Source organism: Ylistrum balloti, unplaced genomic scaffold (genome assembly GCF_031769215.1).
Source record: "Ylistrum balloti isolate Yb309-2 unplaced genomic scaffold, AGI_CSIRO_Ybal_v1 Utg370368, whole genome shotgun sequence".
Taxonomy (NCBI): domain Eukaryota; kingdom Metazoa; phylum Mollusca; class Bivalvia; order Pectinida; family Pectinidae; genus Ylistrum; species Ylistrum balloti.
This window is the reverse complement of record NW_026782259.1, coordinates 513,618-657,796: the sequence shown is the minus strand read 5'-3', so window position 1 is coordinate 657,796 and position 144,179 is coordinate 513,618. Positions and strand designations below refer to the sequence as shown.

The 144,179-nt window shown below is 36.7% G+C and overlaps 4 protein-coding genes across 6 annotated transcripts in view; 2 read left to right on the top strand and 2 right to left on the bottom strand.

Annotated features, from left to right (window-relative positions):
• Positions 1 to 19,994: 19,994 nt before the first annotated feature.
• On the bottom strand, positions 19,995 to 22,335 carry LOC132553951 (uncharacterized). Its single transcript, XM_060218246.1, has 5 exons — positions 22,296 to 22,335; positions 21,317 to 22,135; positions 20,919 to 21,017; positions 20,483 to 20,691; positions 19,995 to 20,231 (listed from the first exon to the last, which is right to left on the bottom strand). The coding sequence occupies exons 1-5, from the start codon at positions 22,333 to 22,335 to the stop codon at positions 19,995 to 19,997; spliced, it is 1,404 nt and encodes a 467-aa protein (XP_060074229.1).
• Positions 22,336 to 24,133: 1,798 nt separating this feature from the next.
• On the top strand, positions 24,134 to 113,936 carry LOC132553964 (protein naked cuticle homolog 2-like). Of its 3 annotated transcripts, XM_060218263.1 has the most exons (7): positions 24,134 to 24,280; positions 31,754 to 31,869; positions 86,545 to 86,593; positions 90,316 to 90,443; positions 100,120 to 100,221; positions 102,934 to 103,505; positions 111,026 to 113,936. In XM_060218263.1, exons 1-7 carry the CDS (start codon positions 24,256 to 24,258, stop codon positions 111,741 to 111,743), a joined length of 1,710 nt encoding a protein of 569 aa, XP_060074246.1. In that variant the 5' UTR covers positions 24,134 to 24,255; the 3' UTR covers positions 111,744 to 113,936. The 3 variants fall into 3 exon arrangements, with proteins under 3 accessions (XP_060074246.1, XP_060074248.1, XP_060074247.1); XM_060218265.1 differs by lacking the exons at positions 24,134 to 24,280; positions 31,754 to 31,869 and adding an exon at positions 66,504 to 66,508; XM_060218264.1 differs by lacking the exons at positions 24,134 to 24,280; positions 31,754 to 31,869 and adding an exon at positions 85,258 to 85,274.
• Positions 113,937 to 129,764: 15,828 nt separating this feature from the next.
• Positions 129,765 to 133,986, bottom strand: LOC132553940 (putative peptidyl-prolyl cis-trans isomerase). The gene is made up of 4 exons (XM_060218235.1): positions 133,898 to 133,986; positions 132,475 to 132,676; positions 131,693 to 131,812; positions 129,765 to 130,852 (listed from the first exon to the last, which is right to left on the bottom strand). The coding sequence occupies exons 1-4, from the start codon at positions 133,952 to 133,954 to the stop codon at positions 130,620 to 130,622; spliced, it is 612 nt and encodes a 203-aa protein (XP_060074218.1). The 5' UTR covers positions 133,955 to 133,986; the 3' UTR covers positions 129,765 to 130,619.
• An 8,856-nt stretch (positions 133,987 to 142,842) lies between these two features.
• Positions 142,843 to 144,179, top strand: part of LOC132553939 (peptidyl-prolyl cis-trans isomerase B-like) — a 3,986-nt gene continuing 2,649 nt past the window's right edge. The window contains exon 1 of the mRNA XM_060218234.1: positions 142,843 to 142,923. Coding sequence (XP_060074217.1) covers positions 142,867 to 142,923 — 57 coding nt within the window. The 5' untranslated portion in view covers positions 142,843 to 142,866. The remainder of the gene's footprint in view (positions 142,924 to 144,179) is intronic.

Here is a 144,179-nt window from a genome sequence, read left to right as displayed (position 1 = left end):
TCTAACAGACAGAGTTGTTGCCCTCTGTAAGAGAGTCTAACAGACAGAGATGTTGCCCTCTGTAAGAGAGTCTAACAGACAGAGTTGTTGCCCTCTGTAAGAGAGTCTAACAGAGATGTTGCCCTCTGTAAGAGAGTCTAACAGACAGAGATGTTGCCCTCTGTAAGAGAGTCTAACAGACAGAGATGTTGCCCTCTGTAAGAGAGTCAAACAGACAGAGTTGTTGCCCTCTGTAAGGGAGTCTAACAGAGAGAGATGTTGCCCTCTGTAAGAGAGTCTAACAGACAGAGTTGTTGCCCTCTGTAAGAGAGTCAAACAGACAGAGATGTTACCTGCCAATACTAATGCTACTCAAGAAGAAGAAGGAGAAGATGGAAATTTCAGCGTAGTTTGTTCTTGTCAAACTACAAATGTATGAGATTTGACCGAGATAATCCGATTTGGGCTAGTGCAATGTAAGATCGTATAGCTCAAGATCTGGTGTTCATGGTCGTAGTAAATGATATTGCTTTACATGCAAACATATTACGTGACAAGCTATGTTTGCCTTTACAACACCATCAACGTCATAACGAGACGGTACAATACTTATACGTGTATTCGCATTCCCTATGTAAATTATTTCTTGATTAAAACTAGAATAAGTTATTCTTTATCGACATCGTAATCCATCGTGTAGAACAGCCATAATACACACAGTAATAGTGCTGGACACTCATACCTTTCTAAATCCATCCCCTGGTAATTGTAAATCGTGCATTGTCCTGTAAGTATAGATAATTAGTTATAGACGCCAATCTTGTGCGTTTTGACCAATCATATTAAAATATACTTTCGCACTTCCGGTGTGTATTGATATGTCTATAGTTAAGTATAGAGTATATAACATCTTAGCATTTGGAACCACGGACTTAAGACATTTCTGCATTGTATCTATATTTGAACGAAGTTTATCTATTATTTATTTATTTCATCGAATATATGTATATCATTTCACTTAAGTAGCAATAATTTTGATTAGATACATAAATCAATGAATTTCTAACATATTAAAGGATGAGCGACTCGCTAAATCTTAAGTGTGTTCGGAAACATAACATTCCTTAAGGCCTGTTGCAGGGCTTGTCTCCGGTTGGCGCTTATGTAGAGACACGGAAAGCGGCGATACCCCTCTATGATGATGAGCCATTGATTAGTGTTAAATCAACGGTAATTACGAAGAAAGGGTGCTCGGTCAGGCATGAATGAACAAAGGTAAACATACACTGGCCATCGAGCGAGGAGGATGTTGCATCGTTATAATGGATTGTCCTTTTAATCATCCAATAATTTGGCCAATGATCACAGTATCTTTACAACGCCACGAACGACCCGATCGTTTATTGCGCTACTTTTCTTCTACGTTAGAATTGTTTAAAGGTTCCGTAAAAGACACCGGGTTGTCGGTCCTTCCAATTAACTTCGACACCATAGCTATGTAGAAGACTATATTTTTATATAACATCGGGGATAAAGGTGAGAGAGGAAACGAAACTATTAACAGTACGGTCGCGTGCTGACCGCGTGACGAGCGAGTGGAGGGTGAAATGGTTTTTCATTATGTGTGTAGACTACCTTGATGTTCGCAATTCCAAGAAAGGAAAAAGAAACCATTTTCTTTTACGAACTGACAAAAGTGTTTCAAGTCTTTCTTCCTGATGTCTTTCATGTGGAAGATTTACGATAATATCGTGCAGCCTTCTACTTTATCCACTACTTGTAAGTGGAGCACATAGTTTTATTAATGAATATATAGAACAAGATTGAGGGAAATCACAGCGGCTTTAAACCCTGTTTGGCGTTGAAAGAGTCTACTGGCTTGAATGTTTTGTGAAATTAAGACGATGACTGCAGAGACCCAACTTCAAAGGGATCGACAAAGACTGGTGTTTCTGTGGTCAGTCTACTGGCATCGGACACGAAAGACTTCAAACGGGGACATGGAAAATTGTTCTCGTGACAAAAGCGTCATATCAAAGCCTGATCCTAGGTTAGGTTTAATTAAAACTTGCAGTGTTATCAATTTCATAGGAGGGAAATCAAAAGAAGTATGTCTCTTGTCGCTAATTGCTATTCTATTCGTTTACATAAAATATAAAGCCATTTTTATTAAAAGCCAAATCAGTTTCAGCATTGTTACTTTCTTTCCATCAAAAAAACATATTTTCCCTGCAACGTCTCGAGTCACAATTTCAAAGAGTTATAAGAATGGCGTGATCGAAGATTTCGACACCTGAAAGCACTGATTGCATCGTTCCGAAAACACATTTTCTTGCAAGTCGAGCCGATGTCTGACATGGCCAAACGGATTATATAAAAATAAAACACGTGTTTAGATTTGAATATATGACATGTCTTAACAGAATATATTCATTATAAAATACGATGTTAGATGTGAATATTTAACATATCTAGACAGATAGATGTGAATATCGGACATGTCCAGACAGATTGGTGTGAATATCGGACATGTCTAGACAGATAAATGTGAATATCGGACATGTCTAGACAGATAGATGTGAATATCGGACATGTCTAGACAGATAAATGTGAATATCGGACATATCCAGCCAGATTGGTGTGAATATAGGACATGTCTAAACAGATAGATGTGAATATCAAACATGTCCAGACAGATTGGTGTGAATATCTGACATGTCTAGACAGATTGGTGTGAATATCTGATATGTCTAGACAGATAGATGTGAATATCGGACATGTCTAGACAGATAGATGTGAATATCGGACATGTCTAGACAGATAAATGTGAATATCGGACATGTCTAGACAGATAAATGTGAATATCGGACATGTCTAGACAGATAAATGTAAATATCTGACATGTTCAGACAAATAGATGTGAATATCTTATATGTCCACACAATCTATATTCATTATAAAATACATAGACGTGAATATCAAGTATACAAACGGAATATAGATATCTTACTTATGATGTTCACAGCCTGAAAACGCTTGATTCGGACGATTGTACACCAGCCTTAAAGCTATCCTCGTCAGATGTACTTTCTACAATGATAAATTGTTATAATCTATTGCAATGACTCTGTAGTAGATATTACATCCTTATTTTATCGTCATCATATATACAGGATCGTTTGATTGGACTTTATTCAATCTATAAACTTCTTTATTTTCACTTTATTTTTTCTAGATTTGTACATTTATCTCAGCCAGGAAGATTGATATTCTTCCTTACAAGACGGAAGCACGGGAAATGTTTTTTTTCCATCTTCAAATCGAGTGATGATATGTAAAGGAAGTTAGTGGTTAGATACCAGTAAATTTATCTGATATCTATAATGCAATGTAACATGTTTCATGGATTTTGTGTGGAGTGTATTATTCCAAACTGTTGGGATGACTTCCTGGTCACAAATCGTACACAAATATCTCACATCTTACTAACACCCGTTAGTACTGAGTGATTAGTGATTAGTACTGAGTGATTAGTGATTAGTACTGAGTGATTAGTGATTAGTACTGAGTGATTAGTGATTAGTACTGAGTGATTAGTGATTAGTACTGAGTGATTAGTGATTAGTACTGAGTGATGAGTGATTAGAACTGAGTGATTAGTGATTAGTACTGAGTGATGAGTGATTAGTACTGAGTGATTAGTGATTAGTACTGAGTGATTAGTGATTAGTACTGAGTGATTAGTGATTAGTACTGAGTGATTAGTGATTAGTACTGAGTGATTAGTGATTAGTACTGAGTGATTAGTGCTGAGTGATTAGTACTGAGTGGTTAGTACTGAGTGATTAGTGATTAATACTGAGTGATTAGTGATTAGTACTGAGTGATTAGTGATTAGTACTGAGTGATTAGTGATTAGTACTGAGTGATTAGTTTTAGTACTGTTAGTGATTAGTGATTAGTACTGAGTGATTAGTGATTAGTACTGAGTGATTAGTGATTAGTACTGAGTGATTAGTGATTAGTACTGAGTGATTAGTGATTAGTACTGAGTGATTAGTGATTAGTACTGAGTGATTAGTGCTGAGTGATTAGTGATTAGTACTGAGTGATTAGTGATTAGTACTGAGTGATTAGTGATTAGTACTGAGTGATTAGTGATTAGTACTGTGTGATTAGTGATTAGTACTGAGTGATTAGTACTGAGTGATTAGTGATTAGTACTGAGTGATTAGTGATTAGTACTGTGTGATTAGTGATTAGTACTGAGTGATTAGTGATTAGTACTGTGTGATTAGTGATTAGTACTGAGTGATTAGTACTGAGTGATTAGTGATTAGTACTGAGTGATTAGTGATTAGTACTGAGTGATTAGTGATTAGTACTGAGTGATTAGTGATTAGTACTGAGTGATTAGATAAGTGATTAGTGCTGTGTGATTAGTGATTAGTACTGAGTGATTAGTGATTAGTACTGAGTGATTAGTGATTAATACTGAGTGGTTAGTGATTAGTACTGAGTGATTAGTGATTAGTACTGAATGATTAGTGATTAGTACTGAGTGATTAGTGATTAATACTGAGTGATTAGTACTGAGTGATTAGTGATTAGTACTGAGTGATTAGTGATTAGTACTGAGTGATTAGTGATTAGTACTGAGTGATTAGTGATTAGTACTGAGTGATTAGTGATTAGTACTGAGTGATTAGTGATTAGTACTGAGTGATTAGTGATTAGTACTGAGTGATTAGTGATTAGTACTGAGTGATTAGATTAGTGATTAGTACTGAGTGATTAGTACTGAGTGATTAGTGATTAGTACTGAGTGATTAGTGATTAGTACTGTGTGATTAGTGATTAGTACTGAGTGATTAGTGATTAGTACTGAGTGATTAGTGATTAGTACTGAGTGATTAGTGATTAGTACTGAGTGGTTAGTGATTAGTACTGAGTGATTAGTGATTAGTACTGAGTGATTAGTGATTAATACTGAGTGATTAGTGATTAATACTGAGTGATTAGTACTGAGTGATTAGTGATTAATACTGAGTGATTAGTACTGAGTGATTAGTGATTAATACTGAGTGATTAGTACTGAGTGATTAGTGATTAGTACTGAGTGGTTAGTGATTAGTACTGAGTGATTAGTGATTAGTACTGAGTGATTAGTACTGAGTGATTAGTGATTAGTACTGAGTGATTAGTGATTAGTACTGAGTGATTAGTGATTAGTACTGAGTGATTAGTGATTAGTACTGAGTGATTAGTGATTAGTACTGAGTGATTAGTGATTAGTACTGAGTGATTAGTGATTAGTACTGAGTGATTAGTGATTAGTACTGAGTGATTAGTGATTAGTACTGAGTGATTAGTGATTAGTACTGTGTGATTAGTGATTAGTACTGTGTGATTAGTACTGAGTGATTAGTACTGAGTGATTAGTGATTAGTACTGAGTGATTAGTGCTGAGTGATTAGTACTGAGTGGTTAGTACTGAGTGATTAGTGATTAATACTGAGTGATTAGTGATTAATACTGAGTGATTAGTACTGAGTGATTAGTGATTAGTACTGAGTGATTAGTACTGTGTGATTAGTGATTAGTACTGAGTGATTAGTACTGAGTGATTAGTACTGAGTGATTAGTGATTAGTACTGAGTGATTAGTGATTAGTACTGAGTGATTAGTGATTAGTACTGAGTGATTAGTACTGTGTGATTAGTACTGAGTGATTAGTGATTGGTACTGAGTGATTAGTGATTAGTACTGAATGATTAGTGATTATTACTGAGTGATTAGTACTGTGTGATTAGTACTGAGTGGTTAGTGATTAGTACTGAGTGATTAGTGATTAGTACTGAGTGATTAGTGATTAGTACTGAGTGATTAGTGATTAGTACTGAGTGATTAGTGATTAGTACTGAGTGATTAGTGATTTGTACTGAGTGATTAGTGATTAATACTGAGTGATTAGTTATTAGTACTGAGTGATTACTACTGAGTGATTAGTGATTAGTACTGAGTGATTAGTACTGGGTGATTAGCGATTAGAACTAAGTGATTAGTGATTAGTTCTGAGTGATTAGTGATTAGTACTGAATGATTAGTGATTATTACTGAGTGATTAGTGCTGAGTGATTAGTGGTTAATACTGAGTAATTAGTACGCAGTGATTTGTACTGAGTGATTAGTGGTTAATACTGAGTGATTAGTACGGAGTGATTAGTACTGAGTGAATTGTAGTATGTCATATTTTAGTTTAAACACTATTTCTGTTCTATATTCCACAATTTAACACATACATTTGATAGGTATGTTATGGGAAAGCAAGCATAGAGCTTGTGATAATTCCTTTCCCTATGTGATGTTTTGATATTGATACAGACAACGAAAGTTGTTTTACTTGAAATAAAACGGTAGCCCTTTGTCATAGAGCAGACGACGGGGACTTTTCTTTATTATAGGCGTTGAAAACAAAATACAAACAAAAAGAAAAAAAATGGTTCGAAATGCGATGAAATCAATAGGAAACTGACATCTCTTTGTAACTGAAATGGTTTTACACGTGTGTTTGCTGTTGGACTATCCAAAATTAAATTTATTCACGAAGAAGTACAGCTAAAATGAAGTTATACGAGACAATGGTGTTTCTATTTCAGACTGTCCGTCGTTTGTGCACGTGTCACATTGAAACATGAGAGGAACCAACACCGAAGGCGACAGATCTCCAATTGATAATTAGACCTTCCATTTTCCTTTGGTATCGACTACCCCAGCCTTCTCATTTCCTTACACATTGACATGTCGGTCTTCTCAAACTTCCTTAGAAATCTGACAGCATTACCGATAATGACGTCAATACCTCGTAGAAATCTTAATGAAATGGTATTCCTGATCATAACTTCTCTAGTTCCGATAATAAGGGAAATCATACAGGTACTCTCAAGTCGTAAACGTTACCACGGATCGTTTTGGATACGTCGATGACGTCACAGTTCCTCACACTCATTAAAATGATATAGTTGTCGCTTGCCTCAAGATGAAACCTAGCGCCTTCCCGGGTGTGTTTAGCGACGTTATATCCCCATGAAAGGTAAGAGTGTGATGCTTGTCTTAAGAATATCACAAACTTAGATAGAATTCTCGGGCGGCAGCTTTATAGGTTTACACCTAGATGGTTCTTCGAAAATGTTCGTTCATATTGTTCGGGGTTGAGAGGCGTCGTTTCCACACAAGACATAGCAAAGTACAGGGTGACGTCATCATTTTCGTGTTGGTAACAGTGACATCACAATTGATAAAAGGCATGACTGTGATATGTTTATAGACGAAATATACTTCTCTTGTCTGGTTAACACTTGAGTCGACAAAATCATGTTTAATGGGAACAACGCGGTTTACTAGAATCTTCCATCGATAATTGGTTGTCTGAAGGTAGTGTCCAGTTGTTACTGAAACCATACTGGATAAACATGCCAACTTTATTGGGGACTGTAAGAAAGTACATGTATTCATATAGTATAACCATGAAAGTCTGTTTCCTGTGGTGCTTAAAGTAAATCAATATGATTTTTTGAAAAAGAAATATTTTTTGTAAAGCAAGCATACTTGTTGAAATGCGTGTTGCAGGAACCGTCTCATTGTTGTCATGTCTATAGTACACAGCTGACACAACAGTTCTCTTTCGTAAAGGAGAGACGTTTGGTCTTAAATTACTCAGTTATGGACGAACTCCTAGTGTATCCAAGGCGGGTGCATATGTTAAGCGCTGTACAAAAGACGCGCATGTGAATAGCACCTTTCAACAAAATTTCGAATTAGATAGAATGGAGCTTAATAATGAATTAAGCAGGAAGTAGTAACTGCCCTTTTTTAAACTCATGTCTCAGCCATTGGACAGAACCCAAAGCCTTCCTCACAGGGATGAACGCTCGACTAACGTTCAAAAGTACGACAGAGTTGGGAGAGTTGTTAAAAAAAATTTCAGTCGCCTCTTAAGAAGAGTTGAGCCAAGTATTAGATAGATTTCGAGATCTTTAAAGCAGGAGGACGGTAGTTTCGGGATCTTGAAAAAAGGACAGTGAGTTCTAGATCTTAAAGGCAGGTGGACAGTGAATTTGATATCATAAAGGATGAAGACATGGTTTCGAGATCTTACAGGCAGGAAGGCAGTGTGTTCGAGATATTAAAGACAGGAAGACTCCGAATTCGGGATCTTAAAGACAGGAAGACTCCGAATTCGGGATCTTAAAGACAGAAAGACTCCGGATTCGGGATCTTAAAGGCAGGATGACTAAGGATTCGGATCTTAAAGGCAGGAAGACTAAGGATTCGGATCTTAAAGGCAGGAAGACTAAGGATTCGGATCTTAAAGGCAGGAAGACTAAGGATTCGGAATCTTAGACGGGAAATGACTCCGGATTCGGAATCTTAGATGGAGAATGACTCCGGATTCGGAATCTTAGATGGAGAATGACGGAGGTCAACAGGTACAATTCGAACACCGTACACGTAGAGGGCACAGTTAGGAGGCGTGAGGACAATACTACTTTCTTGTATAGGGTTTATGTTACCTCCTTTTCGTTATACTCGAGTCTCGGATGGATCTATCTCCAACATTTCTGGAAGGTCTAGTCGACGGCAAAACAAAGAACGAAGAAGAATGCCCACGTGTTCCAAGATGGAGATGCGTGGTTTGGGAATCAAAATAGTTTACAGGGAAATTTTCATGACACAACCAGGCGTACTAATGAACATCGAACACATCTAACTTCATGTCGCACAAGAAACTGGAATGTTTCTCAATGAAACCATGGTGATGACTATATAATATTAATTTAAACCAACAGCAGGTTCTAGTGAGAGTAGATTTATAATGATTGGTTTTGTTTAGGCGAGCAACACTGAGGTCAGACTTGTGTTGATATTCTCAGAAGATTGCCGATCAGTTCAATCTCTATCTTAAAGGTAGTAAGAAAACAGTTCGTGTAAGTTGACCATGTAAAAAGCAGTTTTAGTGTTTTATATGTGACATACAAAGAAATAAAGAAAAATATATTTCCTGTTTTTCATTAATGGGTTCGATAATAAAAACCGGGTAATTTATTTTACAGTCCATCAATATTTAGGCTGATAATAAATAAGAAATATAGTAACCGTGAAAGTAAAATAGACTAATATATTTAGCTAAACCGGCTTTGTAACACATGGTACCCTGCAAGGCGACACCTGGTTCTGGGTCATAGAAAGAGGAGGATGGAAGGTTCGGAATCATAAAGGGCGGCGGACAGGGGGTTCGAGATCTTAGAGGAAAGAGAGCAGAGGTTCTTAATCTTACAGAGAAGAGGACGGGGGACGGGCGGGGTCGGGATCTCAAATAAGAAGAGAACGGAAGGTTCGGGATTTTACAGGGAGGAGGACGGCGGATTCGGAATCTCAGAGGGAGGAAGACGGATGTCCGGGATCTTCGAGGCAAAAGGACAGAGGGTACGGGATCTTAGATTGAAGGGAGAAGGACGGTGGGTAAGGGATCTTAGAGGTAGCAGGACGGAGGGCCGAGATTGCGGAGGGAGAAAGGCTCTGGATCTTGGAGGGAAGAGGGTTATATATAATGTAAAATTCTTGAAGTTGTTCCCAAGGTCTGAATATTTGGAAATGTGACTTTTAAAAGGAGTGTGATGTAAAAATGACACAAAGATGTGCATCTATCTAACAGTTCTGAGGAAACATAGTCGTTTTCCTTATCTGCCATTTACTAAATACAACTGTATTCATGAAACACAACGTAAAATAAAACAATTTACATTTTGTCAAAAATGAATGTATCATTAATTTACGAATAAACATCATTTTTATTAATAAGATACACGTATAGATTTTCTCTTGCGATTACATAAGTACCATGTACCTTAAATGTATATTATAACTATAAAGTCTAAAAACAAAAGAGAAATGTACAATGTAAACAGGTACAATGTATATAAGCGATACTGAAAAAGTAAACTGTATAGAGGCGAAAGTACAATGTATAAGTGCGATAGCACGATGTTTAAATGTGAGAGTACAATGTATAATGTATGTACAAAATCGACAGTACAATGTATAAAATCTACAGTACAATGTATAATATACACAGTACAATGTATAATATACACAGTACAATGTATAATATACACAGTACAATGTATAAAATACACAGTACAATGTATAAAATACACAGTACAATGTATAAAATACACAGTACAATGTAGAAAATCGACAGTACAATGTATAAAATACACAGTACAATGTATAAAATACACAGTACAATGTAGAAAATCGACAGTACAATGTATAAAATCTACAGTACAATGTATAAAATACACAGTACAATGTATAATATACACAGTACAATGTATAAAATCGACAGTACAATGTATAAAATCTACAGTACAATGTATAAAATACACAGTACAATGTATAATATACACAGTACAATGTATAAAATCGACAGTACAATGTATAAAATCGACAGTACAATGTAGAAAATCGACAGTAAAATGTAGAAAATCGACAGTACAATGTATAAAATACACAGTACAATGTATAAAATCGACAGTACAATGTATAAAATCTACAGTACAATGTATAAAATACACAGCACAATGTATAATATACACAGCACAATGTATAATATACACAGTACAATGTATAAAATACACAGTACAATGTAGAAAATCGACAGTACAATGTAGAAAATCGACAGTACAATGTAGAAAATCGACAGTACAATGTATAAAATATACGGTACAATGTAGAAAATCGACAGTACAATGTATAAAATTCACAGCACAATGTATGAAGTTCACAGTACAATGTATAAAATTGACAGTACAATGTATGAAATCGACAGTACAATGTCTAAAATCGACAGTACAATGTATGTATAAAATCGACAGTGCAATGTCTAAAATCGACAGTACAATGTACAAAATCGACAATACAATGTATGAAATCGACAGTACAATGTGTAAAATTGACAGAACAATGTATAAAAAACACAGTACAATGTATGAAATCGACAGTACAGTGTATGAAATTGACAGTACAATGTATGAAATAGACAGTACAATGTATGTATAAATCCACAGTACAGTGTATGAAATCGACAGTACAGTGTATGAAATCGACAGTACAATGTCTAAAATCGACAGTACAATGTCTAAAATCGACAGTACAATGTATAAAATACACAGTACAATGTATAAAATCGACAGTACAATGGATGTATAAAATCGACAGTACAATGTATGTATAAAATCGACAGTACAATGTACAAAATCGACAGTACAATGTACAAAATCGACAGTACAATGTACAAAATCGACAATACAATGTATGAAATCGACAGTACAATGTGTAAAATTGACAGAACAATGTATAAAAAACACAGTACAATGTATGAAATCGACAGTACAGTGTATGAAATTGACAGTACAATGTATGAAATTGACAGTACAATGTATGTATAAATCCACAGTACAGTGTATGAAATCGACAGTACAGTGTATGAAATCGACAGTACAATGTCTAAAATCGACAGTACAATGTATAAAATACACAGCACAATGTATAAAATCGACAGTACAATGTATAAAATCGACAGTACAATGGATGTATAAAATCGACAGTACAATGTATAAAATCGACAGTACAATGTACAAAATCGACAGTACAATGTACAAAATCGACAGTACAATGTACAAAATCGACAATACAATGTATGAAATCGACAGTACAATGTGTAAAATTGACATAACAATGTATAAAAAACACAGTACAATGTATAAAATCGACAGTACAATGTATAAAATCGACAGTACAATGTATAAAATATACGGTACAATGTAGAAAATCGACAGTACAATGTATAAAATTCACAGCACAATGTATGAAATTCACAGTACAATGTATGAAATCGACAGTACAGTGTATGAAATTGACAGTACAATGTATGAAGTCGACAGTACAATGTATGTATAAAATCGACAGTACAGTGTATGAAATCGACAGTACAATGTATAAAATACACAGTACAATGTATAAAATCGACAGTACAATGTATAAAATACACAGTACAATGTATAAAATCGACAGTACAATGTATAAAATCGACAGTAAAATCGACAGTACAATGTATAAAATCGACAGTACAATGTATGAAATCGACAGTACAATGTGTAAAATTGACAGAACAATGTATAAAAAACACAGTACAATGTATGAAATCGACAGTACAGTGTATGAAATTGACAGTACAGTGTATGAAATTGACAGTACAATGTATGAAATTGACAGTACAATGTATGTATAAATCCACAGTACAGTGTATGAAATCGACAGTACAGTGTATGAAATCGACAGTACAATGTCTAAAATCGATAGTACAATGTCTAAAATCGACAGTACAATGTATAAAATACACAGTACAATGTATAAAATCGACAGTACAATGTATAAAATCTACAGTACAATGTATGTATAAAATCGACAGTACAGTGTATGAAATCGACAGTACAATGTATAAAATACACAGTACAATGTATAAAATCGACAGTACAATGTATAAAATACACAGTACAATGTATAAAATCTACAGTACAATGTATAAAATACACAGTACAATGTATAAAATCGACAGTACAATGTATAAAATCTACAGTACAATGTATAAAATACACAGTACAATGTATAAAATCGACAGTACAATGTATAAAATCGACAGTACAATGTATAAATTCGACAGTACAATGTAGAAAATCGACAGTACAATGTATAAAATTCACAGCACAATGTATGAAATTCACAGTACAATGTATGAAATCGACAGTACAGTGTATGAAATTGACAGTACAATGTATGAAGTCGACAGTACAATGTATGTATAAAATCGACAGTACAATGTAGAAAATCGACAGTACAATGTAGAAAATCGACAGTACAATGTATAAAATACACAGTACAATGTATAAAATCGACAGTACAATGTATAAAATCTACAGTACAATGTATAAAATACACAGCACAATGTATAATATACACAGCACAATGTATAATATACACAGTACAATGTATAAAATACACAGTACAATGTAGAAAATCGACAGTACAATGTAGAAAATCGACAGTACAATGTAGAAAATCGACAGTACAATGTATAAAATATACGGTACAATGTAGAAAATCGACAGTACAATGTATAAAATTCACAGCACAATGTATGAAATTCACAGTACAATGTATAAAATTGACAGTACAATGTATGAAATCGACAGTACAATGTCTAAAATCGACAGTACAATGTATGTATAAAATCGACAGTGCAATGTCTAAAATCGACAGTACAATGTACAAAATCGACAATACAATGTATGAAATCGACAGTACAATGTGTAAAATTGACAGAACAATGTATAAAAAACACAGTACAATGTATGAAATCGACAGTACAGTGTATGAAATTGACAGTACAATGTATGAAATTGACAGTACAATGTATGAAATTGACAGTACAATGTATGTATAAATCCACAGTACAGTGTATGAAATCGACAGTACAGTGTATGAAATCGACAGTACAATGTCTAAAATCGACAGTACAATGTCTAAAATCGACAGTACAATGTATAAAATACACAGTACAATGTATAAAATCGACAGTACAATGGATGTATAAAATCGACAGTACAATGTATGTATAAAATCGACAGTACAATGTACAAAATCGACAGTACAATGTACAAAATCGACAGTACAATGTACAAAATCGACAATACAATGTATGAAATCGACAGTACAATGTGTAAAATTGACAGAACAATGTATAAAAAACACAGTACAATGTATGAAATCGACAGTACAGTGTATGAAATTGACAGTACAATGTATGAAATTGACAGTACAATGTATGTATAAATCCACAGTACAGTGTATGAAATCGACAGTACAGTGTATGAAATCGACAGTACAATGTCTAAAATCGACAGTACAATGTATAAAATACACAGTACAATGTATAAAATCGACAGTACAATGTATAAAATCGACAGTACAATGGATGTATAAAATCGACAGTACAATGTATAAAATCGACAGTACAATGTACAAAATCGACAGTACAATGTATAAAATCGACAGTACAATGTATAAATTCGACAGTACAATGTAGAAAATCGACAGTACAATGTATAAAATTCACAGCACAATGTATGAAATTCACAGTACAATGTATGAAATCGACAGTACAGTGTATGAAATTGACAGTACAATGTATGAAGTCGACAGTACAATGTATGTATAAAATCGACAGTACAGTGTATGAAATCGACAGTACAATGTATAAAATACACAGTACAATGTATAAAATCGACAGTACAATGTATAAAATACACAGTACAATGTATAAAATCGACAGTACAATGTATAAAATCGACAGTAAAATCGACAGTACAATGTATAAAATCGACAGTACAATGTATGAAATCGACAGTACAATGTGTAAAATTGACAGAACAATGTATAAAAAACACAGTACAATGTATGAAATCGACAGTACAGTGTATGAAATTGACAGTACAGTGTATGAAATTGACAGTACAATGTATGAAATTGACAGTACAATGTATGTATAAATCCACAGTACAGTGTATGAAATCGACAGTACAGTGTATGAAATCGACAGTACAATGTCTAAAATCGATAGTACAATGTCTAAAATCGACAGTACAATGTATAAAATACACAGTACAATGTATAAAATCGACAGTACAATGTATAAAATCGACAGTACAATGGATGTATAAAATCGACAGTACAATGTATAAAATCGACAGTACAATGTACAAAATCGACAGTACAATGTACAAAATCGACAATACAATGTATGAAATCGACAGTACAACGTGTAAAATTGACAGAACAATGTATAAAAAACACAGTACAATGTATAAAATCGACAGTACAATGTATAAAATCGACAGTACAATGTATAAATTCGACAGTACAATGTAGAAAATCGACAGTACAATGTATAAAATTCACAGCACAATGTATGAAATTCACAGTACAATGTATGAAATCGACAGTACAGTGTATGAAATTGACAGTACAATGTATGAAGTCGACAGTACAATGTATGTATAAAATCGACAGTACAGTGTATGAAATCGACAGTACAATGTATAAAATACACAGTACAATGTATAAAATCGACAGTACAATGTATAAAATACACAGTACAATGTATAAAATCGACAGTACAATGTATAAAATCGACAGTAAAATCTACAGTACAATGTATAAAATCGACAGTACAATGTATAAAATACACAGTACAATGTATAAAATCGACAGTACAATGTACAAAATCGACAGTACAATGTATAAAATCGACAGTACAATGTATAAAATACACAGTACAATGTATAAAATCGACAGTACAATGTATAAAATACACAGTACAATGTATAAAATCGACAGTACAATGTATAAAATCGACAGTACAATATGTGTATAAAATCGACAGTACAATGTATAAAATCGACAGTACAATGTATAAAATTCACAGCACAATGTATGAAATTCACAGTACAATGTATGAAATCGACAGTACAATGTATAAAATCGACAGTACAATGTACAAAATCGACAGTACAATGTACAAAATCGACAGTACAATGTATGTATAAGAGCCACAGTACATTGTATAAAATATACGGTATATTGTATAAAATCCATAATTATGTAAGCACCTAAGATGTAGAAAATAATGTAAGACAATTCCATCATACTTACACAATCATAATCCAAACTCAAATTCAATAAAACTATGATAATATATGAACAAAAAAAGATTTACACGGATACTCATGAAAAGTACAAGGTGAAAAAGACCATGTGTTCCGAAAGTGTAGGCGTCTTCTGCTTCATCGACGGCATCCGCCATGTAAACCTTGGTCCGTAATGCCACGTTCTCAAATATTAAAGAGGTATACAACAACGGAACTAACAAGCAAATGAGCATCAAACATATCCAGCTTCAGAGAATATTCCTCAATGAGATCACTCTAACGACCTAAACCTCCTTATAATTTCCATCAACCTGCATCTGTGTAAACCCTGCGTTACGAGTTTGTTCGCCGGTTGACGACGTCTTGCAAGAAAATTGTGAAAATCGATCAACAGCGACACCATATTTTGGGGATCCAGGTGTCCTAAATAAGGTTTTACCGATCTTCCTTAACATTAGTGATAACGATGATGCTGCCAAGAGACATGAATGATTACCAACAGAACGAAAATATGATAAAAACAAAACATCGACGTGTTTATCAAATCGACACAAGGGCAGATACGATTAAAAATAACAGTGGCATTAAGTGTTACTGAAGAGTACGAATTTTTTCTCCGCGACGACAACTGCCATTTATGTCAAACGAAGGTATTATCCATTCTCAACGAAACGACAATGCACGCTTACGATGAAAGAGAACAAGTTTTTCCCCATCAGAAGTAGACATCTACCGCGGAAGTCGAGAGAGTGGAAACAAGCCTTAAACACAGTTGGTGGCGAAGCAAGTTTGTAACAGGAAAAATGTTCCTTATGTTGTAAGAACAGATAAAAAAAAAAACAACGGAAAAGTTTATCGCCATAGATCAGATCAGATGGCGAGGTCAGTGAAACTCTTGTCGTCATGACACGAGAAAGGCGACAATTGCCACAATGTCATTCACCCTTAGTACGGTTCAAACGCAGAGACTAGCAGCGATAGAGACTAGGTAGGGAAGGACAAAGTAATAAATACGTAACATCACAACGTTTATTTACATCATTAATCATCCCATATCATTTAATCCTGTGACGTCATCGAAGCCCCGGGTATAAACAGGAATTTCTTATTACACGAAAACTGGCTAAGAATTTCATTAAAATATTGTGGTGTGAAATGTGAAACAAATGATATTATGTTATTTTCCTGTCTAAGAAAGGAGCGATGTATCTACTGAGACCTGCAGCTCCACGTTACATAAAGTGCATTTCTGAAACCACAATTGTCACACTCATTTAATAGTAGTAGGAGTTAAAATGACGATCATGAAGGCTTGATTGGGCAATTCAGTCGACAATAATACACAGAATCTAAGTCCTCTGAAACAGGAATAGTGAGCTGGTACCTCACACAAGATATAAAAAAGAAACCGCTTTTATTGCTTTCATTACTTTAACAGTCGCCACTTCGGGTCGTAAAATTGAGTACTACATTACACGGTATTTTAGACGATATTAAAACTTTAATATCAATATATGTAATTTAACTGGATGTGTTATTATCAGCCTATCACACACAGCTATCTCCAAATACAACCTTCTCTAATGTTCCTTAAACTGACTGATGAATGATAACGGCGAAATATAATTGACGAACATTTGAATACTGTAGATAAGATTGGAAATTTATAGGAATAACTGACATGAAAATTATTTTAAACATTCTGATAAACGCTGCCTCAATTTGCATTATGCATTTATTGTTCAAAGAACAAAAGAATTTAATATTCAAAACATAATTATGCACTTTGCTATGTATTTGTGTAATGATAAAGATAGTCATAACTTGACATACAGTGGAATCACTTAATCATAAACAGCCACGTGTTACAAGAAATGTAAATCTCGCCTGTATTCGTCATTTATTTAGTGAAGAGTGTATCGATGCCTTATTGCCGACGCAGTGTGAAAGCCATTTCTATTTATTTATTTATTTATTTATTTTACATATCTGTTCATCCGCTTCCGCCGGGTCCTATATATGGTATATTTTCTGACAACTCTCATTTGCACATTTACATTTACAGTGTCGATGTGAAATATTCCCGAAAACGAAATAAAAATGTCAGTGAATCTTGATCAACATATTCACTTAGGTTTAGATTAAATTATCCTTAGATTTTTGGGACATCTAACATTCCTACTAAAACTGTCCGATAAAATGGTATGTGATGATGAATCTCCGGATAGAATATATAATATTTATGAAAATTGGTAACATTTGATATGTATCAGGAGAGAAATGACAAATAAGGATAAGTTAAATAATAATTGTTTAATTATCGTTTTCTATTACTTAATTAACGCGGTGTAACAGATTGAAGGATCCTGATGTACCATAGCAACAGGGCCACAATGTACCATACCAACAGGGACATGGTGTACCATAACAACAGGGGCATGGTGTACCATAGCAACAGGGCCACAATGTACCATACCAACAGGGACATGGTGTACCATAACAACAGGGGCATGGCGTACCATAACAACAGGGGCATCACGTACCATAACAACAGGGGCATGGTGTACCATAACAACAGGGCCACAATGTACCATACCAACAGGGACATGGTGTACCATAACAACAGGGGCATGGCGTACCATAACAACAGGGGCATGATGTACCATAGCAACAGGGCCACAATGTACCATACCAAAAGGGACATGGTGTACCATAATAACGGGGCCATGGTGTACCATAACAACAGGGACATGGTGTACCATAACAACAGGGGCATGGTGTACCATAACAACAGGGACATGGTGTACCATAACAACAGAGGCATGGTGTACCATAACAACAGGGACATGGTGTACCATAACAACAGGGGCATGACATCCAATAACAACAGGGGCATGATGTACCATAACAACAGGGGCATGGTGTACCATAACAATGGGGCATGACGTACCATAACAACAGGGGCATGGTGTACCATAACAACGGGGCCATGGTGTACCATAACAACATGGGCATGGTGTACCATAACAACTGGGGCATGGTGTACCAGACTAAAGGAGCACGGTGTACCATAACAACAGGGGCATGACGTACCATAACAACATGGGCATGGTGTACCATAACAACTGGGGCATGGTGTACCATAACAACAGGGACATGGCGTACCATAACAACAGGGACATGGTGTACCATACCAACAGGAGCATGTTGTACCAGAACGACATTTGCATGGTGTACCATAACAACAGTTCCATGGTGTACCATAACAACAGGGGCATGATGTACTATAACAACAGGGGCATGGCGTACCATAACAACAGGGGCATCACGTACCATAACAACAGGGGCATGGTGTACCATAACAACAGGGCCACAATGTACCATACCAACAGGGACATGGTGTACCATAACAACAGGGGCATGGCGTACCATAACAACAGGGGCATGATGTACCATAACAACAGGGCCTCTATGTACCATACCATCCTGTTCATGGTGTTACCATAACAACAGGGGCATGGTGTACCATAACAACAGGGGCATGGTGTACCATAACAACAGGGACATGGTGTACCATAACAACAGGGGCATGGTGTACCATAACAACAGGGGCATGATGTACCATAACAACAGGGGCATGGTGTACCATAACAACAGTTCCATGGTGTACCATAACAACAGTTCCATGGTGTACCATAACAACAGGGACATGGTGTACCATACCAGCAGGAGCATGTTGTACCAGAACGACATTGGCATGGTGTACCATAACAACAGTTCCATGGTGTACCATAACAACAGGGACATGGTGTACCATACCAACAGGAGCATGTTGTACCAGAACGACAGGTGTATGGTGAACCCGAACGGCAGCAGCGTTGTGTACCAGAACGACAGGAGCAGATCGAACGTGTTTTGTTTAGCAGACCGAGAGAACACGTGCTCCTCCCAATCTGGTATATCGTGTTCCTCCCAATCTGGTACATCTTGTTCCTCTCAATCTGCTACATCGTGTTCCTCTCAATCTGGTACATCATGTTCCTTACAATCTGGTACATCGTGTTCCTTACAATCTGGTACATCATGTTCCTCTCAATCTGCTACATCGTGTTCCTCCCAATCTGGTACATCATGTTCCTTACAATCTGGTACATCGTGTTCCTTACAATCTGGTACATCATGTTCCTCTCAATCTGGTACATCGTGTTCCTTACAATCTGGTACATCGTATTCCTCCCAATCTGGTACATCATGTTCCTCACAATCTGGTACATCGTGTTCCTTACAATCTGGTACATCGTGTTCCTTACAATCTGGTACATCGTGTTCCTTACAATCTGGTACATCGTGTTCCTTACAATCTGGTACATCGTATTCCTTACAATCTGGTACATCGTATTCCTCCCAATCTGGTACATCGTGTTCCTTACAATATGGTACATCGTGTTCCTTACAATCTGGTACATCGTATTCCTCCCTGGTACATCGTGTTCCTTACAATCTGGTACGTCGTGTTCCTTACAATCTGGTACATCGTGTTCCTTACAATCTGGTACATCGTATTCCTCCCAATCTGGTACAACGTGTTCCTTACAATCTGGTACATCGTGTTCCTTACAATCTGGTACATCGTGTTCCTTACAATCTGGTACATCGTATTCCTCTCAATCTGGTACATCGTGTTCCTCCCAATCTGCTACATCATGTTCCTTACAATCTGGTACATCGTATTCCTTACAATCTGGTACATCGTGTTCCTTACAATCTGGTACATCGTGTTCCTTACAATCTGGTACATCGTGTTCCTTACAATCTGGTACATCATGTTCCTTACAATCTGGTACATCGTGTTCCTTACAATCTGGTACATCGTGTTCCTCCCAATCTGGTACATCATGTTCCTCTCAATCTGGTACATCATGTTCCTCCAGGTACATCGTGTTCCTTACAATCTGGTACATCGTGTTCCTCCCAATCTGGTACATCGTGTTCCTTACAATCTGGTACATCATGTTCCTTACAATCTGGTACATCGTGTTCCTCTCAATCTGGTACATCATGTTCCTCTCAATCTGGTACATCATGTTCCTCCAGGTACATCGTGTTCCTTACAATCTGGTACATCGTCTTCCTTACAATCTGGTACATCGTGTTCCTTACAATCTGGTACATCATGTTCCTTACAATCTGGTACATCGTGTTCCTCCCAATCTGGTACATCATGTTCCTCTCAATCTGGTACATCATGTTCCTCCAGGTACATCGTGTGCCTTACAATCTGGTACATCGTGTTCCTCTCAATCTGGTACATCATGTTCCTTACAATCTAGTACATCATGTTCCTTACAATCTGGTACATCGTGTTCCTCTCAATCTGGTACATCGTGTTCCTTACAATCTGGTACATCATGTTCCTTACAATCTGGTACATCCTGTTCCTCTCAATCTGGTACATCATGTTCCTCTCAATCTGGTACATCATGTTCCTCCAGGTACATCGTGTTCCTTACAATCTGGTACATCGTGTTCCTTACAATCTGGTACATCGTGTTCCTTACAATCTGGTACATCGTGTTCCTTACAATCTGGTACATCGTGTTCCTTACAATCTGGTAAATCGTATTCCTTACAATCTGGTACATCGTGTTCCTTACAATCTGGTACATCGTGTGCCTTACAATCTGGTACATCGTATTCCTTACAATCTGGTACATCGTGTTCCTTACAATCTGGTACATCGTATTCCTTACAATCTGGTACATCGTATTCCTTACAATCTGGTACATCATGTTCCTTACAATCTGGTACATCGTGTTCCTTACAATCTGGTACATCGTGTTCCTTACAATCTGGTACATCGTGTTCCTTACAATCTGGTACATCGTGTTCCTTACAATCTGGTACATCGTATTCCTCCCAATCTGGTACATCGTGTTCCTTACAATCTGGTACATCGTATTCCTCCCAATCTGGTACATCGTGTTCCTTACAATCTGGTACATCGTGTGCCTTACAATCTGGTACATCGTGTTCCTTACAATCTGGTACATCGTATTCCTCCCAATCTGGTACATCGTGTTCCTTACAATCTGGTACATCATGTTCCTTACAATCTGGTACATCGTATTCCTCCCAATCTGGTACATCGTATTCCTTACAATCTGGTACATCATGTTCCTTACAATCTGGTACATCGTATTTCTTACAATCTGGTACATCGTGTTCCTTACAATCTGGTACATCGTATTCCTCCCAATCTGGTACATCGTGTTCCTTACAATCTGGTACATCGTGTGCCTTACAATCTGGTACATCATGTTCCTTACAATCTGGTACATCATGTTCCTCTCAATCTGGTACATCATGTTCCTCCAGGTACATCGTGTTCCTCACAATCTTGTACATCATGTTGCTCTCAATCTGGTACATCATGTTCCTCCAGGTACATCGTGTTCCTCCCAATCTGGTACATCATGTTCCTCCAGGTACATCGTGTTCCTCCAGGTACATCATGTTCCTCCAGGTACATCGTGCTGGTACATCGTGCTACTCCCGATATCGTTGACTACGGTCTCCCGATCAACAACTAACAAACAATACATAGTTTGTTTGATGATACACCTATACACTTAATTTGTTGGTAACGTTACATATAAATCTGTTGTGTGACGGTAGAATACATATTTCATTTGGCGAATGTATATATAGATCTAACATCGTTATCGAAACACATTTGTCGTGTTGTATACATATATACAAATTTCCAAATATATAAATTCCTTTTTTCTCATACATATTTTCTGTAAAGTTATCCAAGTATTTCATGAAAGGAGGTTGTTAAATGGTACTTAAACTCAAACGGAGGCAGCCATTTTGTTTCGCTATTTTCAGTCATAACGTAACATCATTAAGCATTTGATGACATCACAATCGATTTCTGACTGGAGCAGCCAATGAAAACATTCCAGGGTATCAAGAATATGCAGAATTCACAGGGTAACAGATTATATATAAACATGTTTTTAATTAATAATTGGAAATTATACAGAAAAATACATAATGTTATATGTACACATATTTTGACGATATAAATGCATGTTTTGTTGGATATTAATCATAAATATTAAATTTTTGTTTGGCGGTCTACAGACATATTTTGATTGATGGTCTACATACATATTTTGTTTGTCTGTCTACGTACATATTTTGTTTGTCTGTCTACATACATATTTTATTTGACGATTTACATACATATTTTGTTTGACGGTCCGCTACAAACATATTTTGTTTGTCTGTCTACATACATATTTTGTTTGACTGTCCGCTACAAACATATTTTGTTTGTCTGTCTACATACATATTTTGTTAGACGGTCTACATACATATTTTGTTAGACGGTCTACATACATATTTTGTTTGATGATGTACATACATGTTTTGTTTGACGATCTATATACATATTTTGATTGACAGTAAACAGGCCAGACTGCCTGGTCATTTTTTCGTAGATTAATTTTTATTCCGTTTTAGATGAATTATTTGTATTTTATATCACTTGTAATATACATCCTTTTTACGTTGAATTGTTTACGCGCTCCGTCTATCATCAAAGCACATAACAAACTAGCTGGAGTAAAGATAAGATAAAATTTGACAGTCTAGTATCATTCGCCATTAACTCGGATTGTATTAAAACGTTACTATTGATGTTGTGTGTGTAGACTACAGTATACCTTTGGTAGACTAGAAATCTCGGGCAATCTAACCTAAGTAATAAAATACGCTTGCCATTCTCAGACTGTAGCTATTGGCCCCCATTTTCTACTTCGATCCCATCAACATGCCTCTGCTAGATTGACTTCATATCATGGTTAAATATCGCAATATTATTTACCTAGCGGCAACTTCAAAGAGAATTATAGCTGACTGGCTTAACCAATAAAATCATAGTGAAGATAGCTATGAACGAGAGATCAAAGAGAAACCAACATAGTGTATTCGTTACAGTAATGCATAGGGAAATCGGGAAGTAATTTTGACAAATTATTTAGAAATATTTTCTTTATTCATCGACAGAAGATATGTAAGATACGGAAACATAGATATCTTAGTACGTTTTTGTATGTTAAATATTCAAAATATAAACGTGATTTTGAAACAATACGATAACAATAATTTTCACGAATACACATATGCTGTGACTTCCCTTTGATATTTTTGATAATGAACTCGTCCAGCTGTCAATCACCGTGTGTGGATTCGCCTTCGGTACCGCCCTCCGCATGAACAGTGTGTAGAGACTCATGTGTTGTGCGATTATTGTGGAAGAGCCACTCGTGGATTGTACTAAAATTGTGGGAGATAGCAGCTTCAAAACGTGTTATTTTCGTCAAATTTGTGTTGGAATACTTGTACAGAATTTAAACTTTGATGGAAACAGCATGCAAAGATGGGAAAACAAGCAAGCAAGCATGGTAAGTTGGCAATATCACACTGTTAGCAGCGTTCTTTTGATACTATAGTGTATCGGACATTCGGGATCCGTAGGGCCATTTTTGGCCCAGGGGTGAATACCGGGGCATGCAATGTCCGCTGACCGGTCAAGGGGCCGTCTCAAAGTGAAAGGGACTTTAACACAGATCCCAGTTAGACCATATCATACTTTTAATTACAGTATTGTATAACTTACTGTGTTATTTACCTTAATATAATAGTGCTACCCAATATAACGGTAAGCTAACTTCTAAAACAGGTGCCCTGAGCTTTAAATAACACACAAGATTGCCAATTCTATATTGATCCTATTCTACATTCGAGTTGATATACTCCCCTTTTTCAGCATGTATATGATATTACTATACGTTTTTATTGACTTACCTGTTCTCTTTGATTTTAAACATCAAACAGATGCACTTCATTCCAAGTTAACGTGCAGGCTGTATTTTGGGCGAGGTGGTTTCGTTTGAAGTATCAATTTTCTTTGTACGTCTGTACATAATTGCAAAGTTCTTTTTTCATACTTACCAGTCTTTTTGTACACATGATATCTAGAAATGAACAGGAAATTGTATTTATCTGCCCTTTACCTGTAATACTCCCAATAAACAGCTGACATGATGTGTATAGATGTTTCGGATAAACACTGTATTGAGGAGCCGTATTCTTCACATACAAAATTAATATAAAAAGTATCAATACACACAATGTATTCATCAATAAGTCTTTGATGACTAATGCTAAAAAAATAATTATCATATCTCCCAGATGTGTTATTGCAGAACTCAGGTGATAATAACACTATAAAGGTAACTTTTAACTTTATGACAAATAATGAAAATAGTGCATGCAATGAATTCTAATGTATTCATATCTATTGTATTTATGTTTGACCTTTCATGCACATTGTGTTAATGGACTGCATGTATGTCAGTGTTTTGATTATTGTACATGTGCTGTGCGTTGGGGATGCATGCAGGTAATGGGAACCAAGTATGAGACAGCTATAGTGTACATGTTTCTTGAAAGGGTGATGGGGTGGGATACCCAGGTATATCGTGTATGGGGAAAGGGTGACAGGTGGGATAACCAGGTATATCGTGTATGGGGAAAGGGTGACGGGTGGGATACCCAGGTATATCATGTATGGGGAAAGGGTGACAGGTGGGATACCAAGGTGTATGGGGAATGGGTGACAGGTGAGATACCCAGGTATATCGTGTATGGGGAAAGGGTGACAGGTGGGATACCAAGGTGTATTGTGTATGGGGAATGGGTGACAGGTGAGATACCCAGGTATATTGTGTATGGGGAAAGGGTGACTGGTGGGATACCCAGGTATATTGTGTATGGGGAAAGGGTGACAGGTGGGATACCCAGGTATATTGTGTATGGGGAAAGGGTGACAGTGGGATACCCAGGTATATTGTGTATGGGGAAAGGGTGATAGGGTGGGATACCGAGATATATTGTGTATGGGGAAAGGGTGACCAGTGGGATACCCAGGTATATTGTGTATGGGGAAAGGGTGACAGGATGGGATACCCAGGTATATCGTGTATGGGGAAAGGTTGATAGGTGGGATACACAGGTATATCGTGTATGGGGATAGGGTGACAGGTGGGATACCCAGGTATATCGTGTATGGGGAAAGGGTGATAGGTGGAATACTAAGGTATATTGTGTATGGGGAAAGGGTGACAGGTGGAATACTAAGGTATATTGTGTATGGGGAAAGGGTGACGGGTGGGATAAGCAGGGAATACTGTGTATGGGGAAAGGGTGACAGGTGGGATACCCAGGTATATTGTGTATGGGGAAAGGGTGACAGGTGGGATACCCAGGTATATTGTGTATGGGGAAAGGGTGACAGGTGGAATACTAAGGTATATTGTGTATGGGGAAAGGGTGACGGGTGGGATACCCAGGTATATCGTGTATGGGGAAAGGGTGACAGGTAGGGTATCCAGGTATATAGTGTATGGGGAAAGGGTGATAGGTGGGGTATCCAGGTATATAGTGTATGGGGAAAGGGTGATGGATTGGATATTTAAGGTATATACCATGTTTGGGAAAATGATGGCAGATGAATTCAGGGTATGTATTGTTTGAGGCATGATTGACAGGTGTAATATTCAGGGTATACCATATCTAGCCATTGGTCAGTTATATTTTGGCCTTGGGGTAGGTGTTATATGTGACATAGTTATCCTCTCACATCTGGCACTTTTAGGCTTGACCCATATTGACATAGTTATATGACCTTCACCTTGTCACATGTAGAACCTTGACCTATATGTTGTTCCTTTTTCTGTTGCATGGTATTTTTTAATGGATTCTTGGTATGCCTGCCCAGTGTGTCGCACTAAAGAACCGCCAGAAGGTAGGTTTTAGTCCCCAGCTTCTTCCCTCACCTTTCCTTCACTGTTTACGTTTTGCTTGTTGTGACAGTTTTGTAAGGTGCAAGTCATTTTACACTAAAGGTAACGTGAATTGATCCACGATATGACATAGCATCTCTATCAGTATGAATCATAGTTTGTGGTTTTGTCCTCAACTTACAGCTTTGTTGTAACTAATACCTGGTAGATATAGTCTTACTAAATGTAGCATTACTTACATGATACATGTTTTAATTGTATTATTAAAAAAAAAACCTTTAGACTATAGGTTTTGTAAGGTCAGAATAATTTGGATCTCGTATAACTACAAATTCAGTAATATTACTTTACACAAGGTTAACACCGGGAAAGTAGTACTTAATACAAATAAAAAAAGTATTCAAAATTGAAAGAAATAAAGCCACTTAATTATTTTAAAATGTAATGGATCGCATCACATTTCATGTGAATCTGTATGGTATTGATTAGGGTTACAGTTCTCATTATCAAATCTAATTACTGTATAGAGTCAGTATAAAAAAGTGACCCTAAATTGTTCCATTTAATTTCACTTGATATAGAAATGTTTTTGTCAAATGGAGGAGCAAAATGGTATTTTTTCCTAGATAAGGAAATGACTCCAAAATTATTTCAACTGGAAAATTACCTGCTGTAGCTGTCACAATTATGGAAGGACATTTCATCCTATATGGCAATCTGAATATTTTTTTTTTCACTCTGGCTCCTAAGTGTTTGAAGTGGTGTTACATTACCATCGTCAATAGCATACTGTAATTATATTATAAGTATAGTGTGTGGACGGTAATGACACAGAGGGATCAGTAAAATTACTGTGTGGAGCCAGTGTCCCAGAATTTCAACGAAAACACACGTACCGTAAACAGACCCTGGCTTAATAGAACTTTGCATCACTAAAATATTTCTTTAGCATTAAAACGTTGGAGTCTTTAACAAGTTGATGTTTTAGTTTGTAAAATGACAGAGAAAAACTGTCCATGGGTGAACCAAATTTTAATGGGACCAGAATTCCCTTGTTGAGAAAAGACAGAAGGTAATTTTCATTACTGGTGTTATTTAAAATTCATGAGAATATAACCAGTCAAATAATTGCTGTTTCAATGTGCATAAATTAAAGACAAGATCATGAAGTGAATTTTAACTGTTTCAGACACTTGGCACTTCACTATCACTAATTTGTTAAACATACCATGTCTGTGAGTTGCAGACAAGATGTATAAATTGCAATTTTTTCATATCAAAATCATTCTTTTTCTTCTAATGCAAATTTTCACTTATTTGAAAACAGCACAGATGATGTTTCGTGTGTACTTGAATACCAAATTATCACATATGTACCTGCATGCTGTCCAATGAGAAGTAATTACAGGGCACCAGGCGCTAGGGTAGGGTAGCACTTAGATGTCGTCACAAGTACCCTGTGATTTGTATTGTCAAGTAGGAGACTGGAGACATACCCAGCTACACCAGTGTTCTGTGATGTAGAGTGGGAGACTGGAGACGTACCCAGCTACACCAGTGTTCTGTGATGTAGGGAGACTGGAGACATACCCAGCTACACCAGTGTTCTGTGATGTAGGGAGACTGTAGAAATACCCAGCTACACCAGTGTTCTGTGATGTAGAGTGGGAGACCGGAGAAGTAACCAGCTTCCCCAGTGTTCTGTGATGTAGAGAGGGAGTCTGGAGACGTACACACCTACCCCAGTGTTCTGTGATGTAGAGTGGGAGACTGGAGACGTACCCAGCTTCCCCAGTGTTCTGTGATGTAGAGAGGAAGACTGGAGACATACACACCTACCCCAGTATTCTGTGATGTAGAGAGGGAGACTGGAGACATACACACCTACCCCAGTGTTCTGTGATGTAGAGTGGGAGACTGGAGACGTACCCAGCTACCCCAGTGTTCTGTGATGTAGAGTGGGAGACTAGAGAAGTACACACCTACCCCAGTGTTCTGTGATGTAGAGAGGGAGACTGGAGACATACACACCTACCCCAGTGTTCTGTGATGTAGAGAGGAAGACTGGAGACATACACACCTACCCCAGTATTCTGTGATGTAGAGAGGGAGACTGGAGACATACACACCTACCCCAGTGTTCTGTGATGTAGAGAGGGAGACTGGAGACATACACACCTACCCCAGTGTTCTGTGATGTAGAGAGGGAGACTGGAGACGTACCCAGCTACACCAGTGTTCTGTGATGTAGAGTGGGAGACTGGAGACGTACCCAGCTACCCCAGTGTTCTGTGATGTAGAGTGGGAGACTGGAGAAGTACACACCTACCCCAGTGTTCTGTGATGTAGAGAGGGAGTCTGGAGACGTACACACCTACCCCAGTGTTCTGTGATGTAGAGTGGGAGACTGGAGAAGTACTCACCTACCCCAGTGTTCTGTGATGTAGAGTGGGAGACTGGAGACGTACACACCTACCCCAATGTTCTGTGATGTAGAGTGGGAGACTGGAGACATACACACCTACCCCAGTGTTCTGTGATGTAGAGTGGGAGACTGGAGAAGTACACACCTACCCCAGTGTTCTGTGATGTAGAGAGGGAGTCAGAGGGAGGATCGAGACAGACACACCTACCACAGTGTTCTGTGATGTAGAGTGGGAGACTGGAGAAGTACTCACCTACCCCAGTGTTCTGTGATGTAGAGTGGGAGACTGGAGAAGTACTCACCTACCCCAGTGTTCTGTGATGTAGAGTGGGAGACTGGAGAAGTACTCACCTACCCCAGTGTTCTGTGATGTAGAGTGGGAGACTGGAGACGTACACACCTACCCCAGTGTTCTGTGATGTAGAGTGGGAGACTGGAGAAGTACTCACCTACCCCAGTGTTCTGTGATGTAGAGTGGGAGACTGGAGAAGTACTCACCTACCCCAGTGTTCTATGATGAATAAAAAAAGGCAATGTGTTCAAGATTTTAAAATTCATAAAAGGTCAATGACAGCATCATGTGAACAAAAAAATTTGGTTAAAGGAAGAGAGCATGTCACCACGGCAACGATTGTGTGATGACAAATGGTCACAGTGGTATAGAGACATGTGATTGATTCCTTATAATTGGACCAACTTGTGCTGGTATCGGTGTGAAAATCTGCCTGGGGGCAAGATGGTGGACAGCATGTGTGGTGTGGGAATTAGGACCTGAACATATCATCAATTTAAAACTGGGACACGTGGGATAATGGCACAAGGCTTTCTTTGATTATGTAATTAGCAGGCCTAATTTAAGTCTTTTGTAGCTGGAGGGGAAAAGGCATAACTGGCACATGTACTTTACAGCTGAAAAAAATCATGTTAAAAAAAATATCAAAAACTTGATTGAATTATTGTAAGCTTGGGGCATATAGTGCTTGTGTAAAATTTGATATAATTAATCAGTTTTCTTCACTCTTAATTAGTTCATTTAAAGAATGCATTTGCCAGATGTTTAAGTGATAACACTGATCTAGTTATTTTAGGTTGTTTTTGGTGTGTACTTGGCCGTTACATGTATATCAGGCATGTAATCTGTCAGTATATATACATGTATTGCCTTTGAACTAGATAAATGATATCAACATTCTGATCACCTATCAGCTTTGGAATCTCTACATGTATAGATCATTTTTTTGGCTTTGCGGACTTGTCAAATTTCATGTAGTTGTGGGACTAAGGTCAACTAGTTCAACATGTTACATAAACCCGGATATTATTCCAATACTTAAAGCCCTAAAGGAAATACATGAAACATGGCCAGTATTAACCTGCTTTGTTCATCCTAAACAATTTGTCATAATGATTAAAATGGTTACAGTGCTGTTTATCTGTGGTATAATGGTTACAGTGCTGTTTATCTATGGTATAATGGTTACAGTGCTGTTTATCTATGGTATAATGGTTACAGTGCTGTTTATCTATGGTATAATGGTTACAGTGCTGTTTATCTATGGTATAATGGTTACAGTGCTGTTTATCTATGGTATAATGGTTACAGTGCTGTTTATCTATGGTATAATGGTTACAGTGCTGTTTATCTATGGTATAATGGTTACAGTGCTGTTTATCTATGGTATAATGGTTACAGTGCAGTGCTGTTTATCTATGGTATAATGGTTACAGTGCTGTTTATCTATGGTATAATGGTTACAGTGCTGTTTATCTATGGTATAATGGTTACAGTGCTGTTTATCTATGGTATAATGGTTACAGTGCTGTTTATCTATGGTATAATGGTTACAGTGCTGTTTATCTATGGTATAATGGTTACAGTGCTGTTTATCTATGGTATAATGGTTACAGTGCTGTTTATCTATGGTATAATGGTTACAGTGCTGTTTATCTATAATGGTATAATAATGGTTACAGTGCTGTTTATCTATGGTATAATGGTTACAGTGCTGTTTATCTATGGTATAATGGTTACAGTGCTGTTTATCTATGGTATAATGGTTACAGTGCTGTTTATCTATGGTATAATGGTTACAGTGCTGTTTATCTATGGTATAATGGTTACAGTGCTGTTTATCTATGGTATAATGGTTACAGTGCTGTTTATCTATGGTATAAGATATAATTTGTTGATATTTGATGTTTGATTTTACAAACGATACACTGGAGACCGATACTTAGGCATATTATCTTGGTTTTTCTGAACTGTTACATGACATAAAGCACAAAGCCATAAGGAATACAACTCGAACAACATATACTTTCTCTCCATTTTACTGCGACAATTTAAACAAAAATACATTCCAGCATCTTCCGGCTTAAATCCTCTGAAGTCTTCCTGTGAATCTTTCAGATCTGCGGTTCGGAATTCCACAGATTTAAAAAAAAGTTCTTTTCAAAGACTGCTACATTGATCACGATCTTAGCAGTTGTCTTCTGTAGAGATTTCTTTGGTTCTTCTATGTACAATGATATTGTGTTTCATTTATTTTTCTTGGAGTTAATTGAAGTTAATTAGATCTATTTGAATATGTCCTTAATGTTACTCATTTCCATATCCTGATGTTTACTGGTGTTTTGTTTTGTAGCTGAATGTTTCCTGGTGAATGCCAGACTTAATAAAGCTTTAGAAGAACAGATTCTGAAACAGACAAAAACAACAGGCTTCAACCTGGCTAACTACAACCTCAATCACTCCATCTCCGTAAGTACAAACACATCAGCTTTAATCGCCTCGCTCATTGTTAAATATCATTGCAGTTTTCATTGTTTGTTGAAGATACATCATGAAAGGTATTTACATACCAAATAGTATTTGGATCATTACTGAGACACTTGCCAGGTGTTTGTCACTAGAATGATTAGCTGGTTACATTTGAAGGTCACATTGTAAAGTAAGATAAAAGATATTTGAAGAATTCTCTTCCTTTTTAATGCTTTATAGTTAAAAAATGGATTTCAAGGTTAAAATGTTTGTTATAAGAATTTGACCCTCCATATACCAGAAGGAGATTTGATATGGTTGAAAATGCAGACAAGTTTCCGGCCCTTGATAACTTTGAGCACTATAAAGATCTTTTGTGAATATGTCTTGTGTTCTGTTACATTCTACATGTGCATGGCACTCTATTGTACAAGTTTCATTTTAATGTGGTGTTTTTCTTCTTTTATTAGTCAGAATTCTATATTGTTTGTGTTGTGAATTTGAAGGTCTTTGTTAAGAGAAAAACAAGACAGGTTTACCTTGGTTATGTTTAGTGAATATGAAGATTACAAAAGATCAGAGAAACACTGACAAGTACACAAACGTTTGTGTGTACTGTTTTTAACATATACATACAGAGGTTTATGGTTTTCGAACATAAGAACTGACAAGTGAAGCTGTGGAATTGAGGAATTACGCCATGTGAAATTAACTAGCTACTGGTGTGTTTCTGTAAGGGCTTCAGCAGCTGTATACACTGATCAGGTATGTCTTTGTACTAGTGGTGTGGGGTTCGGGGTGCCTTGCTCCTCAACAACATTCCCTCAGCCAGAGCTGTCTATAGTGCAGCTTCAAAGGCACAGAAAGTGTTCAAGTTAAAAGGCCAGATATTTACTTATCTTTATATGAAGTCTAAGGTTGGCAACTGTATCAAAGATATGAGTTTGCTGTACATGATATATATATAAATCTATATAGGAGTTGATATTCTGTAGGTATTGGTGAATGACTCCCTGTGGCGGTGTGTAAGGAGTCAAGAGTAGCTTAACTAGTGGTAATACATATATAGGGTTTGAACAGGTTTTTTTTTAGCTCACCTTGTCCAAATTAAAGAACCAGGGAGAATGTGTGATGTTTATAGCAGTTGTCTGTCTGTCTGCCCAAGGACCAAAAATTCTTGATGCAAATCTTTAAGATTCTTGTTCTTTTTTATTGTAATGTACCGGTCGGGTGTGCGACTTGTACCGGTCGGGCGTGCGACTTATATGTAGACGAAAAAGAAATAAGCAGATTGAAAACACAAATAAAGAGTATTGTCTTGACATTGATTACGGACCGTTATGTTATTTTTAAATGGCCATTTTGTCAAGGCATATCGCATACACTATTTGCTGTAATAGGTTACGCTTCCAGAAAAAATAAAAAATAGTGATTTAAACCAAGAATACCAGAACACCAATACCAGACATCAGTACCAAGTTTTTTACGAGTAACTGTCCATTACATGTTTGTGACTGAATAAGATAGTCGAGAGCCGTCATTTACAACCATATACAGTATGATTTTAAGATTGAAATAAAAATAACATTTTCTGGATTTAATTAATCATACCTTTAAATATGAATCACAATAATCTGAATATACATATATAGATGATATTTGGTTTTGAACATCCTTAGGTGATTGGAACTCAATTAAGTAGAATGTTTGGCCCCTTGGACGTAGAGGAAATATTTATTGAAAAACATGCTTTGAATCAAGAGTTTAAGTCAAAAACCCAGATCTAAGAATTAGGAAATTCTTTTAATGACACTGTGGACAAAAATGTCTTGTTCTGATGGCCAATCATCATGAAATTACCAGATGAGTATTCCTGCTGATATGAACTTGAGTCTGTTTGGCACGGCGTGAAGACTCTTACAGTCATTATGGATGTAACTGATACATATCCGTACTCACAGGATGATAAAAAAAAGTTATTACTGATGTTGGTAAAATTCAGATAGATATTACAGACTCTTTAAGATCCGGGTACAGGGTATGATACTTCTATCTGAAGAATAGTCCAATTTTTGCTTTTAAGCACTATTTCTGTCAACAGATTTCTGAAACATTATAAATTTCGAATTTGAATTGTGATTATAGGCCAATAGTTCTTGGGCAAGGGTTAGCTTCACATCTACTTAGATCAGTGGGCAGGTGGCGCTTTACGAACCATCTAGATTTATATCTGACTGGCAGAGAAAAAAGATTCCTTTGATACCGGTTATATTTCTCCTCAAAAGAAATATTTGAATCAAAGAGGAGAAAATTACATGTATCTATCAAGGAAATCAGATATTTTTTGCCTTGCTCAACTAGGAAGGCTCGAGTCAAGTAGCTTACTTATAGATCTTCTAAGGAGGAGAGTTCTAAAGTGTCGGTGTTTGGGGTTTTGGTGGGTGGTTGGTATACTCAATCTTCACCAACAGAATCTCTGTTATGTATAGATCTAGGGAGGATATCAGTTTTATTTAGAATTACAGGTTATAGTAGATTCATATCTACCATATCTATGTTAATAAACACAATTTGTTTCAATGAAGTAAACTGAATGGAGGAAAAAATTGGTGTGATCAACAGATTGTACTTATACAATACGGATAGCTGCTTCAGATATGTTCATTTTTCTATAATCTATTTTCATGTATGGAAATTAAAGCAATAGATGTCTTCCATTTTGAAACATCAGAAATTTTAAATGAAAATTATTGATTGAAAAAAAGGTGAAACTTTCTTTACTAAATTTTTTAAATAAAAAATACAATCAAAATTGAAAGTCTTGGTAAGGTAAACAAGTTTAAGATTTCTTCTTAAATTGAAGTTGCAATAGAATGCTTCACTACATCAGGGCCCTACGCATCACAACCTTATAGAGGGACTTATCAGACGGTCTAGACCCTAGCACACATTACAAATTTACAGAGGAATTAGCACACTACATCAGGGCCCTACACATCACAACCTTATAGAGGGACTTATCAGACAGTCTAGACCCTAGCACACATTACAAATTTACAGAGGAATTAGCACACTACATCAGGGCCCTACGCATCACAACCTTATAGAGGGACTTATCAGACGGTCTAGACCCTAGCACACATTACAAATTTACAGAGGAATTAGCACACTACATCATCACAACTTTATTTTGAAAGTTATCGTACTATACCTAGACCCTAGCACACATTATAACTTTACAAAGTTAGTATGTTTCGTCGAGACCTAACACACAACTTTATTTTGGAAGTTAGCATACTATACCTAGACCCTAGCACACTTTATAACTTTACAAAGTAAGTTAGTATGTTCCGTCTAGACCTAACACACACAACTTTATAGAGGAAGTTAGCACACTGTGTCTGTACATCTCCTGTACATCAGAAACATTTTTGGTTCAGGCCAATTTGAAAATCATGTCCATGATAGAATTTAAGACAAAAGGGAGGGATGAGAAAAACTTTTGATATTGGAGGCTTACTGAGGAGGCTTGGTTTTATTCAAATCACTAGGTTATTTGATTACTTTGTAAGAGTAGAATGGCAAAGTGATTCTTCTTTATCACAAACACATGTCAGTCTAGTGAGGGCTGTGTAGGACATGGAGTCCTGCCCTCCGCCAGGAACCTCCAGCTTCCTTTACATCAAAGAGGAGGTAGGAGAGTGGAAATGGATAGTTCTAACCAGACTTTAGCTTTGTACCCTATCACTAAGTATTACACAAAAGTTTTTCCCTCCCTATTTGATTATGGCCATGTTTTGAGTTGAAGCAGCTGTCCCAGATTTTTTGAACAACCCACCTTTAGGGTCTGATGGTAGTATATGTGTAGACATTCTGTTATAGAAGAAGGAATGAATTTATTTAATAATAACTGGAGTAACACATTTGTACACACAAGTTAAACAGGTCTAATATGAACACCACAATTATTGTGGCACCTAGTTTACCTAATGTGGATAAAGTTAAAAATTGTAGTCACAATAGTAAGATAAATGGTTTTGGTTGTTTTTGACATGCAGTGCAAATGGAGTGCATGTTTTACAAATACGAGTCAGTTAAACTTGTGTAAAGTTTTTTGTTGAAAGTTGAGTGGCTATGACAAAGGTGAGATTATCAGTGTTTACAGTAGATGTATAGTAACGTTTGATAAACATGGCTTTATGCTGTTCTACTTCAAATATACATGTGTTGCTCACATGTCCGCAGTCAACTTGGAGGTTGGTTTTATTTCATACATGAAAAATTTTTGTAAGATGTTCAACAAGTGTATATTGTAGACATACAGCCATTAGATATAGGAACTGTTATAATCAGTGTTTGGGTGGAGCTCATACAACTGTCAAGACTTCACAGAAATTTTATTTTTTATTTTTGAAGGTTGGTGTGTTTCATCATCATAGTTATGTTTGTCAATTGACAGTTCGTTAAGTTGATGTTTAAATGGATAACCTTCTACACAATATTTGATTCTATATTTCTTGTGTAGTTTACTGTAAATATATATCTGGTTTTCCCCTTCTGATCACTTTGAATGCTTCTTGAATGTTAAAATTTCATTTTATAGCATAATGTATATTTGATTCCAGTAAACAGCAATGACCTTTTCTATGAGATCAACAACTTTGGGTTTTTACAAATACTGGTAACAGCGATGATGATGGTGATGATGATGATGATGTCATGCAGCATTGCATAGTTGTCAAGGATTGAATCAAATCCACTTTAACTAAGTTCGTAACTAGGCAGATTTTTGTGTTGTTAGTTATGGTGCTTTAAATGTTAAATGTCGGCTTTCGGAATGAGTCAAGACAAACATCTAACGAAAATATGAAGAGGTTAGGACAATGCCTGGATCTTAGGGGAAATAGTATTGTCTACAACAGTACTTAATGCTAAAATGGTGGAAGACAATCTGATAGGTGTTTATGTTACCTTTGTAAATGATCGCGGTTCAAGGCCTGTCAACATTCATGATCAGTCTATTGTGAAATGATCGACTGACTGTCGGAGACCCAAATTAACAAAGATTTGAATAAGGTTTAGTCTTTTGTAGGGGAATGTCTTGTAGAAATCACTAACTAATTTTATTGTTTGTTACAAAAGATTTTCTACATGTTTGTTATCAGTAATTAATAAGTCATGATGCTAGTTGAGTTGTACAATTTTGTATAATTTTGATTTTAGAAGTTAAAAAACCAGTTATTGGATTTAAAGCTGATGTTGAATCGGACCAGGATCTCAATGACAAGATCATTGTGGGTCACACACCTTGTTTCGTTGAGTCTGAAATTATCCTCAATAGTGTCGTTGCTGTCTTTCTGTATCAGATTAAACTCACCACGACTGGTGGCAAGGGCGGGGCCAGCGTTAAAAAACAAGGTCGAAACTTCCCAGAATCAAAGAGATTTGTGGAGAAGGGGGTATTTATATAGACAAAAGGTGACTGTATTCAGTGGAAAAGCCATAACATTTGATACACCTTCAGTGACAGGCAGCCAAGTTTCACTTTCTAATCTTAGCTCATGAAATCGGCCACAGTTTTGTGAATCAATACCATAAAATTAAGGTTTATAGGCAGCTTTGGTTGAGAAATTAATGTCAGAAGTATGTAATTATGGTTACCAGGACAGTTGGCTGGAAACTAATGGTAGCATTTAGGGAGGCTATGATAACAAGAGAGCACCTGTGTACTTAGTTACAAGGTAAGGTAGCAAGTTAGTGAGTTACAAGGTAAGGTAGCAAGTTAGTGAGTTACAAGGTAAGGTAGCAAGTTAGTGAGTTACAAGGTAAGGTAGCAAGTTAGTGGATTACAAGGTAAGGTAGCAAGTTAGTGGGTTACAAGGTAAGGTAGCAAGTTAGTGAGTTACAAGGTAAGGTAGCAAGTTAGTGAGTTACAAGGTACGGTAGCAAGTTAGTGAGTTACAAGGTATAAGGTAGCAAGTGAGTTACAAGGTAAGGTAGCAAGTTAGTGAGTTACAAGGTACGGTAGCAAGTCAGTGAGTTACAAGGTAAGTTAGCAAGTTAGTGGTTTACAAGGTAAGGTAGCAAGTTAGTGGGTTACAAGGTAAGGTAGCAAGTTAGTGGGTTACAAGGTAAGGTAGCAAGTTAGTGGGTTACAAGGTACGGTAGCAAGTCAGTGGGTTACAAGGTACGGTAGCAAGTTAGTGGGTTACAAGGTAAGGTAGCAAGTTAGTGGGTATACTAGGTATTTAGGGGGATAGTTCTCTACAGGGAAAAGTAGCAAAATTATAGTAAAATGTTTTGTTAGGGTAAGTTTGAGAAATTGAGTGGGCATTAGTTTCAGGGTAAAATGGCAAAACGAGGAAATAATTCAGTGTAAGAGCGTAGCAAAAAAGTGGCAAACTAACAGGGGGAAAAAAGATTTTGATGAAAATATGGGTGGAATATGTGATAGAAATTCTCAAGGTTGATCGGAGTTAAGCAAGATATCAGACGAGATATAAATTCCATAGTAAAAATTATGATTGGTTTAGGAACAGCTCAGTTCTATAATTAGGAAAGGGTAATCTTATTTCCTGTAGATCTGTTCAACAAAATATGATTAAAATAGATACATAGAAATGTGGTTATCTGTGGCGAACACAGGGCAGATATATTCTTATCAAATACATGTCTCGTAATCACTCTGTTTCCTGTTGGTAATTTTCTGCTTCCCTGTATTAACTGGTCGGGTGATAAAGGAATTTCCGTAGGAGACATATTTCTTAAGGAAACAATAATCATGCCACCTGCGACATTCTTTCAAAATTTGAGTTAGTTTGGATAGATCCAGAAATTTCGTTGAGACGATGAAGAGTTGCTAGCCTGTAAAATTAGTGGTGGATGTTTAATAATTATCTGGTAAGTTCCAGTACAGCATATCTTGTTTTAGACGGTATTGATACATGTCAGGTGTGGGTAAAATTATCCTTCCTCCATGTAGTTAGTTGGCTTGCATATTAAATTTTGTGAACAAATTGTGACGAGGATCAATTGGTTGTCGTTCAAAATGCTCTAAAGTTTTATATGTTATTGCAATTTAAAAAGATGATAGTATTTTTTTTTTTTTTTACGAATATATTTCTTTGAATTCAACACATAAATATATAGAAAGTTGGACTTAATATGCCTTCAAATGCTTCAGGATCAAGACACACATATCAGTGTAATAAATGTAACATTGTACATATCACATAGCTGTCATTCATGGGTGCAATAGTTTTCTTTTTTTTTTTTTTTTTTTCGCTCCAGAAATTTTGAGATATTTAACAAAACTGAAGGCTTTGACAAGTTAGGTGGTCTAGAGATTAACCTAACTAACACTGTCTATTTAGCCTTGTTTTTAGGGGAGATATTGAATTCTGACCTTTAACCCCTGCACATACACACCAATCGTATCATATCTGAAGCAAGTTAGATCGAACAACATACAATTTTACTGTTGAAGTGATTTTCTGTCCTGTTTGTGTAGGTAATGAGATTGTAGGGTGTCACTTGTCAGATCCTTGGGGGCGGATTAAGATCACCACACTTTGATCTTTCCGTGGATGACCATAGCTTTTGTACTCAGTCACAAGCCAGAAACCTAACTCATGTCGTGGAAAAAGTCCTTCCTCTGAAAACCTTTTAATAGAACTAATCAGACGTGAAATGCTTAAAATCTCTGTCTCAAATTGAAATGTATACAGCGTCTCTAGATCTATACCAATGAACAGTAATAACTACCAGTGAAAACGTTGAAAGAGTATTATTTCATACTGATTATAGATACAAGCTCATGTGTGAAGGTAGACTGTTATACCAGAGCAATGACAAAATGTCTGCTCGGACAGAGTTGGCATTAATGACGAGACACTAGAATGTCATACTATACTGGTTACATACAACTTACCTGTGTTCAGATAACAGTATTATCAGGGGGGCTGTGATTCTGCTAACATTTTGTTATGGTGATGAATATATGGTTGGATATTACTTATATTGTAGTTTTTTTAATTAAATGAATGTTACTTTTTTAAGATATACAGTAATCAGTATGTTTAAGTTAGTTGTTTTCATATTATGGTACATTTGTATCAAAACTGCTGTAGTAGCGATATTCTGATTAAAAAGGGAAGATATAATTACATATTGATTATCTAATTACAGATTGATAATCCATATCTGTAATCAAATTACATATTAATTTCTTTTAATTACATATTGATAATCTAATTACATATTGGTTATGTATAATTACACATTGATAATCTAATTACATATTGATTATGTATAATTACATATTGATAATCTGATTACATATTGATTATGTATAATTACACATTGATAATCTAATTACATATTGATTATGTATAATTACATATTGATAATCTAATTACAGATTGATTATGTATAATTACATATTGATAATCTAATTACATATTGATTATGTATAATTACATATTGATAATCTGATTACATATTGATTATGTATAATTACATATTGATAATCTGATTACATATTGATTATGTATAATTACATATTGATAATCTAATTACATATTGATTATGTATAATTACATATTGATAATCTAATTACATATTGATTATGTATAATTACATATTGATAATCTAATTACATACTAATCATCGGATTACATATTAATAATTACATATTTATATTGTAAATCTAATTACATAGTAAAACATTCTGATAGCCTTATTCAGTGATGACAATCAATTTTTGAGGTGAAAATCTAATTACATAGAAAAAGTGTAGTGATAATTAAATTACGTTCTAATAATCTCCTACATTCTGATAACCTGATTATATAGTTATCAACTAATTAATGATAAACTACACTTTTCTATCTTATACAAGGTTATGTTATTAATTAGTTATCGGTCTGATCGGTGTCTGATCGGTGTTTGATCGGTGTCTGATGATTTCCTCGATAGTGTTACATGTGATATTGTTGATAATGATACATGTGCTTGTGTTTGGAGGGTACACTAAATGATGTGTAAGCAGAGGGACAAACGTATTTGAAGTATTGATAAAACAGAGGCCTTATCACAGCTACTTATGGTAGGCATGCTTCAAAGCGATCAGGTACACCTGGTAAACATGGTACTGGCCACCGGCTGAATACACAGGCAGACCTCAAAAGAAAAAAACCTTTTTAGAGTGGAGTTTTCTGGAGTTTTAGGCATCTCACAGTGTGGCGATCAAACATATTTACTGATAAGAATTTTTTTTAGATTAAGGGGAAATATTTTATCAATAATTACTGGTGTGATGTTGCACGGGGTTGTTATTTGATGTCCACCATATTTTCTCATTGAGGTGGCTAATCCTTGATCTGGTACTAAAAACATAAATTAGAGATAAATGGTTCATATCAAATAGGAGTCAGATTTCAATGCCTTTTTTATTGAAGTACATAAAATTTTTTTTTTTTTAATTTCTTTTATTTTTCTTCATTAATTCTTTCAACAAGATATCTGATTTTTTAGTCATTCGGTGCTTAATGCATCTACGTATATGAAACACACACATATATTATATAATATAAATGTGACACCAAGGAATACTTTGATCCTAGGAATGATTGTGTAATTCTAGGATCACACACATTTAAACGTTGTTTGAATCATTTCACGTCCATATTTGATCTTTCCTGTTGAAGCCTTTCTGTTCTGTTTCTTAAAGTTTCAATTGAAGACAAAAATTTTCATTACATACATATCTTTTGAAGAGTTCAAGAGGAACTGTAAGTGATTTTGACCCAGAGTTTTAGTTTTGGCTACTCCAAACAAGGGGATTCGGTGTAAATTCGAGACGAATAATCAAGTGTTCCATAACTAGATTTACACCGAAACTGAAATTATAAAGATTTAATTGTATCAAGTGAACCCTCTCTATGATTTCTGGGTAAAGTGGGGTATGACAGATTTCCTGTATGGAGTTAGAGAATGAAAAATTAACCAATATTGGCTTGCTATAAATATTAAGCTGCTGTTGTTTTTGACCTGTTTATTATTTGTTCTAGACCCTTTCAATCTACTTTTTATGAATCAGTTATGAGGTAATGGTTATATCAAATGTTTATTACAAAATAACAAATCTATTTCATATTTAAGAAAAAATATTTCCAAAAATGATCAGAGTTTGTTGTTAAAGCCTATGGATTTTTTAGTCTCTATTCGAATACTTCAAAGGGAAAGCCAATTGATGTGGGTTTATACTATAATTGGCCTGTTTATATGTGGTGTTGAATAGCTGTGTATTAAGTAGTGTACTATGTTGTCACACAGGGACCTGTGTGATGGTGGTGGTTATAATTGGGACTGAATTAGTTATTTACCTAACCAGTTATAATATAACTAAGGTGTGCGGCATATGTCTTTGAACTTGGAAGCCAGTGCCACAAAGTGCCACATCTGCCCGTGGCTGTTTGTGTTGCCTTTCTGTTGACTCAATAGTACAACAAACATTGGTGGTAAGTTTGACCTGAATTCCTGACTTGCTGTCCACCCAGCCTGTATAACGACCCATCTACCCTATATACCTCAGATTATACACCAGCGGGGATGGTACAAGGCCCGTACCACGAGGTTATGGTAGACACATCACAATCTACAGGACACTCCCAACAAAACCTGATACCCCCACAATGATAAACCATTTTGTAGTTGGTGCTTATTTTATTCTAGGGTGGTAATACCAATAATTTGATAACCCAAGGTTATAGTTTGTTCATAATTTTATTTGAAATAATTCCCCTCTCCTACATTCTGTGTCCAGTCGTAAGCTCTCCTTCCTACATTCTGTGTCCAGTCTTGACCTTTCCCCCTCCTATATTCTGTCTTCAGTCCTGACTTTTCCCTCTCCTACAGTTGGTGTCCAGTCCTGATCTTTCCATCTCCTACATTCTGTGTCCAGTCCTAGCTGATCTTTCCCTCTCCTACAGGCCATGTCCAGCCAACCTGACCTTTCCCTCCCCAGCTTTCTTCCACTTTACTTTGTAGTCAAGGTGTTGGGAGTCCTGGGGACCATGATGCTTTTAAAACGAAATCTGAGAGATGTTTGTGAGAGATGGGGATGTCAGTATAGCCTGTGATGGATAGAGAGTGAGACAGAATGGGACACATTGTCATACCTAGGGAGCCAGGATCTATATCAACTGTCACAGTTAATGGGTTCTGTATCAGAAATATTATAATGCAATCTATTGCTTTTATTAAGGAGGTATGCTACATTATGGCATATAAACTGTGACCAGGCATGTCTCTAGGATGTACCTACCATTACACAGACACTCGGCACCTCTCTGGAGTGTAATGATTTAGTGTGATCATCTGTTGACGTAGATTACCAGCTGTATCATCTGTTATTATCAGCAATGATATATAACATTACCTTAGACACAACTGTTTGTGGTTACTCAATTGTTTTTTTGACAGGCAGGTGATAAAAGCAACGATATGTCATCAGATTTTTTTACAAGGAGACTCAAACACAGAAACATATGCCACGCTTTGATAAGTGTCTTACCTGGGGAATTTGGAGGGGAAAGGTGTTACTGGTGTGATCAATTCAGATAGAATAAAGGAAAACATGTGATTAAAAATAAAAATAGGTTTCAGAGACCATCACTTAGACATACAGGTAAAGATGTTAGATACAAGCAAAAAATAGGCTATGACCAATGTCTCTGCAATACTAGGCACAGATCTCCAGGCCCTGATCATGTATACAGAACTGATTATGCCACCTTCGAACTTCTGGCCCTTGCTATGTATGTATAAACTAATAATTACAGATATTGAAGAATCCCTTGTCCTAGCTGTTTGAATACATAATTACCAAGAGTCTGCTGTCTGTAGGGAAAAGTTAGAGGAGTTGAGAAAAAAAAGAAAGAAAGTGGATTGCTGAAGGTATAGATAGGATTATATATAAGAAAGGATAAAGACAGGATAAAACAGGGAAATAAAGGAAAAGGGGACAGGGAAGGAGGGATGGTAGCAGTCAAGGATAGATTTGTTCAGAAGGAAGGAAAAAGAAAGGGAGGGAGGAAGGAAGCAGTCAGGGAAGTATTTGTTTAGAAGGAAGGAAATAGAAAGAAAAGGGGACAGGGAAGGAGAGATGGTAGCAGTCAGGGAAAGATTTGTTCAGAAGGAAGGATATAGAAAGAAAAGGGGACAGGGAAGGAGAGATGGTGGCAGTCATGGAAGTATTTGTTCAGGAGGAAGGATATAGAAAGGGAAGGAGAGATGGTAGCAGTCAGGGAAAGATTTGTTCAAAAGGAAGGAAATAGAAAGAAAAGGGGACAGGGAAGGAGAGATGGTAGCAGTCAGGGAAAGATTTGTTCAAAAGGAAGGAAATAGAAAGAAAAGGGGACAGGGAAGGAGAGATGGTAGCAGCCAGGGAAAGATTTGTTCAAAAGGAAGGAAATAGAAAGAAAAGGGGACAGGGAAGGAGAGATGGTAGCAGTCAGGGAAGTATTTGTTCAGGAGGAAGGATATAGAAAGGGAAGGAGAGATGGAAGCAGTCAGGGAAATATTTGTTCAGAAGGAAGGATATAGAAAGAAAAGGGGACAGGGAAGGAGAGATGGAAGCAGTCAGGGAAATATTTGTTCAGAAGGAAGGATATAGAAAGAAAAGGGGACAGGGAAGGAGAGATGGTAGCAGTCAGGGAAAGATTTGTTCAGAAGGAAGGATATAGAAAGAAAAGGGAACAGGGAAGGAGAGATTGTCAGAGAGAAGATCAAATAGATAACTATGTGAAACATGATATTGTTTCACATTAAATCAATTTTGGTTATTAGAGTATCCATTTTTGTGGAATATCATCAAACAATAATATTTTTTTAAGAGCCATTAAAAAGTTGTGGCCTGTATCACCATTACAGTGTTAGACATTAATCTGCACAGCATCAAAGACACAACAACTATTGTCAAATTACACTTTTCCCTATAAATGAGGATCAATTTTCATGAAATTGGGTTTATTAACATGGATGGTATTTCATTGCTAAGCTTCAGTGTGTGGGGAATCATCACTCTGTTTAATTTCCTGCTGTCATTGATATAAATTGAAGCAGTAGACTGGAGTTGTACTGCTGTCAGTGCTGGACTGGAGTTATACTGCTGTCAGTGATGGACTGGAGTTGTACTGCTGTCAGTGATAGACTGGAGTTGTACTGCTGTCAGTGATGGACTGGAGTTGTACTGCTGTCAGTGATGGACTGGAGTTGTACTGCTGTCAGTGATGGACTGGAGTTGTACTGCTGTCAGTGATGGACTGGAGTTGTACTGCTGTCAGTGATGGACTGGAGTTGTACTGCTGTCAGTGATGGACTGGAGTTGTACTGCTGTCAGTGACAAACTGGAGTTGTATTGCTGTCAGTGACAAACTGGAGATGTACTGCTGTCAATGATAGACTGGAGATGTACTGCTGTCAGTGACAGACTGGAGTTTTACTGGTGTCAGTGATGGGTTGGAGTTGTACTGCTGTCATGCAGTAATAGACAGGAGTTGTACTTCAGTAAATAGCAAAGCTGTTAGTGGCTGTAGACATTTAAGCACATCATTGATAGCTAGTGTGATGTGTTTTGTGCTCTGATCATGTGCACTAAATGGAGAATTCCTTTTTGCAGGATCATTATAATTCAACTGTGACCTGTAGAAATTGTGTGCAATTGTCTAAAACCATTTATTGGTTGAAATGTTTCAATTTATTTCTAAAGCACTGCTGTGAAGAAAATGAACATGCTGAGTCCTTTCTTATTTTGAGCTGTTCTTTTTTTAAGTATAAAGAACCTGATGTATTTTATACATTATTTTTTTCCTTCACATACCCTGTAGAGAAAATTAATTTGGCATTTTGTAGATCTTTTACAGAGGTTCAACATCAAATAACAGGAGAATAATTGAGGGAGCTGGGTAATGTGTACAAATCAAATGGCCTTTACCTGGTGCCTTTGATAGTTAACGGGATCAAAGTGTCAATGATATTTAAGATCAATCCTCTATTCCATTTAACTGTAGAACCTACAAAGCAGATAAAAACAAGAGAGGTTTTATGATGGTAGGTTATTGTTGTGATTTTAGGCCTCTATGTCACACACATTCCAACAGGATTTAAGGCTGAAACAGGTTAGACTTGGCATCACTTTACACATTCATCAACTCATCACCTCTGCCGTTTGTATATATTTGAATATCAATGAGTTCTGTGGTGGAAATAAAATACAAAATTACTTTGTTAATGAAATGGTACCTCTATGTTGATTAGTGTTACAGTAAAGGACATCAAACATTTAAATTTTGCAATGAAATAATTGGCTAACATTAATGTCAATGTGTTAGGTATCAGGTAGATATATATATATAATTCTGAAAATCTATGTGCAAATCTTGAAGAATGGATAATATATAGGTCACAAGATAGGTATTATAGTACGAACAGCAGGCGATCACTGAAGAGGTAGCGATGATCTGAAGGAATAAATGGAAATCATTATAGCTCCAATTGATTATCTAATTAGGGAGACCCAGCTTGGTATTGTTTTACTTCTATAAATATTCTATAATGAGCATCTGCCTTTAGAGAGCACCTGTCTGTAATGAACACCTGTCTATAATGAACACCTGTTTATAATGAACACCTGTTTTCAAATTAATGCCTGTTTATAATGAATGCCTGTTTATATGAACACTTGTTTGCTCTGAGCACCTCTCTGTAATGACTACTCATAAAAGTACACCTGTCTATAATGGACACCTGTGTATTGTTAACACTGTTGATAAAAATACCTGTCATTTGATGCTAAAGTTCAGTTTCTGTGGTAATGGGTTTTTTTTGTATTTCGATGTTGAAGGTCTGTTTGATGGTGACCTTGATGTCTTGTATTTGTTGATGTAGTGTCTACAGTTGTTTTTGTGTACAGTATCTTGTAAGCCATTTACGTAATACATTCCAGTTGAGAACCCATAACTAAATTACACACACTACTTACTACGATAATTCCTCTGTCTCCGTCTCTCATTATCTGATCAAATTGATTAGGTTTTGGTAATTATCTCATAAAGTCAATTGTTTTTATTGGAATTTTGAACCAAGGTTGTATACTATTAAAGTGTACTTTTTCATCAAGAACACAGATGATCAGACTTTTTGTCTAATGATGAATTGATGGCATATGGTCTGGTTTCAAGACAGGTAGTATATCAGCCAGGTGATTTAACTGTTGGTCTTTAAAGACAGGTAGTATCAGACAGGTGATCTAACTGGTGGTCTTTAAAGACAGGTAATATCAGACAGGTGATCTAACTGGTGGTCTTTTAAGACAGGAAGTATCAAACAGGTGATCCAACTGGTGGTCTTTTAAGACAGGAAGTATCAAACAGGTGATCCAACTGGTGGTCTTTTAAGACAGGAAGTATCAAACAGGTGATCCAACTGGTGGTCTTTTAAGACAGGTTGTATCAGACAGGTGATCTAACAGATGTTTTTTTTAAAGAAGGCTAATTTCACTAGATAGTTGGGCTAGCATCAGATCTTCATACATGCACAAATTAAAGTTGAAGAGGATTGGTCCTACAAGAGAAGTGGCATTTCAATGAGACCAGGTGATTGATTACCTGTCCTAATAATTGATGTAACAAGACATGTGACCACTTTAATTATACAGCACAAGATATACTTCAGGGTTTCACTTTGCTGGAATTACAGAATAATCAAATAAAGAATATTTGATGATCTGTGAAATTTCAGACAATTAGAATCAGTCCTGCTCCTGACAATTTTTGCTTCAAAAAGAGACACATTGATTCATCTGACCTGGAAACTTACTTACCTAGACTTACCTGGAAACTTACATAGCACAGGTGGTCTGGTGTGGGACCACAAGGGCTTATGGACTAGTGAGGGACCACAAAGACTGCTGGACTGATGTGGGACATTGTGGAACATCTGACCAGCCCACAATAGACTTTACTGTTCTTCCTGCACGGTCCACAATTAGATCTACTTCCTAGTCGTGCTGCATTTCACTGTGAAGTCACATTCACATGTAGCTTCTTTCATAGTTGAAATCATTCATGTTTGGATTCTTAAAACCATCTACAATATAAAATTTTCATATATTTGTGAAAAAATTCATTTTCCGCTGTCTGTAGATTAACCACAAAACCAAATCACAATACGTATGTCATAGAAGTCTAATAGACTAGATATACTGAAGTGTGGAAGAGTACAAAGTATAATGTTCTGAAAGTTCTCTACCAGTGCACTGTACACTGAGGCTGGTATCTTTACAGAAAGGAATTGGCTCTAATTAGAGGTAGTGTGTTTATGATGAAGCTGTCAATTTTTTAAGAGACCTGGGCTCTGATGTGGTAAACAATGACTACGCTCCATTTGACAGACTAGGTGTTGGCCATCATTGCAGGGTATTGCTGTAAACTAGCAAAGTGGTGTAGGTTTTAAGTGGTTTACCATCATGTGTTGTGGAGTGCAAGGAGGGTGTACACCAGGGAGGGTCTACAATAGGGAGGGTTGGTCTACAATAGGGAGGGTCTACACATGGGAGGGTCTACAATAGGGAGGGTCAGCCTACAATAGGGAGGGTCTACACATGGGAGGGTCTACAATAGGGAGGCAATAGGGAGGGTCTACAATAGGGAGGCAATAAGGAGGGTCGGTCTATAATAGGGAGGGTCTACACATGGGAGGAGGTTTGATTAATCAAAAGCATTGTTGTGCTGAAGAGAGAGAGGTCATTTCTTTGGGAAACAAGACTTACAGGTTACAGTTAGTATGTCTAAGGTAGGGAGGAACTTTCAAATCTAGGCTGAGTCTTTCAAGATGAAAGGTGGCTGATCTGGGATTTTCGTTATCGTTGTTTCACAAGTGACTGGTCCAGTTTGGAGATAATTTGATTATTATGCATTGACCTATACTGAGTAATGAAGTAGGAAAGATACAAGTACATTTATAATACTGCTGTTTGAGATATAATTTTCACCACACATTGCATGTTTAGAAATAGCTAAAATATTCTTTTATTTTCTCATTTTCTTTTATTTTATTTTTCAGTTTTATTTTTTGAGAGGTTATAGAAACAATCTAAAATTGTATATTTCATAAATACCCAAAATCCATCAGCTATGATATAAAAATCTTGAGTAGGAATTATGTCATGCTATACTGTAGAAATCAGCATTGTTGTCTGTAGTAACACTGTCACATGGCTACAATTAGCTTTACTGCCATGTAATGAAACTTCTCTAATGAGCTCTCTTGTGTGTTAAGAGGGCTTTAGCTGCAAGCTTCTCCACTACCCAGACCCAGGAGACTGACAGGAGTATGGTGGTGTAATCTGCTAAGACGTCCACACCAGGGGAGGCTTGACGGTGTTGTCTCCGTTTCCTCAGCCGATCAATACCAATTTGATCATTTTCGCTCTCTACGTGCCAGACCCTGGTGTTAGCTTTCCTGTCTCTCGGGTGTAACTAGGACGTTTGCTGTCATCCATCTTCTCTACTCGTACATGCTTTTCTACAAAAGCTGTCTATAATCACAGTTGATGGATCAGCTTCACTGTGGAACTCCTTCGAGAAATCCTGTTCCGAGTCTTGGAAACTAATTTTCTTGTCAGGTCTAGCTGTGAAGTGTAGCCATAGTAAAGAGGTTGTGTAGTAAAAAAACAATATTTGAGATCGACCTTTTTTATGACAAATGTCTCATTTATCCCAAGAAGTTATAGGATTTCCTACTCATAAAGTGATCAATTTCTTATTTTGTTTTGATTTAGGTTGATTTTAGCTTTCATTTTAAAATCAAAACACGGAATAAAACCACAAAACATGAAAAATATATATACAGGATTTCACATCAATTTCCAGATGGAGATTTATGAAATCAGTCTAAGAATTTAATGATGATATTCATAGGTATCACATGAAATAGACCAGAATGTAAGCACCTGCTTATCACATGGTACTTCCCAAGCTTTCTGTGCCTATTATTAGATTGATATGAAATCTAAATTGGCAATCTTCTCACTCTGTATCTCTAACTTTGGTAACATCACAATATATGTGATGTCATAAGTTAGGATGTCACAGTTAACAATGGGTACCCATTCCTGCCATAGTAGGTGTTATATAAGTAGTCTTGGCAAAATTGATATGATGTGTGTTATAACAGTGATAACTTGGTAGTTAGTGATAAAACTTAATAAGAAAATGACAGAAAAATGAAGTAGTGGTGAGATACATACAAAAGATATTTGGAAGATGTCACTGATTCGACAAACAATATTATCAAACTGAGAAAGAGGTAAGCAAGTAAATCCTAACACTTGTAATGGAATTCATGGTTGATTAATTCAACTGAATTCTCGGTGAATTTAAAATATGAATCCTCTTACTGAATTTCTACAAATTAGACCTATATTATATCAGTTGTATTTGGTGATATCTGCCTAAAGAGGGTTAAACAACATTGCGTTAAATTAACATAATAGCAGTATAATAACTTGACTGTTTAACCTGACAAATTATTGAGCTGCAAGGAGTAAATTGTGCACAAAACATTAATGTTTGGTGTTAAAGATTACAGGTATAATGGTGTTTGAAGTTTATTGTTAACAAGAAAAAGACCGATGAGGTAGCAAGGATTTTTTTATGCCTAAGCAAGTAGATTTTTTTGTAGCTTTAAATTGCTGCATAATCTAGGCCATATTTAAGTACGTACACACACTTCCACCATATGCCATTTTACTGGGGGACATTAAGTGGAAGTACAAGTATAAAAGACATTATTTGTGTAAAAACCACAGCTGCATCAGAGAAAAAACAAAACTTACATGGAAAAAAACATCTAACTGTAGTCATGTCTGTTTAACAAATTCAGGATGTAAACCTTCCATGCAGAACACAAGGAGATAAAGAAACGGAACAAGGTTTATTTGAAAGGTGTAAAAAAACTCAGGAAAGTGCAAGTTTTTGAGTCAGATAATGTTGATGGTATGATTACAACTATGATGTTGATGAATTTGAGGTGATGACCCACCCACGATGCAATAGTACAAGGGACTGATTGCTGGCAAATGTCTGAATTATCATAGGACTTGTGGAAAGCAGTAAATCAGAGAATTGATAGGTGGACCTTTTAGCTAAAACAATATACTAGGATATACGAGGGTTCTGGCTGACAGCATTTCTCTGATTGCTTGGATATACAACTCAAATAGACAAATTCCATTGGCTAAAACAATAGGCTGGTACGTATCACAGGTTTGATTTACTGTCAGCTCTGATTACTTGATATCTCCTCAGGGAAAGGTTTGGGAATGGATATACATTGATGTGACACCATTTTGTAGAAAACAATATTGGTATGGTTAAAGGGATGGTGGAAGTTGATGGAGTTTGTCCAAATATTGAAAATGGCTGCAAGCAGCACTCAGTAACGGAATGGATGGACCACTTTGGTTTAGGTTGATTGAGTGTGATTATGGAAACGGCAACTGCCTCGCAAAATTGAAAAGAGGACGGTACATGATTAGATTCCATCACATGGTTACAAATGGCTTCCCTGGGTACAAATGGCTTCCTAGGATATGAGATGAAATCTGTCCAAAACGGAGAGCAACGTGATTGATTAAGTCCAGGAACTCTTTTGAAACTGGAAAACTCAAAAGTGATTAGCATCACTCTAACGAATAGAGTTTGCCAGATTAGAATCTGACTACTGGAGTATGAGCCTGGATTTTTTGTGACGCTTTATCAATACAATTCAGCCTTGTAGCACAGATATGGCTGCCCCTGACGATGTGATCAGAGGGATAAACGTGGATGCTGTTTTTGTGGAATTTCCCCCAGAAAAAGGCATTATCAGACGGTTTAACAGTCTGGCAGCGACACTCAGGTGTTGATGTATGGCTCTGGTGTTTGGTTTCTTCAAACAAAATCTCCTGCTATGAAAGGGGTTTACCTGAAGTATAAATCTCAAAGATTGGCTCCAAAGTCCTATATAACCATCTGTGGAGGGTTATGAGGGTCTAACAGAAAAAGAGTTCTGTAGCTCCAAGAAATTGGATCTTTCTTGGCAACAATAATAAAAAAAAGTGAGATAAGACAAGATTCTTGTTTGTTTCTTTGGAAAATATTCCTGTGTGATAAGGCACTTGTTTGAAGATTATAAAAGTGTTTTATGTTGCCATGACGTCTATGCTGAACTCTTAGAGGAGGTGATGGCATCCTATTTTCTAAAATCTGATAATTATTGAACTTTTGTAATGGAATATACTTGGTAGACATTTTTGTGGAAAGAAGAAATTTTGCTTTTTAATTAATTTGGAAGGATGTTTTGTTATTTTTAGGAAGAAGCTAAAATTTGTTTTGAAATAGATTAGAATACATTCTTATTTTCATTATAACTCTTATTGAAAGTCTGAAATAAGTAAATTGTCTGTTGTATATCAAGTAAATTTCAATTCTTGCCTGGTATTCACAATTTTGTTTGAGAAAAGCTCAAAATATTGATAAGGAGTCCCCAGTCAGCTGATAAAAAATAAGAAGATGAATTATTAAATAATGATTTCCTTTATCATATTTAAGGAATAATAAGATGCACAACATTGGTAATTACTGTACAAATTGATCTGTAGATCGTCACACTGAGAGTGGATATTACAGGTGTGATTGAACTTCAAAGGCAGACCGATAGACATGTATAATCTACTTGTTAAACATCAAACAGTTTTACCTTCCACCAATATACAGGTATCACTCAAGTCAAAGTCCTGTCATGGAATGTTGGCACTCTGTGCTGATTAGAAGATTGATGGCTGTTATAGGATCAATGACATGCTAATGAACTTGTCATCTCTCTGAAATAATCTCTTTGTGGCTGAGCTGTCATATTTTTAAAATACCTTTTTTATTTAAATTTTTCAAAGTATGATTCTTCTATGGTGAGTTTTATAGTTCTGTATTAGTGATGTATAGAGTTGTAACAACAGATACTATATATAGGTAGCTGTGATACAATTATATATTCTTCTGTATTAGTGATGTATAGAGTTGTAACAACAGATACTATATATAGATAGCTGTGATACAATGACATATTCTTCTGTATTAGTGATGTATAGAGATAGATACTATATATAGTAGCTGTGATACAATTACATATTCTTCTGTATTAGTGATGTATAGAGTTGTAACAACAGATACTATATATAGATAGCGGTGATACAATTACATATTCTTCTGTATTAGTGATGTATAGAGTTGTAACAACAGATACTATATATAGATAGCGGTGATACAATTATATATTCTTCTGTATTAGTGATGTATAGAGTTGTAACAACAGATACTATATATAGATAGCTGTGATACAATTACATATTCTTCTGTATTAGTGATGTATAGAGTTGTAACAACAGATACTATATATAGATAGCTGTGATACAATTATATATTCTTCTGTATTAGTGATGTATAGAGTTGTAACAACAGATACTATATATAGATAGCTGTGATACAATTATATATTCTTCTGTATTAGTGATGTATAGAGTTGTAACAACAGATACTATATATAGATAGCTGTGATACAATTATATATTCTTCTGTATTAGTGATGTATAGAGTTGTAACAACAGATACTATATATAGATAGCTGTGATACAATTATATATTCTTCTGTATTAGTGATGTATAGAGTTGTAACAACAGATACTATATATAGATAGCTGTGATACAATTATATATTCTTCTGTATTAGTGATGTATAGAGTTGTAACAACAGATATATATATAGAGCCTGTGATACAATTATATATTCTTCTGTATTAGTGATGTATAGAGTTGTAACAACAGATACTATATATAGATAGCTGTGATACAATTACATATTCTTCTGTATTAGTGATGTATAGAGTTGTAACAACAGATACTATATATAGGTAGCGGTGATACAATTACATATTCTTCTGTATTAGTGATGTATAGAGTTGTAACAACAGATACTATATATAGATAGCTGTGATACAATTATATATTCTTCTGTATTAGTGATGTATAGAGTTGTAACAACAGATACTATATATAGATAGCGGTGATACAATTATATATTCTTCTGTATTAGTGATGTATAGAGTTGTAACAACAGATACTATATATAGATAGCTGTGATACAATTATATATTCTTCTGTATTAGTGATGTATAGAGTTGTAACAACAGATACTATATATATATAGATAGCTGTGATACAATTATATATTCTTCTGTATTAGTGATGTATAGAGTTGTAACAACAGATACTATATATAGGTAGCTGTGATACAATTATATATTCTTCTGTATTAGTGATGTATAGAGTTGTAACAACAGATACTATATATAGGTAGCGGTGATACAATTACATATTCTTCTGTATTAGTGATGTATAGAGTTGTAACAACAGATACTATATATAGATAGCTGTGATACAATTATATATTCTTCTGTATTAGTGATGTATAGAGTTGTAACAACAGATACTATATATAGATAGCTGTGATACAATTATATATTCTTCTGTATTAGTGATGTATAGAGTTGTAACAACAGATACTATATATAGATAGCTGTGATACAATTATATATTCTTCTGTATTAGTGATGTATAGATGTACTATATATATATATTCTTCTGTTGTAACAACAGATACTATATATAGTGATAGCTGTGATACAATTATATATTCTTCTGTATTAGTGATGTATAGAGTTGTAACAACAGATACTATATATAGATAGCTGTGATACAATTATATATTCTTCTGTATTAGTGATGTATAGAGTTGTAACAACAGATACTATATATAGATAGCTGTGATACAATTATATATTCTTCTGTATTAGTGATGTATAGAGTTGTAACAACAGATAACAACAGATTAGTGATGTATAGAGTTGTAACTATATATATTAGATAGCTGTGATACAATTATATATTCTTCTGTATTAGTGATGTATAGAGTTGTAACAACAGATACTATATATAGATAGCTGTGATACAATTATATATTCTTCTGTATTAGTGATGTATAGAGTTGTAACAACAGATACTATATATAGATAGCTGTGATACAATTACATATTCTTCTGTATTAGTGATGTATAGAGTTGTAACAACAGATACTATATATAGATAGCTAGCTGTGATACAATTATATATTCTTCTGTATTAGTGATGTATAGAGTTGTAACAACAGATACTATATATAGTTAGCTGTGATACAATTACATATTCTTCTGTATTAGTGATGTATAGAGTTGTAACAACAGATACTATATATAGATAGCTGTGATACAATTATATATTCTTCTGTATTAGTGATGTATAGAGTTGTAACAACAGATACTATATATAGATAGCTGTGATACAATTATATATTCTTCTGTATTAGTGATGTATAGAGTTGTAACAACGGATACTATATATAGATAGCTGTGATACAATTATATATTCTTCTGTATTAGTGATGTATAGAGTTGTAACAACAGATACTATATATAGATAGCTGTGATACAATTATATATTCTTCTGTATTAGTGATGTATAGAGTTGTAACAACAGATACTATATATAGATAGCTGTGATACAATTATATATTCTTCTGTATTAGTGATGTATAGAGTTGTAACAACAGATACTTGTAGCTGTGATACAATTATATATTCTTCTGTATTAGTGATGTATAGAGTTGTAACAACAGATACTATATATAGATAGCTGTGATACAATTATATATTCTTCTGTATTAGTGATGTATAGAGTTGTAACAACAGATACTATATATTATATATTCTTCTGTATTAGTGATGTATAGAGTTGTAACAACAGATACTATATATATAGATAGCTGTGATACAATTATATATTCTTCTGTATTAGTGATGTATAGAGTTGTAACAACAGATACTATATATAGATAGCTGTGATACAATTATATATTCTTCTGTATTAGTGATGTATAGAGTTGTAACAACAGATACTATATATAGATAGCTGTGATACAATTATATATTCTTCTGTATTAGTGATGTATAGAGTTGTAACAACAGATACTATATATAGATAGCTGTGATACAATTATATATTCTTCTGTATTAGTGATGTATAGAGTTGTAACAACAGATACTATATAGATAGCTGTGATACAATTATATATTCTTCTGTATTAGTGATGTATAGAGTTGTAACAACAGATACTATATATAGATAGCTGTGATACAATTATATATTCTTCTGTATTAGTGATGTATAGAGTTGTAACAACAGATACTATATATAGATAGCTGTGATACAATTACATATTCTTCTGTATTAGTGATGTATAGAGTTGTAACAACAGATACTATATATAGATAGCTGTGATACAATTACATATTCTTCTGTATTAGTGATGTTTAGAGTTGTAACAGTAGATACTATATATAGGTAGTCTTCCTTATCATGATGTTATGATATTATATCAGGCTACATAGGAACTCCATCGTTTAGTGATAGTTTAGTCCGTAGATCAGGTTTGATCCGGTTGTGTGTGGTTTGATCCCTTTACCAGGGTCAGTTTGTGGTTGTAAGGAAGCTGACATGAACCGCTTAATCTGATTTAAATACAGTTCAGTATTATTTCAATATGTTATGAAGATCAGAAGGAGGCTGGTAAATCCAGTTTGATAGTCACTGTTGTCTAATGTTTTAAGTTCTTTACTTTCTGTCGTTTACTGATATTTAAATGAAAGTTTCCTGGGAGAGATACGGCTTTGATGCTGTTGATATTTCATTGTACTCTTCTGAATAAAGGACTGCAACCATGACGATATTTCACGGTCTTCAATACTCTTGATTATCATGGATGATTTATTGAGAATATGTGTGATATGTTAATGACAAAATGACAGATCCTGGTTTTGATGTCAGTCAGAGAATTAATGGGAAATGCCTTCATTATCAGCAAGCTGTTTGCATTCAGTGAAAAAAATACTTTTTTTTTCCATTTAATGGCATCTCATTTAAAGTGTATGAGATCGACAATTATCATACTGTTTCTATTCCATAGACCAGAATAAAGTGTCAATTTTCAAGCCGAACAAGGACAATAGACTTGATACGCTCCAGCAGTTAGTCAAGATTACATGCAAACAGGAAATATTTTATGGTGTTTTATCCTAATGGTCTGTCTAGCTTTTAAAAAATTACTGGTCAGCAGTACTTTGATTACCCACATAGACTGACCAATCTGGTCATAAGCCATGCTGATAGGTTCTAAGCTAGCGAGAGCTCCAAGTGATTTTCCCGATGGCCGTTGTAGACAACTTATCCTGATAACTTCCTGATAAAGCTTAGGAAGTAGTCTCTATATATGGAGATTTGTAAGTGGGTAATTCTGGTTGAGCGGATTGCCTTTCTGATTCATGTTGGTCTTTGGCCTGATCGTTGTGATGTTTGATGTCCAAGGATCAGTGAGATGTGATGAGGGATTATCGGCCATCGTGGTTTTGTGACATCCTAGGTGATTGGTCAGTTTTCATTGGTTTAGACATTGATCTGCAGTCACGCCAAACTCGTCTAATTATGGACAAGCTTCTGTCTCATGAAAGGTTTTAATGTCAGACTTCAAATATAAACTCTAAGTATCAAAGGGATAAAGAAAAGATAGATTTGGAGTAAATTATGAGCAAATCGAAAGAAAAATCAAAGCTAGATATTAATATTTGAATATCTTGATGCAGTAAATATTGACAGAATTTCTCCATATCATCATTATGAACATGTTTTACTCACACATAAATCCTGGAGAACCCGGATCATTACAGTGTTTGTTTCTGAGTAGAATTTTTCACTCTTCTTGTAACCCTTTATGTATTAGTTTAACACTAAATTTTGATACTTGTGTCAAGTTCTCGTTCTTCAGATAGACCTTATACTCTTTCAGATTCTTCAATATAAAAGGTTTGCCTTAGATTAAGACATCCTGAGGTTCTTCATTGAAGGCAGGATAGAATGTCTTGCTTGTACGACTATAAGCTTTTAGTGTTTTATTGATGTCTATGAAGGCAAGAGGTTCCTAAGTGGGGCATCTTTTTAAATGGTTAAAATTCAAATAGTTGTGGCTGTTGATCAACTATGTAATTAGTTCCACATATATCTGGTTACAGATATTTAAAAAAGGATTTCCACTTGAGCTCTGTAAGCCTGAATTTACCAGTTATTTCCTACCATTAAGCCCAGGGTCCTACAGACTTACTACATTTACCAGTGACAAGTCCTGGGCCTACAAACATACCATATTTACCAGTGACAAGTCCTGGGCCTACAAACATGCCATATTTACCAGTGACAAGTCCTGGGCCTACAAACATACCATATTTACCAGTGACAAGTCCTGGGCCTACAAACATGCCATATTTACCAGTGACAAGTCCTGGGCCTACAAACATACCATATTTACCAGTGACAAGTCCTGGGCCTACAAACATGCCATATTTACCAGTGACAAGTCCTGGGCCTACAAACATACCATATTTACCAGTGACAAGTCCTGGGCCTACAAACATGCCATATTTACCAGTGACAAGTCCTGGGCCTACAAACATACCATATTTACCAGTGACAAGTCCTGGGCCAACAAACATACCATGTTTACCTGTGACAAGTCCTGGGACCTACAAACATACCATATTTACCAGTGACAAGTCCTGGGCCTACAAACATACCATATTTACCAGTGACAAGTCCTGGGCCAACAAACATACCATGTTTACCTGTGACAAGTCCTGGGACCTACAAACATACCATATTTACCTGTAACAAGTCCTGGGCCTACAAACATACCATATTTACCAGTGACAAGTCCTGGGCCTACAAACATACCATATTTACCAGTGACAAGTCCTGGGCCTACAAACATACCATATTTACCTGTGACATGTCCTGGGACCTACAAACATACCATATTTACAGTGATAATTACAGAGTCTATAAATTTTCTATAAAAGAAACATAGATTAAAGAATTTTATGATGAAAATGACAAATGATAGATATCCCCTGCACCGGATTTTATGCGACCTATTCATAGCAAGGTGCAGTGTGAGAGAGATTTAGTGTTCAAAAACATGCAATGTGTTGGTTTAAAGTTGTTTGAATTATAATTTTTACCATGTAATTTATGTGTGTACTCTTTATTTATACTGAAGTAAATTATAAGGCAGAAAACCTTTAATCATGTCTCGTACACAGCTGGGGTGGTATCAACATAGAGCCATGTACAAATGTATGCCACACTCAGACCCAATGAAAGAAAATGTTAGTTTTGATGAAAAAAAAAGCCCTGACGATTAACAACACCATTGACATGAAAAGGAAAGTTTTCACACATGGCCAACCAGAGATTCAGATATCATGATGTGAAATTTCACTTATGAATAGAACTTGTGTGCAAACGACTTGCATTCTTGGGAAGGTGAATGTGATACTAGGGAGGACAGAAATAGAACTGTTTCTTTCATTGTTGTGATGTCACGATATGAGTGTTGTTTGTAAAAATGTTCACATTCACAGTAGTTTTTTTTAATGTAGTATATTTGCATAAGTCGTTTAGATGTAAGATTTAACAAGAGATGAAACACGTTGGTATGCTGGGTACATATATGTAGAGATTGTCGATAGTTTGAAGCATTTTTCAAACAATATAATTTTCACAATTAAGGTAACAATTTTCAGTAAGTTGTATTTATCTATGCTCATCATCATCACCAGTTTCGACATGTGAAAATGTTCAGGATAGTGTAGCGCAAAGTAAGCGAACTGAAAATTATATATCTGACGCCAAGATCAGGTAAAATGATTTCCTTAGAAGATGACACGTGTGATACGTGAAATCAAAGAGGACATTAACAAGAACAGACATGATAATAAGATAAAATTGAAATGGTCTTTTTAAAGTCATCATTTTCATCTCCTAAAAATTATATAGAATTAACAAATGGAGAATATACATACAAAACAGTGAGATTAAGGATAATGTCGCTGGTATGGGCACGGAGGGGTACGATTTGTGTTACATCTTAAGTATGATGGGAATTTTAACACTCGTCCATCAGGAATTCTATCACAAAATGGGAAAAATTAATAAAACTAATCATGTTTGTACATGTGTATGATGTTATATAGAATTTCAGACTTGTGTTTATCATGCCATGTCTTTTTTAGTACATTTCAATAAAATGTACAAGTAATTAATCGTTTCATGTCCAGATTTCAGATCTTTTCTTCTACATTATTCTCTGTATAATGATTTCAGGGTTTTTTCTATATTGACTCAATCAACTTTCATGATACTTGTGAATCTAGATACAAATGAAAATACTAGAATTTAATTAATTTATACATTTCAACAATTTTCATTTGATAAACAGGATGAAAGCACTGTAAATGTCTGCTAATTACAGATTAATCTAAGTACAGATGTAGTTGATGACCTCATCTGAAAATGATGTTGAGCTTTACGATTGATGGAGATTGTTTAAACCTTCTAAATTAGGCAGTATTCAACAATTATGGTAGCTAGTTTAAAAGTAAAGGGCAGATCCCAACAAAATCAATATTATTACATCTGTCAAACTGCTTTAAAGTAGAAAGAAACATTTAGTAAAGAAATTCATTTGATTATTTCAGTAGTAGAACTAATTGAGACAAAAACTTTGTGTCTTTGACTTTGTTATCATCAATTATCAGAACTCTCCTGCTCTGTAGGGTAAGAAAATTGTTACTGATGATGTCAGAAGTGAAGATATACTGAGCCTCTGTAACAGATGGAATGAGAGATATGGTACAAGACAAGTGGTTATGGGAAGACCGGGTTCTCCGGGAATGTCGAGTTTACCCAACGATACACCAATAACCATCAAAACTCTTGGCAGCAGATAAGACAACAATGGCCTAGATAAGGACAAGAAAACATGTACTCCGGCATTTTATTGAAGGATATTATTGCATTGGAACAGGAAAATGAATGATTCTTGTCAAGATAGCCGCACAGAATTCACAAGTTATTGTTGGTGTTGTTGAATTCCACGCCACATGCTCTGTCCCAGTTTGTGGATAGAATTGGTAGTTTAGTGTTGGTTGTGACACCGTTGTTATGGTAACTATTACCGGTAAGATCATAAGGTTATCTATCTAACAAAATCATGATGATTCTTCAATATTGGATACTGGGACTGTAGGTTTCTAAATAAAGAAAATAAATAAATGCACTTATAGACAATGATTTATTTTGTGAGTGATACCTCTAATTCAAATTTCTGGATTTGGTTTAGAACCTTTAAATACAGAATACTCCAGCGGGAACCAGCTTTCCCGTCCAATTATCTCCCAGCTCCCTACATCACACGGTATTGTCTATCTCTTGTCACACTCTCCCCCATCTCCGTCCTCCATAGACACCACAATATCACATTTCTTCCTCCTGTCTGTTGTATAAGAAGCAGAATGGCTATATCATCGTGTCTTTAATTAAACTTTGATTCAATAGAGGGATGTTTCCTTTTCTTGTTTAGTGTACAGTTCAAGCTGTGGTGCTAACTGTAGTGGAATCATTAGATGAAAACCTGTGTTTACCCTGTCCATGTCTTAACCATCCCATCTCTGCAGCAATCAAACGATTTTCACAAACATTCACCACGCATTGCCTTTCATTACGATGGTATAAAGCGGTACAAGACACACCCTTCTATTGAGTTAAAAGACACCTTCTCAGGTAGGCTTCTAACACACACCAGGATCTAACAAGCTAGCTCCAGTTTATTACCAATTACAAAACAGAAACAAGGAAATTGTGGCAATATAACACTTTACAGCTTAAGTTTATACCTTGAAATAATCGATAAATGTTCGGTTAACACGAAACAAAAGAATAGTTTATATTTGAAATTCTGTGGCATAAATTCATCAAATTTATCTATAAATGCATAGGATTCCATATTTGTCAAATCAAAATTAGTGAAGATATGGATCCAGATGGTACAGACATAGACAAAGTTTCTAACTCCAATGATCATCATTTTAAAACAAATATTCAATTTTCACAATGAAACAAAAAAATTTAATTAAGAATTTAATTACATTTTATTAAGGCAATATCTATGAGTTGGTTACATACTTATTTAGCAACTATGCCTGCCTGCAAGCATCAAAGCAATATTTGCCTGTCACCAGGCCATGCACTGGGTATGTAGATTTCAATGCCGTTGATGTGAATTGACATTTAGTCCTCAAAGTCAGCCATGTTCAGACACTGATCTGATCCGTGTCGCTTTGATGTTTTGACTTGGTCTTTAGCAGACAAAGCCAATGCTTGGGTTGTCTTCCTCTGATCACTGTGAACTTATCAGATTATTTGCCCATTGTATAAAAAACCTTGAATTCCTGACAGAGTTTCCTATAGACATAAGGCATTGGGTTACTCGGCGAACCCCGAGAAAAACTGTTTGGATGTGGGAGACCATTGCATAACATTGTTGGTGTGTCTGGTAGATATGTCTGACTATTGTGGATATATGTACACACAACAAAGACTAACATGCCACAAAAAATAACTTGTTTCAGGTTTATTGCTTCATACGTTACTTAATAACGAGTGTATGATTTCTTACGAGTTATCTCTTTGATGTTTTGTGTATATTAGCGTGGTCTTTCTATGCGACAACAGCACTCTTAAATACCCCTAGTTTTGCCTGTGACTGAGCGATTGATATCGGGCTGGTCTGTATACAGGCGCTATCAAGTGTGTATGTAGGCTCACTTTAGTTATATTTCATACATGGGCACACCATTGTAGCCACGGAAATAATTAAAAAGTGTCCTCTTCATGGAGTTAAGTACAGAAACAAAATTTGATGTTTGTAGAAGTAAATAGGTCAATATTCCAGCTATCATGATGCTCCATTAGAAATAAGTGTACACAAGATTAAACAAAGCTCAAAAACTTAAAATTTGTGCTTCATTTCATGTTGCCCATTTGTAAATAAATACAGCATTGTTTCTTAGAACAGGTGCTTTAGTTGGGGAGTCATGTGTTGAAATATAACTTGACCCTGAGAGGACAAAGATCATTACTTATATGATAAATAAACACATTATTTTGATGAAGAAGATGTGGGAGGGGGCATTTCATTGACAAACAATGGCAGCTTGGTTGTGTAATGATAATAAAGACTATATACACACTGGGTAAACCTTCGTCCTTATATTACATATGATATGAAGTAGATTTATGTGTTGTGTATACTCGCATTAACCCTCTTACAGTTGAACACTGTACTTTACATTCTTCTTCCATTTGGAGAAAGTTTTGACTATAATGATGTAATTGATGGAGATGTAAACAAAGGTTGACCGTTTTACTACCTGTATTTACCTGGTATTGATTAATTGTACGATTATGTACTTAAGTCTTGTTTGACAGTTTGGATCAGGTGTCGACCTGAAGCTTTCTACCTACCTCTTGTTTAAAGATATTTGAAAGTGCTAATATTTGTACAACATTAATGAAATTATTACAGTGTATTGGTAGGATAGTTATCTCCATGGTGATAATGAGATCAAACGTATTTGGTCAAGTATATGCACAGGACAGATACAGGTGTTCTCGCTGGACAATACAGGTGTTCAAGCTGGACAATACAGGTAAACGGGGAGCCAGGTAAACAGCACTATCTACAGCTAAGGTAGACCTTTGTGTACTTGATGTCTGTACTTATAAGTGGTAACTTACATCTTACCTGATGATCTCCCAAACCCCATCAGCCATCTTGACCATCATTTGTACCCACTTAAATACAGGTGTATGAACTAATGACACAGGAAAATATCTTTAATCAGTGCTAACGACCTTGTTGGTGTTGGATAAAATTTGAAGATGTATAGAATGTTTATTTTTAACCATTGTTGTACGTATTTAATCCTTTATTAAGTTTCCACAATCATGAGGCAAGAGAGCAAACAGAGCAGGATGGTCTCCTTCACCAGGGACGTGTTGTTTACTAATCTCATACTCTACTGATAGAACTGAGGACAATGATGTGTATATATTGTAGGAAACAGCTTATATATATCAGGATGATATTAATATCTACATCAAATAGAGAAATGTAAAATTGAAAAGTGTTAACATTTTCTTGTAAGGTAATAATTATCCAACTTTATGAGCAGGTACATAATATGTACACATTAAAAAGGCTAGCTGTCACATTCTTCTAGTCAAAAAACACAAACTTATTGTTAACTTCTCTTTCTAGGCTACATCTACCTTTTCTTATCGAGGACATTGAATTTTTCAATTTCTTTTGAGTTCTTGTATTACTCCATAGGTTATAGAGTGTTTCATAAATTTGTTCATGGACAAAACCCAGCTCTGTTCAAATATATAATGTTGATGTTTAGAAAATGCAAGTAAATTTAATTGATAATTGACAAAAGAAGATGTTACATTTTGTACTAGTGCTTTCACTGTGTAAGATCTTCAGGTGATAATAGTGGTACATAATTGAGTGACATCACAAATTGTTATACCAGTATATATATCATATTTGGGTTTTATAGCAACAGTTGGGTGCAGAAGATAATGCCACGCTTTGCATCTTCCTGTTTACCTTGGATTTCAATAATATTATATATTGTTATTACTAATGATAAGTTGTATTCAGTGATTGGACATAGGTGTAGCAGAACTGAACTGCGTTAATCATTGACAACTATGTAGCTCAGTTGTTAGAACATCTGTCTAGATTCGGAGAGTCCAGGTTCAAATTCCTGTCTGGCCGTACATTTTTCTACACTTGTTGGTGCTCGTGACCAAAAATTGTTTTAAAAAAGTGAATGTTTGACAAAAGGCTACCTGAACCTGGGCTGTCAATAGGTCTGTCTTAGCAAGTAAGACTTATCAAACGGGAGGATTGTTTTGGAACTGGGTTAATCATACGTAGAGCATCTGTCTGGAGTTCAGGTTCAAACCCTGGTCTTGCTCTGTGTTTTCTTATTCTATTATATAAAGAAGCTCTTGTTACTGTATATAGGAGTGTGGCGATTTCTATATCTGACTGATGTCTCATATTTTCATGAAAGACCTGGCATTTACAATCATACCAATCATTTTTTTGCATGTATTGTAAATTTTCCTTATTTATAGAATCATTAAGGATAGGTACGTTATCATTGTAAACACCTTGGAATATCATCATATTTGTAGCATTAATATTTTTCAAGAATGGTGAAAGCATTTTCTTTTGTTTTCTATTTTACTGATACAACAAGCATTATGGTTTTTCTAAAAAGTATGTACCACATATTTTCCTCTCAAAGGTTGTGGAAACTTTTAAACATTACAAATACCTATCATATAGGCTATTGCTAAACACCAGTCAGTGTTTGTACTGTAAAGATTGGTATCTTTTGACTTAATGACTGCCACACCTGAAAATACTTCCTTAAAGTGAGGTTTATGTGGCCATCATTTTAGCGCTTTTCCTGTCGGGAGAGCAACTGACCATACCGCCTTTGAAGAGGTCAGATTTTATGTCCAGAACCCATCCTATCTCACAAAGAAATGCAAATAACTGAGACTGGACCTGGCATATCAAACTTGACACCTTAGGGACTGACTGACAGTCATGATTCACACCTGTCTGCTGCTCGTTTTAATTACCTGGCCGTGTGGACATTGTTAGGATTTAAATTGGAAGATGTTAGTGAATGTTTGAATGTTAAACCTTAGGATGCATGTTACTACACTAGACTAAGTTTCGATCCACAGCAAGTGTGATTACTACAGTAAATATTCAGTTGTTTTGAAGGCTGTTATGGGTTGCTGTCTTGACCATTCATCTGGGTCCATGGATTACATAAAGAAAACAAAAATAAAAGAAATAGTTATTTAAGAGCTGCAGAGAGTTTGTTTTATTTTTTGTGCATTATTTTTTAATAGAATGGACATATTTCGCAATTATGAAACATTAATTTTCCTATCATTTGTGAGAGGACATTTACTGTATGCCTTACTGGTAGATTTGTATCCTGTGTTTACCTGTGTAAACCAATACCCCAGTGTTCTCTTCACTACTGTAAAATTGTGTAATCCACCAAATGTAAGATTGCACCTTACACTCACAACCTAATCCATCATCGCTGATTGAAGGGCCTCGGACCTTGTTTAAATGACAGCAAGGGCATCACTGAAAGTCCCTTTTTTTCCACCAACAGTATCAAGTTGATTAGCCCATCGAGCTTCCAATGTCACAGCATACTTGAACTATCTTAAAGGAAGTGGTCACCCGAAACTTGAGGGTCTATACAGGAGGTACCGATTAGACACTTGAAATGGAAGTTATCTGTGCTATGTGCTAAACATCGTGCTGAATGTATGTTGTACTTATATTTACATGGAGTTTTACTCATTAAGAAGTTTGTGTAAATAATGGAACAGCCCGCATGACATGCAGGAGAAGTAAATGTTTTTAAGGAAGTGATATGGAAACTGAAAGTGTAAGTAAGATGTTTTATAAAAGTAATTGTATGTTGGATGTTTGTTTAAAGCTTTATTGAAGTTGTTGATCGTCTGTAGAAATCTTGATTTCCTTATTTTGTATCGTTAATACAAGGTAGCTTTTGTTCGTGGTGAATTGTCAATCATGGTCATAAAACCTAGAAAAAAATCAGTCCATGTTTGTAGAATATCTTTATGAGTGTAGCGATATAGTCTGGTTATTCTTTTTTGGGTCAAATTTTAAACACTTTCCCAACATTATCGTTATAAATGTTTGTGGTGGTGTTATGTGTTTTTCGGGGTCAAGTTCCTTTATATCTCATAACATAGTGTAATTTAAGGCCCTACAGAATCTCCTTCCCTCCATCAGAAGATGAAAGAGAGTCTCGGTGTCATCTTTCTGTCTGATGTGACAGGTGTATGGATGTTTTAATAACTAGTTAGCAAGTAATATCACAACTTAACTTCCCACATACTCAGAATATTAATAATACATCTGTGGATGTCTTTATTGAAGTTTGATCAGGCTGCAGTGTTTCCTGGTGAATTGTTATCAGTGCTGGAGTGAAAGTAATTCTGAGGAAAAAAACGGTTGAAATGATAATTTAAGAACATGATGAGTAAGTAGATCTATGTCATTTGTCTTTGATGATGTGAAGCTGTTTTGTTTTATAAACACTCATCAGAAAAAAATCAATATTCTTACTTCATGACTTTAAAATGAAATTTCTGTTTGAAATATTTTTTCTTCAAAGATAATATCATGCTCATCGTGGGACACTTGATTGTATTAATGGTCTTTGTTAACGGTGTGGCTACACATTATATTTAATGTTGTTTTATGTTCTTATCTGTGTCAACTTCTTTTTGTAGCATTAAAACAAAGCCTGTGTTTTTAAGGATTTCCTTCTTTCAATCAGACAACATTAGACAGCTGTCCATCAGTATCTGGTTAAATTTTTGCTTAAGGATATATGCTGGATTTTGTAATATATATCTACCTCCTTTCCAGAAGAGTTCCAAACTAAGAATTCTGTTAAGTTTTTGGAACAATGGTGCTGTTAAATTACTAATTCAGCTATCTTCTACCAACTTATAGCTGGACTAGGACAGTATGATTAGACTGCAGTGTTCCAGATAATCTGCCTGCCTACTTATAGCTGGACTAGGACAGTATGATTAGACTGCAGTGTTCCAGGTAATCTGCCTGCCTACTTATAGCTGGACTAGGACAGTATGATTAGACTGCAGTGTTCCAGGTAATCTGCCTGCCTACTTATAGCTGGACTAGGACAGTATGATTAGACTGCAGTGTTCCAGGTTATCTGCCTGCCTACTTATAGCTGGACTAGGACAGTATGATTAGACTGCAGTGTTCCAGATTATCTGCCTGCCTACTTATAGCTGGACTAGGACAGTATGATTAGACTGCAGTGTTCCAGATAATCTGCCTGCCTACTTATAGCTGGACTAGGACAGTATGATTAGACTGCAGTGTTCCAGATTATCTGCCTGCCTACTTATAGCTGGACTAGGACAGTATGATTAGACTGCAGTGTTCCAGGTAATCTGCCTGCCTACTTATAGCTGGACTAGGACAGTATGATTAGATTGCAGTGTTCCAGATAATCTGCCTCCCTACTTATAGCTGGACTAGGACAGTATGGTTAGACTGCAGTGTTCCAGGTAATCTGCCTGCCTACTTATAGCTGGACTAGGACAGTATGATTAGACTGCAGTGTTCCAGATTATCTGCCTGCCTACTTATAGTTGGGTTGGGACAGTAAGATTGGAATATGGTCCTAGATGAGCTTTCTATCTACTCAGACATTGTAGGTTGGTAATTACAGTAGGATTGCACTGTAGTCTTAGATAGCTGTCTGCCTACTTACGACTGGGTTAGGACAGTGCGATTGGACTATGTTCCTATAGCTACCTGCCTACAAATACCTTGTTTAGGACAGTAGGATTCTGTTCCCAGATCAGCTGTCTGCCTACACATAGCTGAGTTATATAAAGTAGGAATTCTTGTTTCTTTGTATCATATATAAGAGCATTCCTAAGCTTGTCACTTCCATTGTCTTGTAAACCAGATAAATTATGGGATGGACAGGGCTTTATCCAGGACCTTTGGCTTCATCTAGCTTGTGGTATAGAATTGAAGACATATTGTATGCCTAAGAAGTACTTATTGGGGATAATACATCTCAAGGTTGCTCTTGTCTCTACTACAGCTTTACCTAATACTTCTTACGGAGAAATTAGTCTTTAGAATCATTGTCTGAAAAGATCCTCTGAGTGGTATGTGGCTTTCATACAGTTATTGTTATCACAGGTTGTTTCTGGGTAAGAAACCCTCTGGAAAGCTGGATTATAAAATCTACAGATATCTGGTTTGTTTTGTCAGTTAGAAGTGAACAGGTAAATACTGAGATCTGTTATAAAATATTGCTTTTTTAATTTCCCTGGATGTGAGTTCTAGATTGATATCAGTTTTTGGATATGAAATATGGATAAGAAGAGAAATTCCGAAATCTGTTATGAAATATTGCTGAAGTAGATGCGAAGGTGGGGTGCTTGACTTAAGAGGAAATTCTCACCTCCTCAAAAGTGTTGGTGATAGGAACATCAAGTGGCCACCGACGTACCATGGCAGATCAAACGGCCACATATCACTACGGTCAGGTGTAAACACAGATACAGGGGAGTCTTTGTAGGCGCTCCTATGTCCCTAGGAAATACCTAGTACACACACTATGCCTCTTCCTTTGTAGAGATAAAGGGACTGTAAATCGACCAATCACCTTGTCTGAGGGCAAGATGAAGGACCAAATGCACCAATCAACTTCTTATAAGCCCATAGAGAGGTCCATTAAAAGTAACGCTGCAACTGCTGCATGCAACCTGTTCTTGGGTAGACAGGTGTGAATGGAGACTAGTGATTGTACATCAAAGGTTATGTCGACGACTTCCATCTTAAGGAGCCCCGGGTCAGAATCTCCCATCATCAAACCGGGTTACCTATGGTGGTGACTGAACCGCTTCGTACCTGGGTCCCAACATACCTATAATGCTTCTTGTGATCTTTTGCCATTAAGGACTTCTGTCCTGATGAAACTCCTTGTAGGAATTGTGGCTGTGTTGTTTTTTTGTCATTAAGTACAGATATATGACATGCACAGTACACAGATATGGTATATAAGATAATGAGTTTATGTGCTTTATTGGGATATTGTAGTAAATCTACATTTATACATTGTATACTGTAATTGATATAACATCCTGGGGCTAGGAGGCAGTATACATCATCCTGAGGGTCAGTTGGTGCAGTATGGCTATCTAGGCTCTGTAAACTTTTATGGAGTAGTGTCCACAGTACGGAGGAACACATTTACAAAATGTTGGGGGTGGGGGTCTGAGATAAGAGGTGTTAGCCTACAAGGGTGAGTGAATTCAGGGCATTCTTATACTGATAAAGACTAGTTACAGTACGGAAGAGGAGTTATTGGTTCTTAGGGACATTGGGGCTAGGGGTTCATAGGGACATTGGGGCTAGGGGTTTCTAGGGACAGTGGAGCTAGGGGTTCCTAGGGACAGTGGGGCTAGGGGTTTCTAGGGACAGTGGGGCTAGGGGTTCCGAGAGACATTTGGGCTAAGGGTACCATGATCATTGGGGCTAGGGGTTGCTAGGGTCATTGGGACTAGGGGTTCCTAAGGGACATTTAGGGTAGGGGTTCATAGGGACATTGGGCTTGCTAGGGGTTTATCTGAACAGAATAAGGATTGAGGGTTCTGAGGAAAAGTAGGGATTGGGGATTCTTAGTGACATATGGGACATATGTGGCATACACAACAGTTCAAGGTTGTCTACCCTAAATCAATATTCTGTATTTCTTCAACATTGGTATGGGTGAAAAAATTATATGTCTGTAATACAACTTGAATTTGCAGTTTGTTTTTCTACCAATTGAATACTTAACATTATTCCATCATACTAAAGTTTAAAATCATTTATATGTTCAAATTGATATGACATCTGTATTGGTGATAATTGTTAATTGTTAAAATTGAGAGTTACTTCCCTTGTATAGTTAATAACTAGTTACAGTAAAATATGTTGAAATCAAACTAGATGAAATGGTGACATTTAGTCTTGTCTTTTTACCTTGGTTAGGGCTAAAGAAATTGACCTCCATGTTTGTTTACCTGTAAAACAGAAATACATGGTAGGTAGGTCATTGTACCACTACAAATAGTGCTGTCCTGACATAAGGATCTGTAAAACTTGGTCAAACGCTTGTCAAAATGTTTATCTGAGATGACAAGTATAGTCAACGACTTGTCAGCATTGGAATGTAGATCAACAGAATTTCCTCTGAAGGTCATTTGGTACTAATATTTTTCATTTGAACTATGTACATCATGAATTTCTTTCCTCCATGGGTATTGTTGAATTTTACCTGTCATGTTTTCGAAATACATGGCCTAGTCCTAGTGTATGCTTTGATATTGACATGTAGTATCTAGGACTATGTTATTGGGATGTTTTTATGCTAGGACTGGTATGTTATTGAGAGGATTGGTAAGCTTTTGGAGGTGTATGTGAAGGATGTGTCTTGTGAGGCACATAATTCTATAAGTAAAATTGTGGCCTAGGTGAAGTTACAGATATTAGAAACAATCCACTCTGAGAACATTATTAACCTTCCTGCATGGTTTGGGTAGTCAAAGGCCGTGTAAATTCTTTTGAGAAGAAAAGAGAGATGTGCAGGTTATATTAGCCATGTTGGAATGTTTTGGCACAGAAGTTGTTAAGAAATACAAATCCAATGTGAAAACCTTGTTGAGTATGAGTCAGTAAGTAAATGAGGCTTCTTCAGATGTGTTCATTTGTTGTCAGATTTAGAAACCTCTTGATGATGTAATAAGTGCCAAGGTCACTAAAGGTCAACTGTACTTTGTATATTGGGTCTTTGATGACAATTAAAAAAGCACTGGTTCTACTTTCTCATCTTGCCAGCACAAATCTTTGTTTGTTCCCTTCAAGATGGTGTTTCATTTCAAATATTTAATTTCGGATGGAATTTCGGGAGGAATTTCCGACTAATGGAGAAGCCAGGATGCATGTGTTCTGATAAAGATCTATGATTGGATAATTCATCTGTGTTGGTGACTGTTAATTTACATGTCCTGGATTCTTGAATAGGTTTGTTGACCCCAAAGTCATTTCACCAAGTCCAGATGAATAATTATCTAATCTAATATCACAGAGAGAAATTCCAAAAAATAAAATCAATCTCTCTAAAATATGAAAACATTAAAGGACTGATACCTTTGAAGTAATGTGAATGTGAGTGAAGGTGCTGGCAGTATTTGCTAGAGCCTGCAGCCAGAGGTGTTGATGGAGGATGGAGAACATGCAAGAGTACCAGGCTGTGTGGCAGCCTGATTGTGATGGTCTGTGTAAACAATCGGTTATCACATACTGGGCGCAGCCAACAAACACTGTGGGCTGCTGCAGCTGCACCGTCTGTTCAGTGTTGACAGTGTGGACTTAAGCACCCCTCTTCTATAAGTACAAATTTATGTTGTGTGTATCTGCAGAATTATCTCCCTTTCTCCGATGCTGTCTTCAAAAGTAACGACTTTGTTTGTTGGTCTGCCATTAAGTGGTTGTGTCCAGTCCCAAACGCAAGAAAAAGAGAAGAAATTAAACCTATACTTCTACCATAGTGTATATCTTAGCACCATGTTCTACACCTGATTAGGTTTTGGTTGTCATTGGTCAAGGTTAAAGTATAAAATATTATTCTCGACGAATTTTGAAATAAAAAGCTTATGAACAAGATATCTTGTGAAATGGTCAGCAGATCAATTTCTTATTCACGTCATCTTAGCACACCGTCAATTCTACACCTGGTCATTTTTGGGTGGTCATCATTCAAAATGTCAAGGCCACACTGACCATTTTTAAATTTGGAAAGATCTGAGGATGAAAGATGAATCCCTGCTTACCATGTTATTTGGTCTTTTATCTTCTGTATTTTCTAATCTTGTAGGTGTCTGTAATATTTGATACATTGTCTTCCATTCTTCATTACAATATCAGCGCCACTCTTCCCTTAGGCTTCTTATATTTACCTGAAGCATGCACACCTGAGATTTCTTGCTCGTTTACACAGGTACAAGGCCATTCTGTTATTGATTTACTCTTAAAGAATAAAAAAAGCAGAATAAATTCAATTCAAGGTATTTCAATTTGATACGGCGAGGTCACACTATCCTTTGGTTGATATAGCAGAGCCTACAAATTTATTGCCACTTCAGCCTTATGAAAGTTTCAACAAATGGAACCCAAGCCAGCTATATTATAAACATGGACTGACATCATGCAATGCTCGAGTTTATTATAGGGAGCATGGCTGATCAGTGTCAACCTTGTAATCAGCTGTATTGAATCAAAGGTTTATATTTAATTGTAAAGCTCAATGTTTGAGAACATTTCAGTGGTGGAAATAGCTTGTTAATGAAAGAGTTCCATTGGACTATCCCTTGGGAGAAAAAAATTATGAAAGAGCTCAAGGGAAGCTAATTTTATTACAGCACTTTTAAAAAGCAGTCTTTGAATGTTGTCCTGTTCGGATTTTTTTCTGTCATGTAACAAGGCTCAGAGTTATTTTACCAATGATAAACATAATATTTTGTTCCAATAAACAAATCAGAATGCAGGGATAGGCCTTAAACATGGCAAAGATTTTTAGAACATTTTTTGTATGTTTTTATATTTTTTTTATGTAATTTCCCTCAGGAAACAATACAATATCTGATGATATGCACCTGGTGCTTATCGGCTGACTAAAGCCAAGTGATGCTTTATCCTGTTAGGAATAATTGGTGACTTCAGTGTTTGTGGTCCTATCACTATTTTACTGTATTAAGTGAAATGATGACCAGAATTAATGATAGCTTTCCGTCTGGTAATCAGAAAGCTTTATTGTTATGCTTTATGAACAGGAATATCTCAGTTTGAACAGGTGGTAATTGAAGTTAATGAGGCAGAACAAAAAAACAATAAAAAATGCTGAGATTGGTTGTGTTTAGAAAGGTTGTTGACAGCATGAAATATGTCTTTCAAATTTCTTTAAATGCTTGTGAATAATTTGTGTTGGGTTCAAATCAATACAGAATATATTAACCAATAGACAGTTTAAAGATATTTGTCATGCCATGATAGTTGATATTTCAGGTTTTTTTTGTCTTTTAAGTATTTGAAATAAATTGAATACAACAGGAAAACATTAGTTGAATTTAATTTTCAGCAAATATCTGAAAAAAATATCAACTTTTCAATGACTAAAAGCATAATTGTGTGAAGATTTGGCTTTTAATGAAGACTTTTGTATATATAGTGGTAATCATAATTGAATGATTAATTTTATTACAAAATTTAACAGGTTATGAACGGAGGTAACAGGAATCTTTGGCAATTCAACAAAAACATGTAAAAAGGTTCTCTACAAATATGTAGCCTGATGAAGTCTTGTCTTTTTTAAATCATTCTGAAGTTTTCCTTTTTAAAATGAAAGTTTTGAGTATAAGAGAAAAAAGTAGTTTGAGATAAAATTGAAGAAGTTGATCATATCCTGTTGGAATGCAGTGAATCTGCGCAGGATCTGTAGCAGGAATCCAGGTAATCGGGTGAGAATGATGTTTTAGAGATATGGTATCACCTATGGAGACTCTAATCAGAAGAAACGGCCCCCTGTATCATCGGTTTACAGTCTTGATTCATATAAACAACACATCAGCACCAGATACATTGTGTGTACAACATACATGGATATTTATTCTGGGGAGCAGGCATGGTTAATGGGGATTCAAGTGTGTGGGCGAAAATGAAAATATGTATTATGTTCTCTGCCACCTTATGGTTATTAAATAATATATCTACCCAATACATATTGATCCTATATGTAATCTGCAACTGGAAATAAAGAAATTAAAATGACTATTGTAAAAACAAGGTAATTGGACCTATTGTCATATCTGTTCATCTGTGAAATGTGTGCTGGCAATGGTCAGTTTGTTTTCAACTTGTAATGAAGTCATGCTTAGTTTTGATTGAAGACTCACCATATCAGTAAACCAATGCAAAAGAGCATGATAAATATAGTATAAAATGGACGATATCAATCATATAGTTTAAACATGTTCTCAGACTAAAATTGTTACATTGATTAAGGTACAGACAGATACTGTGTGAAAGTGTTAAATCTCTTTTGGCTCAGTTAGTAGAACTGTGGTTTATCATGCTGCAGACCCAGGTTCAATTCCTTTCAGGCTCTCTCCAGGTTCTAGGTTTGTACTTTGCCTGTGTTTGTGTTTAGTACTGACAGATTACAAGGTCCTAAGTTTGTACTTTGCCTGTGTTTAGTACTGACAGATTACAAGGTCCTAGGTTTGTACTTTGCCTGTGTTTAGTACTGACAGATTACAAGGTCCTAGGTTTGTACTTTGCCTGTGTTTAGTACTGACAGATTACAAGGTCCTAGGTTTGTACTTTGCCTGTGTTTAGTACTGACAGATTACAAGGTCCTAGGTTTGTACTTTGCCTGTGTTTAGTACTGACAGATTACAAGGTCCTAGGTTTGTACTTTGCCTGTGTTTAGTACTGACAGATTACAAGGTCCTAGGTTTGTACTTTGCCTGTGTTTAGTACTGACAGATTACAAGGTCCTAGGTTTGTACTTTGCCTGTGTTTAGTACTTTACAAGGTCCTAGGTTTGTACTTTGCCTGTGTTTAGTACTGACAGATTACAAGGTCCTAGGTTTGTACTTTGCCTGTGTTTAGTACTGACAGATTACAAGGTCCTAGGTTTGTATTTTGCTGTGTTTAGCCTGTGTTTTGCCTGTGTTTAGTACTGACAGATTACAAGGTCCTAGGTTTGTACTTTGCCTGTGTTTAGTACTGACAGATTACAAGGTCCTAGGTTTGTACTTTGCCTGTGTTTAGTACTGACAGATTACAAGGTCCTAGGTTTGTACTTTGCCTGTGTTTGTACAAGGTCCTAGGTTTGTACTTTGCCTGTGTTTAGTACTGACAGATTACAAGGTCCTAGGTTTGTACTTTGCCTGTGTTTAGTACTGACAGATTACAAGGTCCTAGGTTTGTACTTTGCCTGTGTTTAGTACTGACAGATTACAAGGTCCTAGGTTTGTACTTTGCCTGTGTTTAGTACTGACAGATTACAAGGTCCTAGGTTTGTACTTTGCCTGTGTTTAGTACTGACAGATTACAAGGTCCTAGGTTTGTACTTTGCCTGTGTTTAGTACTGACAGATTACAAGGTCCTAGGTTTGTACTTTGCCTGTGTTTGCTCCAGGTTACTAGCATTGTACTTTATTCCTATTTATTCCTAACAGCATTTTGGAATTCTTTTATCTGAACATATAGTATTCAGATTTTTGTGTCGGATCTCCGAGGAAAAGGAGATGGAAGCTAAAAGTTTGTAGATGAAAGGAATCACTGTCCACCTTCAGGTTTCTTCACACACTTACCTCATTTGCATGTTTTAGCCTCTGTTTGATGTCTGAAAGATGTAAAGAGTTCAATTAGAGGTTTCAACACTGAAAGCTTGCCAATTTATAATAGACATTGTTTAGAACAAAAAAAGTAGATAAGTTTTTTGTTAAGATTTAAGTAACCCCTTAGAGTTTATAGAAAATGTAAGTTATGCTGACAAATAATGCAGGCTTTGATCCCTTGACAGTGAAGCAAGTGGTCTTATCACGTATTCAAGTTTGCTGTAAGAGAAAAGAATAAAAAAGTCAAAGCCCAATCATTCGTTTGAAGATGAAAGCCACAGTAAAAATATGCTGATAATCTGAGGTAGATATAACCTCTCCTACTAGTAGCTTCCTGTGTATGTACCATAATTAACCTGTGATTAACCCATGCTCAGCTAAACATTTTATCAAACAGATTTCATATAAACAGTTTTAATTGCTGTTGGTCATATGTCTTGGTATTTTCTGTGTTTTATCTCCTGTTTAGGGACACCTTATAGCCTTAATGAAAGTCTCTGGTTTGAATCAGTACAAGAAATTAGCAGATATATATCATTTATATGCCAGAATAGGATTAGAGAAGACAACAATAAGAAATTGTAGTGAATCGCTTCTAAAAAATGACTGACATAGGATCTGTAAGCTTTGACACTAGGTGGCACCACAGGATAGAGTGGTTGGTTAAGACAACCTCTAGAAAGAACCACTTGGCGGTTCCTCAAAATACAGCCGATAGACTTCACAGATCTAAAAGTTGAAGATAAAAGATCAAGTAAAATGGTGGTACTTTGGACGGATTTGTTTAGAATCACCAGCACTTTTAGGAACTGAAACCACCACATGTCTTATTGAAGGCAGACAAAGTTTCACAGAATCTGTATCAAAGCTGCCAGCAAACGTTTCTTATGTTTGATAAAAAGTTTCATATGTCATTGAATATGAAATTTAACGTCAGTGTTGTGAAGGAGAGAGGCACATGGTTTGGCAGATATCTGTTGTGTGTTGCAGAGAACATCAGACCCACCTTGTGGTTGGGGCAGTCCTTTGACTAGACACCTATCAAAAGATAGGGCAAGATTTATATCCATACAATTATCATTTTGATGTTGTCTAAATTACAAATATAGTGCACAGTTTGCCATTGTAAACATAGTCCGATTTTTGTTGGATCCTGTTGCTGTTGGGGCGAAAAAAAATTACCTTGCTGAGTCATAAAGAGAAATTTGTAACAAAAAAAATTGTAGGAGAGGTTTGTGGGAATAAACCCATTTAATGTGGAGAAAGTGTAGCTTTGATTTAGAAATTTACAAAATACTTGAAGATTAGAGAAGCTAGAATAAGGCTGGGATGATAAATAATTTTGGAATGAAATTGGAAGTGAAGGGAAATTCATCTCCAGATAGAATTCAAAGCCAAGTTTTACTTTGATTTTTTGTTGGAATCGTAAACTTTCAGATTATAAAATGTGAAAAAAAATTTAACAAAGAAAGAGCATTGGTGTGAGATAAATATGTGCCAAGTAGCTTTTTTATGCTCTATTACATAACTATCTCCTTCATTTTCATCAATTTAAGTTATAGGAAACATTTCACAGTTCTTGTGTCGCCTGCCTGCCAAAGCCGACATATGTCGGCAGCAGTGGCAGTGTATAGGCATCGTTGGCACTGGGTGCCGTTGACCACACAAAAGTTTTTTCCTTGGTAACTTGAGTTCACTTTGTCGGATCAAGCTCAAACTTAATGCAGTGCTTCCTTTCCAAAAATGCTTGCTTGTGATTGCTTTTCATGTCTAAAGGTCAAAAGTCAAGGTCACTTGTTAAAGATAGAAAATGAGTTTTTTCATGATAACTTCAGTACCCTTTGTTCGATTAACCTCAAACTTCATATAGTGCTTCCTTACTGAAAGTGCTTACTTAGGATCACTTTTCAGGTTCAAAGGTCACCGCTACTATGAATAGGAAAGTTATTGATGACACTGTTTAAAAGACTCAATAATCTAAATACAGTCTGTAAATTAAGACTCTGGTTAACCAGTAGTCATCATATGCATCGCACGGAGTAAATAAAACTAAATATATTAACATTCACCTGTAAATTCATATCCCTGGTTTATGAATGCTAACTGGAATAATAGTAAGCTTGCCAACAGTTTGGTGCATAGTTTGCATTTGGTTTTAATTTGTGCTATAATAATTTATATCTAGATATAATGCATGTTCTGCATGTGTTTTCTGTTTTCTATAAATACCCCCTTGAGGAAATGAAAATTAATTCCTCAATTTTTTTTTTCTTACAACACACCATTATATGTCGTTTTGATACAGTTTTTGTTCAATATTTGGAGATTTCTGTGGAAATATTAATTTTATCAATTTAAGTAGAATTTATGCTATTTCGAAACTCTTTACTGTATGTCACAGAAACTGCAAGATAACACGATGTACTACAAAGGACATGTATTTCCTTGCTTTTTCACATTACAAATATTGATACATACACTGTACATGGAAGTTATTGCGAATTAACATTTTCATATCTATAACTTTCTTTAAAAAACAGAATTAAAACAAAAACTTTCTGTTGTATTAACAAGGAAAATTGATCCTCATGATTCAGTTGCCTTCGACTCTTTACATCTGATCTGCAAGTTTACTCATCACATCTCAAACAAATGGACAAATTATATAAATGGAATAAATACAATGAATATCTAGTCTGTTGTTCCATAAATCTCCAGAAACCTTGCTGGGCAGGCGATACATCTACTTCTTGTTATAATAAACATGATTTCATTAAACTTTTACTGGGGTACATAGGCCAGTTGGCAAAACATTATTTCTTTGCATCAAGTTGGATGATTCATTGTCTCTGTATAAACCTGGTAAACGTAATGCTCGGCTAGAAAAATATTCTCTTTAGCTCGGTTGACTATAAGCTAATCATGTGCTAGTGGTCCTTGGTTCAATCTCTTAAGCGAAATAAATAATGACCTCTGTTACATTGATACCCATAATGACTTACAAAGCAACAAGACTAGTGGAATCTGTAGTTGTTTGTGTCAAGTTGAATCTCTGATCCCGATACGAGATACACTGTAGTTACATTGATACCCATAATGACTTACAAAGCAACAAGACTAGTGGAATCTGTAGTTGTTTGTGTCAAGTTGAATCTCTGATCCCGATAGGAGATACACTGTAGTATTTGTTTCAATTAATCCATTTTGGTATAATCCTCTGACAGATGTCTTTGAGGATGAGGAAATTATTCATAACCCAGAACGATCAAAAGATAAACTGAGTTATGGTACTATGAAAAAGGCGGCCCTGAAGATCAATTTTACAGTAGCTCCAACACTCAGTGGAATTTTGCCATCTTTGATGTTTAAAGGTCTCAGCCCTGTGAACAAGCTGCATCATCTATAATGCATTGTGATCTGTGTTGCGGCCAGTGATCGCACTCCGGTCCAAATACACAATTAGTCACCTATCTGTGGCTTGTTGAACACTTTCCAGGGCTTGACCATTGCCGACAGTTCAGATCTACAAGTTACTGAGGATAGCAGGATGACAAGACTGATCTTGTCACCTGCTGGTATGTCCCCCTCATCACTGTTCTGTCACTTACCTGTTATACAATAAGTAATTCATGAGAAACCAACATCTTTCAGTTACAAAATTAGCCTCATTTATATTTAGGTGTTATACTTATATAGGTGTTATATTCACAACTCCTCGTTTTTATTTAACGAGGGGGAGGGGGTGTCACATACTTTTACCAAAAAAGATCATGTAATGACCTAATATATTAGCTGTTTGAAGTATAAAAAGGCCCAAGGGAGCATTTGCATTAGAAAACCATTGAGATTTGGGTGATGATGGACGGGATATGGTTGATAGAAAGGTCAAACAGGTATAAAAAATACACTCATGTTTATAAAACTATTTTGATCATTATTTTCTCACAAAAAATATGTATTTTTATGGTAAATGATGATCCTATCAACAGAAATTTTTATCAGTAGAATATCAAATTTATAATGAATATATTATTGTAAATAAAAAGTAAAAAAGAAAGTATTCATAATAGAGGGTTATAAGGGCTTCTGTTAATGAGTTATTGCCTAAGCATCACTTAATGAAATATTGCTTCATTTGATGTATAGAAATATGTTTCACTTCAAATCAGATGGTTTCTGTTGTAATTATCAATTACTTTAAGAGATGAAGGGACCATGCAATGCCCCAAAGATACAAGTACGGACATCTGTAGATCTGAATCAGGTAGATATATAAATCCTTTCATCCTAATACTATCATGGGTCACTTGAAATAATCCAGACGTTGACTTGGGAAAGGACTATGATATGCATATACCACTGTCCTGTACTGTTAACCCCCGAGGGGACATATCTCAGGAATAGAAATCAATGAGAGTAAGCCCACGCTGTTATATCCTCAGGGAAACTGGAGTTGGATATAGGAATTAAAAGCCAGAATGTCCTGATTGAGGCTACAGGATACTCAAATCTCAAGTGAATACTATTCATTGTTCAGGGAATGTATTTATTGGTTACTGTACAGAGGATTTCAGAAATTATGAACCAATTTGTAAAGCAAAATTTAATTTCTTGATTTATCATCAGGTTGATTTAAGGGATATTAACAAAATCTCAGAAAGAGACCAACATGCTGTTCAAACAATACTGGGCATTTTCTTATTATTAGAAAAAAACAAAGACGTCTCTGATTTGGTAAGGTAGATGAGGACTCCGGTGATAAATGAGTTTGTGTATACCTATATAATAGACGATCATAGCAGGGGTAGCAGCCAGAATAAGGATGAATGGAGAGAAAATGTGAGGTCCTAGTTTTATGTTGACAGAACCATTAATCTTTGGATAGAATGCTATTGAGGGTATTGGAGACTTTCTATACACCTGATATCAGGCAGGCAATCGGCCCAACACTGATACTGATATCCAGATAGCACCTTGTACATTCTGGTAGATAGGGCAAAATCAGATGTTTGTAAATATATGTTCTCATCAAGTCAGTTTGATATGAGATGTGGAGGTTAAATGCCATTTGGGTAAGGATGGATGATGGAGAGGAGAATCAATCATGTTGGTAGGTCATTATACACACCACGTGGGGTACTTTGTTAATAGACATCATGTTTCTGAGGAGACATACCCAGACTGAACTATATATAGACTATGTATGTAAAGATTAATGATATCCAAAAAGTACACGAACACCCACCATGTCAGACATACCCAGTAAGACATAAGGGGAGACTACTCTAGACTGTAAGTATGTGGACCCCCATCCTGTCTTACAAACCCAGGACAATATCAGGGGAGATTACTCAAGACTGTAATTACAGTGTGGTAATTCATGTAATGATAGACACGTCTAAGGGTCCTATTAGTCAAATGTACCAAGGTGATTATACTCTAAAATTCTGGCCTTTATACAAAATATATATGTCAGATAATTGAGCAACTGTGAAACATTGTGTTGACTTATTGATACAATAGTACTGTAGGTTGTAATTGTTGCATGTCAATATACCTATGGGAGGCTGAGTAATCTTACTAAATCTCAACCTAACATGCACATCCATCCGTTGACTTTTCCTCTGTACCGATTGTATCAATATACTATGTACAACAATGTCCAGTGGCTGTAATAAGACACCTTAGGGAGACAGTTTCACTAGGAAGAGACAAACTTCTATCAATTTAACATATCAATTAAAACTGGACGATGGTCTCTATTGAAATGATTTGGCCAAATGTATTTTAAATGAGACATCTTTGTGTCCAATTTTACCATCATCTGATTTGTTTTCTCCCAAAGGATTTTCTCTCACCAAATAGTCATTACAATAAAAAATGGAAGATTGGTCAAAGTAAACCACACTTAATGACCATGAAAAATTTATGTGTCTACCTCCAAGTACATAGACAGCTTTTATATCTCATGACAATGGTTGCCTGGCAACCCAAGGGACTGATTGTCTCATTTTGTTCAATTGTCATCATCATAAAAGAACAGACTGGACTCTGTTCCATCTGTCATCCAGTCATTTAAAACACAGAAAAAGGTACAAAGGATGAAACCTATAAAGCTACAGAGAAGAAGTCTTCACACATACACTTAAACCTTATTAGTCTTCCTGGAGAATCTGAACATTGCTCCTTGAAAAATTGTCATTTGTAAGGAATTTCCTTTATAGTCTGTCAGCAGCCTTACATAGCAATGGGGACACTGAAAATGGCTGCTGATATATAGAAAGTAATAGACAGAATAGGGTTTACTGTATATCTGTTCAGAAGTGCAGTGATACACAGAACTCTTTGAAACCTTTGTTTACAGTGAGGACAGAGGTTTAAATTATTGGCAAGCAAACGAACAAATTGAATGATTCAGTTGGTTAGACTGTCGACAATGAGGAAGAAAAATTGATCACTCACATATTTATCATATCTCATCAAAAGATTTGTGCCCCATGGCAGTAATTTTCCAAATCAATTTATTGCTGACCCTACAGCTGATGGGGCTAGGTGGTTGTGTTGAGAGCACTTTGTTCATATATATACTCAGAAGTGATTCATAATGACCAGTCAGGGTAGTTGGGCAATAGGTAAATGAATATTACATGTATGAATCTGTTGGTGTTCAAAGACCAGTGGATCCCAGTGGACACTTAACTCCAGGAGTTGTGGATATGGCTGTGACTAATTGTAGAGGTGGACTCTTTTCCCCAAGGTGATATTTCCATCCTTCGATAGAGGAGAGCTCCACTCCACATCAAAGCACTGATGTAAGACATTAACACTATTATAGGGTGGATCTTTGTCTTTAGGGTTTTTCTGGTACTTAACAAGGGTGCTTGTTTTACTCGCTACTGCTATTATTCATCGTTGTGGGGCAAAGTGTCGTTTATGGGGTGTTAACGATTTCATGGTGCGGAGAACAATCGTTATGAGCAAGGGCTTTGTTATTTCTCTGCATGCAATCTGAAGCGAGTGTGAACACATCCTGGGAGATGCCATGTACTGCAGATGTCCTGGGGTAAGACCTATAGCTACTTTACTCAGTGAAAATGAAAAGGATCAAAGAAATTTGATAAACGGTTCAATGTAATCAAGTTATAACATATCATAATTAAATATCTTCCTCTCAGATCTGTTGTAAAATCTTTGTACTTAATGATAATAAAACTGTACTGATTAATTTAAGGATCAATATTTCTGATACAAAAAAAAAAGAACAAAAAATCTTTTGGTTTTCATATTTTCATTTCAATTTTTTTAATAGCCGCTTGTGGTTTAAAGTCAAACCCACAACAGTAGTTATTAGACATCATGATTAGTACAATGGTATGTAATCAATATTGTCAAAGTTTAACATATTTACTATAACTGTACAACAAATCTTGATTGCAATACTCAAGAATTTTGAAAATGTTTAGAGTTGTTTAGGATTTATAATTCCATTCTGGAAATATGTTGCTGAACATTTATTGTCATTGTAATTATTCGGGGTTATTAATGTGATAGAGTAACATGTTTTTGTTGTGATCAGTGACAGGTATTGACAACACCTACTCTAGTGAGTGATGATCTAATGTTATTAAGTATGTCTACCTTCATTAACCAGTGGTTAGTGTCTTACACGTTCCATATACCTGGTCATTACAGTTGGTAGGCGAGGATGATAAAACCTTGATAATGACCTCATTGTCAGTCAATATCCTTGTTTGAATGGATGTAGATTTGTCATGGATGTCTCAAATCTGGCCCCCTGGTTTTATTTGTTTGACCTTGTTTAGAAGTGTGAAGGTTATCCATCAGTGACTACTGACTGTGGGATAGCTCCTTAGGGAGTCAGATTAGTGAGTCCCTGGGGCATGAAAAAACAGTGTTGGTGAATGACACTATGTAAACTTACACAAAAGCTTAGGGCATTAGACCTACTAAACACCACCAAGTCATAAAACCGATGTTGTACCAGTCATATCACTGGGAATTGTCACTCAGGGACATCAATACTATCGCAATCGATTGATTGGTCATCCCTGGTATAGCTGGACTGACCGGGGTGGCAGTAGTACATACAGAGAGGACTGACAGTCTGACACTGGCACATTTATGAGGAGCCAGTCTTATCATGTACAAGGTAGGATGTGTAAGGCATGTGACATGTTTTGTAGGTAAATGTTTTGAGGTGTACTAGGTCACTCTAACACAAGGTAAACAATGTAGTAGGATACCTGTACAGGTAAGTGTTTCACAGTGAGACATCCAAGTACAGAAATACTATATCAATACCATGACTGTGTAGATATCATTGTACATTAATGTTGTTTTCTGAACAGAGAGGAAATCGTAAACAAGAGGGGAAAAACAGATGGGATTTACGTAGGTATAGGCTGGCAAAGCAATGTGTTTGATAGGACTGATAAGTTAAACAATCCTGTGGGATTTCGTAATGTTCAGGTGTTTATTTGGCATCAAGAATGTTTTTATCTCATATTTTTGTTATTGCAATAGTTTTGGGATACTATATTGGCCACATCAGTGTTACGAGGACCAGCTATTGTAATTTTGTGTACTTCTCTCCTGGTATTTGATTTATTAGAGAAAGGTAAGTATGTATAGATATATCAGTGTGCTGGCTTAGAAGTGAAGTACTAAAATAGTTAGTTAGCATTCCTTACATCTTTGTATGATTATTACCACTGAGTAGAGATACTCTGGAGATGACATATTCACCCACTGATTGGAGGTCTGCAGATGACTTCTGAAGCCAATCCAGGACAGTATCCAATAATGTTGTGGGAGAGTGATGGTCTGTAAGCAGGGAACTGTAGTGGTGTACCATTAGGAGTCAGAAGGCTAGCTTGTGATGAGGAATGTCTCCTAGTTCAGGCCTGATATCGACATCATTATTCTCTTCTAGTTTCTGGCACATGGAAACATTGTGATCATACGTGGGATTTGTGGTGACAACAGCATACATAGTGATACTTGTTATGTCAAAGAACATTTGTTTTTTTCAAAACCAGTAACAGTGATGTGAAGATCTGATATAAGGGACATCTTCCTGGAATTGCTAGTAATATTGAGTTATTTCAACAGTGAAACAGAGGAGTACATACTGTCATTGAACTATTGTCTAACTTAATTTGTATGTTCATTAATTAGATTTTGTTATGATAAATATATATTTACACATTTTTGATAGCCAACTGTATGTATGATATTCAATGTTTTCTGAAAAGTGGATTATATTAAGTCCCTTTGCCTCAGATACAGATGTATGAATCTATTGGTGGTATAAAACTATTTTTTTTCTGATGGCTTTTTAACAAAGGACTCAAATTCAGTGTTTTTAGATCAAATTATTCCAGTAATCTCTGTCTCTTTGATTTTATTGTTGAGTGTCTTTAAAATTTTTTTGGGTTAACTGAAAAATTGAGACACCAATTAGAATGTCAGATTACATGTTTACATAATTACTGGAGTCAGAAGTGAAATAGCTGAGATGTTTTTTCTGAGTTACTCTCTCTTGTTCTTGAGTTGCTCTCACTGAAGGTTAATCTAGATATCTATGTTTTACTATAGATAAGGATAAGGTGAGATTCCTTGGTTTACACTGTTGGGTACTCTGAACCCCTGATATTATAAGGAAACCTGACACACCCCTTTACTGATATCAGTTTTGGGATCTGAGCTGTTACAGCAAACAACCAACCCTGTTTGACATTTGCGGTGTTTATGATTTAGAAATTTTATCATAGTTTGGTATTTTGACATTTGGGGTGTAAAAGTACAGTGTTTTATCATATTTCAGCCTTGTGTTGTGAGACATCTTTCAGCTTTGTTTTGTGTACTGTGAAGACAGTTTATTAGTGTTTGTGACATCAACATCAGTGTTCTATAGATGACGTACTGGTGTTGTTTGTGACATCAACATCAGTGTTCTGTAGATGACGTACTGGTGTTGTTTGTGACATCAACATCAGTGTTCTGTAGATGACGTACTGGTGTTGTTTGTGACATCAACATCAGTGTTCTGTAGATGACGTACTGGTGTTGTTTGTGACATCAACATCAGTGTTCTGTAGATGACGTACTGGTGTTGTTTGTGACATCAACATCAGTGTTCTGTTGATGACGTACTGGTGTTGTTTGTGACATCAACATCAGTGTTCTGTAGATGATGTACTAGTGTTGTTGTGACATTAACATCAGTGCTCTGTAGATGACATACTGGTGTTGTCGCTGTTTTGTTTGTGACATTAGTGGAATAGCTACAGCCATATACCCTGCTGTTGCTATACACATGTGTGGCTGCTGGGGTAAGGTTAATTAATCTGATTAGTTGTGTTTGTGTGTGTACACATGCCCTGGTAATTATCTATACTTATAGACCTGTATTCCTTATGTCTTTACAGGAATTATCAATTAGCATTGAAGATAACTCCACCGGAATGCCATTACGAGGTGAGTATTCTGACACTTTTCTGTCTCTGTGTTTTACATGCGGTGCACCTGCAGTGTATCTCGGTGCATTACCTACACTGCATACTTATATACAACTAATCAGCTTGTCTTCATTCTTCTTGAAAATTATATTCATGCCATATTCTTTTAATTTAAAGCATATCTTGAAACAGGAATTTTAATGCATAAATGGCCTTAGATAAAAAAAAGTTCTTATCTTGGAGAAATAGTATACCTGTGTCTCAGATCTCTGTTATATAGATCTAGTATACCTGTGTCTCAGATCTCTATTATATAGATCTAGTATACCTGTGTCTCAGATCTATTATTATATAGATCTAGTATACCTGTGTCTCAGATCTCTATTATATAGATCTAGTATACCTGTGTCTCAGATCTCTGTTATATAGATCTAGTATACCTGTGTCTCAGATCTCTGTTATATAGATCTAGTATACCTGTGTCTCAGATCTCTATAATATAGATCTAGTATACCTGTGTCTCAGATCTATTATTATTTATATCTAGTAAACCACATCTTATATCTGTAATTTAGATCTTTCTTTGAAGTCATATGTATGGTTTTACATATATACTTGTACATATAGAATAATTTGAAACGATGACCTTCAATTGATTTTGTTTTCATATTGTTTGTAGTTTGACCTTGAGTAATTAGATGGAGTTTTGTTAGATTTACAAGATAAACAGTTAATTGCTATTATAGGGTCTCAAAACAATTTGCCAATTAGCCACATACAGCTGACACCTGAGTTATCATATACCAGTAGGTATTAGGTGATTAATTAGAAAAACAGGTAAGAAAGGGTTTACCTTTCAGTGAACATATGGTTATGATATATAGAACTAGTAGTACCTAATGGCAGATGTTTACTTAGTTAGTTGTTGTTATTATACAAATGTGTAGTTTTTAGACAGTGGAGGGAAGGATATTATCAATTTTTATAGAACAGAATTATTTCTTTTGTATACTGAATTCTGTAAAAGGGGTGGGACATTATGCTTGTGCATATAATGGAAAACATGGTATCTGTCACTCTGTTGACAGAGCATATGGTTCTTAGGCTCAATTTGTAGAGACATGGATTATCATGACAGACACCCACTTTCGATTCCTGTTGGGATGCTCAGCAGGTATATGACGTTTCCTGTTAAGTTACATCGGCTCCCAAAGAAATCCCAGAGGTAGCATATATAAGTCTCGGGTTGAGATTTAGGAAGTTTAAAAAAAAAACCAAGGGCTAGTGAGTTACAGACTGCTTTGATTAAGATCATGTCAGGATGTGTTTATCATGAAATGCTTATTAGAAAATTAAGTAAGATATGGGTAGAAGTGAGCAATAGATCAGAAGCAAAGTTGACAGTTTGTTTCGAAATAAAATCAAGAAATATCTCCAAGCGGAGAATTCTCCAAGAACCAATATCTGTCTGATGATGAGATCAGATAAGATCACTACCTAGTTATAGGTGATGTAGGTAGTAAAAGGCTAGTTATAGATATTAATATGCAGGTGCATGGTCTATATATCAGACTTTAAAAGGTTTTTAACGACCCCTGTACTCAATGTTCGAAAAATTATGACAGATTTATGGTAAATTTAGTACAATATACAAAAACTCCGTATTCACTTCAGACACAGCCGCATAGTGTTAATAAGTATGGACAGAAGGGTCACTCTTTAAAGGTCAACACCTCCTAACTACACAATCACTCAGTTTTCAAATATTTTTCTTTTAAATCTGCATCATGAAATTAATTTTAAAAAAACACCTGTTTATCGAAATATCAAAGAGATATCTAAAGTTTTTTACTTTTAACTTTTACTTAAAGGAGATTTGAAAAAAAAATTTGATAAAATCCCCATTCTCCAGGACTGTGGCACAAGTTTGTTTAATAATGAAATTTTATTTATTTATTTTATAGAATTAAATTTCTTGATGACCTACACAGATGTTTGAAGGTTATGATAATGGATCCTACTATATCTATATATATATGCATAAGACCTTTCAGCTTTACCTTTAAAAGAGAATCATGTTCTTATCAGATTGTGCAGTGTATTTTAATACTAAATGTATTATGATTCCAGATTTAGCTTTTGGTTAGGTTTTTATGTAAACCTGTAATATTGGTCCTTTTCATGTCTGTGTCGTTTAGCTTGTGTATTAAGTGTAGGATTTATTTGCTTTCATACACTAAAATAGACACATGGTGACTTGTGAATAAAAAAGCTGCATGCTTTAAGTTAAGATAGTGTGGGAGCTATCTGGATATTCTTTGAAGTTTGGTGATACCTGGCAGTTACATAATGACCTATAATAGAAGTTAAGCTTAGATTTACTGCCGCATGGTGTGTCAAATCCCTTTACACATGTCTTAATGAGATTCTCAGTACGTACATAAAGGTAGGAGGTTCACTGTTTACTTACCTGTAAAATCACCTGTATAAAGAGCCATAAAAACAAGAAGGTTTCATTGAAAGAATCATGTTTAATTGCAAAAACAGATTGGGTGAATGATATTTTTATGGTGAAATATTTCTTTAAACATGGAATGCTGTGAAGTTCATACTCCAATGAATGACATCACAACCTGTTTTGCCTGTAACACTGTTTTATATTAATTCTAGCATGCGATTCTGTCATTATATTCATTCTTATATGTGAAATAAATGATCACAGGACCAACAGGCAGAATTGATTGTTGTATTTAGATATACACACCCAATGGATAGACCTTGTTGAATCATCATACTGTAATTTTCTTGTTATATATTATACATTTCAGTTGTATAGACCAGTATTTGGTAACCTACTTTTAATCTGTCCCTTGCGTTATCACATCATAGTATTACCATGATAAAATTATTCATCTAACATTTATTAAATTCTCTTTAGATTTTTTTTTGGAAAATATCTTGTTTAATGTAGTTTTTGTATCTGGTATGTATTTCCCGGAATGATTACTAAGGTCTGTCAGACTTAAACACGGACATGATTACAGCAGCTAAATACTAATTCAATAATAGAACAGGCAGCATTCAGAAGAAGACACAAAGAGACATAACTTTGAACAGATGTCTGTGATGTCGCAAATTTAGCCTTTCAGAAAAAACAACTTGTTTAGTTGCCTTAATCACAGGCTCTGCTCATGAAGAGTTTTATGAAATTCAACATTAATAACTTGATGCTCCCCTTGGTAATGATTAATAACTGGATGCTCCCCTTCTTGCGAATGCTGGAGGAATGATGAATGGGAATGATGTAATGTGATATACCAACAGTCTGTTTGAATTTCTCTCTTAGTCTGGGCAGCCAATATTCCCAGTGCTGGCTGTTGGGGTTACCATAACCCCTCCCTCTGCTCTGTTGACCCAGCTGTAAGTTAGGCTATTGATTTTATAGCACTCCCTCCCTTGCACAGTCAGAGAGAGGACTTGAGCTGCTGATACAGGCCGTTTGAAATTTGAAAACCTAGAACAGCAGGATGCTTGCATGTCATCTTTATTTTCGAGTAATGCTTTTAAACAGCATGTATTATCACTTGATACCTCCACTCAAGAAATCTCACACCTTTTTCACATTTCTAACACATGAAGGATAAGACCTCGGTGGGAAACCAATATAAGCTTGATTTCACCACTATTAACTTGTTTTGTGACATGTAGGAACCAGGCGTCAAATTCCTCATTTTTTTACAGTTGAGTTACCACCCCAAAAGATGGACACAGATGCCAGCAAAATTTTAGCATTTGATCAAGCTGAATTGGATAAGAAAGAGAAAGGAGACAAGGAAGACAATAAAAAGGACACACGTTTAAACATAGAGGTAAGTTGTTTTAATTCTTTATAACAAAACTGGAAAGCTCCGTACCGTCATCGATATTGTGATCTATATAACATATATATATATATAGAGAATCTGTGGTGTTAGCCACACAGAAAACAGGTAAGTAACACAGATTGAATAATTGTAAAGCTAGATTTGTTTTAAAAATCCTACACGACTAAAGTATGAAAAGTCATGATATCAAAATAGTTTGTTTTTATGTGTAATGTTGGATAATGATTGAGAAATAGTAACATAGTAATTTATCGTAATCAAGCTTTAAATGTAGTTTCCTCATAAAAAAACATTTCTGTTAATCGATAAAGCCAATGGAATATATTAGTGTAAAATATGAGATGGAGTTTTCCTGATAACATGGAGAACACTGATAAGAATTGATTAGCACCAAATGTTGACTCAGACCCTGCAATACAATTAAGGATGATTGTCTCCTGAAAAGCTAGATTCCACATAGTGAGTGTGACTAAATGAGTGTGTTAGGATGCCAGAGTGAGACCTGTTTTACGATGAATTTTAGGTTACTGCGCTGACTCTAAAACAAAATACCCACAGGATAGGTTTTAATTATTACATTATATCTGGCTTCTGTGTTTGACAGCAATTTTATATGTAAGAGGAAATCAAAATAATTAAGTACTCCATCTCGGTGTGTGGTTCAGTCCTTAAAATATTTGTTTTGAAAAGGTTTTGTGAGCTGGAGATGTAGTCAAATGTTCCTGTGTCTTCATTACAGAATGTCATACTTGATGTTTAAAATCACATTGTAATTTCATTTAAATGTGAAATTAATACTCTTATCCCTATAGTTTATACTAAAATATTTTTTGAAGTTTAATTTTAGTTTTGAAAACTTCGAGGACATAAATTATATCAGGGGAAACATGAATTTTCGGATCGGAGGAAACATGAATTTGGGATAGCCTGTAGTATTCCTAGTCTTGTGATGTGTTCCTAGTCTTTGCTTAGTGCTTAAGCTGGCCCTCAGTATCACTAGCTTTGTGCTTTTGTTGGCCCAGGACATTGGTAGCCTGTGCTTTTGTTGGCCCAGGACATTGGTAGCCCGTGCTTTTGTCGACCTAGGACATTGGTAGCCTGTGCTTTTGTTGGCCCACAGCATTGGTAGCCCGTGCTTTTGTCGACCTAGGACATTGGTAGCCTGTGCTTTTGTCGGCCCAGGACATTGGTAGCCTGTGCTTTTGTCGGCCCAGGACATTGGTAGCCTGTGCTTTTGTCGGCCCAGGACATTGGTAGCCTGTGCTTTTGTTGGACCAGGACATTGGTAGCCCGTGCTTTTGTCGACCTAGGACATTGGTAGCCTGTGCTTTTGTTGGCCCAGGACATTGGTAGCCCGTGCTTTTGTTGGCCCACAGCATCGTGATCATGCTCTTCAGATTGGCCACAGCATCCTGAGCATGCTCTTCAGATTGCCCACAGCATCAGTAGCACATGCTTTGACAAATATCATCTCTAGCACATGACTAGTCCATGCTTTAGTTGGCCTACATCATCCCTAGCCCCTACTTTATTACAGACTGTGGTCAAGGTATGGTCAGTCTGCCAGTAACATTCAAATCTTTAAAACATCAACATGTCACATTGACAAGTATATTCTGACATAAAGGAGTTGATCAGAGCAACATTAACCTTTCATATGACTGACAATCCTTTGTGTATCTGTTTTATGGTTTGGAAAGACAACATGGTCAAAGTGGCTTGACAGTACACTACCCATAAAAATGGGCCCAAACTTTGATCAAACTGACCCATCGTACATTTTTACTGGCATATTATGCATGTGATGTTGTTGTAGTTGCTTGATATCAAAGCTTGACCTCTCATTGTTTTTGATTAGTATAATGGACATCACTCTGACCTGTCCACCTTTGTAGACACAACAATTTAGGATATGACACCAGACGCCTTCAAAGCTTAATTAACATATTTTGGGAATATGATTTCACTGCCTAAAATGGTTCCCAATCCCAAACTTCCTTGTATGTATAGAGGAAGTTAGAACATGAAGGTAATTCTCTAAGGCCTAATAGAAATATGATATCACTATATAAAATACCTTATATACTTCATGTGCCTAGTGATTTATCAGGTGTTGTAAACAATAAAATATACATGTTACTCTCCATCTTCCTCAAATTCTTGTCTGCTTTGCCCACTATCTGTCAGCTTCAGTTTTGACTAATACATACTCGGGCATTGTTGGTAAAGGTGTGAAATGGCTTGTGATGAGGCTATCATCATCAGAGCTCGTTAATTGATTATTGGTATTAAATGTGTAGCTGACTACGCCCAGTAAAGTAAGAAGAAAAACTGTGTTTAATTCGCTGTTTGCCACATGGTGTATTTTGCGTTTAATTGGCCCTTTACCATGGTGATTTGGTTCTATATAAATAAAGCTTCTACTAGCTTTATTGACCCTGTTTATAGATACCATTATCTGACCAGGTGAGGCAAACGAGGTGTTTCCTCTCCTGCTGGACATACACATAGGTGGAGACTAAAAACTGGTGCTTTGAAGTTGGTAATATCATAAATGCCTGTTGATGACTACTCGTGATTTTTTGCTATCAGACCCATAAGATGGTGGCAAATCAGCCTTCGCAGGAATGACAAAGGACGAGTAATGATATATGGGAGTTTTTCACACATGTCTGATTCAGTATCTAAATTACCTTTCTCTGTGATATTTCAACTTTGTGTAATTATTATTTGAAAGGTGTTGATTTTTACAGCATAGGTATTATGCTTTTTGCCTTAAAACTTTGAATCATGACTATACCTCTATCTCTGTGAAATAAAATACCTCCGTATTGTGACCACTTCTATGTACAATGTCCACACGACTACAGGTAAATAAAATACCTCTGTATTGTGACCAATCCTATGTATATAAATGTCCCATCACAGTTACCAGTAAATAAAATACCTCTGTATTGTGACCACATCTAAACACAATGTCCACACGGCTAAAGGTAAATAAAATACCTCTGTATTGTGACCACATCTAAACACAATGTCCACATGGCTAAAGGTAAATAAAATACCTCCGTATTGTGACCACATCTATATACAATGTCCATCACAGCTACAGGTAAATAAAATACCTCTGTATTGTGACCACATCTATATACAATGTCCACACGGCTACAGGTAAATAAAATACCTCCGTATTGTGACCACATCTACATCAATGTCCACACGGCTACAGGTAAATAAAATACCTCCGTTTTGTGACCACATCTATATACAATGTCCACACAGCTACAGGTAAATAAAATACCTCCGTATTGTGACCAATCCTATGTATATAAATGTCCCATCACAGTTACCAGTAAATAAAATACCTCCGTATTGTGACCACATCTATATACAATGTCCATCACAGCTACAGGTAAATAAAATACCTCTGTATTGTGACCACATCTATATACAATGTCCACACGGCTACAGGTAAATAAAATACCTCCGTATTGTGACCACATCTATATACAATGTCCACACGACTACAGGTAAATAAAATACCTCCGTATTGTGACCACACCTATATACAATGTCCATCACAGCTACATGACCACCTCTATATATATAAAATGTCAAATGTCCATCAAAATTACAGACAGTACATATAATATCTTGTATTTTGACTGTGATTTGAATGATTTTGTCTGACTTGTGAAGTCTTCACTCAATGGAATTCTCATTCTTTACACATTAGGTATCTGATTTAAAAATCTCCGATCTTCAGATTTCTGAAGTCTAGGTTGAATGCCAGAATTTCAAAGCCTTTATAGAATTCTGACATCCATAAATGTCTGAATCTATCTGCTCTTGATACATCCCTAATTTTCCAGTAAAGGTCACATTAATATCTCCCTTGTTTTGTAATATGTGACAGGTAAGCAGAATGATTTGTCTGTTAACTGTATGATATTGGACAGGTAAATAACTATAGATCCTTTTCCAGGTATTAGTTTTATAATGGAATAATTCCCTTGAAGTTAGTTGTTGGGTTTATTCATTAATTAACTATGTACACATAGACATGAGAGCTTTCCCTACCCACGTCTAAAACAGGCAGTCATGTGTTTACATCTTGATCGTGTGACTGATTGACTTCAGTGAGGAAATTGTTTTATGTGCTGATGAACCTTAACGACAGGTATTCTGCCTTTGATGTATCCTGGCGAGGTGATGGATGATCAGAATCAGTGATTATAGACATGCTCCCTCTGACTATCGCAGCAATACATCTCTCATAGATGTAGTCTAAAATTCACCTTTTGTACTGTACATTCTACCATCTGTACATCTAAGCTATCTCTTTAGCTTTTGTATAAATCGCCAACATTCCATCTTCTGTACATGTAGATTACATTGTACCCTCTGTACATGAAGGTTACATTGTACCCCCTGTACACGTAGGCTACATTGTACCCCCTGTACACGTAGGCTACATTGTACCCTCTGTACACGTAGGCTACATTGTACCCTCTGTACACGTAGGCTACATTGTACCCTCTGTACACGTAGGCTACATTGTACCCCCTGTACACGTAGGCTACATTGTACCCTCTGTACACGTAGGCTACATTGTACCCTCTGTACACGTAGGCTACATTGTACCCACTGTACATGTAGATTACATTGTACCCTCTGTACACGAAGGTTACATTGTACCCTCTGTACACGTAGGCTGCATTGTACCCCCTGTACACGTAGGCTACATTGTACCCTCTGTACACGTAGGCTACATTGTACCCTCTGTACACGTAGGCTACATTGTACCCCCTGTACACGTAGGCTACATTGTACCCTCTGTACATTGTACCCCCTGTACACGTAGGCTACATTGTACCCTCTGTACACGTAGGCTACATTGTACCCACTGTACATGTAGATTACATTGTACCCTCTGTACATGTAGGCAACATTGTACCCTCTGTACATGTAGGCAACATTGTACCCTCTGTACATGTAGGCTACATTGTACCCACTGTACATGTAGGCAACATTGTACCCACAATACATGTAAGCTACATTCTACCCACTGTACATGTAGGCTACATTGTACCCACTGTATGTAGGCTACATTGTACTCACTGTACATGTAGGTTACATTGTACCCTCTGTACATGTAGGTTACATTGTACCCACTGTACATGTAGGCTACATTGTACCCTCTGTTACTGTAGACTTTCATCTTCTATACAGGCAAGCTATCAGCTTCAACCTTCTGAACATGTAATCTACCTTCTATCTTTTGTTGCCTACATTCCAGGTTTCATACCTGCAGCAGCCATATATGTACTTAACTCTGCTCTCACATGATAGCAAGGCAAGATAAGCATTAGCCACATTGCATGACTATTGTACCATTAGAGAACATTTCACCTGTAATATTGATGTTATCTGGTATTAATTAGGTCAGAATTACACTTTAAATATTCTTTGTTCCAGCAAAGATGTACTTATATTTAACGGATCTTGTGTATGGCTTACTTACGGAAATGTTTGTAAACCTCAAAGTAAACTTTGGTTAATATTGTATAAACATGTCTGAAGATCCTTAATAAATTCTATACAAATGTGTATTAAAAGTGTGATTTTTAAAAAGTTGGACGTTCTGAGGGTAATTTTACATAGACCTTCCATCATAACTTTTGAAGTACGGAAATATTCAGTATAATTATCATGGGCACTTATTACTTCCACATATTCCATTTACCAGATGGGAAATTCTCCCAATACCGTAACCATTATTATGGAGTATCTAATGGGTGTTTAATGATAGATAGTTACAGGTGTTAGATAGGTTCTAACATTTGATCAGCAAAGTATTCACATTTTACGTAACTATCACCATAACCAGACTTTATAGCTTTTCAAATTGGAAATATTTTAATGTAAGTGTTTTACTGGTTTTTTAGAAAATGTTTGTGGTGTTGGTGATGCTATCTCTATACTCCATTAATATGAGTACTTTGTGTAAGGCTTAGATAGCTATATAGACTATAGACCTGCTGACGGCTGAAGGTTTGGTACTTAGGGATCCTCTCGGTCCATCGCCTACTGTTGTTTCTGTACTACAATCACATTTTAAACGATAGATCAGGGTTGCCAATTTTTGTTTCTGTCTGGAGAAAATTAATTGAAAGGTTTAAGGATCAGCTCAGTCCTTTGGGTACCTTTGTGTTTGTGTTACAGTTACATTTTAAACGGATAGATTAGGGCTGCTAAGTTTGTTTCTGTTAGGAGAAAATTAATAGAAAGGTTTGTAGTATTGAAGACTGAAGTTTGTTTTTTTAAATTTGAGTCTTTTTGCTACTGAAATGTATTTGGAATGTTACAGAAAGATATAAAGTGTGTAAGTAATGAGTAACCTACACAGACACCTCTGTGTCCTGATAGAATTTAAACGGCTCTAGTTTAATTTTGGAAACAAGGATCAGGATTTGTTGTTTTTAAATAAAAATAAAAAGGAATTAGAAAAAAGGTTATTATAAATTTAACATGTTTTCAGTGCCATTAAAAAGTGTGTATATCTTTGTATGGTTTTATTTGTTTGGGTAAATATCTAGTTCATCATCTGTATCTATACATCAGGCCAAAATTGTCCTACATAACAGATGTAAGATTTTTTCACCTACTTTACGGAGCATGTCTGAAAAAGATATTTTTCATACAGAAATGATAACAATATTTTATTTTTTGTATCACACATTTCAAGGAGATATGTTTCACAGGAAACTTTTCATATTTCAAAAGATTTTTATAGGATTTTGTTTGTGTACAACAGAAACCATCTGTTGTCTGCTGTGTAAGTACTGTGTCTCAATTCTCTTGTTTCTCCCTTTGAAGATGATCCAAGCATTATCACAATCAAATGATCATTTCATTTTTAAACAAACAGAAAATATCCTGACTTTTTCATCGACCTTCTAATGTAACATGGATGGTTGTTTTATGTTTTTCCTGTCAAAGGATCCAGCCCTTTGATTGTGCGGCCTGCATTATGTTTCCTATAACAATACCATCCTATATTTGCCTTTGTATAAGTGAACACCAGCATATAACTACAATCAACCCGGTATAACTAGGACCTCGGCAGCCAGCTTCCTACTCGCATACCTTTTCACTGAGTGTTCAAGACCTATCATTTAGGTATCAAGATTCTGGGTACTTAGTGGCTGTAATTAATCTGATCTCAGTTGTTGAGGTTCAGATGAAAAAAAAAGCGGAAAAACATTGAGAATTATGTTAAATCATTGTTTATGTTCAGCTTTCACCTCTTTCCGTAATGTTTAAATTAAATTTTATGTCTTCATGATTACGCGGTGGAATTTGATTATTTATTTCAGAATTTCTTCAAATCTGGTTTTTAGTATTAATGAATTGTTACAAAACACAGTAGATGTACCTCAACAGAAAATATCCTCAGCTTTCATGTGTATACTTTAAGAGCTTGCCTGGTTCTAGGTGAAGTGTAGTAAATGATTGTTCTAGAGTTCTTACCAGTATTCAGAAGTGGAGTTTTTATTTTGGAATATCGGTTGAGTTGTTGTAACAGCTGGGTGTTGGAGATTGTCCACACATTCCAGTGTTAGAGTTTTATCTGTGCAATGACTAAGGATTTCAGTGGCTGGCTTCAGGACTTGAGCCACCAATAGTTTCTATGTAGAGTTCCTACTGTCTACCTGTCCAAAACTATCTGCTATCAGATACTGGGCAGATAGTGGATGGTATGTGACTTGTATCTGATGTTTTTGCCAGGGTATCTGACATTTTTGAGGGGATAATCACCTCCCATTCGTTTGGAAGCTGACGGGTGCTATAAGCCATCAGGGAGAGAGTCCCTCATCCACTGGTATTTGCTTGTTAGAACAGAGACAGTGTTTTGTGTGTTCTGTGTTGATGTGTAGGACTCTAAACTGATAAGATGTTGTTGTGTTTTGTCCTAATTGGAGGAGTGTCCTTTGTTTTATATTGACAGATTCCAGCTTCCGACCTCATCATCTACTGGAAAGCCGAGCTTTCATATTGAAATTGTTTCAGCTCTTTACCTTTATTTTTTTTATCAAATTTTTGTAATAGGACTTTATGATCAGTTGAGGTTTTACAAATAATAAAAGTTTTGGGTTGAAGATTAAGAGAACCAAATCCAGCGCTATAACAAGTTTTATCTATGTTACCTGGCATTCTTCTTAACAATGGGATAAGTTTGCAGTCAAACACAATTGTCAGTAGATGATGAAATATCAATAGATTTGGGAAATTATTTTACAACATAAAACAACGTATTTGACTGTAGACAAATCAGTGTTTGTGAATGCAGAGAAAACTTGTCTCTGCTGAAGATGTATGCTTGATAAAGGCTTATTACCAGAGAAAACTTGTGTCTGCTGAAGATGTATGCTTGATAAAGGCTTATTACCAGAGAAAACTTGTGTCTGCTGAAGATGTATGCTTGATAAAGGCTTATTACCAGAGAAAACTTGTAATGCTGAAGATGTATGCTTGATAAAGGCTTATTACCAGAGAAAACTTGTAATGCTGAAGATGTATGCTTGATAAAGGCTTATTACCAGAGAAAACTTGTAATGCTGAAGATGTATGCTTGATAAAGGCTTATTACCAGAGAAAACTTGTCTCTGCTGAAGATGTATGCTTGATAAAGGCTTATTACCAGAGAAAACTTGTGTCTGCTGAAGATGTATGCTTGATAAAGGCTTATTACCAGAGAAAACTTGTAATGCTGAAGATGTATGCTTGATAAAGGCTTATTACCAGAGAAAACTTGTCTCTGCTGAAGATGTATGCTTGATAAAGGCTTATTACCAGAGAAAACTTGTAATGCTGAAGATGTATGCTTGATAAAGGCTTATTACCAGAGAAAACTTGTAATGCTGAAGATGTATGCTTGATAAAGGCTTATTACCAGAGAAAACTTGTCTGTGCTGAAGAGGTATGCTTGATAAAGGCTTATTACCAGAGAAAACTTGTAATGCTGAAGATGTATGCTTGATAAAGGCTTATTACCAGAGAAAACTTGTCTGTGCTGAAGATGTATGCTTGATAAAGGCTTATTACCAGAGAAAACTTGTAATGCTGAAGATGTATGCTTGATAAAGGCTTATTACCAGAGAAAACTTGTCTCTGCTGAAGATGTATGCTTGATAAAGGCTTATTACCAGAGAAAACTTGTAATGCTGAAGATGTATGCTTGATAAAGGCTTATTACCAGAGAAAACTTGTCTCTGCTGAAGATGTATGCTTGATAAAGGCTTATTACCAGAGAAAACTTGTAATGCTGAAGATGTATGCTTGATAAAGGCTTATTACCAGAGAAAACTTGTCTGTGCTGAAGATGTATGCTTGATAAAGGCTTATTACCAGAGAAAACTTGTAATGGTCTCTAGTTTCCAAGAGAAGTAAAAGATAAAACATAATGACACTAGTAATTATTTACCTTAAAACCCACAAGCTTCTTGAAGAATCCAAAAGACAAGTATTCCTAGTGGAAAAATGAATATTCTAGAGTAAAGTCACCATTCACTGTATAGTACTACATGGTGTGCTCTCCTCTCACACTACCTTCTTTTTAGTAATGACTGTATTAGGGATATCATACTTTGTGTTACAGGAGTTTGAGTGTGGGGTGAAATTTGGTGGCACAGACAACAACAAACAGGAGTGGTCCTTTACTCTCTACGACTTTGATGGGCACGGCAAGATTACAAAAGAGGTTGGTATCAAAACTCATTACAGTTTTTATAATAAAGAGGAGTGAACAATTCAAACAGTGATACAGTTAAGATGTTTTGTGTTGTTAGATGAAAATTCTGTAAGTAAATAAGGACTGATGGGCAATGTTAAATAGAATTTGGGGCATCAATTCATACATATATAGCACAAATACTGTTTAGTGTAGAGGGCCAAAGATTAAGGTAGACAGAAACTATATTCTTAGAACCTAAAGAAAATCATGAAGCATTTAAACCACATGGTGGTGCATATGACTCCATACTTGGGTACTTGGGTGAACACTCCAGTCTAAGGACAGGGACAGAAACCTTAACCTTCCTCACTTGGGTGAACACTCCAGTCTAAGGACAGGGACAGAAACCTTAACCTTCCTCACTTGGGTGGACACTCCAGTCTGAGGACAGGGACAGAAACCTTAACCTTCCTCACTTGGGTGAACACTCCAGTCTAAGGACAGGGACAGAAACCTTAACCTTCCTCACTTGGGTGAATACTCCAGTCTAAGGACAGGGACAGAAACCTTAACCATCCTCACTTGGGTGGACACTCCAGTCTAAGGACAGGGGACAGAAACCTTAACCTTCCTCACTTGGGTGAACACACCAGTCTAAGGACAAGGACAGAAACCTTAACCTTCCTTTGAAGGGTAGATGTTCCAGAGTAAGAAAAAAAGTCAAATGTTTGAAAGACAAAAGTTGTTGAATAGTTTGTCATCAGAACAGGGCTAGAAGAGTGTGGGGTAGGCATTGTCTGATAGGATTCATGGAAGTGACTTTGTAGAGGAGCACTAATATCTAGACAATATGCACACTGAAAATGACATGTCATTTGGTATGACGCCCATTGACAATGTATGATATGACACAGATGCTAGGCGAACAAAAACACCAATGATTATTAGTGCTAGTTGATATATCATCTTGCTGAATACCTGTTTACGTGTGACATGCAGTCATGTCGAGGTCTCACTTAACTGCCAGCTTGTCAGTTTGCATATTAAATGGTAATTTACATAATTTTGTTATTATGATCAGCCTTGCACATGTTGGGAGCTATGACAGGATGTCAAACCCAAGTTCTGTTTACATTAAATATTGATGAAGTCAATACCTTGTGTACACCTTGTCCCATCCTGTCCTTCTCTATTGTCCCATCCTGTCCTCCTCTATTGTCCCATCTTATCATCAAAAAATGCTATCAGCGATGATTTTGTTTGGCATGTTTTCTTCAACTTTGCAGCTGGCAAGGAGAGGAGATGGCACTGTTGTTTCAACCGATCATTTAAACAATTTTTTCAGAGATTCTTACAATTTATAGCTATTGAAGCAAGCAATGCTTTTCACAATGTGTAGGAAATGTACAGATCTCAATAGTAGAATTGTGTAAATGTAACTGGTAACAGATAATTACAATAACGTTAGAAATTACCTGTAAAAGATCATTACAAGAACGTTAGAAATTACCTGTAATAGATAATTACAATAACGTTAGAAATTACCTGTAATAGATAATTACAATAACGTTAGAAATTTACCTGTAATAGATAATTACAATAACGTTAGAAATTACCTGTAATAGATAATTACAAGTACGTAAGAAATTAACTGTAAAAGGTAACAAAAATGTGTGTGAAGTTACCTGTAAAAGAAAATAAGGGAAAATGTGTGAAATTACAAAATTACTTTGTACCTGGAAAACATAAAGATAAAAATGTGTGACATTACATGTAAAAGATGATTACAAAAATGTGTGACATTACATGTAAAAAATGATTACCAAAGAGGTATGAAAATACTTGTAAAAGAAAATCATAAAAATGTATGAAAATAACTGTAAAAGATAATTACAAAAAATGAAAAAAAAAATGATTGTAGAAAATAATTACAAAAAATGTAGGAAAATATGTGTAAAAGATATTCACAAAAATGTGTGAAAATGCTTGTAAAAGATAATCTAAGAAATGTAGGAAATTCCAAAATCACTTGTACCTCTTTAAAAGATAATCACAAAAATGTGCAAAGTCTTAAATTTCCTGTAACACAGTGTTAATGAATCTCCAGGTCTGATTAATTACAAGTAGACAGAGCAGTGGGCAGCAGTGCTGTTCCAGGCCATTAGTGTATTGGGCAGCTTTCCAGCCTCAGTAAATTATTTTTGATTTTCATCCTATGGTGGTGTGTACCAAATTTCTTGAAGTCAGGGTTTTCAGTGTTTGAGATAACCGTGTCAGTGTTTGGCCAGTTTATTGTTGCTGTCAGAAGTCCAACACAAGAGAGAGTTGTGCTCTGTGAATCCCTGACCCTCACAAAGGCTAAAAAAGATTATCAGCATCATATGTTTGTGGTTGGTGTGTGTTTGCGGGTTTATGTGCAGTGTACGTGCAGACTTCTGTGGTTACAACTTGCTTTGAACTTTCTAGTATCAACTGCAAACCAGCTAAAATGTTGGTTAACTCAACAACTTTAGAATTTTCAGCAGATGCATATCTAGCATAGTTTTATGTTATTACAGCTAGCATTTTGGAAAATCATTTCATGTTACCGTGGTGATATAAATGTTGATTAATAACAGAGTGACCTTGAAGTGGGTTCACTTGGAAAGCAGTGAGCTCATCTGGATGCTATAAAGACAAAGCACATCTGTACTATGTGGTATTTTGTGACGTAATTGTTTACTGTTTGGTCTGTTTCAGGATCTCGCCAGTTTGTTGAAGGCTCTTTATGACGCCGTTGGGTCATCCATCAAAATACCTTCAAACGGAACAAAAACACTCAAGTTACGTCTGACTGTAGGACAAGATGGCTCCCAGTTACCGGGCAACCGGACGTCACCTTTAAAAGTGAAAGACTGCGGGAAAGACAAAGTGAAGGAAATATCAAAATCAAAAGATTCTCCTAAATCAAAAGAATTCTCTAAGTTGAATAACCTTACACGAACTCATGTTCAAATGCCAATTAAGTGCAACAATGAAAATAAAGTGCAGTCTTCAACTGGTGTGAACCCAACCTCGTGTCAAGGTATCAATCAGACATCGTGTCAGGGTCAAGGGGTCAATCATACTTCATGCCAAGGTCAAGGGGTCAACCAAAGATCTTGTCAGGGTCAAGGGGTCAACCAAACATCCTGTCAAGGTCAGGGGGTCAACCAAGGATCTTGTCCAGGACAGAGCTGCACTAAAAGGATACAGCTGACTTCCCAGGAACAACAAGAACTTGCGGAACTTGTCCAAGAAAACATGGAGCGTAATCACATTAAACAACTACGGTAGGTAACAAGAATTAGATGGTAATTTATGTGCCATGTTACCTTGAATGCTTGAGTATTGCTGATTCTAAAAATAATGACTTACCTTAACGGAACAGAAGTGTTTAAATAAAACATATCAAAAAGCAGGATAAGCAGTAGACATTCATTAAAAATTCAAATAGTTTCAAATAAAAAATAAGAAATGTTAAAATAGGAAGAAAACAATGGCTTAAGGTCATGAATACAAAAACAGCAAATGGTACCAGAATGGGCAAGTATAGTAAAAGTTCACTGTGTTTACAGCAAATCAGGCTGCAGCATCTGTGACTTTAAACAGTTAAGATTCCAGAATACTTGACTCACTTTCTGTACATTTTGATATTCAAACAAATATTTAGTCCTGTTTTGATCTATGATCAGGTTATTGGATACGGATCAGAGAAATTTCAATTTTATGCTCGTTCATCTTTATAAGCGTTGTATTTTGGTATTGATCATGAAGACATAGGATATGATTTATAGCACCTGGTATGAAAGGATGAAAGCTAACCCATTTTGTACAGGTGGGGCAATCTAGTGCTGAGCTATGAAAGCCTTCACACAACATGACTAGCTCTGAATGGGTTTTTGAGTACTCAATGGCGTTTATCAGTGTGTAAAGGACCATAGGTGGCTACACGACTCTCACTGAGTTTTATTAGAAATAGCATCACCCACAGCTGTGTCATTCTAAATACTAAATTAGGGCACTTTGAAAGCAGCCCAGCAATATTCTTTCTCTGGTTTTGTTTGGTTTGATGTCCTCCTATTGTAATGGTGGGTCAGATAATATCTACAACACAGGATGAAAGTTATCCAACATTATGTACATAATATGTGTTTAAGTATATCTCTATGTCAGCTGATTTTCAGCTGTGGTTACTAAACACAAACATGTGTTGTAAGCTGTCTGATAATTGACAGCATTTACAATTGAGGGGGAAATAGTCCCTACAAAATTTTAATGCTGTCTGGATGTAATGATAGTTTGAAATACCTACCATGTAATCAGAGCTGTATACCTCACAGTGCGACAGCTGCACCATTAACAGGTATATAATAACAATAGTTTACATTATTAGACCTGTACCAATGGTTATAACTTCAGTCATAGTCCCTATCATTATCACATCAACCTGAAACTGGGGAAGGTTTTAGATCTAAATGGATTAGATGTAGCTTTTATATAATACAGACATTTTTGGATGCCCTCGTGAGATGATAATCCATCGCATCACTTATGTGATATCATGTTATCCTGTTTAACATGGTAAGTCTATTTGGCAGAAACCTACACATAACATTTTGTGTGCAACATTCCATGAATGAAACCATAAGACATTTAAAATTTTATTTAAATTTGATTAAACAGCATATTCTTAATTAGCATTGATTAATATCACTACTGTCCTCTGTGTCTTATTATTTTCATTGATATGACGGTCGCTGTCCCAGATTCTTCTCCTTGCTTCAAACCTTTGTCATCAACCATTGCTAATTGATTTAAACTTTGTCATACAAAATCTGTTCCTCTTATATCTGTTTACTGGGTCTCCTCAAAATTTTGGAAATGGTGTCCCTGATTCAACTGAATAAACCTGCAAAAATGATTGTAATGTCACGGTAGTGGTAGCTCTTTGGCAATAAAAGCCATTTCCAACTTTAATGAAATTATACTATACATATTCGGAGTTCATAATGTTATAAGCACCATTTCCACGAAGGTCTTTGTAAATACAAAGCAGGGAGCTGATTTACTTATCTAAGCTTTAGTATGTAACCTCTGTTGTATCAACATGACACAACAGTACCAGTGTAACATGGATTATTGAATCGGAATTGTTATTTAGGTATACTGAAAATCAGGATGGGAAAATGTGATGGATGACACAAGTATTGTCACAAATCTACAGAAATGTCTTAAATACACTGGACATACACAGTATGTTATTTGGTAATATAATGAGCTACAGCGTCATCCGACTTGTTACACATAATAGAATGTGTTTCACATCAGCAGTTGTACTGGCCTTTATGGCTGTTAAGTTGGAACCTTTGAAATTGAAATTGCTGATAAAAGAGAATAATTTAAATGTCACTTCCTCAACGTGTTGAGACCAGCCCATCTAGAGACCTTCATAACTGCATACATGTCTCCTTTTCAAAGGCAAACCTGAACCCTGCAAAGGCATACATTTTTTATGATGAAGATATTTATTCATCATTTGCAAAAAGAATTATTTAATCATGGTGTGGAAATAAATCAGAACTCAGCCTTTGTGACAGAGGACAAATGGCATTGTTTTGGTCTCTGGGGAGAAGATGGTAGGTAAAAGACTCCTTGTAACCAAGATTGTTTCTTTTGTTTTTCATCTTGTCTCCAGACTCATCCTGCCTTTTGTCTGCCTCTTTCTGTCAAATGTAGGGAGTGTGTCTTTGAAACAGCACACTTCAAACCCTTGTAGAAGCTTTACATAATGAGTGTAATGGCCCCATATATTCTGTAGGTGTTATTATATTCACTTTGATCCTTGCTGCTTCAGAGTATCTGTGGGTCCTGCTTGACTACCTACAGAACCCGCTCAGCAGTTGATGGTTCTGGTTGGTCCCTGGAGTCAAGCCTATATATTGACACACCGTTCTGTTGAGTAGCTACTACTATACCTTTGTACATCAGGACTCTGTGTTATTTTTTTTCTCACTTGGTTGTCATGGTAACCAGATTGTTGTCTCTTCTTTTATGTCTTAAAAGTGCAAGGTTTACTGTAGGATTGATTTTACGTTAAGAAGATATTAACACTTGTTCAGTATGTGACCTTTATTTTTGGTGGCTACCCTTGTAATAACCTTGATTTTGAAGATGGACTGTCAAAAGCTATATATAAGACAATCAACATGGAGTTTTTTTCCCTAATGATAGTTATATGTAGCAGAAAGCTATTAAACAAACACAATTATTCAGGAATATGCAACTTGTGATAATTACTGCAATACCTAAAAAATCCTACCTAATTGGATTTTCACATTGCCCCCACTATAGCAAAGTCCTACCCCATACCATTTGTACATTATCCTCACAGTCTACATTCCCCCACTATAGCTAAGTCCTACCCAATACCATTAGTACATTATCCTCACAGTCTACCTACCCCCTACTATAGCAAAGTCCTACCCCATACCATTTGTCCTACCTCATACCATATAGCTAAGTCCTACCCAATACCATTATACCTCACAGTCTACCTACCCCCTACTATAGCAAAGTCCTACCCCATACCATTTGTACATTATCCTCACAGTCTACATTCCCCCACTATAGCTAAGTCCTACCTCATACCATTAGTACATTATCCTCACAGTCTACCTACCCCCTACTATAGCTAAGTCCTACCTCATACCATTAGTACATTATCCTCACAGTCTACCTACCCCCTACTATAGCTAAGTCCTACCTCATACCATTAGTACATTATCCTCACAGTCTACCTACCCCCTACTATAGCTAAGTCCTACCTCATACCATTAGTACATTATCCTCACAGTCTACCTACCCCCTACTATAGCTAAGTCCTACCTCATACCATTAGTACATTATCCTCACAGTCTACATTCCCCCTACTATAGCTAAGTCCTACCTCATACCATTTGTACATTATCCTCACAGTCTACCTACCCCCTGCTATAGCTAAGTCCTACCTCATACCATTAGTACATTATCCTCACAATCTACATTCCCCCTACTGTCTGTCCTGTAGTTTGATACCTTCTGTACATTTCCCTTGGTGTGGTAGAGAAGTGAGTCTGTATTGTTGGCTGTCATGTCCACTAATTAGAGAATATATAGCCTTGTTCCGGACAGTGATCAGTTTCATGACCAATTCTTTGATATTGCCATAAGCCTTTGATTTATACAAATTATTAATTTATAGCCAGTGTACTGGATACACATACATCCCTAGGATGAAAGACAAGCATTATCATGTATTTAATCTAGAATTTTTTTTCTATTTCTTGTGGGGTTGTTCCTTTTAAGTTGGATTCATCCTTGTCCCGTGCAGTAATTACGTGAAGTCGTGATCATCCCCTTGTGAAACTCGCCAACAAAACAGATCAGGTCAATCGTACTACGATTCATCTCTGAGTGATGGCATTTTATATGTATTGGCTCCTATCTGTTGTCTCGGTGAAGAAACAGAAGAAAGAATAAAAGAGTCAGTGAATGGGGTTTGGCTTTGATCCTGCTTTGATCCGACTGCTTTAATTCATTTAAGGAACCAATCAATGCCTTCTAATGAGAGCTTTGTTGTTCATGGAGTGTCAAAGGCAGAGATTTAAACATTCGAGAGATTTGGATAATTAGCCATTGGCCAGCAGCTGGTAGTTAATAATTCTTGACTTTTTGGACATGCAAGTCAGCAGCTGAATCGAGAGCACATTTGGATGACTCTGTAATTAATTGTACAAAGAATTTTCCTCACTTTGATGTAAAGGTCCTCAGGCAAATCATATTTTTGAGTTATGATGTGATTGACTTATATGTGGTCTGCTGACATAAACTAGGTCTAACCAAGCAATTACAGCACTTTATAGATTGAGCTGCACAACTCAAGGTCTGTGGTTGAATAGGTGTGTGTTATAATATACTGTTTAATGCATTTCATCACAGTTAAATTATGGCTGTGACCTGCATTTTATAACCATGTGTAATTTGTTACTTATCTTTTATCATTAATTTAGGCGTTATTTTAAGAGACGAGTCTAATCAGGTATCACATCAGTCATTGTTTTTTATGATGGGTGTAATCATTCAATTTTTAAGAACCACTCGGTTCTTAAGACACATCTTGGGAGACAGGTTTAAACAGCATGTTTTTAGGGACATGTTTAATCGCCCCAAATCTCAAGGGACAGGTTACAATCAATGGATTGAGGGACAGATTACTCAATTGTTTAAGGGATGGGTTATTCTGTGAGCTGTTTGAGGGGTGGATTAATCAGACAGTTGTTTGAGGGACGGGATAATCAGACAGCTGTTTGAGGGACGGGTTAATCAGACAGCTGTTTGAGGGATGGGTTAATCAGACAGCTGTTTGAGGGGTGGGTTAATCAGACAGCTGTTTGAGGGACGGGTTAATCAGACAGCTGTTTGAGGGGTGGGTTAATCAGACAGCTGTTTGAGGGACGGGTTAATCAGACAGCTGTTTGAGGGACGGGTTAATCAGACAGCTGTTTGAGGGACGGGTTAATCAGACAGCTGTTTGAGGGACGGGTTAATCAGACAGCTGTTTGAGGGACGGGTTAATCAGACAGCTGTTTGAGGGACGGGTTAATCAGACAGCTGTTTGAGGGACGGGTTAATCAGACAGCTGTGTGAGGGACGGGTTAATCAGACAGCTGTTTGAGGGACGGGTTAATCAGACAGCTGTTTGAGGGACGGGTTAATCAGACAGCTGTGTGAGGGACGGGTTAATCAGACAGCTGTTTGAGGGACAGGATAATCAGACAGCTGTTTGAGGGACGGTTTATTCAGACAGCTGTTTTAGGGACGGGATAATCAGACGGCTGTTTGAGGGACGGGTTAATCAGACAGCTGTTTGAGGGACGGGTTAATCAGACAGCAATGTTTGTGTTAAATCAGTATGAATCCACCCAGAACAATGTCCTAAGATATTGTTTGATATCAGGATTTGGAGAAAAGTAGGTTAACATATGTTAACTGATATAACATTTGGTCTTAACGAGATCTTACAACAATGCCATCAGCACATAAAAGTTTCAACAGGTTGTACAAACTGAGAGCTAATAAGATGCTCTTTTTCTTGGTATGGAAAATGATTTCGAAATCACAAGATCTATTTATTGATAAAAGAAAACTCCTATCGAAATATTGAATTTAATTAACAAACCATTTTCTAGTTGCCCAAACTAGATACTTGACCAGCAGTTGTAGATATCTAGGAGTCCCTCTGTTGCTTTACGGTCAGGCTGACTTTGAAGTTGCCCAGATTCAGCTACTGAAAAGGACTTAGAAGCATCAGTTCCATAGGGACTGTAAACTTCTAGGCAATCTCATTTACACAAATTGATTGATAACACTTCATGGAAGGCAGACCCTCTTACATCAAAGAGTTTTCAAAGATGTGTTTGGTTCTTTAAAGTGTCTCTGTTCACAGGGAGCCAACTGCATGTATGGCTTTATCAAAAATATTGCCAAGACAATAAATTTGTGTTGTGATGGAGTAAAAGCAGGCTTATTCTTTCCTTGGAGATCAATAATCACTACAGAAATTTGACATGACTATATAGGTAATTAAATGCCAATTTATATATTGGAGAGGCGTCTCATCCTGATAGCTTTGTGTACAAACGCTGGTTTTGTTTTATGTTTCATTGTTGTGACTTTGAAGTAGCGTTAATCTATAGGAGGGGAATGTCGATGCCCTTTCATGAGACTCCTAGTCAATGGACAGGAGGGAGGGAATAGACGGCATCATACACGGACGTCTAAGGGCATTATCTAACCAAGTATGTTCTGATACAATGTCAGACTTAACTACAAGTGGCAAGGCAAAACGCTAGGATTCAAATCGCTTATTACAGTATCAGTCAAAGGAAATAAATATATGACGTAGAAAAAGCAGTTTTATTGTCTATTGTGAAATACTGCCTATAAATGTAATGGAAAAAATGCCAGAGGACAAAGATTTTTTTTTTTTTTTTTGGTAATTTGGTTTTTTGACAACCAAAATGGAAAACCAGCTGAATATTTTTAAAAATGGAGATGATAAATCTGTATGAGTATTCCAGTTAACTGAATAACAAACAGAAAATTGATGTCAACCAGTAGTAAATTGATGTCAACCAGTAGTAAATTGATGTCAACTAGTAGTAAATTGATGTCAACCAGTAGTAAATTGATGTGTGTAGAGACTTATAGATGTAAGGGCCTTCATAGGACAGGCGTTAGCTCACTACATATACATATATTTGTTTTGGGTTTTCAGAATTAAAAGGATAATCATTTTGAAGGGATTTCTATTAAAATAGGATATTTTTGGTTCTCAATCTTGAGTTTCATCAGTAATGTGAATGTTTTATCCTTCAAAAGTTCTGAGATGCATTATCAAGAAGTGTAACGATGTAAGAGAAACACTTATGCAAATCACATTAAACTGATAAATCAGCGTCTTTATGATGACAAATTTTAGAGACCAACTGTAAATAGTTTGCCAGGCTTTATCAGTGACATAACTGCAGTAACAGTGTAGACTTTATTTGTGACAATGCCATGCAATAAAATAAAGATAATGATGGGATGGAGACAAAAGATTCAAATCTGCTTATCAGGTGAAGAGAACTCAAATGTCAGATAGGAATAGTTTGTAAGGCCTCAAACTTTGGTACATAAATACAGAAATATCAATCATTTACAGAATGTCCGTGATATAAACTAATTAACTTGGTACATGTTTTCAAGTCTTACTCTTTGTGTATTTCAGGCGCCATCATAGTGACTGTAAAGGCACAACTAAGGAGCATTCAAACCACAAACGGCGCCACCGAGGCCATAAAAACAATGGCACTGCACCTGTTGATGTAAATATCAATCCTGGTGACCAGGCAAAGGAATGCCAGGACCGACGTAATTACTATCTGGACCTCGCTGGTATAGAGCATAATGCAATCACCAAGTGTCAGTCATTTACAAACAATGCCATCGGTCATGGTCAGGCTTCCCAGCAGCCCCTTGTGAGTCAGCATCACCGGTCACGGTCCCAGGATACAAATCAAAAGTGTGACAACATTCGACGGGAAACTGAGTGTCTGAATGTTAAACATGAACAGCAACCAGCAGTGGTGGACAGCAGTGCAAAGCATGACCATATAAGGTCAAGGTCATTTGATCCCCAGGAAACAGCAGTCAGGTCACCTAAAGGTCACCATAAATCTGCAGGGTCCTCTCCACATAAACATGGGCGGTTTCGACCAGTAAGTTTACCCATGCATATTCCTGATGCGGTGTCTGCACACTACCACAGAAGGCATCGGCACAGAGAAAAGGATCATGACCTGGCAATGCAGCAGGTCGCCGAGTGGATTGAGCGTGAGCATACGTGCGATTTAGATGGAGATCGCATCATTGTCCAAAGACATGAGCATCACCATGTTCATGAGCACCATCATCACCATCACTACCATCACTATTATGAGGCGTGACTTGTCTAGGTCAGGATGTTTTCTCAATACTCAGTTGTGTTCACGGTATATACTCCTACAGGCATATCAGCCTACACACGGACAATGTGTTTATCTCCCCAGCTCAATCAAGGTGCTCGCACATTGTAAGGAACAGGTCAAGCTGGACAAATATCACCTCAGACTTCAGGGATCTTAAAATCCCTCAGTGGACACTTGAACTGTCCAGTTTGATCATGACACAGTGAAGGATTAGGGCTCATATATAAACGGTGCTGATTACTGAGGTTACTAACACTTGAAATCCACTCATTTTTCGTTACTTTGTGTAACTTGTATGTAACTCATCTGATAAGGAAATGTGCTATGCTAATGGACTCCAGGGTTTGTATCAACTTCATAGGATAATTTTCAGAAATATTATTGAGGCAAGGGAAGACACTCCTGGATTGATAGGAGAAGATAACTCCGTTTGATATAAAACTGGAAAGCATAGCCCTCCTTATTTCAGTTTAGAGAATGTATTACCTGCTTTCTTGACATAAGAGAACTGCTTTTTTGTCAGGGGTAGATAACTCCTGCTTAATCTTATTTTCGGAATATTGAATTATCATTCCTGATGCTTTTGAAGCTAGGAAAAGATAATTCTCCTGTTGAAATCAGTGTATGATATCTCTATTACAGTGTTATTTGTTGTAAAGCAAGTTAGTTTCCATGGCAATGCTGACCACCAAAGATAAATCAGACTTGACCTTTGGACAAGTCTACTGTGATAAATCATGTGAGTTACTTTGTACCTCTGACTACAGGGTTCCAATATTGCCGCTGTACAGCTCGTTGTTGCCTGAATACTACCTCAGGTGTTGCTATGGACACTGTTGCTATTGGAAGCCCTGTTGATGTTACCATGGACAACATTATTAGATGCTATTGGAAACGGACTATTTTATTTCCTCAGTGATATGAGGAGTTTTAGCCATTGTCATTATAATCAAAAACCTGTGCAAGAGGTGAGAGGTCGCATTTTCATCTGTTTTAATTTTCATTCTGTCTGTGATGTGCTTGGACATGTTCCACTGCAAGATTGTCAATATTCATGAAATACATATATCTATATCTATATATATATCTATATTTATAAAACTAGCAGAAGCTCTAGAGGTATGAGTGTAGTGTGTAGATAACACATATATAGTCTTCTACATCAAATTCTTCAATCAATTTTTACCTTCCTTCATCTGTATGACAAATCGCAATATACAAGAAAAAAATCGAAAACATGTCATAGATTTTATAATATCAATTAAAAAGTTAAAGATTTGGGACCTAAAGTAAAAAAAATCAAAACTTTAAATGACAATTTATGATAAATGTGAAACTTTTTATTGCTACACTTATTGAACCATTTTTTTTCTGAACTTTTGTTTTGTATCTGTTGCTCATATTTACATGACCATTTGTTATGTATATAGCTATTTTGGTGATCCATGTTGTTTTGAGTTAGGAATGTGTGCGATCTCTTTGTTGTAACTTTCTCTATATTACTGTCATATAACCACTTTGGTTAAGATTCGGAAGCTTGGTCTTGTCGCTATAGTTACCTGTATCAGCGTAGCTCAAAAGTTTTACTACCTCAATGTATGAGTGAGTGCGGACTATAGTTGTGGGTGTTGTTTAGTGAGTTGTATGCGAGGACACATGATGTGTACCTGTGCACACTTACGATGTGTACCTTGTGTACACATGTGATGTGTACATTGTGTACACCTGTAAATGGGTTTGATGAGCATATAGAGATGTGTACTGGTAAATGCTTGTAGAGGGGTACTTGTGTACACATAGAGAAATAGATATGTTCACACCTGTAAAGTATGTGTGCACCTATCAGGATGTGTACTTGTATACATACATAGATGTGCACACCTGTGGATATAAATGTTTATACTTATATACTTATGGGTGTGCACACTTTGCTGTGTACCTGAATACTCATAAAAAAGTTTAAATGTGCACACCTGTGGATATAGGCAGGTATGTAGGTGTGGACACCTTGCAGTATACCAGTACACACTTGTACATATGTCGATGTGCATAACTTAAAAATACGAGTGTATGAGAGTGTAGTATGATCCAGATTGTACCAGTTTCTGTGCTTGCGTGATTTGTCCACCATCCATTGGTAATCTCTTTGTGACATTAAAATAATGGCCAGTTTCTCTGTGTTTGTTATTCCATTATTACAGTTCTAGGTAAATTTGAAAAAAAAACAGAAATACTCTAGCCCCATATGATAAACAGCTTATAAACAATGAAATTATCTAAGAACCCTGGTGACAAATACTCTTTATGAACAAGGAAACAATCTTGACAGCCTAGACACACATACCTTTTATGAACAAGGAAACAATCCTAACACCCTAGACACACATACCTTTCATAAACAAGGAAACAATCCTGACACCCTAGTGACACATACAGTTTATGAACAAGCAAGCAATCCTGACACCCTAGAGACATACAGTTTATGAACAAGGAAGCAATCCTGACACCCTAGAGACACATACAGTTTATGAACAAGCAAGCAATCCTGACACCCTAGAGACATACAGTTTATGAACACCCTAGAGACATACAGTTTATGAACATGGAAGCAATCCTGACACCCTAGAGACATACAGTTTATGAACAAGCAAGCAATCCTGATACCCTAGAGACACATACAGTTTATGAACAAGGAAGCAATCCTGACACTCTATTGACATACAGTTTATGAACAAGCAAGCAATCCTGACACCCTAGAGACACATACAGTTTATGAACAAGGAAGCAATCCTGACACCCTAGTGACATACAGTTTATGAACAAGGAAGCAATCCTGACTCCCTAGTGACAGAGTTTATGAACAAGGAAGCAATCCTGATACCCTAGAGACACATACAGTTTATGAACAAGGAAGCAATCCTGACACCCTATTGACATACAGTTTATGAACAAGGAAGCAATCCTGACACCCTAGAGACACATACAGTTTATGAACAAGCAAACAATCCTGACACCCTAGTGACATACAGTTTATGAACAAGGAAGCAATCCTGACACCCTAGAGACACCTACAGTTTATGAACAAGGAAACAATCCTGACACCCTAGTGACATACAGTTTATAAACAGGCAAGCAATCCTGATACCCTAGAGACACATACAGTTTATGAACAAGGAAACAATCCTGACACCCTAGTGACATAGTTTATGAACAATGAAGCAATCCTGACACCCTAGTGACACATACAGTTTATGAACAAGCAAGCAATCCTGATACCCTAGAGACACATACAATTTATGAACAAGGAAGCAATTCTGACACCCTAGTGACAGAGTTTATGAACAAGGAAGCAATCCTGACACCCTAGAGACACCTACAGTTTATGAACAAGGAAACAATCCTGACACCCTAGTGACAGAGTTTATGAACATGGAAGCAATCCTGACTCCCTAGTGACAGAGTTTATGAACAAGGAAGCAATCCTGACACCCTAGTGACATACAGTTTATGAACAAGCAAGCAATCTTGACACCCTAGTAACATACAGTTTATGAACAAGGAAGCAATCCTGACACCCTAGAGACACATACCTTTTATGAACAAGGAAACAATCCTGACACCCTAGTGACATACAGTTTATGAACACATACAGTTTATGAACAAGGAAGCAATCCTGACACCCTAGTGACATACAGTTTATGAACAAGCAAGCAATCCTGACACCCTAGAGACACATACAGTTTATGAACAAGGAAACAATCCTGACACCCTAGTGACATACAGTTTATGAACAATCCTGATACCCTAGAGACACATACAGTTTATGAACAAGGAAGCAATCCTGACACTCTATTGACATACAGTTTATGAACAAGCAAGCAATCCTGACACCCTAGAGACATACAGTTTATGAACATGGAAGCAATCCTGACACCCTAGAGACATACAGTTTATGAACAAGCAAGCAATCCTGATACCCTAGAGACACATACAGTTTATGAACAAGCAAGCAATCCTGACACCCTAGAGACATACAGTTTATGAACACAATACATTTATGAACAAGGAAGCAATCCTGACCCTAGAGACATACAGTTTATGAACAAGGCAAGCAATCCTGACACCCTATGAACAAGGAAGCAATCCTGACACCCTAGGACAACAGTTTATGAACAAGACACCCTAGAGATACAGTTTATGAACAGTTTACACATACAGTTTATGAACAAGCAAGCAATCCTGACACCCTAGAGACATACAGTTTATGAACAAGCAAGCAATCCTGATACCCTAGAGACACATACAGTTTATGAACAAGGAAGCAATCCTGACACCCTAGTGACATACAGTTTATGAACAAGGAAGCAATCCTGACACCCTAGAGACACCTACAGTTTATGAACAAGGAAACAATCCTGACACCCTAGTGACATACAGTTTATAAACAGGCAAGCAATCCTGATACCCTAGAGACACATACAGTTTATGAACAAGGAAACAATCCTGACACCCTAGTGACATAGTTTATGAACAATGAAGCAATCCTGACACCCTAGTGACACATACAGTTTATGAACAAGCAAGCAATCCTGATACCCTAGAGACACATACAATTTATGAACAAGGAAGCAATTCTGACACCCTAGTGACATACAGTTTATGAACAAGGAAGCAATCCTGACACCCTAGTGACATACAGTTTATGAACAAGGAAGCAATCCTGACTCCCTAGTGACAGAGTTTATGAACAAGGAAGCAATCCTGACACCCTAGAGACACATACAGTTTATGAACAAGCAAGCAATCCTGACACCCTAGTGACATACAGTTTATGAACAAGTAAGCAATCTTGACACCCTAGTAACATACAGTTTATGAACAAGGAAGCAATCCTGACACCCTAGAGACACATACCTTTTATGAACAAGGAAACAATCCTGACACCCTAGTGACATACAGTTTATGAACAAGGAAACAACCCTGACACCCTAGTGACATACAGTTTATGAACAAGGAAGCAATCCTGACACCCTAGAGACACATACCTTTTATGAACAAGGAAACAATCCTGACACCCTAGTGACATACAGTTTATGAACAAGGAAGCAATCCTGACACCCTAGAGACACATACCTTTTATGAACAAGGAAACAATCCTGACACCCTAGTGACATACAGTTTATGAACAAGGAAACAATCCTGACACCCTAGTGACATACAGTTTATGAACAAGGAAGCAATCCTGACACCCTAGAGACACATACCTTTTATGAACAAGGAAACAATCCTGACACCCTAGTGACATACAGTTTATGTTCCTTGATTAACTGTAAAAATACCAAGTTCTAGTAATACAAGTTTTCAGGTTATACAAGGTTCAGTAGAAACAAGTTGCTCTGTATGGTATTAGCATGCTGTGATGAAGAGATAACATCTTGGCACCTTAACAGATAACATTAATGCTCCTGGAAAGACAACGCCATTAAGGCTTCAGAAAAGATTGATTCAAGTATCCTGAATAGACAACTCCGAGGTTCCTTAAAAGGCCTCTTCAAGACTGCTGGAAAGAAAGCTTAAAGACAGATTCAAGATTTAGGGATAAATATATTCAATGCTCCTGAAAAGACACTGTCAATGCTCTTGGAAATACAACTTGAAGGCCTTCTGAAACACAACCCCAATGACCTTTTAAAGGCGGTTATTGTCAGATTATTAATACATGTATAACACAGCATCAACAAATGATATATACATATGACAATTTCTAAACACGACATTAAGGTTTACCTCATTTTCTTCACATAAAGGCAAAAACTATCGCAGTTACACAGGAACAAATTAAATTAATAAACTGCACGAGCATAAAAAAATTAGTACATGTAAAGATGAAAACATCATAGCTATAATGTACAGCGTTACAATTTACTGCAGCCTCATCATAATTAATAACACCAACTCTAAACAAAACGGAGACAAAATGTGTCACAGGGTCAAAACAAATGTAACACAACTTTAACAAAAAGGAGATAAATTGTGTCACAGGGTCAAAACAAATGTAGCACAGCTTTAACAAAAAGGAGATAAATTGTGTCACAGGGTCAAAACAAATGTAGCACAGCTTTAACAAAAAGGAGATAAATTGTGTCACAGGGTCAAAACAAATGTAGCACAGCTTTAACAAAAAGGAGATAAATTGTGTCACAGGGTCAAAACAAATGTAACACAACTTTAACAAAAAGGAGATAAATTGTGTCACAGGGTCAAAACAAATGTAACACAGCTTTAACAAAAAGGAGATAAATTGTGTCACAGGGTCAAAACAAATGTAACACAACTTTAACAAAAAGGTGATGAAATGTGTAACAGGCTTATTAAGGGATAAATATATCATAGGATCAACACACGAGGATGAAAATTTACCATGGCTTCAAGATAAAGACATAAATGTACCATAGGATAAACACCCGGGAATGAAAATTTACCACAGCTTCAAGATAAAGAGATAAATGTACCATAGGATAAACACCTGGGGATGAAAATTTACCACAGCTTCAAGAAAAAGAGATAAATGTACCATAGGATAAACACCCGGGGATGAAAATTTACCACAGCTTCAAGAAAAAGAGATAAATGTACCATAGGATAAACACCCGGGGATGAAAATTTACCACAGCTTCAAGATAAAGGGATAAATGAACCATAGGATCAACACACGGGATAAAAAAACATATTTATAAAAAGTTACCAATGAAGATTTTTCCCTCTTTCTGTTTACCCAAAAGATTTTTACTGATGTATACACCCCGAAGAATTGATTGAGTGTTGACAGATATCCATCCCTCAGTTCTGAAGAGCGAAATCGCCAGTAGATGAAAATGGATAGTGTCCATTGACATAAATGGTATGCCGGTGTGAGCTGCCATAATGCTTCATAGCTCAAATCTTCAATATTCAAAATATCGTTCAGGATGAAAGCAAACACCATTTCAATCTTTGATGTTTCTTTCAATGTTTTAAACTCAAAACCAAACACCATTTTAACTTTTATGTCTTCCTTCCGTGTTAACAATCAAAATCTAAACCAAACTTTTATGTTTTTGATCAATGTTTAAGACTCAAAACCAAACGCTGAATAAAACTTTCCTGTTTCTGTTAAATACATATATTTCAGACTAAAAGTTTTTGTTCAATGTTTTAAACTTAAAACCAATTCAAACTTTGAAGCTCCAATTCATTATTTAAGACACATGTCAAACAGCATTTCAAACTTTGATGTTTCCGTTCAATGTTTTAGACTCAAAACCAAATGTTGTTTCAACTTTGCTGTTTCTGTTCAAAGTCTCAGACTCAAAACAATACACCATTCCAAACTTTGAAGCTCCAGTTCATTGTTTTAGACTCATGTCAAACACAATTTCAAACTTTGATGTTTGAGTTCAATATTTCAGACTAAAAACCAAAAACATTTTCAAACTTTAATGTTTCTGTTCAATGTTTTAAGCTTACACCTAAATATTGTTTCAAACGTTTCTGTTCAATGTTCAACCAAAAACACCATTCTTAACTTCAATGTTTGATTTCAATGTTTCAGGAATAAAACCAAATGCTGTTAGACTTTGATGTTTCAGTTTAATATTTCTGACTCCGAATCACACAACGCCGTTTCAAACTAACTTAGATGTTTGAGTTCAATGTTTTAGACTAAATTCCACTTCAAACTTTGATGTTTCAGTTGTATATTTTCTACTGTTTTAAATGTCGTTCTACAAAAAGGTAGATTTGTATAATGGTATTTTTAATGATGACCTGGCTACATTTCTGTTGTTCTTATTAATGGTTTGATTTCTGACTCACTGTCTTAGACATGCATATTACTTATGTCCTTATATTAATCTATTTTATCTATTTGAACTTTTATGACGGTAAATTAAAAGGGACATTTTTACACCAAATAATTGCGCCTGGATTACGAAGTAATTACCATCATAACAACAAAGCTTATCATGATATTAATTGCTAAATGTAACAACAAATTTTACAACCAATTAAAAAATCAAAGGAAAAAAAAACACTTCAACAATATTTTGCATGTCTAGGCAAAATTAGTCTCAATTTCCTGTAAGTAGACAGAATGGAGCATCTGTCTAAAAAAGCAATTTACTGTCTACAAATTCAGCTTGGGTGTGACGGAGTTAAAAGCACAGTATATTTCTCTAGAGGATGTCCACCTATATAGAACTAACTGATATTGTAGACATTCATTATACTTATGTTACGATAAGCTCCCGACCTTTCCTGATTTTATAACAGATTTTAATGACCAAGTCTCTACTTGGATATAATGAAGTATTTGTAAGGATGGGTATATAGTCCCTCCGAGACCATTAAATATAAGTTATTAGGTACACTTTCTGCTAGTTACTATGGTGACTAATATATCAGTGTTAAGTTGATACTTTATCTAAATCTGAACCTTTGATGTAGCACTTGGAATTCAATCATTACTCTTCAAGAAATAATTACCGTTTCACCAATTTCTGTTTTCATCATGCCAGTTTGTACAATATGTCTCTCTTGGTAATTTGAATGTTTCGTTTTTAGCCTGTTGACCGTTAACACTTTCGTAATCACTGTGATGTCGCAGAGGTATTTTCATAGAGATATTTTGGTACACCTATTATTTCTGTATCAATGGTGACGTTCACAGATACTTTAGTAAATCTCTGTTTCCATGGTGATACTTGAGATATTTCTATGAATTGCTCAACGACATTGTTTTCATACATGTACTTGGACCTTAGTTTGATTAAAATCCATTGAGAAACGAAGTCACTAAAATAATGTCATTGACTTGGTTTACTATAAATACCTGGTGACCTTGACATTGGAATACAGACTAATCCAAGGTATTTTAATACACAACCTTGGCAGCAAGCCTGACTAAAATCTTCAAGGACATGGCAATGATGTCAATAATTGTGCTGACATCTTTTTTTTTAATAAAATGTTTTAGTGACCTTGACCTTAGACCTGTTTTTGTCCTGAACACATATCGTAGTTGACCTTTATAAAAAGTTTTATCACATCAAATTTGTCAGCAAGATCTGATTCATTTTACATGGGATGTCATATCTTCATCTCACCATACCCACCCGCCTACCTACCATCCCCCACCACTCCATACACACACACAAATTGAGGAATATGAGGTAAATAAAGCCTATTTATAGATTTATCTTGAAAGTATGATCGTATCATTCCTCACATGATAGCACTTCATACCAGTATGTTACAGACCACTAAAATCTATCAACAGACTATTGCTGCACATCATATATGTCCATAACAGTTCTTGGTTAGGAAAGCTAATTCTACTGACAACAAAATACCCATGTCAGACGAGAGGCCTGTGTCGTCTATAATGTAAAAGTGCATGAAAATAAATTCAATGTTGAAATTTTAATAATCCATATATAATTATGTCAAGGTTCTAATTCTCAAAGCTTCTTGTTTGTCAAAGTTCTGGGGTCTTGGTTATGTGTCAAAGCTCTGATGTCTTGTAGTTGTGTGTCAAAGCTCTGATGTCTTGTAGTTGTATGTCAAAGCTCTGATGTCTTGTAGTTGTATGTCAAAGCTCTGATGTCTTGTAGTTGTATGTCAAAGCCCCAAGCCTCACAGTGAAGTGTCTCTGATGTCTTGTAGTTGTATGTCATAGCCCCAAGCCACACATTGAAATGTCAAAGCTCTGATGTCTTGTAGTTGTATGTCAAAGCTCTGATGTCTTGTAGTCATATGTCAAAGCTCTGATGTCTTGTAGTTGTATGTCAAAGCTCTGATGTCTTGTAGTTGTATGTCAAAGCTCTGATGTCTTGTAGTTGTATGTCAAAGCCCCAAGCCTCACAGTGAAGTGTCAAAGCTCTGATGTCTTGTAGTTGTATGTCATAGCCCCAAGCCACACATTGAAATGTCAAAGCTCTGATGTCTTGTAGTTGTATGTCAAAGCTCTGATGTCTTGTAGTCATATGTCAAAGCTCTGATGTCTTGTAGTTGTATGTCAAAGCTCTGATGTCTTGTAGTTGTATGTCAAAGCTCTGATGTCTTGTAGTTGTATGTCAAAGCTCTGAAGTCTTGTAGTTGTTTGTCAAAGCCCCAAGCCTCAAAGTGAAGTGTCAAAGCTCTGATGTCTTGTAGTTGTTTGTCAAAGCCCCAAGCCTCACAGTGAAGTGTCAAAGCTCTGATGTCTTGTAGTTGTATGTCATAGCCCCAAGCCACACATTGAAATGTCAATGCTCTGATGTCTTGTAGTTGTATGTCAAAGCTCTGATGTCTTGTAGTCGTATGTCAAAGCTCTGATGTCTTGTAGTCGTATGTCAAAGCTCTGATGTCTTGTAGTTGTATGTCAAAGCTCTGAAGTCTTGTAGTTGTTTGTCAAAGCCCCAAGCCTCACAGTGAAGTGTCAAAGCTCTGAGGTCTTGTAGTTGTTTGTCAAAGCCCCAAGCCTCACAGTGAAGTGTCAAAGCTCTGAGGTCTTGTAGTTGTTTGTCAAAGCCCCAAGCCTCACAGTGAAGTGTCAAAGCTCTGATGTCTTGTAGTTTATGTCAAAGCTCTGATGTCTTTTAGTTGTATGTCAAAGCCCCAAGCCTCACAGTGAAGTGTCAAAGCTCTGATGTCTTGTAGTTGTATGTCATAGCCCCAAGCCACATATTGAAATGTCAAAGCTCTGATGTCTTGTAGTTGTATGTCAAAGCTCTGATGTCTAGTAGTCGTATGTCAAAGCTCTGATGTCTTGTAGTTGTATTTCAAAGCTCTGATGTCTTGTAGTTGTATGTCAAAGCTCTGATGTCTTGTAGTTGTATGTCAAAGCTCTGTCTTGTAGTTGTCAAAGCCCCAAGCCTCACAGGGAAGTGTCAAAGCCCTGATGTCTTGTAGTTGTTTGTCAAAGCCCCAAGCCTCACAGTGAAGTGTCAAAGCTCTGGTGTCTTGTAGTTGTATGTCATAGCCCCAAGCCACACATTGAAATGTCAATGTCTTGCTAGTTGTATGTCAAAGGTCTGAAGTCTTGTAGTTGTTTGTCAAAGCCCCAAGCCTCACAGTGAAGTGTCAAAGCTCTGATGTCTTTTAGTTGTATGTCAAAGCCCCAAGCCACACAGTGAAGTGTCAAAGCTCTGATGTCTTGTAGTTGTATGTCATAGCCCCAAGCCACACAGTGAAGTGTCAAAGCTCTGATGTCTTGTAGTTGTATGTCAAAGCTCTGATGTCTTGTAGTTGTATGTCAAAGCTCTGATGTCTTGTAGTTGTATGTCAAAGCTCTGATGTCTTGTAGTTGTATGTCAAAGCTCTGATGTCTTGTAGTTGTTTGTCAAAGCCCTAAGCCTCACAGTGAAGTGTCAAAGTTCTGATGTCTTGTAGTTGTATGTCAAAGCTCTGATGTCTTGTAGTTGTATGTCAAAGCTCTGATGTCTTGTAGTTGTATGACATAGCCCCAAGCCACACAGTGAAGTGTCAAAGCTCTGATGTCTTGTAGTTGTATGTCAAAGCTCTGATGTCTTGTAGTTGTATGTCAAAGCTCTGATGTTTTGTAGTTGTATGTCAAAGCTCTGATGTCTTGTAGTTGTATGTCAAAGCTCTGATGTCTTTTAGTTGTATGTCAAAGCTCTGATGTCTTGTAGTTGTATGTCAAAGCTCTGATGTCTTGTAGTTGTATGTCAAAGCTCTGATGTCTTGTAGTTGTATGTCAAAGCTCTGATGTCTTGTAGTTGTATGTCAAAGCTCTGATGTCTTTTAGTTGTTTGTCAAAGCCCCAAGCCTCAAAGTGAAGTGTCAAAGCCCTGATGTCTTGTAGTTGTTTGTCAAAGCCCCAAGCCTCACAGTGAAGTGTCAAAGCTCTGATGTCTTGTAGTTGTATGTCAAAGCTCTGATGTCTTTTAGTTGTATGTCAAAGCCCCAAGCCTCACAGTGAAGTGTCAAAGCTCTGATGTCTTGTAGTTGTATGTCATAGCCCCAAGCCACACATTGAAATGTCAAAGCTCTGATGTCTTGTAGTTGTATGTCAAAGCTCTGATGTCTTGTAGTCGTATGTCAAAGCTCTGATGTCTTGTAGTCGTATGTCAAAGCTCTGATGTCTTGTAGTTGTATGTCAAAGCTCTGAAGTCTTGTAGTTGTTTGTCAAAGCCCCAAGCCTCAAAGTGAAGTGTCAAAGCTCTGAGGTCTTGTAGTTGTTTGTCAAAGCCCCAAGCCTCACAGTGAAGTGTCAAAGCTCTGATGTCTTGTAGTTTATGTCAAAGCCCTGATGTCTTGTAGTTGTTTGTCAAAGCCCCAAGCCTCAAAGTGAAGTGTCAAAGCTCTGATGTCTTTTAGTTGTATGTCAAAGCCCCAAGCCACACAGTGAAGTGTCAAAGCTCTGATGTCTTGTAGTCGTATGTCAAAGCTCTGATGTCTTGTAGTTGTATGTCAAAGGTCTGAAGTCTTGTAGTTGTTTGTCAAAGCCCCAAGCCTCACAGGGAAGTGTCAAAGCTCTGATGTCTTTTAGTTGTATGTCAAAGCCCCAAGCCACACAGTGAAGTGTCAAAGCTCTGATGTCTTGTAGTTGTATGTCATAGCCCCAAGCCACACAGTGAAGTGTCAAAGCTCTGATGTCTTGTAGTTGTATGTCAAAGCTCTGATGTCTTGTAGTTGTATGTCAAAGCTCTGATGTCTTGTAGTTGTATGTCAAAGCTCTGATGTCTTGTAGTTGTATGTCAAAGCTCTGATGTCTTGTAGTTGTATGACATAGCCCCAAGCCACACAGTGAAGTGTCAAAGCTCTGATGTCTTGTAGTTGTATGTCAAAGCTCTGATGTCTTGTAGTTGTATGTCAAAACTCTGATGTTTTGTAGTTGTATGTCAAAGCTCTGATGTCTTGTAGTTGTATGTCAAAGCTCTGATGTCTTGTAGTTGCTTGTCAAAGCCCTAAGCCTCACAGTGAAGTGTCAAAGTTCTGATGTCTTGTAGTTGTATGTCAAAGCTCTGATGTCTTGTAGTTGTATGTCAAAGCTCTGATGTCTTGTAGTTGTTTGTCAAAGCCCCAAGCCTCAAAGTGAAGTGTCAAAGCTCTGATGTCTTGTAGTTGTTTGTCAAAGCCCCAAGCCTCACAGTGAAGTGTCAAAGCTCTGAGGTCTTGTAATTGTTTGTCAAAGCTCTGAGGTCTTATAATTGTATGTCAAAGCCCCAAGCCTCACAGTAAAGTGTGCATTAAGCTTCCGAACAATGGAGTTTAAAATCTGTTGGCTTCACACCAAAGTTCAGAGTCTTATGGTTATGGGTAAAGTATCTTGCTCTTATGGTTGTGTGTCTAGACTTCAGCATTGTAGTTCACTGTTCAGGGCCTCATGGTTTGAAGTTTATCTTACAGGACTGTCATGGTATGAAAAGGCTCGCAAACTCATGGAAGCATATCTAACTAATAAGATTGTGCACTTCATGGTAGAATATCTAATTTACGTGATTGTGGCATGGCTCTGTGCCTCACGGTAGCATTCTAGCTTTTGGAATAGTGGTTGTGTGTCAAGGCTTTCAGCCTCATGAATGCTTGGCTATACTACAGATTGTGGTTGTGACATGGTTTGGGGCCTCATAGTAGAATAGCTAGCTTATGGGATTGTGGTTGTGACAAGGCTATGATCCTCACGTCTACATATCTACATTACCAGATTGTGTTTCGATAAGGCTATGGGCCTCAGGGTAGCATGTCTAGCTCATGGGATTGTGGCTTAGTGATAAGGCTATGGGCCTCAGGGTAACATGTCCAGCTCATGGGATTGTGGCTTAGTGATAAGGCTATGGGCCTCAGGGTAACATGTCCAGCTCATGGGATTGTGGCTTAGTGATAAGGCTATGGGCCTCAGGGTAACATGTCCAGCTCATGGGATTGTGGCTTAGTGATAAGGCTATTGGCCTCAGGGTAGCATGTCTAGCTCATGGGATTGTGGCTTAGTGATAAGGCTATGGGCCTCAGGGTAGCATGTCTAGCTCATGGGATTGTGGCTTAGTGATAATGCTATGTGCATCATGGTAGCATGTCTAGCTCATGGGATTGTGGCTTAGTGATAAGGCTATGGGCCTCAGGGTAGCATGTCTAGCTCATGGGATTGTGGCTTAGTGATAAGGCTATGGGCCTCAGGGTAACATGTCCAGCTCATGGGATTGTGGCTTAGTGATAAGGCTATGGGCCTCAGGGTAACATGTCCAGCTCATGGGATTGTGGCTTAGTGATAAGGCTATTGGCCTCAGGGTAGCATGTCTAGCTCATGGGATTGTGGCTTAGTGATAAGGCTATGGGCCTCAGGGTAGCATGTCTAGCTCATGGGATTGTGGCTTAGTGATAATGCTATGTGCATCATGGTAGCATGTCTAGCTCATGGGATTGTGGCTTAGTGATAAGGCTATGGGCCTCAGGGTAGCATGTCTAGCTCATGGGATTGTGGCTTAGTGATAAGGCTATGGGCCTCAGGGTAGCATGTCTAGCTCATGGGATTGTGGCTTAGTGATAAGGCTATGGGCCTCAGGGTAGCATGTCTAGCTCATGGGATTGTGGCTTAGTGATAATGCTATGTGCATCATGGTAGCATGTCTAGCTCATGGGATTGTGGCTTAGTGATAAGGCTATGGGCCTCAGGGTAGCATGTCTAGCTCATGGGATTGTGGCTTAGTGATAAGGCTATGGGCCTCAGGGTAACATGTCCAGCTCATGGGATTGTGGCTTAGTGATAAGGCTATGGGCCTCAGGGTAACATGTCCAGCTCATGGGATTGTGGCTTAGTGATAAGGCTATGAGCCTCATGGTAGCATGTCTAGCTTATGGGATTGTCGTTAAGGGACAAGGCTATTGGTCTCATGGCAAATACCCAGTATATGGGATTGTGGTTGTGACAAGGCTTGGGGCCTTATGGTTGTGTGACAAGGCTTACAGCTTCATGGTTGTGTGGCAAGGCTCACAAATTCATGGTTGTGTGACAAGGCTCACAGCTTCATGGTTGTGTGACAAAGCTCACAGATTCATGGTTGTGTGACAAAGCTCACAGATTCATGGCTGTGTGACAAGGCTCGCAGCTTCATGGTTGTGTGACAAGGCTTGCAGCTTCATGGTTGTGTGACAAGGCTCACAGCTTCATGGTTGTGTGACAATGCTCGCAGCTTCATGGTTGTGTGACAAAGCTCTCATCTTCATGGTTGTGTGACAAAGCTCACAGCTTTATGGTTGTGTCTAGCTTTCAGGATTTTGGTTATGTGACAAGGGTCACAGCTTCATGGTTGTGTGACAAGGCTCGCAGCTTCATGGTTGTGTCTAGCTTTAAGGATTTGTTATGTGACAAGGGTCACAGCTTCATGGTTATGTGACAAGGGTCACAGCTTCATGGTTGTGTGACAAGGCTCGCAGCTTTATTGTTGTGTCTAACTCTCAAGATTTTAGTTGTGTGACAACGCTTGCAGCTTCATGGTTTGACATGGATTGATGCCTAATGATTGCATGTCTGGCTTACAGAATTATGATTGTGTGACAAGGCTTGAGGCATTATTGTATCATTCCAGCTTATGGGGTTTAGACTTTTAGATGAAAATGGAGGTCTTCATGTTGTGTGTCTAGCTCATGGATTGCGGTTTTGTGACAAAGCTTGAGGCCCTATCTTTACATATCTGGCTTACAGGATTGTAGTTGTGTGACAAAGCTTGAGGCCCTATGGTTATATATCTGGCTTACAGGATTGTGGTTGTGTGACAAGGCTCAAGGCCATATGACCAAGTCTTGCTTTCCGCATTAGGTTTTTGTGACAAAGCTGAGAGCCTCATGGTTGTTAGGTGGTTCGTGAATTATTGCATGGACACTGGCAGACCTTATCTATTCCAGCTATATATATCAAATTTTACTTTAAGACAAACAGTTTACAAAAGCTAGGAAATGTCTGTAAGACATGGATTGCCAACACTTACATGGTTATAGGTATATTTGCTGAATTTGTAGAAGAGATCAAATGTGGCCTATGACCTGAACCATTTTATTCTGATGAGTTATAGAACTTCATATGAAGTTACTGTGGAGTTAATATAAAACAATAGTGTTGAAAGGTTCTCATGATGTGACACTGATTTGGTGCAGGATGCTGCAGGAGGGGACAAATAGATACTAGAAACACTACAGTGTATACGGTCCCCTGTAAAGTGACAGGGCTGTAATAATCTTCAGTATGTGTTATTATGCATATTTGGCTGACTAGGAAATACCGTATTTATTCCAATACGCCCCGTCTCTACTAAATGCCCCCTACCTGTTTTCTCAGTAAATTTCAACAACTCAGGAGTCAGGTTACAAAGCTTACCTTTTAATAAATTTTAAATTCCTGGTATCCATGAACATGAACAAATGAATTTTGGCACAAGAAAATTACACTGTCACGACATGTACACAAGTAATATCAATTTAATCCACGGTTCATTTCAATATACTGCAGACCTAACGGCCGGGACTGCCGTACGAACTACTGTCTTCACTTTCACTTTCACTTTCGCCAGTCTCGCTTTCACTCAGTTCTATTTGTGGAATAGAAGGCGCGTTCACATCACCCATTAAATTTTGCAAAACGTCATCTGCAGCTTGGACATCCTTTTCACTAAACCCCTGGAATTCCTCATCGTCAGAATCATGCTGGAAAATATGATCCTCGCTACCGTCCAGCGATTTTGTGATACCGCATTTTTTGAACGATCTTCTGATTGTGTCCGGGCTAATGCTATCCCATGCTGTCTTGGCCCAAGACAACATTACAGCTTTAGATGGGGCTTTACGATTCCCTGCTTTGGTTTTCTCAATGGGGCCACTGAAACACCATTCGTTATACAACTCTCCAAGTTTTTGTTTGAAGGGTTTATTCCACGACACATCGGCTGGCTGTAGCTTACATGTACATCCTCCGGGTATAACACAGATGTCTGAATTACATTTTTGACGAACCAGTTTTTTTACATCTTCAGTAAAATGACTACGGAAAGCGTCCCATACTAATAACTGCCTAGCTGTATTATTCACACCCCAGAGTTTTTTTAACCAAAATTTTATACTTTCCTCGTTTGCCCAGGATTTTTGTCCGGCCCCGCACATGTATACCACTATACCACTTGGTATGTCATCTTTCGGAAGGGGACGAATGCCTGGCATGTGCACAAGGTCCCATCGGCATATGCTGCCAGTGTCACCGTTATTTTTTGTTTTTCGTGGCCAGTACTGTAAACTCTGACCTCCTTTTCCCCCTTTATTGCCAATGTCGATTTTCCAGGCATGCCAACCACACCGGTTGAAAGCAGTGTCGTAATTTTGTTTTGTCCCAGACATTGTTATCAGCTATGTGGGATTTATTAAGAAACAGACTGGCTTATATACCGCTGTGTTTTTTTTATTTTGTTATGCAAACTAGGCCTACAAGCGATGATGAACATTGTACGTTTTTGACTGAAGCTGACACGATTGACATTGTGTCATTTCATACAAGAACTCAGGTTATCAGAATACAATTGACAACAATGTTTAAAGCTACAACGATGTTGGAATTACTGCAATTTTCAAATGCATTCTTTGCCGAGTAATTCGTTAGTTTATTAAACAATGTATTTAAGTGGCAGCCATGGCATGTCACGACCAACAAATTATGAAATTTTGTGTTCTATTAATCGCCCCCCGTCTGAAAAATTTCACGCCCTCGAGGCATTTATTGGAATAAATACGGTATTTACAATTTATGTACATTGAAAGACAAATGTTAATACATGAAAGTGCATTGAGGTCATTCATTTATCAAAAGTCAAAGCTTGGAGTCCCTATAATATCTGAAAACAACACACTGAAAATTATTTCTCAAGGAAACAGATGTAAACAAGCTTCATCACCCTTTACCCCAGCTAGAAGAATGCCATACTTGAGCAGGAATTTACACATATCTTGACCTGGCTAAAATATAAACCAGTATGCATAGAAAACTGTCAACTTTTATTTCATGAAAATTGTTTACACATTCTACTTAATCTTCCTTAAAAAATCATTTAAAACATATTTTCACAAATGCAATTCTCATTCAAAATTCTTATCATTGTAGTCCATGGCAAGTATAAAGAACACAATATCAATTCAGATCAGTGGTCAAATAAAAATCCTAGATATTTTTCAAGCAAATCAAACACTGTACCATTCTCGTGTAAAAAATCCACATTTGTTATGGACGGACACAATTTTGCATACAATGGGTGATAACTCCAATAACAAATTTTGATACCGACAAAATAACATTTATATTTTAGGTATAGAAAGACTTGTTGTGACTGTCATGGTTATCACTTGAAAATAATCAACCTAAATTGCTGGGGCTTCTGCTCTCTCATTCATCCAACATTACATACACTTTTCAGATCCTTCATGAAACAGACACATACATCTTCTAATAAAATAAGCTTCCATATTATACAAGACTGGCTCTGATAACATACTATAACTGTAACCCATTCATATGTACATGTTAAACATTTTATACCTCTGAAGCATAGCTATCAAACCAAAAACACTGTCATACCTCATCGCCAATAAGATTATCTAAATATCACTTATCCTTTGCGAAACATATTAAGTGCGACAGCAAATAATTCCTATATATTTCTTCTTAACTGAATTTCAGTACGGTCAACAACCCGGTGGTGTATGTAAATATATTTCATATTTGATCTTTGACTGATAAACATCTTTACAAAATGTCAATATACTTAAAAAGTAAATAGAAAAATTACACGAAACCTGAACCCTAGCACACTCTTAAGTTACAGATATCATCCTGAAATTGACTTATTCCTCTGCATGAGTTTTCTCCACAGTGATGCGTGGGTCATTGTCTATAACCCCACAGTCAGTGATGACTGCTTTGTCTAATGGTCGATCCATTGAGTCAGTGGGCTGGGCCTCAATTGCACGTACAACATTCATACCCTCTAATACTTTACCAAACACTACATGTTTACCATCTAGCCATTCTGTCTGGATTAGGGTGATGAAAAACTGAGAACCATTTGTGTTTCGACCTGAAACAAAAATATTTGTAAAGTAGTTTTAAAATATTGAATTACACTTGCATTTGCCTTGCTTCATGATCCTACATGTTGTTGGAACCTCCCAAAAGTATCCATTGTTTTATGTGTCACTGGAAACTCCACAAAGTATTCAAAGTTCTATGTGTCATTGGAGTCTCCCCCAAATATTCACCATTCTATGTGTCATTGGAGCCTCCCCAAAATATTCAGCATTCTATGTGTCATTGGAGTCTCCCCCAAATATTCAGCATTCTATGTGTCATTGGAGTCTCCCCCAAATATTCACCATTCTATGTGTCATTGGAGCCTCCCCAAAATATTCACCATTCTATGTGTCATTGGAGCCTCCCCCAAATATTCACCATTCTATGTGTCATTGGAGCCTCCCCCAAATATTCACCATTCTATGTGTCATTGGAACATCCCCTCTCCATCCCCCACCCTCATGTTGAAATACCTCTCCTCAACAATAATTGTACACCAGACTCAAGAATACATCTGTATGTCATAGAAACCAGCATGACACTTTAATTAAACAGTGTGCAAAGAAAGTAATTATCACAACACCAAAGTGTATTTCCTCGAATAAGAGGAAGTAACTCTGATTGTGTGCAGGTACAAAAGTCAGCTGATTATTAGATTTACAAAATGATTACAAGACACTTCAGTGTTTTTGGTTTTTTTTTCAATTTCATGGGCTTTCAAAATTAGATTTTACGCAAAGAAATTTATTGCCAGATCAAAATGTTGAAATGTGAAAATCAATTATATGACAAACAGCATCCAACAGGAGGCAATATCTTTTATCTTCTTTGAACATAAATAACTTACCAGCATTTGCCATGCTGACCCATCCTGATCCATAGTGCTTGATATCAAAGTTTTCATCCTCAAACCTCTCCCCATAGATACTTTTACCACCAGTGCCATCAGCGTTAGTAAAGTCGCCACCTGTAGCCAACAACAGTTAATCTCAGTATTTACCACAAAGAAAGCTTGTATATGTTTGTCTGGTGAATCAAAAACTGTATTGTGCAAGATTGAAAAAAAAAACAACATGCATGACAAGTAAATAGCAGTTAACATTAAAAATAAATTCAAGAATTATATTACAGCCAAATAATATGTTACACTCAGATATCTGGGCATTTCAATGACCAAATAATATGTTACACTCAGATATCTGGGCATTTCAATGACCAAATAATATGTTACACTCGGATATCTGGGCATTTCAATGACCAAATAATATGTTACACTCAGATATCTGGGCATTTCAATGACCAAATAATATGTTACACTCAGATATCTGGGCATTTCAATGACCAAATAATAAAAAATCTCATACCATTTTCTTTTCTTAATGGTAAATCATGTGGACCTGTTTTTCTGTTAGAGCTAAAATGTGGGCTGGAATTTCTTCATTTAAATGTAAAATTTGGGTTGGAATTGCTTTTGTTAAAACATAGACCAGGTTTGCTTCTGTTATAGGTAGAAGATTTGGACTTGGTATGCTTGTGTTAAAGGTAAAACATGTTGGCAGGGTGAGTCCAATTAATATGAGACATAGTGGGTCTTTAAGTGAGTCCCACAGTCAGTGTGTGGGGACATACCTTGTATCATAAAATCTTTGATGACTCGGTGGAAGTTGCTGCCCTTCAAACCATACCCATTGATTCCCGAGGCCAATTGAGCAAAGTTTTCTGTAGTCTTTGGAACAACATCTCCAAACAAACCAATCACTATCTTTCCTGCTGGCTCTCCACCAATTGAGATGTCAAAGAAAACTTTCTTTGTTACGACTAAATCACTTCCCTAAGAAAATACAAAAGATTTATGAATGAATGGATTACATTTCATGTATGTAAAATTAAAAACAATATATATAGCATTGGAGGTATGATGAAAAGTATTAAGATAGGAATCTACATTTAGAAAAGACCTACTAAACACCATTCTGATCACCCAAAGTTATTGCCCTTTGTTTCACCCTGTCGGTACCTCCTGCCACTCTTTCTAGATCGAGGTTCAGTCATATGGCTTCTCTTAGCCAGTTGGTGCTTTATGTTACAAAGTGTTGCAAAAAAAATTTCTCAGGGAAGAAATTGGGTTTTGACCAATTAGAGCTCATCATATAATACTGTTCAGTTCAAGATAAGTGCTAAGAAGATACATTATTATAAGTTTCTGTGTTAATATTTCTCCAGCTTGACATGACAAAGTATTGATTTTTTAACTAATCATTAATATATAACAATATACCGAGGTGTAACACTTCAATGTTGTTCAAACATCAACTGCTAAATAATATGCAGACACCCATACTTATCAATTGTGATCGGGGAATTTGGTATGGTAACAAATGACGATAGACAAATCTGTCCAGAGTGCCGAGTCCCTCTCTCTGTTTCTTTTATTCCCTTTTCGCTACTTTTCATACAAAAGAGTTTTAACATAAGTAATACTTAATGCTGAATTGTACCTAATCCAGTGAGCAATGAAGCGATAAGACCAAGCAATTATCTCCCATCTCTTCACCCATTACATATACACAACACAATAATATTATTCAATTTGTAGAACCATATTAAAACACATACAAAATAATTCACAAGCTGTTCGCTAGTTCTGATTGGTCAGCGCAAAAAAAGAGCAGCTGATATAATGGGGGTGAGATTGTCAAGGAGGTACCGTTAAAAGTCAAGATTCTTTCATTACAATGCCTGAATAAAGACTATTTAAAAGTTTCCATAGATTGCCCATGACCTACCCTATTTTTACCGGTAAGTAAACAGAAACATATCATTTAAGACCTCAGTGATTAAGTAATAACTTTTCTTTATCTTGTTGTTTCCTGGTATGTAAAATGCTTTTTTTAACCGACATTTTAAATGGTGTGGATTATACGTTGTAGGGTCATTACGGTTCCATGGTGCTTGGTCAAAGGAAGCCGGCGTTTTTATGGCAACTGATTGTGTTTTTGAGAGAGGTTTTTGCCACTGGAGTAATGTTACGTTAGAGAGATATTCAATTTACCTGCACGCAAGGCAGGATAGCCAGTAGAACAAGCGCAAGAACTTGAGAAACTTCCATCTTGGTTTTATCAGAGTCCAGCCTCTGCAACAACATCACGAGCCACGTATTGATTTACCACAAAGCAGAATGTACTTTGCACGTTGTCGTAAATTGCCGACTCGAAAGAAATCGGCCAAAAAAATCGTATATTCAAAGGGCTGCTTATATAATATATATACATAATTAAGTAATTAGCTATTGTTTAATTATATGTTCAAGCCGTAGTTTTACGCTTAAAATACAAATAACAATTGTTGGAAGGACATTTGTGTTTTTATGTTGAGATCACCAAAAAAATGACAGCTCAAGGGACGCAACCCCTGAAGTTATGAAACTGATTCCGTTATTGGTTGTACTAAGGTTATCATTATAAGTCCGTGGTATCATCTGTTCGTTATATTCGCCAATCATATGATAGAGCTATATCATTAATTCTACAATTAACAGTTTTAGTGATAGAACAGTAATATGATTTGTCGATGTCATCTATTCAAATTTGTAAAGATTAAGTTGAAATGAAGAGCCAGTACCGTGTAATAGTAACGACATAAATTACCCATGGATCGCTTTCGATTTATCAGTTACCAGTCTATAGCAAACACCCACACCGTAGAAGTATCAAGTCATTGAATGTTGATAAGTCATCAATACAATGACGTCATAGTTGCCAAATATTATAAAACATTTCGAGAAGAAAATATTCTCCAGGCAGCATAGATTGTAGAAGCTCTAACATAGTGCTACGCTACTGGACGATTTAACCGAAAAGAGCTTGATGAAGCAAAAATGTCACTATCATAGTAGAAATTCCTCGAGAAACGTTGAAAAATCGGCCGATGATACAAGCAATCCCATTATCCGAGAACAGAAATCAAGCTCTAAGGCGGCAGCGTTTGATTATAGTAGTGAAATGGTAGAGAACAACGTTGATGTCTCCAACGACACGTCTACGAGAGCTGGAATTCCTCAACCCGAGGATACGTGTAGTGAACTTTGACCTTTCATGCAGGAAAAGAAATTACGTAACTCTCATCATCAAATCTAGTAAATGTCCACGTGATCAAGAAGAACAGCGGTGTGAGATAAGTGAAAACACAAACTTTTCTTCTGACCCCTACTCCGGTCAATGTACTTTTCATCTCAACTAACAATTACATATTCTTTCAAATCTGTGCGGCCAGATTGGGAATGTTTGCTTTTATCTGGAAGGACAGAACATAGCATTAGGTATGGTATTATGATAGAACAAAGTATATCTCACACATATATATAAAACCATATGGTCGAAAAGGGAAGCGAAGATATTGTAAAAATCAAATTCTACCAAACACGCTATATTGCTGAGTGACAAAGCGAACCACAGAAAACTTGTTCTTGATAGTTGCAGATGGCGGTGAAAGTAGATAAGCGTGTACCATGACCTGATCAAATCTAACTTCGGTCTGTGGAAAAATATCAAAGGATTTATTTTCTTGTATTTATTTCAATACAATTCTTTTTTTAATGTTTCATAAAGCACAGTCAGTGTTTTTTGTTTTTTTTTTTTTTGTGGAGGGGGATCCCACTCTCTATCACCAGAAATAGATTAACCAGGCTTTCACCAGTTTTAACTTTATCAAATATCAAGGTTTCACTTTTAATCCTCTACCATGGACTAACATATTACATAACAGATTTCGATATAGACTGTATCGAAGTATGTGATGATTCTTTTTTTTAATAACTTTTAACAATAAACAGTGTTTTTATAGCATCAAGCTGATTAGGATATTATGGATATTTCATCGTCCAGTTTCGCACCGTTTTTAAAAAATAATTTCTAAGTGTTGGAAGCTCAAAAACATCGTCAACTTTTAAAGATGTTTTAAAATGTATACTCCCTTGTGCTTGTCATTAATCGATTCTATGTTGTCTAATGATATTGACTAGGCACATAAAACACGTAATATACATTTCATAAAAACAAAACGAAACAAAACAAAAAACAAACAAACAACATATTATGAAAGAATTTCTTGTTACGCATCTTATATATAGAATACTTGGTCAGTGTTTTAACATATTAGTAATATTTTGGCGAACTACTTTTGTCTTGCTGTCCCGAGTCAAAATGCAGCTTATATTTTAAGACACTGACCATGTATTCTATTTATCCTGCAACAGTCATTGAAAATCAGACCATCAAAACGACAAAACTTTGTTGTTCAATCTCTGTTTTACCTGATGCTGACGTAACGCTGAATTTTGCCTGATGACGTACGCAAAAGTAATTCTTCCGCGTAGAAATATAGTTCCAGACATCAACAGATTTGCCAACGATTTTATTAATTTCATAGATAAAATTGATCATTACAACATCTGATATACTTCAACAGTTATATATGTTATGAATCGTAATTTTCAAGTAAATTCAAAGGTAATTCTGTCGAATTAACGCACGTGCTAAAATACAGTTGCATTCCGTCACTGCCGAATACAGCAAAATATATTTGACAGGTGTGTTCTGACAAAGGCAATGTCAGTTTCAGGATCAATAGATTTGTTTAAAATCAAACCTATTAGACTTACATCTGTCTTTTTTTTATGGCAAGCCAAGCTCTTATCTATTCATGGAGTAATGTCGACAGTGTGGAGTGAAAGGCTGGTATGGGCTTTGAGGGAATGTATTAACGTCACTAAGTATCTCTTTTTAAAAAAAAACTCATCCATATGCCCACTGTCTCCAACAGGTTCTGCCAGCAAGTCACATGCTAATTCTCTTCGTGGTAACCCTGGTAATACTTCCAAGTAGCTTAGTGGCAGTAGCGAAAGGCTAGTCTCCGGCGCCTTTCAATATCTAGAATACGTGGCTAAGGGGAGAACACCCCTACAGTAAACCACCGGTCCTCCGTGTCTAGGGGGAAAAACACCCCTACAGTAAACCACCGGTCCTCCGTGTCTAGGGGGAGAACACCCCTACAGTAAACCACCGGTCCTCCGTGTCTAGGGGGGAAAAACACCCCTACAGTAAACCACCGGTCCTCCGTGTCTAGGGGGAGAACACCCCTACAGTAAACCACCGGTCCTCCGTGTCTAGGGGGAGGAGAACACCCCTACAGTAAAACACCGGTCCTCCGTGTCTAGGGGAAGAACACCCCTACAGTAAAACACCGGTCCTCCGTGTCTAGGGGGGGGGGAACACCCCTACAGTAAAACACCGGTCCTCCGTGTCTAGGGGGAGAACACCCCTACAGTAAACCACCGGTCCTCCGTGTCTAGGGGGAGAACACCCCTACAGTAAACCACCGGTCCTCCGTGTCTAGGGGGAGGATAACACCCCTACAGTAAACCACCGGTCCTCCGTGTCTAGGGGGAGGAGAACACCCCTACAGTAAACCACCGGTCCTCCGTGTCTATTGGGAGGAGAACACCCCTACAGTAAACCACCGGTCCTCCGTGTCTAGGGGGAGGAGAACACCCATACAGTAAACCACCGGTCCTCCGTGTCTAGGGGGAGAACACCCCTCCGTGTCTAGGGGGAGAACACCCCTTACAGTAAACCACCGGTCCTCCGTGTCTAGGGGGAGGAGAACACCCCTACAGTAAACCACCGGTCCTCCGTGTCTAGGGGGAGAACACCCCTACAGTAAACCACCGGTCCTCCGTGTCTAGGGGGAGGAGAACACCCCTACAGTAAACCACCGGTCCTCCGTGTCTAGGGGGAGAACACCCCTACAGTAAAACACCGGTCCTCCGTGTCTAGGGGGAGAACACCCCTACAGTAAACCACCGGTCCTCCGTGTCTAACACCCCTACAGTAAAACACCGGTCCTCCGTGTCTAGGGGGAGAACACCCCTACAGTAAACCCCCCTACAGTAAACCACCGGTCCTCCGTGTCTAGGGGGGGAACACCCCTACAGTAAAACAGCGGTCCTCCGTGTCTAGGGGGAGAACACCCCTACAGTAAACCACCGGTCCTCCGTGTCTAGGGGGAGAACACCCCTACAGTAAACCACCGGTCCTCCGTGTCTAGGGGGAGGAGAACACCCCTACAGTAAACCACCGGTCCTCCGTGTCTAGGGGGAGGAGAACACCCCTACAGTAAACCACCGGTCCTCCGTGTCTAGGGGGAGGAGAACACCCCTACAGTAAACCACCGGTCCTCCGTGTCTAGGGGGAGAACACCCCTACAGTAAACCACCGGTCCTCCGTGTCTAGGGGGAGAACACCCCTACAGTAAAACACCGGTCCTCCGTGTCTAGGGGGAGAACACCCCTACAGTAAACCACCGGTCCTCCGTGTCTAGGGGAAGAACACCCCTACAGTAAACCACCGGTCCTCCGTGTCTAGGGGGAGAACACCCCTACAGTAAACCACCGGTCCTCCGTGTTAGGGGAGAACACCCCTACAGAAACACCCCTACAGTAAACCACCGGTCCTCCGTGTCTAGGGGGGAAAACACCCCTACAGTAAACCACCGGTCCTCCGTGTCTAGGGGGAGAACACCCCTACAGTAAACCACCGGTCCTCCGTGTCTAGGGGGAGAACACCCCTACAGTAAACCACCGGTCCTCCGTGTCTAGGGGGAGAACACCCCTACAGTAAACCACCGGTCCTCCGTGTCTAGGGGGAGAACACCCCTACAGAAACCACCCGTCCCCCCTGTCTAGGGGGAGAACCCCCCTACAGTAAACCACCGGTCCTCCGTGTCTAGGGGGAGAACACCCCTACAGTAAACCACCGGTCCTCCGTGTCTAGGGGGAGAACACCCCTACAGAAGACCACCGGTCCCCCGTGTCTAGGGGGAGAACACCCCTACAGAAACCACCAGTCCTCCGTGTCTAGGGGGAGAACACCCCTACAGTAAACCACCGGTCCTCCGTGTCTAGGGGGAGAACACCCCTACAGTAAACCACCGGTCTTCCGTGTCTAGGGGGAGAACACCCCTACAGAAGACCACCGGTCCCCCGTGTCTAGGGGGAGAACACCCCTACAGAAACCACCAGTCCTCCGTGTCTAGGGGGAGAACACCCCTACAGTAAACCACCGGTCCTCCGTGTCTAGGGGTTGCTCGTTACATCCAGGGATATACACAAGTACTTATTAGAACGGAAACAAGCAGGTGAAAGGATCATCAAGCAAGATACAGTTTAGCCTTACCCAAACTCACCACCGTAGTATGCTTTGCACCAATAAAAGATGCAGAGGAAGATGAAAAAGATGCTTTCTATGATAGTCTTCAGACGACAGTGGACGATATACATCACATGACGTCCTACTACTCATGTGCGATCTGAATGCCAAAATAGAGAAAGACAATAATGGAATATAGAGCACAATGCCAAAACAAGGACTTGATGACTTCAACAACAACGGTGAGCGGTGAGCGTCTTAGTACTTTTAGCTAGAAGAACAACTTAGTTATCTGTGGGACCATTGCATAGGGATCGCCACTAAACAACTTGGAACTCTCTAGATGGCCATGCTTAGAACCAAATTGAGCATATCATTCACAAGGGATGGAGAGGAAGTCTGGTGAATGTAGTAGCTAGGCATGATGCAGATATGGAGAGTTATCACTCTATGGTATAGTGGCAAAATGGAGACTAAAACTTCACAGAGCGAAGAGGAAAGATCAACGACCACCTCTTATACATACCCAAAGGTCGAAGGACCTACAAGAAAGGAGGGCTTTCGAGATCGAAATCAGGAACAGATTTGCTGTCCTCGAAGAACATCAAGAGGAAGTTCATACACAAAACTTCAATTAAGTATTGATGGAGATGGTAAAGAACTTTCTGGTCCAAAAAGAAGGAATTTCTAATTCAACACGGAGGAAAGTGAAACGTAGGAAAGAAAAGAAGAAGAAAATCCTTTCAACAAAATCAGAGAAAGTGAAAGCGAAACTGAAGGCAGAATACAGAGAGTTGTATATCAGAGAGAGTGAAAGCGAAACTGAAGGCAGAATACAGAGAGTATAGTAAAGGAGAGTGCAAGAACAGACAAGAAAGCATAAACAGAGAGGCTTGTAGAGGAAACAGAAGCAGCAGCTTCTAAGCAAGATATGCAGACTCTCTACTGGCTGATGAAGAAACCAATCCATCAAAGATCAGCAGAGTAAATTGGTATTAAAAGAGGAAGAAATTTTGAAGTTTTGGAAAGATTGCTTTGAGAGAGTTTTCAATATGGAGGAAACAGAGTCATGAGTTAAAATTACACCAGCTGAGAATATACAGGACATTAACGTAGAACGCCCCAGTATAGACGAGGTGAAGAAAGCAACAGCAGCGCATGGGAACTGGACGTGGGGACAAGTTCAAGTTATTTCGGACCCCTTTTTAATCGTATCTCGGTAGCAATGATATTAAATCATACTATGAAATTTATTCAATAAAGTGATTAGTGAACCACCAATATTTTCTAATAGATATCCAATATTTTCCACCTCAAGTTCGCTTACCTAAAATAACAAACATGTGTACCAAAAACTAGTCAACACTTTCGTTTCTGGTGACGTCACTGAATCAGTACCCAAAAAGTGCACAGATTTTACGTAAAATCATCATTTAGAACGGAAGTGACTTTTCGACGGGAAAAGCACAATTAAAATCGTGTTAAGAAAATGGTAAATGTCTGTGTCTTTGTGCATATTTTCTGAAGGGTTTAATGTTTTTATTGTTTGATCTTTTTTCTCTCAAATGAGCAACATATCTTACTTAACTATTTTTTGATATCACAAACTTTTTCAGTAAGATTATTTTTTCGTATGCAGGTCTAAAGTTCACTTGTTAATTAAATTCAGAAAGCAGTCATCAAAAGTCATCATTTTAAAATCATCATTTTTTCCAATATAAGTTATGCATGATTGAACTTCCGTGACAAAGAAAAAGGCAAGGAGACCTGGCCTATCATTCATGGTCCATTTTTTTCACTTGATACACGACAACAAAATACTGGCTTCCGAAAGTTGATTGATTGGCTGTTTTATGATATCTGGGAGTATATTTGACAAGAAAAAAATGTTTATTATGAAAAACTACCCAAATTTGCCAATGGAACGAATACTCCTAATATTTTATAATGGATTTAATCACAGTTTTTGTTTCTTTTGAAATCTTCACATGTTACAGTGACCAAAATTACCCTGGTTCTGAGGTCACGTAGGTCAAAAGTTCACGTAAAACAGTTCAACATTATGGGCGCACCGAAATATGGCGGACAGGAACCGATGTGTACATAATATTTGAGTGGTTTCATACAAATTATTTACCCAAATGAGACATCTCTTAAAGAAACTTTTATCATAAGTACCGTATCAGCAAATTTAAATAAGATATTTAATTTGTTGACGATAAGAACAAGATCTTAATTTAAGCTAATAAACCATCCCTTAACACTCGGAAAGTCATTGCACGTGCAAGAGGATCCGATCGAAAATGGCGGACGATAATAGACCCATTATTCTTTCATATACAGTATCATTGTATTTGATGCATATAACGGACAGGACAGTCCGTTGATGGTGGCTGCCGTCCTCATCGCCACCATTTTTTATCGCTGCTTTTTATTTCGAATTTCCACTTAAAACCCCGCATAATGAAGACGAGTGAAGACGTAAGAACGGGATCATCTATTTCTACAAAGCTTTCTTTTCATGTCGGTCTCACGATAATCTCGTTCTTTTATTAGATAATTTATTTCTTTTAGATACGTACTGAGATTGCTTATTTCTGATATCAGATATCTAATTCAATTTGATGATTGCTTATTTCTGATATCAGATATCTAATTCAATTTGATGATCGCTTATTTCTGATATCAGATATCTAATTCAATTTGATGATTGCTTATTTCTGATATCAGATATCTAATTCAATTTGATGATTGCTTATTTCTGATATCAGATATCTAATTCAATTTGATGATTGCTTATTTCTGATATCAGATATCTAATTCAATTTGATGATTGCTTATTTCTGATATATTCTAATTCAATATGATGATTGCTTATTTCTGATATCAGATATCTAATTCAATTTGATGATTGCTTATTTCTGATATCAGATATCTAATTCAATTTGATGATTGCTTATTTCTGATATCAGATATCTAATTAAATTTGATGATCGCTTATTTCTGATGTCAGATATCTGATTCAATTTGATGATTGCTTATTTCTGATATCAGATATCTAATTCAATTTTATGCACACGATATATTGTTTACTAAACTAGATCTTACATAATAAAAGACATCTTATGTAGTTGATCAGATATCAAATCTTTTAAATAAGGTAGATAATGCAATTTTCTGGATAAGATGTCTTTTCTAAAAAGAATAGATATAAAGCGAATATTTATTAAAAATACTTAGATATTTATTCAATAATTAGTAATATCTTATTTACTAAGATATTTATTTTAGTAAATAAAACACTAAATTTAGAAATGAGATATCTCGTTTAGAAATTCATTAAAATTGATGGATTTAAAATAAATAATATTATTTACTAAATGAGATATATAATTTGATTTTATCAAGTTCTGTATCAACATTTTTCTATGAATAAATTACTTTTTCTCTGTTTTCAATTCAGCAACATTGTTAAATGCTATGCACTCGTTGATTTCCGGATGTCAACTGAAGTGTTAACGAAGCTGAATTTAAAAATAACTGCGAGATTTTAAAACTTTTTTTGGAACAAGAAAATATTTTTTAAATGAATATGTTTAACTAATACGATTGTACATGGAACCAATGGAAAGTGGAAAGTCAGCAAAAACCAAGACGTTAGAATTGACTGATTGCCCTGTTTGTGGGGCCCCTTTGTAAATCTACCCCCCTCACCGTAACCATGTTTACGACTTCCCCTAGCGGTAAGACTCTACTTTTTGGTACACATGCTACGTGGCGTTGTAGAGGCTGATAGCATCATAATTTCAAGAAAACCATGGACGTGTCACACATGCTCATCGTCGTTGGATTATCCCTGCTAAAGTTTGTACAGGTAATTTTTCTTACTCTTACATATACACATATTTAATCAAGCAAAGATTTGGAAGATTTCGTATCAGCATTAAGTGCTTGGGGAATTCGTTTTGTACTAATTTATAAAGACGACGCGCGTGTAGTACGAATTATCACCATCTATAAGAAAGGTGCAATACAGAGTTATTTCTGTATAACAGAACTTCAGACTATTTTTTTTTATAGATTAACAAAAGTATGATGTTCTTCATATCTATTTACATCGTTTTTCTCGGTTTGTAAACAGCGTTGAAACGTGTCAAGATGGGTTGGGGAGGGGGATAAGAGGGATAGCAGGAGAGGGCGGAAGTGCCACATGTTGCTGTATTCGGGGCTTACAAGCACAATACACAAACTTATTTGAGGGTTAAACTTTGTAAACATGCCGGAGGTTATAAGTGACCATTCATGGAATCACTTAATGCTCATACACAGTCTTATACAAAACAAAGTTAATGCTTTTAAAAAAAATACAAACCAGAAATATTTGTTCATTCTTTTGTAAATAGTCAACTGGTGGTCATGGATTTGTACCACATCAGATGTGGCGAATCAGCTGATTTAGCAGCAGGGGAGGGGGTGTCGGACTTCAGTACTTCAGGCATGGACATCACGGAGTGTTTCTGACACTCGAGCAGTGTCAGTCGATGTGCCGCCATGGTTACGAGCGAAGATTATATAACACTACGATATCACAACAGCTCGTTCAGGAAGGGCCATTAAGATGATAACAGTTTGATACTTGTTCTACATCGAGGGCCTGACCAGAGGCTCGGTCAAATGAAAATTTCAGAGACTCGTCTCATTAATGTCGAATCGTTGGAAATGGAAACAATGTGAGATTCTGTTGAACTTTTATAACTTTTACCTTTCACCTAGCCGTCCGGGGTTCGATTCCCTGAATGGACGCAAAAAGATAGGGGTTACCTGCCTGAGCACGTGGGGTTTCACTGGGTACTGCGGTTTCCTTCCAAAGTGAAAGCTTATGCGCGCCTCGGGTGAAAAACTTGTTTCGCTATTGTTGTATAAAGGTTTATTCATTAATTTAAAACTTTTATAATCTCACATGCGTCTGTTAAAATAGCATTGCATTAATCGGATGCGGAATCTAAGTCGATGATATCGTAACTCGATGTCTCAATTCTTGACGTTACAATGTCCATGTCGTCAGGAAGTGATGTCACAGTCGAATCAAACGGTACTTTCAGCCAGCCTGTGGTGTTACACTGATAATCA

Coding starts and splice junctions, on each gene's coding strand:
- LOC132553951 (XM_060218246.1), bottom strand. CDS start 22,335: ATGTACCTGGAGGAACATGATGTACCTGGAGGAACACGAT. Junction 20,692..20,918: donor GGAAGACGATGTACCAGATT/GTAAGGAACACG, acceptor ATGATGTACCAG/ATTGGGAGGAACACGATGTA. Junction 20,232..20,482: donor CAGATTGGGAGGAACACGAT/GTACCAGATTGA, acceptor CCATATTGTAAG/GAACACGATGTACCAGATTG.
- LOC132553964 (XM_060218263.1), top strand. CDS start 24,256: ATGGGAAAACAAGCAAGCAAGCATG. Junction 24,281..31,753: donor AAAACAAGCAAGCAAGCATG/GTAAGTTGGCAA, acceptor TTTGTTTTGTAG/CTGAATGTTTCCTGGTGAAT. Junction 86,594..90,315: donor CACCGGAATGCCATTACGAG/GTGAGTATTCTG, acceptor ATTTTTTTACAG/TTGAGTTACCACCCCAAAAG.
- LOC132553940 (XM_060218235.1), bottom strand. CDS start 133,954: ATGGAAGTTTCTCAAGTTCTTGCGCTTGTTCTACTGGCTATCCTGCCT. Junction 132,677..133,897: donor CTATCCTGCCTTGCGTGCAG/GTAAATTGAATA, acceptor GTATTTTCTTAG/GGAAGTGATTTAGTCGTAAC. Junction 130,853..131,692: donor GGTCAGCATGGCAAATGCTG/GTAAGTTATTTA, acceptor TTTTTGTTTCAG/GTCGAAACACAAATGGTTCT.